General features: G+C 43.4%; 2 protein-coding genes across 9 annotated transcripts; both read right to left on the bottom strand.

Moving 5' to 3' along the window:
* Positions 1-22,190: 22,190 nt before the first annotated feature.
* RUBCNL (rubicon like autophagy enhancer) lies at positions 22,191-69,630 on the bottom strand. 5 transcript variants are annotated; one of them, XM_082435386.1, is made up of 14 exons: positions 48,543-50,898; positions 46,526-47,156; positions 43,196-43,281; positions 42,527-42,737; positions 40,891-40,992; positions 40,374-40,434; positions 39,656-39,785; positions 37,162-37,307; positions 35,636-35,700; positions 30,254-30,492; positions 29,129-29,178; positions 26,765-26,918; positions 25,702-25,792; positions 22,191-24,763 (listed from the first exon to the last, which is right to left on the bottom strand). In XM_082435386.1, the coding sequence occupies exons 2-14, from the start codon at positions 47,061-47,063 to the stop codon at positions 24,642-24,644; spliced, it is 1,995 nt and encodes a 664-aa protein (XP_082291512.1). In that variant the 5' UTR covers positions 47,064-47,156; positions 48,543-50,898; the 3' UTR covers positions 22,191-24,641. The 5 variants fall into 5 exon arrangements, with proteins under 5 accessions (XP_082291512.1, XP_082291510.1, XP_082291509.1 ...); XM_082435384.1 differs by lacking the exon at positions 48,543-50,898 and adding an exon at positions 59,378-59,423 and having other exon boundaries at positions 22,203-24,763; positions 29,117-29,178; XM_082435383.1 differs by lacking the exon at positions 48,543-50,898 and adding an exon at positions 60,091-69,630 and having other exon boundaries at positions 22,204-24,763; positions 29,117-29,178.
* Positions 69,631-70,032: 402 nt separating this feature from the next.
* On the bottom strand, positions 70,033-120,898 carry LOC309647772 (uncharacterized protein). 4 transcript variants are annotated; one of them, XM_082435454.1, is made up of 5 exons: positions 116,852-120,898; positions 83,796-85,854; positions 82,894-82,933; positions 82,552-82,606; positions 70,033-71,122 (listed from the first exon to the last, which is right to left on the bottom strand). In XM_082435454.1, the coding sequence occupies exons 2-5, from the start codon at positions 83,994-83,996 to the stop codon at positions 71,110-71,112; spliced, it is 309 nt and encodes a 102-aa protein (XP_082291580.1). In that variant the 5' UTR covers positions 83,997-85,854; positions 116,852-120,898; the 3' UTR covers positions 70,033-71,109. The 4 variants fall into 4 exon arrangements, 3 of the variants coding, with proteins under 3 accessions (XP_082291580.1, XP_082291579.1, XP_082291581.1); XM_082435453.1 differs by lacking the exon at positions 116,852-120,898 and having other exon boundaries at positions 70,033-70,232; positions 83,796-83,863; positions 85,792-86,953; XM_082435455.1 differs by lacking the exon at positions 116,852-120,898 and having other exon boundaries at positions 85,792-86,953.
* Positions 120,899-137,685: the final 16,787 nt, after the last annotated feature.

Raw genomic sequence — 137,685 nt, forward strand, 5'->3', positions numbered from 1 at the left:
ATAAATAAAATATAAATCAATACTAATATAAATAAATACATAAATATAAAATAAAATAAAATATATAGAAATATTTTAAAAATATAAAATTAGTAGATGTTGAACATGATGGAGGGAGGGAAGTCTCTAGAATGATTCCCTTGATTTATACTTCATAGGAGGAAGAAGTATGAAAAAAATCTTTATTTCATTCATTAATTCACCAAGCCTATAACTTTGTCATAGGAAAAAATTAGTTTTATAGAGCTGATATGATATTTTAAAACTATGTTAGTTTTAAGTCATATTCTGTTCTCTTCTGGGCACTGAAGTGGAGTTGAGGCCACTTTATGCAAGTGTCACATATTAAAAAAATCTAGATTTGTCAAACAAACAAAATAAGGGTGATTATTCTCTTTATAAAAGCATTCTTTGAAAATCTTTATATGGCATCTTTAAATTATTAGCTCTAAGTATGATTTAATATACTACTCCTCAGAAACATATTTATAAAACCATATATATATAAGAACTTCCCTGGCAGTCCAGTGGTTAAGACTCCGTGCTCCCAATGCAGAGGGCATGGGTTCAATCCCTGGTTGGGGAACCAGGGTCCCGTATGATATGGCCTAAAAAAAAATAAAGAAAAACATACATATATATACTTTCAAGTTGATTAATGTTTTGTTTTCTTAGAGTAGGAGACAGGTCAATATTTTCTAGGATGCATTCAGTCATTCATTCAATTAACAAATATTTATTGGGCTCCTATTGTACGCCAGACACTGTCCTAGACCCTTCAGTTACAGCAGTGAATGAAAGTGACAAAAGTTCCTGTCCTCATGAAATTTACATTCTAATGGATTGGGCTTTTTTTTTCCTTTTTAAAAATAGGGTATGCCATTTTCCCTTTTGCTAGTTTTTCAGATATTTTCTACTACAATGCCTTACACATAGCAGGCACCTTCTATGTTTTTATTCAATTGAATAAATTCTCAACAGAACAGAAAGTGAGTCTAATAACATATTGCAAAATGATTTCACAATATTCTGATCTATTGCCAGACTCAGATGAGATGCCAGACTATACACTCTCATTAAAAAAAAAAAAATTCAGATATATGGTCACAATGTTTAAGTTATTTATCAGGAGAAAAAGACACTACGATTTGAATACTCCTAATTTGATCACTTAATCTCTCACCAAATAGTGCCTTGTCTTTGCATCACTTCAAACTCTTACAACCCATTAGAAACCAGATTACATTGCCTAAATATTTTATAATTTGCAAAGCATTTTCATATACCAAAAGAATGGAGGGATTTTAAAGCCACTGCTTTTCTAGTATTACCTGTGTGCCACAGAAGACTGATAACCCACAGCATTTCCTTTCTCCTTTTCCTCATTAGGACCAGAATCTTGATTTTTACCTAGGCACACTGCCTCCCAGTATAAGATACTGAATTTCCCAGGCTCCCTTGAGGCTAGATTTGATGATGAAATTATGGCCAATGAGACATGAAAGTTTCCACAGGGCTCCAGGAAGTCTGTTTAAAGGGACCAGATTGATCCAAGAGAAGACCCTTTCTGCCCTTTCCTCTTTCCTCCAGCCTAGGATGAAAACGAGACGACTGGAGCCATTTTGGGCCACGAGGTGACCTTGAGAATAGAAAGTAGGATCCCAGGTATCTGATGACACCATAAACCACAATATCAGACCTGGTACTGCATATCTTGTATATGAGAGAGAAATTAATTTCTAGCTTGGTTTAGCCACTGATATTTTGCATTTGCTGTTACCTCCAGCCAAACCTAACCCTAACAAATATAGCTTGTTGTGTGACTCCAATCAACGATACCAGCAAAGAGTAATATTCCCCCTGCTAAAGTCATCTGTCTTGAGCTCACTTATTTTTCCCTTGAAGCTGCTCTTTTAAACCTGATATCACTTAGGTTTATATGTTAGGCTGGGAACAAGGCTAAGCAAACTGATTTGCTGTGATCCCACTTGTGGGGTAGGGCAGGGGACCCGTGTCTTTCACCTCACCAGACACTGGTCTATCTGGCTTACTGGCAAGGAAGAAGGCAACCACTCCTGGTCCAATTACTTTCCTTTTTGTACCTCTGTACACCTCTTCAAAGAAAAAAAATCTTCTAAATAGCAAACCAAGATAGGCTGGGAACAGCATGCAAGATCTGCTTTGCTATTGAGCCCCCAACATCTTCTGGGACGGCAGACACCTAGCCCCGCATCATCATATTCCCCAGCTCCCTGCAGACATTACTAATCAATCCTAACACTCACACCTGCTAGCTCCTGACCTGCCTCTGAATCCCTGTCAGTATAACTTGCCAGACTAAGCTTTTCTTTGCTTACATGTTAGCACCTTATAAATGCATTTGATATCACTTCTTGGGTTCTAAGCTATGGTTTGATACTGGTTAGCAACTGTAACAGGATGCTAAAGTGGGACTCTTGGTGTTTCTGTTTTGTGGGGGCCTGAATGCTTAAACTAAGTTTCCAAATTGAGGTGTTATACATAATATTTCAAGTCAAAACGTTAAATAGAGCTTGGAAATAAGGTGGACAAAACTAGATTTGTGACAGTCATGGACAAGCAGACAGACAGGTATCCTCCAGCTACCCAAAAGAAATCGTGGAGGTAGGTAGCTTCCCCCTGGCCTTCAGGCAACTGGGAGAGGTTTCTAGGGCCTGCTTGATGAGTTTTATGTTCACTGGAACTTCACAAACACAAGGCACTGGTGAAGGACACGCACAGAGAATTCTAAAGGGAAGAGACTGTGGCTACAGGCCTGAGGTGGCCAAGCAAAGATAAAAGAGACAGGACAGCCTGGGCACGAGCGGCAGGACCACACTCAGGGGCAGGGATGCAGGAGTTTCCCTTTGACTCACGTGACCAGGGGGAGCATCAGGCCTGGGGTCATTGTGAAAGGGTTCTCTCTCTGGGAGCTTTACCGGGGTGTGGAGCCAAATGATTCTGCAGGGGGATCTACTGCTGGAGGGACAGGGCTTGAGGGAGATGGAAGCGGCAACTGAAGGAAGCATTGCCTGAATAGTGGGAGCCGCAATGCGGGATTCCTGGGCGTGGCGGACTCACCAAGAAACCCACAAAACTGCCAGAAAGAGCGGGCTTCGAGCATCCATCAAGCCCACGTGGCACAATGCCAGACCATGGCAGCGACACGAGACTGTGTCCTTTTCTCCTAATCCCCTCCCCGCCGGGGCACCTCTCTGAAAGGTCAGGAACTGTAGCTAAGCAATCGGAGAGCAAGGTGGGGGAGGGTGGTGAGGGGTGCCAGATGCAGTGGGTCACAGCCCCTCCCCTCCATGGGTTCCAGGCCTGACCCTATATGTTCTTACTTGCTGAAGAGTTCAGAGTGTGATTACCTTACTGGACTGGCTGCTTTGGTACTGAAATGATACTGCTTAGGACACAGAGGGCAGGAGGACTTTGGGATCCAGCAGAAATTCCATGCAGGGGCAGGGAAAGAACCAGCCCTTGGACGTGGATATAAAGGGCTGTGCAGAGAAAGGGTCAAGTTACTCGGTGCCGCTCCCTTCCCGACAACGGCCTCCGCCCTCACTGGGCCCCACTCGCTCAAAAAGGCAGCTGCAGCCCCCTCGCCATCGGGCCCTCGTGGCCCAAGGACAATGCACGAGTGCAGGACACTGGGACCACCTGTCCCTTTTGAGAGAATTTCCACCCCGGCTGCTTCTGAAAATTGGAAAGGATGTTTCCTGGAGCGTGAGAAGAATAAGTATCAGTCTCCTCCAAGTGTCAGTTCTGAAACGCTGTCTGACCCGCCTTAACAACATTTCCACAGCAATTTGCTGAGTATGTTTGATCACTGGGAAAACCTGAACCAATGAAATTTCCACTGGGTTTCAAATACAGAAATTTGATGTTAGAAAATTCTGCAGAAGCCAGAGCTGAAACTTTATGAGGACAAGTGGCATATTCCTTGGCAACTCAGCTAAGCCACTTACCGTATGTTTAAAAAGTTCAGTGAGAACTATGGGCTTACTTGAAACTGTACAAATAACAGTCAGCTTGATTTTCTTCCTTTACTTTTTTTTAGCTCAATTTCACATAGCTTTTAAATGGTGTTTTCTGTACTAAAAAGAGATGCACACTAATTGCATTTTTTGATCCCTGAGTCACTCTTGCTTTGGTCATACACTTTTAATTTAAGGAGCGAGGCACTAAAAAGTAAGAATTACCCCAGTAATTTACAGTAATGCAAAACTTGGCTCAGCACACAGATCAATAGTCTCCACAAGGCCTAGGTCAGATACAGAGACAATTACAAAAAGTCATTATCTATTTGGGAAAAATCTGCTCAGCCACCAGATTTCCAATTGACCTTAACTGAAGATTCTCTTGGCCCAGAAAGCACGATAACAGACAGTCCTTGAAACAGCATCCAGGAAAGGGCACTTTTTTGTAACATCATGTGTCATAGAAAGAACTGCCTTAACTGGAACTTTCCAATTTCATTTTCCCTGTCCACTTGGCAATACACCAAGAAAGAGACCCAAAATGATGTAAAGTATTCCTTTTGGTGATTTCTCAAAGAACCCCCAAACGTCCCTGAATTTAGATTGCAGCTGTTTTCATTCCATTATGATAACAGAGGGTGTTTGTTATCATGACTACTGGATCTATCTCCTTGACCCCCTTTTTACAGAGCAAATGGAATTACAACTATTTATAGTTCACAATGGACACAAGCAGATAGCATGTCCTGTGTAAAAGACAAACAGGTTTTTAAAAAATAGGAAAACAATATTACCTTATAATGGTAATGGGGATGCCATTAAGCACTGTCCCAGCCTGAGGGTCTATCTTTCAGCTGACAAAGCACAGGGCAGGTGGAGCCCAGGTTTACCCCATATGCAGCTCAGTGGCGGAGGGGACGGAGGTCTCTATATGTGTGAACGCTTGTGGGTCAGTGACGGAGACACCATTCAAGGCGGCTCCAACTGCATGAGAAGGACCCAGGACAGGCCTATCAGTCTACTCCGTTCCCCAATTCCCCCTCTCCCTCCCCAGGCAGCCCCTCCCTATTCTGACCATCCCCTCTGAAGTCCCAGGTAACTAGCTCTCCATCCCATAATCACTACCTGCAGCGCTCTCTTCTCTATTTTCTGTGAGTTCCTGTTGCACGCTCCCTTTATTGTCTTCCCAAACAGCCGAATTCTCCTCTTTTCTTTCACAGCAGACTTTGATTTGCTCACCCAAACTACAGCCCAATCATTACCAGCCAAACCAGTCTGAATTCCCGTTCCTTAGGGGCCAGGAAGGCTCGTCATCAAAGACCTTTGAAAACCTTCAAATAGACCCAGATCCTAATCCTACAAACCTGCTGCTGATAAAGTTCAATCAGCCCACATGAAACACACAATTCCAGGCACTGAGTGCTCACTAGAATGTTCCCTCAGAAAACGAAGTTTAGGGACTTCCCTGGCAGTCCAGTGGTTAGGACTTCACCTTCCAATGCAGGGGATGTTGGTTCGATCCCTGGTTGGGAAGCTAAGATCCCACATGCCTCATGGCAGAAAAACCAAAACATAAAACGGAAGCAATATTGTAACAAACGCAATAAAGACTTTAAAAATGGTTCACATCAAAAAAATCTTAAAAAAAAAAAAGAAAACAAAGTTTACCCTAAAAGCAATCCATAAAAATTATATGTGTAGTTTTCTTACGTCACAGAAGTCCTTAACCCTTTTTATGACAATATGTCTGAATTAAATCGAAAGCTCCAGTTTATGTAACTTTGAGACATCTTAAGAGATCTATTTCCAGAGCTGAATGAGCAGTGGGTGGACCAAAGCTCTCTTCCTAAAATATTTTTTTAGGTTTGTTCAAGCACACAGGGTACCAATATCTGAAAGTCCTATGCTACCATGTTGTAATAATTTTTATCTGGAAAGATTCTTATTTTTTTCATCAATAATTATGCCTAACATTTGTCTAGCACACATTGTGTGCCAGTTTTCCATTATTTAATTCTCAAATCACCCTATGAAATAGTCTCTATTAATATCTCTATTTTAGAGATAAGGAAACTGAAAGGATGAGTTTAAAAAAGATGAATTCTGAACAGTATCATTTCAGGGTTACATATATAAACATGCTGAAGGCTCTAGACACAGAAAGCCAGTTTGCTTTCTGGAAAATTTGTGTGCTCACTCATATACACACCAGCAATCTACGTCACCTTTTCCACCACACGTTCACCAAAACACTGAGGATTGTCATTTAAAATATTTAATCATTTTATAGGGGAAACTGGTATCTTATTGTGGTTATTTTAATTGTCTGTTTAAAATTTCCTATTTTCTACCAGTTTCATTTTGTAATAAAATTAAATAAATTTGACTGCCATAAATCTTAAGGAAATGGATTAAATGCTTCACTATTTTACCTGGAGCCAGACTTAGCTATTTTATTCTAAAAAAATTAGAAAAGGGGGAAGCTAGAAGTATCCCACACTTCTACAGCTTGTTTCAGAAATAGAAACAGCTTCTTTACTCTGAGGAACCACAAAAAAGTTTGTTCCTCTTCTCAACAGCCAGCGCGGGTCCCCGCCAACATAAGTATCACCAAAGAAGCTGAAGGCGACACACCCATGTGATTGGAAGCAAGCGGCCAAGTATGTGTCAAAACTAGGTTGAGCCTCACACTGCATTTTCTCCTTTTTTTATATAAACTCATCACTGGCAATGGTCATATTATGGTGTCTCCACATGCTGAGAATTTTATGCAATGTAATGAATACCCGGTTACAAAACATGCAAATCCCAATACCTGTGCTCGAGTATAAGGAAGTGGGTCAAACAGAGCAAGTCGCTGCCTTTCACACTGCATCAAAGGGTTGCATCAAACAGGATGGTGGGTGTTGCAAGGGGCAGAGACCACAAACCGCCTGCTGCCACCACTGCCAGGCACCACGGAACCTCACTGTTGCTGCTCCCTTAACCCTTTCCTGGCAAACAGCGCCTGACACATTGCAAGAGGGCAGCTCTAACTAAAATGTACGATCAGGCAAGAGAAAAACAAAATCAGATTATTAGCTATTTTAGAGTACATTTGAATTCCCAAGTGTGATGACTCCCAAATGAAACCACTGTTTCTAATCCAAATAGCTAAAAGCAACTGAGAAACAGCAGGAGAGAAGCTACACCCTCAAAAGAAGCTGGCTTTCTGCTCTGGCTGGCTTTGTTAGAGCATATTCTGCCCCCAAATACCACTATGAGATATGTCCTCCAAAAAGCTATGTCTTCCAAAAGGTAAGTAAAGCCTGCTCTAGGAAAGCAGGAATAATGCTCAGATGAAAGGTATATTCGTTTCCTACAGCTATTGTAACAAATTACCACAAATCAGTGGCTTAAAACAACACAATTTCATTATCATACAGTTCTGGAGGATTTATGTCTGAAATGGGTCTCACTGGGTTTAGGGTTTAAGTCACGGTGTCGGCAAGGCTGTGTTTCTCCTGGAGGCTCTAGGAGAGAATCCATTTTCTTGCCTTTTCCAGCTTCTAGAGGCTGCCTTCATTCCTTGGCTCATGACACCCTTCTGTCTTCAAAGCCAGCAATGATTCTGTCTCTCGCTGTCATCTCTAATTTTTCCTCTTCTTTCTCCGTCTTTTGAGGATTCTTATCCTCTTTACAATGGTCCCACCCAGATGATCCAGGATAATCTCTCCATCTCAAGATCAGCTGATTAGCACACCTTAACTCCACTTGCCAACCTAAATTCTCCCATTGCCATGTGACATGACATAGTCACAGGTTCCAAGGATTAGGACCGAGACATCTTTGAGGGACCATTATTCTGCCTACCACAAGAGGGAACACCAGAGACTTTAGTTTTGTATCTCTAATCCACACAGTAAACATCAAGGTGGGACGTGTACAATACAAGAAACTGAGGTTTTGAGAATTTAAGTAATTTTCCCAAAGATATTCTTCTAGTAAGAGACAGCTGGAACATGACCCCTTTCTGTCTGTTTTGAAAGCACATTCTCAGCCTCCACATCATGCCCCCATCTAGGAGGCAACTCTGGCCCTTCTACTAAATCCCATGTCAGATGGAGCCTGAAGACTATTCAGCAGGAACCTCCGAGGAAATTCATCTTCCTTTGGGAATTTCAGGGAGTGCTGGTGAGGAGAAAGACTTAGGACACTTGGCCTTGACTTCATATTGAATTGCACCCACTGTGTGACTCTGGGCAATTTACTAAAACTTTCAGGTTCTCAGTATCCTCAACTGTAAAACCAAGGATTTGGCCTGGATGGGGTCTAGCATTCCTTCCAGCTCTAAAATTCTAAAATCGAAGAATCCTCTGGGTGAAACCACCGTGTTGCAGGGCGGTGCTATATAATGCATGTTTTGTGGACCCCTGTCAGTCCACAGACTATTTGTTACCTATCTGGTGGTCCGTTCAGGCTGCTACAACAACACAACACCGACTGGGTAGCTTGTAAACAACAGAAGTTTATTATTCACAGTTCTGGAGCTGCAAGTCCAAGATCAAGGATTTTTGTCTTTAACTTGTTTGGTAAACTTGGGAAAGTTGGCCTTTTTTCCTCTGCTTTTTTGTTCCGCCCAGGGAATTGAATCAACAGTAGTACCATTTATAAAGTGTATTACGAGAAACACTAATTTTTAGAAACAAATATATATTTTAAATACAGGAAGAATTTCTACAGGAAGACTTTCTGTTACATGGTAGGCGCTGATGTACAAAACGCCTTTATTTCACTTCACTCTCATATAATAATTTAGGTGAGTACAGAGTTCTAGGCTGATGACTATTTCACTTCAGCACTGTGACATTTATCTTTTGCATCTATTGTTGGTAACAAGTCTGTTCTCTGCATGACTACTATTCTTTTGTAGGTAACCTATGGATCCTCTCATTGTGTTTAGTATTTCCTTGTTGTCTGTGATATTCTGAAGTTTGACCCTAACATATTTAGTGTGGACTTGGTTTTATTTTTTATGCTTGGGAATTCAGAATGCTTCTTCAAATTGAGACTGTATACTGTTCCTCTCTAGAAAATTCTTAGCCATTGGCTCTTCATTGGCCTCTCCCTCCTTCCCTCTATGCTTTCCTTCTAGATGTAATTTTTTAAAATCTCTTATTTAGTTCCCCATGTCTTTGAACTTTTCTCATGTATATTTCCATCTCTTTATTTTGGTGTACTGCATTCAAGATGATTTCTTCAAATTTATCTTCCAGTACTTCAGCTGTTCCTAATATGCTGTTTAATTCATACAAGTTTTTCTTTTCAATGACTTATTTCTAGAAACTCTATTCGATTCTTTCTTAACTCTCTTTTTCATAGAACCTATGCTGTTATTATGATTTCTAAGCTTATTAAAAATTTGGTCACTATAAATATGTTTATTTTATAGTTTCTTTCAGATTATCCTGTTATTTAAAATTCTCAGCATGTTAATCTCTTGCTTATTATATATGCTCTCTTTCATGATAGCTGATTTCCTCTTTGAGTAGATTTTTTTTTTTTAATTGTACTCATCTTTACTAGGAGCTAATTTTTCACTGGGAGTCCCAGTGAGCCTTGGGTTCAGATAATCTTGCATTTGTTTTGGCCATGACTCTAGAGCTTTTGATGCCTCTGGATCATTTTGCACGTTCACTTCTTGGCTTGAGTTTCACAATCCATACAAGCAGGATACATTGATAAGTCATGCCTGTTTGTGGTGAATGCCCGGAGTTTTTATTTTTTATGGGTGACTTTTTCCCCCACGTGCCCAGAGATATGATTAATTTTCTCACAACCTCCTCAAGCAAGTGGCCAACATTTTTCTAATATTGTATTTATTGCCAGAACTGCTCCAGGGCTTTGCTCACAACCCTCCAACCTCCACTTTTAGCAGGAGTGTCCTTGCTCCAAACCTGCCAACTCCCTAACCTTTAGCAGTAGTTACCATAAATCTTTTTTTTTTAATTTTATTAATTTTTATTGATTATTATTAATAATGTATTATTGATGTGGGAGTTACACTTTTTTTGTTCTTTTTTCTTTCTTTCTTTCTGTATTTTTTAACATCTTTATTAGAGTATACCATAAACCTTTAAGTTAAAGGGTCCAGCGATAAGAAAGGAAGCTACAAACAAAACCAGACGGAACCAGCTAGGACCAAGATGCTGAGGAATCTGACCTCCAACAGACCCTGAGTCTCAATTATACGCTGATTTTACTATATTAGCACATAAAATAACACACCCACCTGCAGCCAAAACCTAAGAATAAGGACCCAAAAAGGATAAAAAGGGGGTAGCACTCCTCTCCCTCAGAAAAAGCCCTGCCCCTTCTCCAGTGGACTAATGCATATGCCTCCCCATATGCCTCCCCTCGCTCCTCCTCCCTTTGCCTTTAGTGTTTAAAATTGCTTTGTGACCACCTAGAGGGGTGGGATAGGGAGGGTGGGAGGGAGGGAGATGCAAGAGGGAAGAGATATGGGAACATGTGTATATGCATAACTGATTCACTTTGTTATAAAGCAGAAACTAACACACCATTGGAAAGCAATTATACTCCAATAAAGATGTTAAAAAAAAAAAAAAAAAATTAAACCACTCTCCCCAGGTAGGTGAGAAGCTGATCTGTGAACTTAGTTCCCGCTTCTCCATTCTTTGGCCACTGAATAAAGCTTGTGCTGTGCTGCTATCTCAGCTTCGGTTTCCTTATTCACCTACTGAACCCAAGTGTAAAAAGAACCCTCCCCTGCAGAGACAGAGGGCCTCTGAGGGGCTAGGGCCCGGAAGAGGGTCCCTACGATTCAGTTAGGTAACATACTGGATCACCCCCGACTCCATCGGCCAACTCTGCCCACCCCATCCCCGCCCTTTCCCTGTCTTAGGCAAAATCCAGCTTCAACTCTGCTTGGGGTTTGGAAACTTCTCATCCCCGGAGCTTCATCATTGGAGCTGGCATCCTCCAGCCACTCCCTTCACAGTTCTGAGATTTTGTTAAAACCATTTTCCAAACTCAAAATTCGCCATCTTAGTTTGCTACTTTAGAAAATCCCCGGGGAAACTTAGAATAATAGTGGCATACCTATGGTGGTTCTAGGTGTCAACTTGGCTAAGCTAAACGGCATCTTCCAGCAGCTCCTTCCCGGTAGGTTTCCAGGCAGAGAGAAACCACAGGAGTTAAGTTTGCACGAGGCATTAGTCCTCGCTTCTCTCTGGAGACTGAGGGCGCGCAGAGCCTGGCGCAGCGCGTGCGCATTGTCATGGCTCTGCCGGCTTGCCTTGCAGAGGCGGGGCGGCGGCTGCGCACAAAGCCCCTCCAGCTCGCGCGAGATCAGCAACACAGAAGGAGAACAGCTACCGTGTACAGTTCACTTGTCCGGGAAAAGCAATACTTTTAGTACAATGCCTTCTTCGTTCCAGCATAGTTATTGCATATGCATTTGTATTTACTCTCCTCTTGCATTTGTATGAAACTCATGACAAAACTTTCTTTTGTGAACATCGAAACGACGAAGTCTCAGCAGCGTATTTCATGTTTGTTCTGGTGAGACTCATTTGGTTGCAAGCAACCCAAGACTTAAAGCTAACTCAAGTAAAGGGACTTCATATAAGGATACGAATAAAGTAATAGGGACGGTGGGCTGTCTTTCAAACTTGAAAGCACGTGCTCTTACAGGGACTGGATCTGGAGAGGGTTTCTGGATCCACAGGCACCCTAGGGGTCTGAGTAGCAGATGTGGCATTCCTTCACTCTTGGGGTCTGGTTTTAATACGACTTATCTATACTCTGTGGGTCCCTTTATTCTTGTTCTACGGCCAAGAGTTTTTTTTTTTTTTTTTTCTTTTCTTTTTCTCTTTAACTTTTCTCATTGCTTTACCTTCACTTCTGTTTTATGTGAGACTTTTTCAGTATTATTTTTCAGCCCTTTAATTTTTTGGAACTGTATCATTTTTAACCTCAAAGAAATTTGTCTTCCTTTGATTATTTTTATAGTATCTCATTCTTGTTTGGGATGCACTACCTTCTCAACACACTGAGGATATTCGTTTTTTAACTTTCTATTTTGAAATAATTATAGATGGTTGGGAAGTTGCAAAGATGTATGAAGATGTAACACCAGGAGGTCCCAAGTACCCTTTACCCAGTTTCCCCAAATGGTTATATCTTAGGTACTTGTAATACAATATCAAAACCAGGAAACCGACATTGGTACAATGTGTGTGTATAATTCTGTTATTTTATCACATAAGATACATCACCACCAAGATCAGCCTGTGCTATCCCTTTATAATCTTACCTTCCCTCCTCCACCATAGAATGTTAATTTATTTTTTTCTGTTTTCAGCATGATCTGTTTCCTCCATGTTTGTTCTTTCCTTCCTCCCTCCCTCCCTTCCTTCCTTCCTTCCTTTTTCTTTCTCTTTCTGTCTCTCTCTCTTCCATTTTGTAGCTACCCACAAAATGTCTGGTGATCTTGCCTATTCTTTCACATTTAAGCACGAAGTAATTGCAAGTTCAGTTGTGAGTATTTGTGGGGCGTCACCACAGGGAGATCAATTGGCAAGTTCCCGTTTTCATTTGGGGGGAGGGAGGTCCTCCGGTGTTGGTGCCTGGGATCTTTTTTCTTGGTTTATTCACAGGCTTCAGAGAAGAATCCTCGGAGTGTGGGGTGGAGGATGAGAGCCTACTATTCAATGGGCAGATTTTCACTTAATTCCCTTGTTTTCAGCTTGTATCCCATCTCTCCCCACCCCACTTCACTATGATTCTCCCGCGTTTCTTAAGGTCAGTTTCTGTAGAGAATAAGCCTCCAGACTCTGAGGGGTGGGGAGGGCAGTTGCCAGACTTCACGAGGATGGGAAGGATGGCGAACTGCTCCAGAGATAGACTTCCAGAAAATCCCCGTTCTCAGCGTGTTGCCTTGTGGGACTGCATACCTTGGGAAGCCTTTCTGTGGGTCCGAAGAGGAACCCTTGGCTTCCCATCCTGCCCCCTTCTTTGCAAATCCTCCATCACCCAAAATTGTGTTGAAATCTCTCTCATCTGATGCTGTTTCCTATCCAATTCACTTTGTCCTCTTGGATTTTTGTATTTTTTTTTTACTACCTTTACAGTCATTTTAATAAGATTCTAGGAGGGAGGGTGGGAAGCAGCATGTAGTTAATCTGCCATGCTTATGCAGCACACAACAGTCATTTTTTTAAAAACAATATTTGAAATATACGATGAAAACCAAATTTTTCTGAGTGCATTTTCAATATAGATGTAACAGGGGAGTTTAGTTCAGACAAGGTATTACAAAAAAAGATTAAGATTCCTTCCACAGCTTCAGAACAGAAGTAATATTTTTTCCTCATTTGCCTTTAAAACTTTGTTGGGTGATATACAGCTCTATCTTCCACGTATATTTACCCCCCTTTGCTGCTATTGCATTATCAGTGTTGTGAAATTTGCCAGGATATGTGAGGAGGGCTAAGTTTAAATGAGCTCCAGACAGTAGGTACCTTTTGTCTCTGGAGTTAAATTACCTCTAACGAGAGACACGGACCCGCAGGGCTCTTTCTTCCTCTTTCTTCGGGTTCTTGGCAGATGACTTGAATGAATGATGATTTTGTCTGCTCTTCTTTGCCTTCTAGAATCCACACTGCTTGTGACTGACCATGGCCCAAGGGGATGTCAAACAGGGTGGGAGGGGGCTGAGTACAGGGGTTATTCATTGAAAAGTTGGCTTTGAAAGATATGAGTAAGGTCTCCTGAAGGTTGAAGACTGGCAACAAGCATGGAAGCAAGAGAGAGACCCCATCAAGAAGAAAGAAGTTAGTAAGAATGAGAACAAAGAGATAAGTGGACAGTAATGGAGAGAAAGACAGTGGAGAATATGTAAGAGAAAACTGAAAGCAATATGAAAGACAAGACACACACCAAACAAGAAGAAAGCTAGGACCATTAACCAGCAAATACTGATCTGAACGGAATTGAAGTCAGCACACTCATTCACTTAACAAACATTCATTAAATCTCTATTGAGCAGCTACTATGTACAAGCCCTGTATAGGAAGGAATAAAATAGACCATAAACGTATTTTTTTTAAGTGAGAAAGGAAAATATCAGATAGTAAGAATTAAAATAAGGTGAAGTAGTTAAGAGTGACAGGTGTCTCAAAGTGGTGATGTTTAAGCTCAAATTTTAATGACCAAAGGGAACCAGCCCTGTAGCTATCAGGGCAGGTGATCAGCAAAATGCAACTTTTTGTAATTTGGAAACTATCTCAAAAACGTTTAAAAAATTAAGGTATTAGAGCTAAGGAAGAGAAAGAGAAGTAGGGAGAGAAAGAGAAAGTGAAGGAGGAAGAGGAGGAGACCTTGGAGGAGAAGGAGGAGGGGGAGGGGGAGGAGGAGGAGGGGGAGAAGGAGGAGGGGGAGGAGGAGGAGGGGGAAGAGGAGGAAGGGGAAGAAGAGGAGGGGGAAGAGGAGGAAGGGGAAGGAGGAGGAGGGGAGGAGGAAGGAGGAGGAGAAGGAGGGAGGAGGAGGGAGGAGGGGGAAGAGGAAGGACTGGGAGAGGGAGGAGGGGGAGGAGGACGAGGAGGAGGAGGGGGAGGAGGATTATTCCCTCTGAGCACATACATACCCACAGGCTCTCCTGCAACATGATTCCACTCCATAAACACACACCGTCAATGCTGCCTTTGCCATGAGGTTTGTAGTCTGACACCGCCTTCAAAACTTTATCTTCATTAAGGAGTTTAGTTGTAGGAAACTAGAGACCCAAACAAATTGCTTTGAAAAAAAGTGGGGGACAGGCTGCTGCAGAAACCCCCCATCTGCTTTAGCCCTTCCCTGGCACACGGTCTCGTCCCGCCCACGGCCCTCGCGCCTCTTGCGGTGCGAGTACTCCTCTGTGACACCTCAGCCCCGTCCCCTCCCCTGCCGGCTTGGTGTGGTCACTCAGGCCACCCCTGCCCCTTTCCGCTCATGACTTGCCAGCTGAGCTCCCACGGCTCATCACCTCTGTCTTTCGATAACTTAGATCTCAGGGAACAGGGGACCCAGCTCATCCACCGCACCGGGCCAGGAGCCACAGGTCCAGCCAGTTGAAGGACCGGACACCCTGGGCTCAGGTGTGACTGGAGAGGAGGCAGGAGGACAAAATACGGGTGAACGAGCCCCAGGGACTGTGGGTGGAGCAGGTTCCCTTAAAGGGGCCCTGGGTGTGAAAAATGCTCTCAGGCTCAGCCTGTCAAATGCCATCTTGAATACGTCAGTCCTCCGAGCTCGGCCGGAGGAAAGGAACAGTACAGAATCGGTGTTTCCCTTTTTTTTTTTTTCCCATCTCTCTCTCTCTTACACGCACGCGCACACAGACACACACACACACACACACACACACACACACACCAGCAGCTGCCTCAGCTTGGCACTGCTGTTAACCCATTTGATGCCGTTCTTCCTTCCAGAAAGATTGTTTCTGTCCTGCCATCCAACTCCACAGAGAATGTTCCTGGAGTAGATTTCCTGCCACTATGTTGGTTTTGTAGGTCATGCTCACCAGCTCCACAGTTAGCCTCCTGTGGCTATAACTGCAAAATCCGGTGGTCGGATTCCGTCATCTGCAGGGTCTCTATCGGTTCTCACGTCTGTGGTTCAGCAGCTCCGGAGAAATCCGACGCAGGACGCGGGCAAAACTGCCTGCAGGGCTTTCCAACCGGATTTGAAAATGCTTGGAGGCAAAACTGTGTGGCTGGCGCCCTCTTGTGGGCACATCTGACACCTTGAACAGCCACAGAGCCTTGAGGAAATCACAAAATCAGAGCACCAACAAAACACTTAGATGATAATGGTTAACGTTGAATTTAGGGCTTAGTAACTGTGGCTGCTGGCCGTTATCTCCGTTAACCCTGTGGCAGCCCTGCCTGGTGGCGATGCTACTACTTCCACTTTAGATGAAACTTAGGAACCCGGCTGAAGAGACCTATCCACCAAAGTCACATCTCACAGAGCGATCCCACTCAAGAAGCAGGATTCCAAGCTATATTTCAGAACTCGACATTATGCTGCCTCATCAGAGGGAAAAGCCTTTAAATGTTTTTTAAAATGGAAAAACCACTTTGGAGATCATCTTGCCAGCATCTCCCCAAAGGGCCCACTGTCTGGAGCTCATTCTGCACGAGGAAAATAAAGTTATGGGTCTGTGATGGTGGGGACAGGGAGGCAGAGTGTCCCATGATCAAACGAGGCTGAGAAACTCTGGGTCAAAGAGCACGTATGGTGATCATGCTAATGTGTATGGAGAAAGAAAGTGATGGGATACGCTCCGTAAATCTCAAGCTCGTTAGACCAGGGTTTCTCATTATATCTTAGTTCCTCAACCTTATAACGCTCTGGGAGGGATAATTCTTTGTCTTGGGAGCTGTCCTATGCATTGTAGGGTAGATAGCAGCACCCCTGGCTTCCACCCACTAGAAGCCAGGGCAGCCCCCCTTTCCTAAGCTGTGACCATCAAAAATGTCTCCAGACATGGCCAGATGTCCCCTGAGGGGCAAGATTGAAGCAACTGCTTTAGACCACAGAACTCTTTTCTTCATGGAGCAACTCAAAGGACTAATGTTCCAGGGAAGTCACTGCTGGAAACACTGATTTAGTTCATTTCTGCTCAGTTTAAAGGCAAGGAAATGAAGGCCCAGAGAGGTGAGGTGACTTGTTTATGTCAGTCGTATAACTTAAGTGATGCATGTAAGACCTATGTTTCCAAATCAACCCTGGCCCTTTGGGCTTCAGGCCTATCCTAGCCTCTCTTGGGTGACACTGACAATGTGGGCTGGGGGCGGGATCAGGAGACAGCCCTCACTCAGTTCTGTGAAGCCCTATCTTTGTCACTGGTGCTGCTTCACAGATATTCAAATACTGTACACATTTTTTTTTCTCTCTTATTGATGCAGCTCATGGACCCAGGGCACTTAGACACTCACTGAAGGACAGACCAGCTCATGGCTGACCCTGTGGTCCTACTGCAATGAATTTCTGTTTTTCAACCAAAAGGAAGAAAAAGGCCAAGTTCAGAAAGAGTCCCTTTTCCTTACTGAATTCTCCAGTAGTCACTTTTCCTTGTGGATTTCCTAACAGTGGTAGTGTTGGGGCCAAAGTTGGCATCTCACACCTTCTTTCCCTCAAGAACCTTTGGAATGGGGGCAGATTTCCATTTATTGAGGCTGATTTGAATGTGGAATTAAGATCAGGGTGTAAATGACGGGGTCAGTTGACTTTGGGAGAGCACACACCGTGCTTTCTGAGGCCAGGACGCCACAGGAGCGGGAGGTTGGACCAGGTGCAAATTTAGGTTCCACTCTGCCTCTCCACGGGCTTGACGTGTAGCCCATTCTAGAAGCAGGGACACACCTTATGCCTCTCTGTCCACTCCAACTTGGGGTTCGACCACCTGGATTCTACCCTTGGGGAAATAAGGAGGTATTCTGTGGCCAGTTGCTCCTGGCTTGGGGCGATGAATGCTTGGTGCTCTGCAAAGCCGTTCTCACCCTTGAAATGCACACACGCAATAGCAACAATATTCACCATCACTTGTATCGTGCTTCCCAATGCAGCCAGTACTGCTCTGATGCTTTACACTTACAACCCATTTAATCTTCACAACAACCCCATGTGGCAGACGCTGCTGTTATGTACATTTTACAGGTGAGAAAACTGAGACACAAGCATTACATAACTTGCACAAGGTCATAGAACTAGTAAGTATGAGAGACTAGGACAGTACTAGTAAGTACAAGAGACACTTGAAACTCAAGTGGTCTGGATCCTGAGGCTCTTAAGCTTTGTTCTGCCCATCACCCCTGCTCCACCCCCCACCCCAGCCCCAGGTCTAAGAACAGCCCTGGGAGTTCCACCTTTAAAGAGGTAAAGATACTATAGATTTACCAGGAAATCACTCCTGGTGCAGTGTGGTGCTTTGTAATGGCCGGAAAGATAGGATAAACCAGCCCAAGGTGATATGTTGTCCTTACGGGAAAATGACATGTTTAAATTACAAACTGATCGACCACCTTCCTAAAGGGTGATTTTCTAGATGATGATAATGATTGATTCGCTGCTTCTTTGCCTGTGGAGACACCAAAGTGAGCTTGAAATGCTGTTGATTGTGGTAGCCTTGGTGTGCACGCTGCATTGCTTGGGCTCAAACTCAAAGCAATGCTGCCACCTGCTGTTGAGATGGATGATATATTTTTTTTCTTTTTTTCTCTTTCCTCAACAATGTTAACGGTCATAGAAACAAAGGAGGGAGAGAGGAGATTATCAGTCTCAACCAATCTCCCCAAGTGCTGAGTGGGTGCCTAGCTGCGGTCATGGCCAAAGATGTAATTCTGTTACTGCATTACTTCTCACAATTGAGCATAAGTATACTTCGAGGTCTTTTTTTTTCTTTTTTTTTTAGTTTTTATTTATTTATTTATGGCTGTGTTGGGTCTTCGTTTCTGTGCGAGGGCTTTGTCCAGTTGCAGCAAGCGAGGGCCACTCTTCATCGCGGTGCGCCGGCCTCTCATTATCGCGGACTCTTGTTGTGGAGCACAGGCTCCAGACGCGCAGGCTCAGTAATTGTGGCTCACGGGCCCAGTTGCTCTGCAGCATGTGGGATCCTCCCAGACCAGGGCTCGAACTTGTGTCCCCTGCATCGGCAGGCAGATTCTCAACCACTGCGCCACCATGGAAGTCCCATACTTCAAGGTCTTAATCACAACATTGATGCCTGGACAACAGACCATCAACTTCTCTCAGCTCCACTGCTGCCATTGCAGTTTTCGGCACCATTAGCTCTTGCCTGGACTTGGGTTGCCTCCAGCTGATCACCCAGCCGCCATTTCTTCCCCTAAACATGCCCTTCTCCGGGGTGATCACTTTATTTATTTATTTAACTTTTTATTTTATATTGGAGTGTAGCCGATTAACAATGTTGTGATAGTTTCAGGAGCAAAGCAAAGGGACTCAGCCATACATGTACATGTACCCATTCTCCCCCAAACTCCTCTCCCATCCGGGCTGCCACATAACATTGATGATCACTTTTAAATGTAGAGCAGAGCATAATAATCACGTAATCCTCCAATGGGCTTCTGCTTCACACAGAACAAAATCCAGACTCCTTCCCATGGCCTCGGCAGCCTCACGTGATCTAGCTCCTGCCTGCTCTCTGATCGCTGCCTGGGTTGCTCTAGCCATGATCTTCTCGTTTTTGGACACAGCAGGCTCCTTGGTACTTTCGGTCTTTAGCCTTTGCCATTCTTCCTGCCAAAGAATGCTCAGGCCACAGATCTTTGCATGTCTTTCTGCTCTTTGTTATTTAAGGCTCAGAATCAACGTCATTTCCCCAGAGAGAATTTCTCTGGCCATTTATTTTTAGAATAGAAAACCTCAGTCTCTACCACATAATAGATGCACAGTAAGTATTTATTTTCTCCCTTTTTCCAGACATCCCAGGCTCTGGTGCTGTTAACACAGACAAAGCTGGGGGTGAAAGGATTATCGTTTGAAGTCCTTACCTGCCCCCAGCTCTGAAGTTGGTACAAAACTGGGAGAACACAATAACCTGTTAGCCTAAGTTAGTATAGCTGGGAAGGCTGAGGGGATAGTCATAAGAAGGTGAGTTTGGCTTGTGTCAATGTGAGGCTGAGGTCCTCAGAACAGGGAGGTCTAGTTGGAGCACCAGAGGACCTCGTTAAAGGAACTGGACTAAACTAAGGGAAGGCCGAGGTCCACAGCCATCCTCCCCCTACACACCTGCCTGTTCTCCCTTACAGTTACCCACACCCTGGGTCCCCCACTGCTACCACCAATCCACATTTATAAAAACAAACACCTCCAGATTAGGTCTCTCCTCTCAGGCTGAACATCAGAGAGGGGTCTTGGGGCAGAGAGAAATGAGAGAGTGGAAGGAAAGAGGATATTTCAAGGCCAGACCGGAAGTAATGGGTATCACCTCCACTTGAATTTCACAGGTCCCTCTTTTGCTACATTGGCTGAGCCAGATGCATGGGGCTAGGACCATGTGCCCAGGAAGAGAGGAGCAATATTGGCGGACGTGCTGCAAGCTGTAAACACATCTTTCTTCCTGGTTTTTTGGTTTTTTTAATTATTTATTTATTTATTTTTGGCTGTGTTGGGTCTTCGTTTCTGTGCGAGAGCTTTCTCCAGTTGCGGCGAGCGGGGGCCACTCTTCATCGCGGTGCGCGGGCCTCTCACTATCGCGGCCTCTCTCGTTGCAGAGCACAGGCTCCAGACGCGCAGGCTCAGTGGTTGTGGCTCACGGGCCCAGTTGCTCCGCGGCATGTGGGATCTTCCCAGACCAGGGCTCGAACCCGTGTCCCCTGCATTGGCAGGCAGATTCTCAACCACTGCGCCACCAGGGAAGCCCCTCCCTGGTTTTTCTCATAGGCTCACGGTTCATGGGAACCACTGTCCATTAACTCGATGTAATAAAGGTTGCCCACCAGCTACTAATAAGCCATCTTCTGTTCAATATTAATAGAGAAGCTGTCCCCAGAGGCCTCCCGCCTTCAGTGGGAAGGCACGGTGCTCTTGTTTGCCACTTGTGGGGTCCATAATGAGAAGAGTTCAGGGCAAGGAGTTCAGATCCAGGTAACTAGAGTCTGGAGTCTAGCCCTTTCCCAAAGGTACCTTTATGTGCCTGGCGAAAGCACCCCCCTCAACAAATGGCCTATGGAATAGCTTCGTTAATTTGTCTTTAATGCTGCAACTTGTTTAAAGTGAATGGGACCGAGGGCAAGAACGACAGAGTGGGGATAGGGCGGTGGCAGAAGGGGACACTTCCCAAATGAGCAAGTAGAAGCCTCTCTGCCTCTGCCTGGGTGTGGCAGGAGGGCTCCGTCGGTGGAAGGCTGCTTTGCAGGCTCACGGCTCTGGACGCCAGGACTGGTGACCTAACGCATCCCGGCGGCCTCCCTGCAGCCGCCTTCCTCTTCTCGCTGAAAGGAACAGTGTAGACACGTCAGCGAGGAGTTGGGAACCTCAGTCCCTGCCACCACAGCTCAGCTGGTTTCACACCAACCAGATAACACATACGGGAAGCCTCCGTCACGAGACTTCTCAAGGTCATTTCCAAAGGGGGATGTGGGAGAGAATCTCACTGTCTCATTGTCAACATCCTTTATAAGGTGCTTCCCCAAAACAAACATTTAAGGATCTCTGTCTTTAAATAATTCCCCAACTGGTTTGGAAAGAGGAATCAGAGTTCTCTCTTTCACTTCACCAGAAACTAAAATAGTGCTTTCATGAGTGATGTCACAGATGGCAGACTGCAAACACAACTGGAAAACCTCAGCCTTAAACCGAGAAAACACGCTTCTCCGCTTCCTCACACACGTAGGGCCAGCTCTCCTGGCCAAGAGGACTAAGGATCTGAGAGATTAACCCCAGAGTTGAGGCAAATTCTGTGCTTCTCTCTGCACTTTGTCAGGCCCCTGCCTGCACCTCGAGGCACCTCTCCTCCCAGGGCTGCTCCTGACCTTCATCCTGCCGCGTGCTTGCCTCCATGCTCCTGCCTCTGCTGGGTGCTTCATTTTCATGTCAAATCCTCATATCCACTACCTTTCGTTATTATCCCCCAGTTTTCAAACAGAAGCTCAGGTGCTGATAATTTAAGTAGCGTGGTCAAAGTCACACAGGTAGGAAGTGGCAGATCTGGGATTCGGTCCATAGTTCTGGCCAAAGATTCTTACCCAAGTCATCACACCAGAACGACTTGGGGATGGCTCAGCCTCCTCGCCCCATGTCCCCTGGGATAACTCCCTACTTGCAGCTGAGAATCACAACCGTAAAGGACATGTTATTGGGATTTTCCAAGTAAAGAGTATAAAGGCAGAAAATCGATCCCTGAGATCCTGGGACTGAACCTCAGTGCCTCACGGTGGGCGATAGTCTGATGAGAAACATTAGGTCTTCATCTACCTTCCAGCAGCCATGGGAAAACCAGGCAAGGAGTAAATCCCATTAAAGAGCAATATATGGGGCTTCCCTGGTGGCGCAGTGGTTGAGAATCTGCCTGCCAATGCAGGGGACACGGATTCGAGCCCTGGTCTGGGAAGATCCCACATGCCGCGGAGCAACTAGGCCCGTGAGCCACAACTACTGAGCCTGCGCGACTGGAACCTGTGCTCCGCAACAAGAGAGGCCGCAGTAGTGAGAGGCCCGTGCACCGCGATGAAGAGTGGCCCCCGCTTGCCACAACTAGAGAAAGCCCTCGCACAGAAACAAAGACCCAACACAGCCAAAAATAAATAAATAAATAAATAAAAATTTATAAAAAAATTAAAAAAAAAAAAAGAGCAATATATGTGACAACTAATTTCGTCCCTCCGGGGTGGGCTGAGGCCACTTCTCTGTTCCAACAGGTACCTTACTGGGAAGGAGCCTCTGTTACCAGGGCAGGGAGGAACCACAGCCCAGTCAAAGCTGTAGACTGGTTATTTAAATGGCCTCATTCTTCCTCAAAATAAAAACCCAAAAGCATCACTTCCTGGTAGCTCCTGTGCACTCTTCCTCAACATCAAAAATGTGTCTCACACCCATACGCACATGCACACACACACACACACACCCACTCACCAGTGCCTTACAGACCTGGCAGCCTGAACACAAAGCCCTTCAAGCAATGCATAAGCCACAGCAACTCCCTCAAATCAACGCAAGGGAAGAATGTGAGAAAGTACTCAGCCAATGCCACCAACTGAGGTTTGACCAGCACTTAGAAGTTAAAGTGTTTTTTTTGTATAACCTAAAAAAGGTACCACGGAAGAAGTGGGGGGTGGGAACATGGTCTTTGGAGGCAGGCAGCATGCATAACTTGTGGGAACCTAGGTAAGTTACTTCTCTTCTCTAAGCCTCAGTGCCCTTACCTATAAAATGGAGATATTGACATGAACCTCGTAGGACTGTTATAAGGAATATCAACATGCCCCTCGGATCCTAGATTCCTAAGACAGAATATAAGCTATGGGTAAAAATGAAAGTGTCTTAAATTTCATCTCATTTATCTTATCCTATGTGCTTGAATTTCTATTTAAAAGAGACCTAGCATGGACTTCCCCGGTACCCAGTGGTTAAGACTCACCGCTCCCAATGCAGGGGGGCCGGCTTTGATCCCTGGTCAGGGAACTAGATCCCGCATACATGCCACAACTAAGAGTTCGCATGCCACAACTAAGAGCCCGCATGCCACAACTAAAGATCCCACACGTGGCAACAAAGATCCCGCGTGCTGCAACTAAGACCCAGCACAGTCAAATTAATTAATTAATTAATTAAAACACACTGAGATTTTTTTTTAAACTTAAAAAAATAAAAAATAAAAGAGACCTAGCTTAAATAATGAATGGGGGCACAGCTCCAGCAGAGGCATCTGGGACGGGAAAACAATTGATAGGATGAGAAGACACCAGATTTACAGTAGACACTCATTTCTTGCAAGTACTCAATATCATCCCACTGAATGAAACACACACACATACACACACACACACACACATGACTGGATGGGGTGAGGGAACGACCTGTCCCACTTTATTGCTTGCCTGTGCTGTTTGACAAGTTCATTCTGAGTAGGTTTACTTAGGGCGTGAGAATCCTGGGGACATGACACCACGTTCCAGACTAAAGATGTGCCGAGAAGGGACCCAGCCCCAGGGCCCTTTCTCAAGCAGGAGAAAGTATATAGGAGGTGGAAGAAAAGCATGTAAATATAAGAAATATTAGGAAAAAGAAATTCATAAAGGTTTAGTGATTCACTTAACCTTGTTAATGGAATGTCTATGATTTTAAAGTTATTACTAGAATCACATTGTTCATTAACAGCATTTCCCCACAGCGTATTTAAGTCTTCAAATATCTTATGGTCAATTTTATACCTATGAGACAAAACCCTGAAGGCCAGGGATAAAGTTCTACCCACCCATGCGTCCCTTGACTTCGTGGAACAGAGGTGACAAGTACAGGTTGTGCCACCTGGAAGAGCGCCATCTAGAGGCAACTACTTCAAACGGCACCTGCATGCCCGCTAAGCATCTCAAACTCATCTTGACACAGATGTAACCGCAGAAGTAATACGTACCCTCTGTACAAACCCTGGAATAAGTAAATCTGTAAGACTGATACAATTACAAAATGGAATTTAAGTTGGAAAAAAAAGCCTGAGCAAACAGATTTTTGGTTGCCTTTTTGTTCCTTGAAAGTACCAATCCCTTTCACAAAACAAGCTTTACGGGAAGAAGAACTGAGTAATTTGTCTTGTCAGTTACAATTCATAAAAAATAGGCTCCACCGTTAGCTAAATACAACTATTCAAATACAATGTAAGAAGTATCAAAAGAAAAAAAACCTTAAAAAACCAGTAGCAGCAAAAACATTGAACATTTGTAAACAACATCACCAGTAACAACCTTACGCTTAATAACAAAGAATCTGCATTCTTGTAAAATATTAAATATATATAATAAAGAGAATATTGGCCATCTTTTTTCTTAATAGACAATAGTCAATAATAAAACAGTCTTATCAATAGGAGACGTGATCATAACAAGTGTTTCACAGTCTTTCTCACGATAGTCAAGGGCACGACGTCGCCACAGAAGGCAAACTTTCCAAAAGTCTTCTCCTTGCTGTGATCCTCGCACACCGGGGGCACTCGGAGGGCCGGAAGCACTGCTTGTGAAAGCAAGCCCTGCATGCTGCAAGCAAGGAGGACAACCGTCAGCAAACAGGTAGCTGGTTTTCTCAAATATGTACAGACGCTCATCCCCATCCCGGGGAGAGAGGGGACCTGAACCCAGAAACCAGAGTCTTCCAAAGAGAAATCAGGCAGGTTGAAACTCAGAGGGACTAATAAAGTCCCCAGTAGGTCATGAGGGCCAGTAGAACATGAGGCTCAGAGAGCTTGATGTAGTGGAAGCTGCAGTGTGTCCCAGATCCGTCCAAAGACCACCCCCCAGGCTGCTAAGAGTGTCAGTGGCTGATGGCTCAGGAGGAGACATCCCTTCTCTGGAAATGGCCCTGACTAAAGAGAGCTGGCTTGATCAAGGTCATGCCCCCTTGCTGGCCCCAGCCCGCATCTAGTGACTGGTCAATATGAGGTTTAAAGGCCTGGCTGGCTCTCTGTCTCCAGTTTGGGAAAATGCCGTAAAACCATCCCAGCTCCCCCTGAGATGCACTGAGTCTTCATGGCACCCCCACCACAGTTCAACTTCTCCCTCTGCCCAACCCTGCTGCCTTCATACTCTCGCAGGTGTTGAACCTGAGAAGTGCCCTGGTGAACTTGGGATTGACTGGGATTCAATTACAAAACAGGGGCAGCTGTAACTTGCCCTGATGTGGAAGAATTGGGGGGACAGGCCAAACAGGGACCACCGCCTCTCTCCAAACCCTGTTCCATAAGACATCATCCGTTATCTCTGCCCCACTCAAATACTCCTCCCTATGCACCCAAAACTTTACCGGCTCCAATTCAACATAGAAGCACACACCAGCATTATTATACTTTAAAGAAATAACACAGTGCTTTAGTTATTAAGCTGTTTTAAGTTAATTTTGTGCTTAAGTCATCAAACTTAACTTTGCGCTTAAGTTATTAAGCTACTATAAAGCTTAAGGTATTATCGCATTATGATACCTGAACATCTTCTACACGTTGCGGTCTGAAATGGGAAGATGACAGCTGTACTCCGGCAAAATTCACAAATGAAGCCCTTTCCTTGACACAGCTGTAAGAATAGGAGTCAAAAAGTGAGAGTCCTCATTGGTAATGTTTCTCCTGATGCAGAAGCTGAGTTACAACTTTCACAGAACTTTATAAACACCAGTTTTTCCCTCAGGTATTGAAATCTTTTATTCTAGCATCCCCCAGGTTGACTGTGGAAGTAACAAGTTTCTGCATTTAAAACGTTTATATAAATTCGTGAATTGCAATTTTCATAGAAGTCAAATGAAACATTCTGCATGGGACAAAAGATATGCCTAAGCAACATATCATATTTGCACAAGGCCACTGAATGTCATGGATATACATAACAATTAAAAAGCTTGTCTAAGGCAGATGATGTAAAGATTTCAGTTTGGTATTCTATAAGCCAAGACTGTAAATTACTCTTAACTATACAAGAGTTCTAATGAGACAGAGTTCTGTAAACACCAATTTTTAAATGTCTATGATTCTAGCCTCTAGAAGGAACGGGATGCTATATCCTGCCACAATGGAAGAATCAGAACAATAAATGTGCATTTGTTTTGTCTGGAGAAATTGCACATCAGGGCAGTTTGAGGCACCAGAGAATGATCACGATTTTAAACATGTGTTCTTAAAGGATCTCATTTTGTTTCTGATAGCTCCCCTGTAATTCGTCAGTCTGTGAAGACACAGAGCTCCTGATCCACTGGATCCTGAGTCTACACGGCTGCACTTGGCACGTCAGGGCAGATGGGAGTCGAGGGAGGTCCCACGCAGCGCTGGGCGCCCAGACTACCAGTCGCTTGGCCCAGGCTTGCGTCCCAGTAGGATGCTCTTGGTCTGGTACTTAACAGCTCTGAACCTCATTTTTCTTATCTGCAAATAGTGTTGCTGGCACTTTCCTCAGAGTTTGTGAGGGTTAAACGAGGCAAGTGCAGAACACCCTGCCCAGGCCTGGCCACAGAAGGGACAGTTCAGGGATGCACGCACCAGGGCAGACAAACCTCACCTCACAGCTGGCCACGTGCGCGAGGGAAACTTTCAGAATGTCCTTGAGCAAGGGCGCCAGCAGCCCTTTCTTGACCCGGACCAGGTCCTCCAGGGAGAACAGGTGAAGCTCATCAGTCAAGTGTCCTGGCACCTGTTCAAACTCCTTTAATGTGCTGCCGGAAAGGAAACCAAGGGGAAATCAAACCCCACCCCCGACACAGGCCAGGGCAGAAACAGGGGTGTGTTTTTTCCTGGCACTCACACTGAATATTTTGAACTCAACTTTTTAAAAAATAGCCCCAGGAACAAGTTAACTTTACTCCCCGCTTTACATTTTGCAAATCTGCTCGGAAGCCAGGAAGTTAAAATTCCATAAACGCCAAATTTCAAAAAGCTGAACAAGAAAAGTGTCTCTGGCAGCCTGCCCATGTGCACGTTGAGCAAAAGAAAACTGAAATTTTGTGTTTCCAGTCCTGAAAACGTGTACTGAGATAAAAATTACCACTTGATTCATTTCCACTAAATTTCAAGTCCATCAGCATCACTGAGTGATGCCTCAGGAGAGTTACTATGACTCCCAAACCACTGGTCCAGCGCTGAGATTAAGATTCAGGCATCCAACTGCAGGCTGGTCAAAGGCACTTGGATGTCCCAAGGGCATTCAAAACTGAACATAATCTTCTCTGAGCCCTCCTGATCTGCTCTGGAACACCCTAAATCTGTTAGCAGCACTGCATTCCCAAGCCAGCCACTGCCTACACTGGACTTGACATTCTAGGGATGCCAGACCATGTTTAATTCTCTGCCCAGCCCAGGGTCCTCGCTCACACTACTTCGTCGGCCAAAGGATCCCTGACCCCTCATCTTCGCTCTGAATTGCTCTTCAAGCTCAGGCTTTGTCTCCAGAAAGCCTTGTCTGCTCGCTTCCCCACCTCGCCCCATATGAACTACATGCTGCCCGCCCCCAGCACTCTCAGGGCACGTGCACAGTGACGGACACACATTCTGGCACAAATGTCTCTGTGCCGACTTTCTCCCCAGACTCTCCCTTAACATGTGTACTGTTGCTTGTTTATCTGAAGCACAGAGTGGATATTCAAGAAATTTTCGTAGATGGTAAGATTGTGAATGTTGTTACATGTTACAGAGAAAATTGAGGTCCTGAGAAGAAATGAACCTCTCACCCCAATGCCATGAGGTGGAGCTCAAGGACAAACCACTACAGAAAACAAGTTCCTCCAGGAGAAATGTAATTCAAAAGCAATGCAGCGTCATCAAATAAAGATCAGAAACGGAAAGCAGCTTTAAAACAGAACAACAATTTTTTAAAACCTATGATCCCAACTATTATAACAAATAATCTTAACTCCTTGAGTAACCTACTCTTCCTCCACTTAAAAATATCTCTGCTAAATGAATTCATGACTGTGCCTTTATGGCCATGGTCTTCAGAAGTTCATCCTCAGGCCATACCTATGGATGTGGTCAGAGATTCAGCTAAAGCTTAGTGCTTTTTTTTTTTTTTAATAACAAAAGATATTTAAAATGTATGAGGCGTTCAGTAATAGGACAATACTTAATACCACATCATAGTACAGACTGTTACACAGCCAGTAAAAGTTGACATGCCTCTCTATCAGTATAGCAACACTAGTCACAATAAGCAAAAGAAAGCAACCCAAGAAGGATGGATGGATCCACAAAAGGTGGAATATACACACAATGCAATGTCATTCAGCCTTACAAAGGAAGGAAATCCTGACACAGGCCACAGCGTGGGGTGACGCTTAAAGACATGATACTACATGAAATAAGCCAGTCACAAAACGACAAATACTGTTTGATTCCACTCATATGAGGTACTTGGAATAGTCAAAATCATAGAGACAGAAAAGAGAAGGGTGGTTCCCACAGGCTGGGGGAATGGAGGCTGGGGAGATGGTGTTGAATGGGTACAGAGTTTCAGTTTTACAAGATGAAAAGAGTTCTGTGGATGGATGGTGGTGATGGTTGGCCAGCAATGTGAACGTACTTAACCCCTTAACTGGACACTTACAAAGGGTTAGGATGGTACATTTTATGTTATGTGTATTTTATCACAATTTAAAATAGTGATAAGAATAATAATAGCCCACTGGCTAGAGTTGTTTCCTTATACTGGTCCATTCTTCTTAACATGTTAAATTCCCTGCTAGTGAGTTAGAAGGCTTAGCAACATTCAAGAGGGGGTCCGCATCCCCAAGGAGAGTCACAAGGTGACGGCTATGTACTGGAGGAGCTGGGCCTGGAGGCACAAAGCATCAGCAAGTGCGTGGGGTTATCAGACCTCCCATTCACAGGCCCGCCCGCCAGTCCCAGCCAGCGGTAGCACCTTTCAGCAAACCTGCAGGTCTTCAACAGCTTCCCGATATGAAATAGCTGCTCCTGGATTTCCTGATGTGAGGAACCAAACAGGGGGAAAAGTAAATGTGATAAAAGAACACTGGAGGATAGATGTATACGTATAGCTGATTCACTTTGTGATACAGCAGAAACTAACACACCATTGTAAAGCAATGATACTCCAATAAAGATGTTAAAAAAAAATAACACTGGAAATGTGTAAGTCAAAATTAAATGTCATTTCTAATCTTGAAATGCTACAACGCTAGAAAATAAGCCTTTGAAATACACAGTCTTTATAGCAGGGGTTCATTACTGAGTCCAGAGATCTACAGAGGGTCCAGGAGGGACCCAGGTCTTGGGGAACCTGAAGCTTATACAATGTTGGGGGCCTTCTTTAAGAAAAACACCAAACTATGTACAAAAGGAGGAGGTCCTGTGATTTAAGACACCATGAATGAACCTGGAGGACATTATGCTAAGTGAGATAAGCCAGACACAGAAAGACGAAGACTGCATGATCTCACTTATATGTGGAATCTAAAAAAGTCAAGTACATAAAAGCAGAGACTAGAAGGGTGGTTCCTAGGGGGGAAGAAGTGAGGGAAATGGAGAGATGTTGGTCCAGGGTACAGAGTTGCAGTTATGTAGGAAAAGTCTAGAGACCTCATGTACAGCATGATGACTACCGTTCACGAGACTATATTAAATACTGGAAATCTGCGGAGAGAGTAAATTTCAGGTGTTCTTACCACACACACCCAACAGGTAACTGTGTGGGGGGATGGATAGGTTAATTAGCTTGACTAGCAATCACTTCACCATGTATACGTATACCAAATCGTCGTGTTGTACACCTTAAACACGTACAATTTTTATTCAAAAGATAATAAAATTCAAAAGCTAGGTATAAATGAAAACTACGCATAAATGTGAAATTCGGTTTGGGACCACGGAAAGAGCCCAAGCAGGCGAGGGTCTCTGAAGCATAAGCTCCATCCGCTGGATGGTAAATCTGCCCCTTAGAGGGTCTGTCTGGATGCCCTGAACTGGGGGAGATGTCCATTTACAGCCACAGGACCCTTTCAGCCGCTGGACTCCCTTCCCCGGAAAGGCAGCTACTCACCCTCACTCTGTCCAGCTCCTTGGCCTTCGTATACAGGCCATGGCCGACGTGCAGCAAATTGAAGATGGGCTGGTGCCATATGCTGTCCAACAGCCGTTTGGAGAAATTGCTGACATAGTACCTCCTGAAGTCCCACATCCTGAGGATACGGGCAGGGATGCACGACTCTGCGTACGAGTGGCAGCAGTCACAGAAGTACTTGCCCAGGTATTCGCAGTACCGGAGCCGCTTCACAAACTCTGCGGGACACACAGGAGGATAAGCGCTGATCACGTGACGCTGGAAACCCACCCTTGCCTGTCCCCCACCTCCAAGTCCCACCCAAGGGCAAGACTCAGATCGCTGTTTTCACGACGCTGAAGCCGCGCTGGGGAAGCTCTGGAGGCCTTGAGTCATGGCCGTTCATGAGCTTTGCTTTCGTGTAACAGATGTTGGGAAATAGAACCCTCCCAAAACACTCTTGGATTTGGAAGATGGGCCTTTTAAACTGACGTGTGGCCAAACGAATATGTGATTCAGGGTCTGGGGATTTGGTGGGAGTCCAGACTCAACCCCTTATTGGCAGGAAGACTCTTACAAGCCCGAATCTCTTCAGGCTAACTGTCCTGAAGCCACAAAAACAACTCAGAACTGGATTCCGTGATATCACACGTATGAAAGATGCTTTGGAAATGATAACGCACTCTATGTAGACTGTTAGGAAGTAGTACCCCAAAGAGTTCCTGAATAAATCAGCGAGGAAAAAAATAAAAACATGCACAAAGGCTGGGAACACATAGGAAGAGGAAACACAACCAGTAAAGATGTAAAAAACACTCAGTCTCAGTAACAAAGACATGCATATAAAATGAGTGAAATACTTGGCTTTGCCTCAGACTGTCGCACATTTAAGAGATCCAGAGCTGGTGAAGTGTAGAGTGGTGGGCACTCACTCACAGGGTTGACAGGAGAGGCTATCTTTGAGGACATTTCCGTGATACAGTTCAATTCTTAAACGTGAGGCAGTAATCTTAATTCTGCAGCATTAGACAGAAATGCTAACTTGCACGTGTGGCAACAGAGAAAAGTGTTCATTACAGCACATTTATAATAGATGGGGGGGGGGCGATCTAAATATCCATTAAGAAGCCACTGGTTGAATAAGCATGACGCACTCAACAGTGAGATGCCCGAGGGCCTATGAAATACAGGGAAGAGTGTGGGCAGTGGACGTCCAGGTATAGGTGTGTATAATGTGATCTGTATTTTGTTTTTAAAAATAACCACACACAGTCCAAAAAAGTGCCCACCAAAAAGCCATCACTGAATACTTCTAGAGAGTGGGGGAAAGAAAGGAGTTTTGCTCTTTGCACTTTTTAATTTGCTAAAGTGAACATGCATTGCTTTTGGAAATATTGTTAATAAAACATATTGACAAACAAAAGGTATAGAAATTAATGCAACCAATACCTGGTGCCCACCACCCGGTTTAAGAAAGAAAGTGGCAGTTCAGTTCAGCCTCCTATGTGCTCCTCCCTCACGCCTAGGGTCTAAGACGAGCCGAGGCTGACATTTGTCATTCATGAAGGAAGCTGATTTTCTCCTTAAGGCACATCACAGCCTTCCTGTGCTTAGGAACACTGGACAGCACTTCAGCACTATGCTTGGGGGCCATTTTAAACAGCTGAAACCACCCCAAAATGCAAAAATGTAAAAACACATGGCACTAAATAAACTGTGAAAAGGACCTGTTTACAGCATGAGAGCTGAAACCGAAGGCAGAGCTGCCTTGTTCAATTTCAGCTGGGAGCAAGTGCATCGGGCAACTCACATTTCAGGCGATAAATTTTTCGGTGCTTTGCACATACGTGTGAATGCCTGTGAAAACACCGTGAGTACTGATTTTGGAGTCACAAGTAAATTTTAGCGAGTAGGCAAATTTGCAAATACGGAATTCATGAATGATGAGGGTCAACAGTAAGTACATAGGTACATACGCTATTGTCAAACTCTAAATTAACATATGACGCTTCTCTAGGGTTGACAAATTATTTGTGAAGAACTTATTAAGTGCTTAATGATTTATGTCTGAGCTCTCAAATTTGAAACTTTGAAAAGTCTATTGTACTCTGTCTATTTCCCAGAGATCTATTAAGATCTCTGATATGAAGAATAATGAGTATTATTTTGCGTATGATAGGGCCTCAACACGTTTTATATTAAACGGGAAAAACACACGGATATCCTGGCCTCTGAACTCTATTTTTCTGATCGAACTTAGCAAGATGTGAAGACAGAGGGGGACAGAAGGGGCCAATGCATTTTCCTGTTAGAATGCATCTTTCCCTAACATCTAAAATCCTAATGTTTCAACATCCCGCCACTCATTCACCAAATTTCATTGAATACATACTAAGCATTATACTATCAATACAGAATGAATTACATCCATCTCTTTTGGTTTCCTCAGTCCTTGAACTAAAACAGAACAAAACAAAGCACCCTAAACCGGCGGTTCTCGACCAGGAGTGATTTTCCCCCTAAGGGACATTTAGAAATGTCTAGAGACAATTTTGGTTGTCACAACTGGGAAGCTGCTAGAGGCATCTAGTGATGCCGCCCAACTTCCTACAACTCACGGGGTAGTCTCCCCCGTACCCCTCCCAGCAATGCACAGCATAGTCTCTTCCACCCCATCCCCCACACATAACAAAGTCAACAGCACTGAGGTTGAGAAACTCTGCTCTGAACCACAGCTGTTCTCATCTCAGGAAAAGTCAGTGTCATAGAAAAAAAATAAGAGGGAAAAATTCTAGAACAGCGCTGTCCAACAGAGCTTTCTGTGGGGACAGAAAGGTTCTTGATCTGTGCTGTCCGATACAGTCACTACTGGCCAGAGGTAGCTGCTGGGCACTTGAAATGTGACCCGTGTGCTGGAGGAACTGGATTTTTTCATTTTAATTAATTTTAATTTTCAGTAGCCACAGGGGCTGGTGGCTACCACACTGGACAGTGCAGTCCTAGAATAAAGCTGACTAAAGAGAAATAATGACAAAATGCAATGTATGAAACTTGGTTGGAAACTGGGTGGACAAATTAGCTATAAACGTCAGCTTGAGGACCGCGAATGAATCTGGACTAGTATTAGACAATATTAGAGAATCATTATGAATTTTCTTTGGTGGGATAACTGTTCATCATCCTTGTTTTTAGGACCTGCTAAAGGGTAGAATACCATCCTTTCTGCTGCTTACGTTTCAAATGATTCCGTTTGTGTGAGATTGGAGGAGAGTAAGAAGACACGACAACTAAATTCAATGTGGAATTCTGGATTGGACCCTGGAACGGATAGCGGTCATTAGTGAAACCCAAATAAACCCTGTAGGTTAGTTACTAGGATTGTATCAATGCTAATGTATCAGTTTTAATAACTATACTATGATTATTACAAGGTGAAGGGTGGGTGAAGGGTATATGGGATGTGCTTGTACTATTTTTGCAACTCCTCTGTAGGTCTAAAAATATCTCGAAGTGAAAAGTTAAAATTATCCTAAGAACTATAGGAAGTTCACGGGAAAAGTCCAAAATGATTTCCACGGTTGTTAACGCTCCGGCCCTCTGTGCCCTGCCTACCTCTGCAGCATGTTGTCTGCTCTTGTTCCTACTCTCCAGTCATACAGGACTTCTTTGCAGTAGCCTTGGGCCCTTTACATATGGTGACCCCCCCCCAACCCGTACACACACACACACACACACACACACACACACACACACACACACACACTCTCTCTCTCTCTCTCTCTCTCTCTTTTGGGGACAATCACTTCCTTATGAAACCTTTCACCCCCAGCCCCCTGAGCCCAGATTAAGTTCCCTGGCTGTAAATCTCATAGCACTCTTGCCTTTCTCTTTCGTCGCAGGCATCACCCTGTTATTTACTTGGCTGATGACTTCCTGTCAGCAAGCCCCATGAGGGGAGGACCATGCTATTATCAGTGGTGCAGGCCTACGTCTCCACATGTGAACAAACTCTGGGAAGTACTTTAAAAGTTGGTGGAATCATAGTCACGCATTCACAGTTTCTGAGTCATGCATTCAGTATTTACTGAGGCACCAGGATACAGTGGTTAAGCAAAGAGACATGGTCCCCACTAGACTAGCGGGGAAGAGGGTCATTCAAAGAAAATTAGTTACAACTGTGATGCATGGCAGGCATTATCATTCAACATGGCAGAAGGAAGTTCAGATAGATTTCTGCTTTCTATTTTTATTTCTTGAGGTGGAGATGCTCAAAGCCTTTTTCCTTCCAAGACTGCCTATCAAAGGAACCCTTTCCCACAAAGCTCCTCTTCCCAGCCTTCTCAGGTTAGACCTATGGATGCCTTCACAGCAAAACAAGTGATTCCCAGTCTCAAGTGAGCAACTCGCCTTTCTGATGGGGTGAAACCTAATTTTCTAGGCCCTGGGGCCACTCCCTCAAACCCTCTCAGAGGAGTCTGGCTAGCTCCTGTGTAAGCCATTCAATCATTCAACAAATATCTTTTGAGTCCCAACTGTGTGCCAGGCACGCTTGTAGGAGCAACAGATAAAGCAATGGATAAAACAGACCACATATCTGTCCTCATGGAACTTAGAGTCTTCTGAGGGAGACAGACAATAGTAAGAAAAATCAGTAAAATAGGAAAGAATATTTTAGGGGAATAAGTGGTTGAATAAAAAATAGAAAGAAAGGGGAATATAAAGTGTATATGTGTGTGTTTGTGGCCAGGAGGGTGGTGAGGTGGACAGTTTCGATAGGGTAGCCAGGGAAGATCTGTGAATGAAGAGGGGAAGGAAGGAAGGGAACCAGTCAGGGGGACGTTGTAGGGAGGGCATTCCAGGGAGAGAAAAGCACAAATGCAAATCCTTGAGTCAGGAGACAGCCTGCCGCCTTCTAGGACCAACAGGGAGACCGTGTGGCTGGAGCTCAATGCCGGGCGGGGAGAAAGCTAGGAGAGAAGAGTCGGAGAGGTAATGGGCAGTCACAGAGCCTTGTAGGTCACGGTGGCCCCTTCACGAAAGAGAGGGCAGCATCGTGAAGCGCCTATAACTTCTCATCAAAGGCATCTCTGACAAAAACGATGCACCGCCCAACTTTGGATGTATAGAGGGATAAACAGGAAATGTAAGAATTGGTTATTTGGGGGTGCTTTTTAACTTACAGTATTTAAAAATGCAAGGGTATGGATATGAAATTATGTAAATTTCATTCACATGCTTATGAATCAAATCATTGTTGAACAAAAGATTTGTTGCTGTGTAATTATTGCTTGTATGCATTTGAGAGAAAAATATACCCATACTTACGTTTTAAGAAAAAAATGTTATCACCTAATAAGCAGGCAACCCATTATCCATACTTACTAGGTTCTATTGGAGTTCCACAGCCAGCACAGAAAAAATTTTGGGCTGCTACCATGAGATCCCTCCTGAGGGCAGAAAACGATAAGAGTTACATTTCAGAAAAGGCCAAGGGGGCATTTTTCACTGATTGGAAGAGAAATTGATATCATCATACTTTTCTTGGCATGGGGGCTTAATTTGATCATTTTTCATTTGGGAAAGAAATAGAATTATTCAATAGAGTTTTCTAGTTGAAATCTCTAGGTCTTTTAAAAGCCCCTGCTGCCACCAAAGCAGAAGTCAGTATCACAAGTAACTATTCCACCAAGGGGTCTTTAGAGACTTCTCACTGGGCATACACAGAATTCTCTCTCCACGGAGAACTAGAGGCACGTAATACGTGGGAGAAAGTTCAGGGGGACGAGACACCAAGAGATGATGCACTTGGGCGGTTTACAGATGGATCCAAAGATATTTAGATGAATAAGAGGTAATATAAGACAATGCTATCAAACATTTTTGCTGAAAGATAGTCTATTGAAGTGTTTGCTATTGAACTGTTAGTGTCACAGTTCCCCATGGGATTTGGAAATACGGAGGAAGTTGTAAAATTTCAATACAGTTTAGGGTCAGCAAAAGTGGTCACGGTAAAAATATGTGGAGCCCTACTCATGTGCCTTTGAGAGGACCCAGGGAAATCCCAGAGGAAAGACATCCCACACCAAGGGAAATGACCCCTCAACAAGGCTTGGAGAGGGGGCTCTTCTGCCCAAGCAGCCCCAGAGAACTTCCTGGCATTCTCTCGAAAGAAAAAAATAAACAGTCTATAAGGCACCTCCACAGGGAAGGCAATGACCCTTACCAGTCCCTTCATAACTCTGCAGTTTGTACACTGTATTAAATACCAACCAAGAGAAATGAAAAAAACTGTATTTCGTTACACGTCCCTTTGTCTACAATGTCATCTACTCTCAGAATAAACACTACTTTAAATTATTATATATATTTATAGACAATGTATTTATTTTCTTTTTTTGGCACCATCTTAGTTTTTTTGTCTTTTAGGATTTTGTTACTTCATAGAGAACAAAGATATTTTTATTTGCATTCTGTTTAACTATAGGTGCGCTTTTCAAGATTAAATTTTCCTTTAAAAAAAGTAATTCATTGATTTTTTCTTCACATTGCACTGGAAAATAGAGTGGTCTAGTCTTAAAATTATTGTATGTAATTCTTAAGGCTCACTATTAGCCACTTAATATGAGCCTATTTACTTTTCAATTGTGATGTAATGTTCATAATTAAGGACACATAGTTAAATTCTCAAGTTGTCAAAACTTACAGAACCCAAAAGCCCATGATAAACAGGGTGCCAAGAAAGCTAACTCAGAAAAAATATGCCCAACTTTACTCTTCCTAAAACAAATTTTTCTTTGTCCCTTGGTGTATTATTTTTTGCCTTCACCTATTTTCAGAACGAGTCAGGTGGGACCCATCACCACTTGTTTTAACGTGACTGGAGGGTCCAAGCAGCAACCCAGACTTACTTGAGTGGTGGATGAACATTAAATATGATTTGAAACCTAGGGGGCACCCAGTCTCCAGTCTCTCTGATCCTCGACTTCAATTTAATTTCCTGTACTACATCCGTGCTGGATTCAAAGTCTTTCTGGACACACTCTTCATTTACAACCTGCATAAATAACCCAGAAGAGGATTTAGGAGCAGCAAGCATATTTCAGGAACTGAAATAAAAGAACATTCAGATGTGTTCCCAACATTCAAATTTACCTTGAGAAATGAAAACTGCTTTCATCTGAACTAAAGGACCTGGGCAGAGAGCCCTGGTCTAAAACCCTCTGCAGGAGAATTGCTTAAGACACCACGCAGCTGAGATCACTTTGCTTGGTATTTTCAGTTAGTTCTTTTGTTTCCAGACTTCGAATTGCTGTAAGTAGGTCAGTGTGACCTGGAATGCTTTCGTGCACAGCAGAACCTTACCCTGCTGAGTCAATAGGCTGACAAATGCTGCGGATCAGAATCCCCTGTCGCATTCAGACTTTTCCAGAAGCAGCTCTCTGCAGACACTTCCCGGCTTACACAGGTGCAGAGGCCCCTCTCCCAACCATTATACTTTCCTCTTAGCATCTAAAATCCAAACTCCTGAACTTAGCATCTATGCCCTCCATAGTTTGGTCGCTTTTGAGCTTAATTTCCAAGGAAGATTAAGATTAACTGTCCCCAAAACACACCCAGCTACACACAAACACACGTTTTCCAACCACACCGAATCACTCTGCTCAAGAAACACGCCATGTGGACTTCCCTGGTGGTGCAGTGGTTAAGAATCCGCCTGCCAGGGCTTCCCTGGTGGCGCAGTGGATGAGAATCTGCCTGCCAATGCAGGGAACACGGGTTCGAGCCCTGGTCTGGGAGGATCCCACATGCCACGGAGCAACTAGGCCCGTGAGCCACAACTACTGAGCCTGCACGTCTGGAGCTTGTGCTCCGCAACAAGAGAGGCCGCGACAGTGAGAGGCCCGCGCACCGTGATGAAGAGTGGCCCCCACTTGCCACAACTAGAGAAAGCCCTCGCACAGAAACGAAGACCCAACACAACCAAAAATAAATAAATAAATAAATAAATTAAAAAAAAAAAAAAAAAAAAAAGAATCCGCCTGCCAATGCAGGGGACACGGGTTCAATGCCTGGTCCGGGAAGACCCCACATGCCGCAGAGCAACCAAGCCCGTGCGCCACAACTACTGAGCCTGCGCTCTAGAGCCCGCGAGCCACAACTACTGAGGCCACGTGTCACAACTACTGAAGCCCGCGTGCCTAGAGCCCGTGCTCTGCAACAAGAGAAGCCACCACAATGAGAAGCCCATGCACCGCAACAAAGAGTAGCCCCCGCTCGCCACAACTAGAGAAAAGCCCGCCAGAAGAAACGAAGACCCAATGCAGCCAAAGATAAATTAATTAATTAATTTTAAAAAATATTAAGAGAAAAAAAGAAACACACCACAGGGACTTCCCTGGCAGTCCAGTGGTTAAGACTCTGAGCTTCCACTGCAGGGGGCACGGGTTTGATCCCTGGTGGGGTAACTAAGATCTCGCATGCCCTGCGGCATGGCCAAAAAAAAAAAAGGGAAACACACCCCACACCTCCCTGACTTTTGCTCCAGCTGCCCTTTGCCAAGAGTGCCCTTCACGTGCCCCTACCTGCTACAGTTCTGCCGGGCCTGAGGCTTAACTTGAATTCTGAGATCGCCTATCAGCCTTCCCAAGTTCCCCTGATGAAATGGAACACTGCCTTCCCTGCACTTCCAGAGTGCTTTTCTCCCACCCCGACTTTAGCCTCTGCCACACAGTCCTCTGCCCCAGTGGGTGGCCTGCTCGGCGGGCAGTGTGGAAGGGAACCAGCCTGGGCTTTCAAACGAGGCAGCCTGGGGCTCGACTCCCGCCGCTCTACCACTGACCAGCCCCACTGAGGGTCTGGAACTAACACTTGAAAATTAAAATAACAATAGCATCTACCTAATAGGAGACTTGTGAGGATTAAAACATGAATTGCTGGGCTTCCCTGGTGGCACAGTGGTTGAGAATCTGCCTGCCAATGCAGGGGACACGGGTTCGAGCCCTGGTCTGGGAAGATCCCACATGCCACGGAGCAACTAGCCCCGTGAGCCACAACTACTGAGCCTGCGCGTCTGGAGCCTGTGCTCCACAACAAGAGAGGCCGCGATAGTGAGAAGCCCGCGCACCGCGATGAAGAGTGGCCCCCACTCGCCGCAACTAGAGAAAGCCCTCGCACAGAAACGAAGACCCAACACAGCCATAAATAATTAATTAATTAATTAATTTAAAAAAAAACAAAAACATGAATTGCTGAGCACAGGCCCTGGTGCATCACAAGCGCTCAATAAACATCAGATTCATCAGCACCCAGCAACAAAGAAAGACAGAAACATCTGATGTGAACAGCAGGCAAAATGAGAATTTAGGAACTTTTGATTCAAGGTCAACTTCTGTTGATACTTACTATGGAGCCAGCTGCATTCAGGGAGCCTGCCAGCTGATAATTAACTTCTGACATCCAGCACTTCTTGAATAGGTGGTATAACTCTTTGGCTATTAGCTCAGCCGAATTGAAGTTTGGCTCATAAATGACACTAAAATGTAAGAGATGCAGAAATGGAACACTATATTCATGAGAAGTGTGTTAAGGGTCTTGTGCTTCAGGTTTTCAACTATCCTTCCCTCTCCAAAAACCAGAGGAGGTGTCGAACAGCAGACCGTGCGTCAACCGCCCACCGCCGGTTATCTTACTCGACTCAATTCCTCCACGCTCAACAGGGCAGCTTGTATTTGTTGAGGGTACCAAGGTGGGGAGGGGTGGTGAAAAGAGCACCAGATGTAGAGTCAGAAGACCTGAGTTCAAGTCCAACCTCTGCTATTTAACAGCACGGCGTCCTGAGGCACATCTCGTCCGAACCTCAGTTTCTGCATCCATAAAATGGATGGGTTTAAGAAATGGGTATAAGAAAACCCGCCCATCCCACCCATGAGGATTAATAAGAATGTGTACAAAAGTCTTTTAAACACTCTAAAAACACTGTAGGAACTTTAGTAGTGATTGTTTCATTTCTAAGCAGTAATCCTTGTTATTGGAACTGGCTGAATTTGGCCCAAGATGTCAGAGGCCTGGGGTCCACAGTGCCTCAGAGGTGATGGCCCGGGGGCCTGTGTGCAGATGATACCTCTTAGAGGAGCTGCAGGAACATCCACAGGTCTCTGTGGCATTGCTGAAATCTCCAAGTTCTGTGGGAAAATCAAAGAAAGGGTAGTGAGGTCTTTTAATCTGTTTCACTTAATCGTAGTCAAGTTTATGAGAACACAGAAATAGCTGCCTGCATCTCAGAAAGGACCAATTATTCAGCATCTCCATACTTCACATTCTTTTGCGTTTCTACTATGAGACTACAGCTAATGACCAAAGATGGGATTTCAAAATATGCCCATGTGAAATTTCATCAAAATATAATTGAGGCGCCAAACAGATATCGGACCATAACGAGCACCTGCTTTTGCATTCAAATCTACAAATGAGATGAGAGATTAATATCGAGACATCTTATTTTTTATATCAGGGACATTGTCTGATCTTGGGAGGAGCTTCTCTGAATGCCACGTAATGCGGTACTGTGTGTGATGAGTGTCAGTATGTATGTGGGGAGGAGGGTATCTAGTCACAGATCATGAGTTTCCTAATCTTACCGACGATAACGAATTCATCCAAGTCACACTTGCAGTCCTCTTTCATCACATCACAGTGAGTAGGTGTTTCCACCACTGGGCTGACCTGTAACACAGCACAACCTAGAAGAAGAAAGGAAGGAGTTTTCACCAACAAGAAGAAAAAGGACTGCGCAACCTGCAACACCCAGCTAAATCGAAATTGGGGAATGAAAGGGCTAGTTGATTTTTTTAAAATTTTAAAATTCAGCTGTAAGAATTAAAAAGTACAGGGAGCTCTTTTTGTGTTGTTCTTATATTCACATGATTAAGTGAAACAGACTGCTGAGTCTATTGGGGTCCACAGGAGTATTCTGCCTGCTTTTATGTAAGCTTGAAAATTTCCATAATACAAAGTTTTACAAAATGAAAGAGGGGGAAAAACACTTTTCTTTTTCACAGTGAGGCAAAGAGTATAGGTGACAAACATTGTACTGGGTTGAACATGTCCCCCAAAATCATGTCTACCCAGAACCTGTGAATGTGACCTGATTTGGAAATAGGGTCATTGCATTGTAATCAAGTTAAGCTGAGGTCGTACTGGATCAGGGCGAGCCCTAGATCCAATACGACTGGTGTCATAAAAAGAGGGAGATTTGGACACAGACACAGATATTCGGAGAAAGAACATCCTGTGAAGACGGAGGCAGAGTCTGGAGGGATGCGTCTACACATCAAGGAACATCAAGGATCCCCGGCAACTGCCAGAAGCCAGGAGACAGGCGTGGACCAGAGCCTCTGGAAGGAACCAACCTTTCCAGCAACTTCATGGCTGACCTCTGGCCTCCACGACTGTGACAGGATAACTTTCTGTTGTCTTACGTCACCCAGTTTGTCATATTTTGCTACAGGAGCCCCAGGAAACTAATACAAATATGTTTATGCTTTTCTATCCCTAATACCAGTTTGGGGAATTATCCTAAGAATGTCATTAAACAGAGAAAAAAAAAGTGAAAGGGGAAGGTTTTGATCACAAAGGAGCTATGTGCAGTCCTTTTAAAGTGTTAAAATATTGAAAGCTACCTAAATGCCAAATAATTGGGAAATGATTTTGCAAATCATGCTATTACCTCAAGAAATACCCTCACTGAAAAATGTGATCATTGAAAAACCATTCTAGCTGGGGGACAATCAACTTCTCAGCTTGGTTTCCTCATGGGTTAAATGCGGGCAATGTCACCCACCTCTGTGTTTCTCACACTCTTTCGATTACGATCAGCAGTAACATACAATTTACATAGCAACCTAGTACAGGCACAGAAATATACTTAACTGATAAAGTTAAGTATATTTAACCTGTGCTTAAGCACCAGCACCCAGCACATCATGGGCTCCTTGTTATCGGAATGAATGAAAGAGGACTACAGGGGGGAAGGAAGCCTGTGTAAGAAGAGGGATGCTGAGTGACAAGACAGAGGAAGAGAGAAAGCAGGATGGCGCCCAAGAAAAAAGCACATCGATTTCATAACTGAACGGAGCACAGTGACCAATTCCAAGCCAAGCGGCAGAAATGGTGGGCATTGGACAGGTTACTCCAGAAGCTTTAGACAGAGGGTTTGACAGAGGGGATGCATGTGGCAAATACAGCAGGCAGCTTTCGCATATTTGCCCCACTTGCCTTCAGAGCCACTGTCCGACGAAGTGGAAGAGCCAGATTCCTGCTTTATGTGGCTATAAAACGTCACTTCCGAGTCTGCCTGCTCGTTCCCAAGCGACCCGCTGGCCTCTCCTGGACTCCAGGTCTCTGTGTGCTGTTGACTCAGAATACTACACTTCATATTCTCCATGACTGATATAATCATATCTGCAATGTAAAAGTGAGCATTTTCCTGCAGAAGAAAAGATGATCAGTTAAAATTCTCACAAGAATAATCAACTTTTTTTTCCACTGAGGGTGTATTAGATTGAAAAATCAAGAAGTTGTATTTAAGTGGAGTTAATGCGTAGACATATAAGTGTTTACTTAACTGCGTTATCATAGGTCATTACATCAAGTACAGCCCACATCTCCCAGAGACAGAAGATTTAGCCCACTGCAACCAAAAGATGACCCAAGTTGAATTTCTTGTGATAGGAAACCCTAGACTGGTGGCGCCTCAGTGGGAGACATCATTCATCAATCATGGAAAACTTCCCAGCTGAGTGCACACACTACCAATCAAATGCTGAAATGAAACTTATTTGCCATGCCTCATCCAGTGAAGTTTCCAGATTGAAATCAGAACAGCACATTCTAAGGGATTAACACTCTTGGTGGTTTTAAAAAGAAAAAATAAGCTATGTTCACCTTTTCTACATCCACAGGGAGCACGAATGCCTCTGGTGAGAAGGAATTTGAAGAAACGGTTCTTCCGCCGACTTGAATAGCACCTGCTAATACAGCAAGTTATTAAAAATAGAGAAAAAGAAGTTCAAAGATTATCTAAGAACAATTCTAGGGAGTGGCTTTTAAATGCTGCTTTAAAAATCAGCACAGGGTCTTCCCTGGTGGTCCAGTGGTAAAGAATCCACTTTGCAATGCAGGGGACGCAGGTTCGATCCCTGGTCAGGGAACTAAGATCCCACATGCCGCGGGGCAACTAAGCCCGAGTACCACAACTACTGACCTCGCGCGCTTCAACGAGAGAGCCCGCATGCTACAAACTACGGAGCCCACACGCTCTGGAGCCCGTGCGCCACGTGCCACAACTAGAGAGAGAAAACCCACACGCCACAACTAGAGAGAAGCCCTCATGCTGCAACAAAGAGCCTGTGCACCGCAAGGAAAGATCCTGCATGCCGCAACTAAGACCCGACGCAGCCAAATAAATAAAGAAATAAAATAAAAAATAAAATAAATAAATATAAAAATCAGCACAATTCTAGAATAAATTAGGACAACAGAAGAAGAAAGACCCTTCTGATGGTAGACCCTGCGGATGGCAGAGGGTCATCATTTCTGCAAGAAGCCTCCGGAGTAACTTGGGAGGAATCCTCAGAGAAGGATTCCCAGAGAGCCATGGGAATGGAGGAGACCAATGAGGAAAGAGGGTAGAAAGAGAAGAGGATCATGGAATCTACCTACAGGAGATGGAGGGTGAGAAGGAACAGTCTAGAAGCAGGGCCTTAAGAACTGTGGGATCATTCCTCCAACTCACTGCATTTGACTTAAAACTTCCTGTTTACAGAAACAAAATCTATCTGAAAAAGGTCAGCACTGCTTCTCTAAAACGTTCTTCCTCCAGTCAAAAACAAGAAGAAGCTGCAGAGGATATATTCGGCTGACTCATCCATTCTGCAACCTTATTAAGCCACTCCATTACTGGCAATGAACACCACCAAGACAAAAATGAGGCCTGTCATGGGACATCTTATTGCAGCATGTACGGCAAAACATTTCTGTGAGAGCCATAAGCGCTGTTGTCCCAACCTGGTGAATCAGAACAAAATGCTACAGATGTTTTGAAGGCTTTAAAGCTCTCGAGGTGGCAAACAGAGAGGCAAACAGGATCCCTCCAACCCCTCTGCCTCGTCCTCAAGAACTCCACTGTTGCATGGAAAACTTTGGACCTCTTAGCTTCAGAAGCTGTCTGGGGTGGGCAAACTTTTTCTGAAAAGGACTAGGTAGTAAATATTGTAGGATCTGAGGGCCACACAGCATCTGTTGCAATTACTGCTCAGTTCTGCCACTGTCCTGAGAAAGCAGCTATAGACAAAACAAACACAACTGTATTTGTAAACTCAGGAGTCTGGCGGGGTTTGGCTACAGGTCATAGTTTGGGGACCCTGAGGATAGAGGAAAAAGCACAGAGAAAAATCAGACAGTGGATTCCAGTTCCAGCCCTCCGTTCACCAGCTGTGCCTCTGCAGTAAAATTTCCTCATCCCTGGAATTGGGATAATTATCATTATTGGGATGCTTACCTTATTAGGAAACTGCAGGAGATAAGGAATGTGAAACCACTTTGTAAATGTGTAGATCCTATGCAGACAAAAGGAATTGTTTCTTACAGCCCCAGGAAATGCTGACAGGCTCAGGTGTCTTTCCCTCCCAAATAATCTAAGAAAGGAAAGCCCTGCTGCTTCCATTTGAGAGGCAGCAGATCCAGGAAAATTCCAGGCCTTGTGGCAAATGCCTGCTCGCCCCACTGCTGCCCCCATATCAAAAAAAGAAAGAACCATCTCACTCGGGACTTCTTTTTCTTAAGCCCATGGAATGAATCCCCTTACCAAGTTTAAGAGATACTCTCAAAAGACAGAGTGGTTTTTAAAGGTACTTAGAGAGATTGCTGGGAGTCACTGTTTTTGGACAAAGCGGCTGGGGTGCCTGTTTTCTTTCTTGGAGAAAGGATAATTTGAAATTGCAGAACCACTTCCTGTAGAGGAATATGAAAAATGATTTGGGGCAGGGGTACACCAGGCCCTACAGGTCACCTTCCGTCACTTTATAAGTTGTCGTGGTGGTGGCCTGTGGGAGAGAGGGCTTTCAATTTTCTCTGTTTTCTCCTCACTCTTCCCTGAGACAACCTAGTAGGAAACTAATTTCTCACTTTTCAACCAGTGAATTTACAAGTCACTCTTTTCCTGAGAACTATCTGGCCAGGTAAGCGAAAAGAGAAAAAAGGCCTATAATCAGACTGTGTCATTTTGCTCAAATTTGGTTCTTAACTCAAAGTTAGCCCACTGAAACACTGTCCAAAATCTGCTCTTCTTAAACTATTAATAATATGTTAAAGATTGTCACCATCTTTGACTTTTCAAAAGTTTCAATAGAACAAATAAACCCCGTATTTTAGGAAAGGGGGAGGACTGGTTCCTGCTAGTAAGAAATAAATACACACACACACACATACACACACACACACACACACACACACACACACACACACACATACAAAGGCAGGCAGCTTTTAAAACTGTTTTGAAAGAAAAAACTTCATTGACTATTTGAACTAGAATTCCAACAGAAATACACGTTAATGCAAAGTGTGAATATAGCATAATGAATATTTAAAAATAAACTAAGTGTGCCACCAATTCTAACAAGAATTGCTAATTTATTGACTCTTGAGTGGCGTTTGGTAGAGATTATCTGATTTTAGGAATTTCAGTATTTTAGGAATATGTGTGTGACCTCATAGCCCTGGTTTTAACAGAAAAAGGTTTTGTCCAGTTTGGAGGAATTGTGGTTACCGTTTTTAAGTCTTACTTTTTTTTCTAGCCACACTCTGTCCAGGTAAATCTAACAGGGGAGGCGAGTTCCTCTCCTACCTCAGCACTGGTGTGAACTGGAGCCCACTCTGTCTGGACCACCTTCCATCACCACACTGAATGCAGAGCCCTTCTGGTGCTCTCCTGCAGGGCACACACCTGCTCCAAGACGGCAGGTGACACTGATTATCAACTAAGTTGAGCTAAGATGACATCTCCCTGCAGTCTAAGGAGAAGGGGAATCCTTGACTCTGCCCATCGTGACCCATTGCGCTGGGCCAAAGACAGCATGAACTGAGCCCTTGCCCTGGATCGTGGGCAAAGTGGAAACCCAGGAGCTTTTCCCTCGCGAGGAACACCTGGCCTCAGCCCCGGGCAGAGCTGGTGTGAGAACAGACAGGAAGGAGGGCAGTCCCCACCAGAGTTACCTGCATCAGTGGAAGCTGTCAGCTGGGAAGGCTTGAAAAAAGCATTGTCAGCCTCACGACACGGGCGAGCAGCCAAATCAATCTTGGAGCTTGTGAACAGAGCCGTCCAAGGACAGCGTCCTGGGAGCACTGCCCGTTCTTCCTTTGAGGTAAGAGAGGAGGCACTGCCTTTTTCAGCTGAGCCCCGGGCAGGGGAGCTGCCCATGGAGTCCACAGTGCCCTTCGACAATGACGTCTCCGCCACGGAGTCCCCAAGAGGTAACGGTGAAGGGCCCAAGGGAGAGGCGGCGTCCCGAGCAGTATGGCTCTCTCTGCTCCCCACTGCTGGCACCTGGGGGGGCGAGTCCTGCACCTGTTGCTGCACACACTGGGGGTTAATCCAGGCAGCTCTGTGCCTCGTAAACCTGATGTTCGATGCGCAAGAGGGGTGGTCCGTGTCCAGGAGGCCAGGCGAGCCATCAATGTCACCAGGGTCATTGCTGATTCCTTCCCAGGGGTCCCCAGGAGAGTCCTGCCGGCCCGCAGACTGTGACACCATCTTCGAGGCTCAGGGCTGGTGTGAATTCCCTTGTGCTGTTGGATTAGGACCTTGAACTCACCACCTGGTCAGCTAGAGGGCTGGGGAGCTTATCTGCAATGAGCAAGAATCATTCACGATAAACAAGGGCTCGATCATATTTTTAACCCCAAATTCTTTTAAGGAAGCAAAGAAACAAGAAATAAAGTTTGTACTTCGCCCTATACAACACAGTAAATTCCGCTTGGATTTAAAAGGAAAAAATCAATAAATGAATCGGCCGTAAAACTAGAAGCAAATGTAAGGGATATGACATTGGGATAGGAAAGGGAGTTCAAAGCATAAAAATATTATTTTTATACCAGGATAAAGTCGTATAAGGATACTGCTGATAAAAAAACAGGTAAAAATGTAATACATACATGCAGTATTCCAATAAAATTAAATAAACTCAAAATGGGAATGCCATCTGGAAGTAAAGACACATTTTCATAGTTTCTTATTTTTATTTAGCTTGTGTTTGTATTTCAACAAAGTAGGCAAGTGGCATGTGAAACTGAGAACAACCAATAGCACTGAAAACTTTCTTCTGTATAACTTTACATGAGCTTGTAATACTTACTCAGATTATAACAGCAATACGAATTTATGATTAGCTTACAATATCTAAAGACCACACTACAAACCTAGACTCTGTCTTTAAAATGGTCCGCTCACTTTTCAGCTCCGTTTGTAGCTTTAGTAAATTAGGTAGTGATTACAATGTTGAGAGTCACACAAATGGAACGCGCTCTCATCACTAATTACAGGCCCAGCACATGTGTCTTCCTAATGTTCTCCCACTGTCCTTTACGTTGTAAAGCTCCAAACAACCTTCAACAGTCAAAGCAAGGTTGGCAGGGGGAAGGTTTAGAGGTGGAGGTGTCTGCTTGGGCACTGACCCTAAAGGAAGGGCAAAATCCATGGGCACACTGCAGTGAGCCTGAGACTTTGGTCCTCATAAAATTCCAGGGCTTTAAACACCATCATTATATATAGGCGGCTCCCACATGGATCTCTATTCCTGACCTCCCCTAACTCTGGGCTAGCGTATCTTACTGCTTATTTGACGTTTGTCCAGGGGGCATCACAACCTGATATATCCAAAATAGACACTGATTTTTTCCCCCCCAAATCTGCTCCTGCCTGGTCTTCCCCATCTCAGCAACCCCCTAGTTGCTGAAGCCCCATATGTAGGAGTCAGTACTGACCCTACCTTCCCAGGCTCTCCATCTTTAACCTACCAGCAAGCTTATATCTACAGCTACCACCCTAGTGTAAGTCAGCATCTTCTCCCACTGGACCTCCTGCCATCTTCCCAATGGTCTCCGTGCTTCCACTCTCAACCTATTTATAATCAAGTTATTCAGAGACATCTTTTATAAACCTAAATCATTCCCCTAATCGACCCCCGCCCCCATAGCTTCCCATCAAATTTGGAATAAAATCCAAAATCCTTACCTTGTCCTCCAGGCATGACATGATCCTCTCCTGCAGACCTCTCTCGCCTGTCCAACCTCCGGAAGTCCCAACCACGCAGCAAACTCTTGGGTCCCACACGCTCTTGCCCCCTCTCTGTGCCCCGTCGTAATCTCTCTGCTTGGACCACTCTTCCCTCAAATGATCACACATCTGGCTCCTTCCTGTGTTATGCGTGCCTGGGTTTATGAATGACTTCCTCAAAGAAGTCTTTCCTAACTACCTCTCTTAACGTAGTTCCCTGCTTACGCCTTCTCACATCACTTCGCTTAATTTTCATCACAGTAGTTCTCACTTCCTGATACGGTCATCTCTGTCTACCCCCCTGACTAGAAGCTCCAGGAGAGCAGGGCCCTTGTCCAAGAGTGGCAGATGGGGGCTCAGTGAAAGTTACAGACTGAGTGAATAAATCCAACAAAGTGGAAATAAAGTCACGGGTAGAGGAAAGACTTCTGTGGTCGATACAACTGCTCTATTATGGTAGCAGACTTACTCATCCAGGGATGGAAATGAATCAATGTTTCCTAAAGATACAAAATTTTTCTCACCCAGTGCTTGCAAATAGGCCAAAAGAAGGTAATGTGGAAACCGGGTTTTCTTGATTTGTGGGTCCTCCATTGTAGATCATAGTTTCTGGAGTGATGTAGGACATCTATATATATATATATATATCATCCTGAGAACAGGGCACAAGCTCCAAATCACCAGTCACAAAATATCACAGGATTTGGTGATAACGGCCAGCACTCACTACCTGAAGTGTTTCATCTTCCTTCTCCCGACCTCAAATCTCACTTTGTGCCCCAATTTCTCTTTGTCACACATCTTTTCCTCTCCAGTAATTTCAAGTGTTATAATTACCAAAAAACCCACTCATGACTATGGTTTTATAAAATGCCAAAAACACAGAAGCCTGGAGTAAAAAGTGAAGCAGTGTCACTGCACCAAGCCCCCACCAATCCTACTTCTTTCCCAGAAATAACACCATCAACCATTTTATTCCATCCAGACCTTTTTCTGTGAATTAACATACATATGTCAGATCAGAAGATATGTCTTATTTTCTTTTTTATATACACATGAGATCATAGTAAACATACTCTAAACATACCTTCTTTTTCTCTCAGCAACATGTCTTGAGGTATATATTCTTTTTTTTTTAAAATATTTATTTATTTATTTACTTACTTATTTATTTATTTATGGCTGTGTTGGGTCTTCGTTGCTGCGTCAGGGCTTTCTCTATTTGCAGCAAGCGGAGGCTACTCTTTGTTGCGGTGCGTGGGAGGTAGCTCCTCTTGTTGCTGAGCATGAGCTCTAGGCACGCAGGCTTCAGTAGTTGCAGCACAGGGGCTCAGTAGTTGTGGCTCACGGGCTCTAGAGCTCAGGCTCAGTAATTGTGGCACATGGGCTTAGTTGCTCCGTGGCATGTGGGATCTTCCCTGATCAGGACTCGAACCCTGCATTGGCAGGCGGATTCTTAACCACTGCGCCACCAGGGAAGTCCCGTTGAGGGTGTATATTCTTTACCTTAACTATTTTACCACTTTTTATGGTACAAATGTATCATAAGTTCCTAGCCAGACTCCTATTGATGAAACTTTTCAGTTTTTCACTATTATAAAGTATACAGCAATGAACATCTTCATTCATGTTGCTTTTGATTGACTTTCTTTTTTACTAGATCTTTTCTTTCACTAGTGCCAATTTTAGTTCTGAGTCCATAGCCCATGATAATCTCACTATTTCCAAGAGAATGAAGCTATGTCAGTCATGTTTTATTTTCAATTTTCTGCACATCGTATCTGGTTTTGTGTGTGAGAGATGATTACAGATATGAAATCATATGAAAAACACACAACCTCAAACAAATGGTAAGCAGTAGTGATACCTGTGTTTTTATAAACAGTTTAAAGTTAATAATTCAAAGAGAACGACGTGATTTATGAGCCTCCCAGATATGGAATCAACTGCACTGGGCAAAACCAGACTTCCTTATAAAAAGTAATTTTCAGAAGCAGGTGCTTGTTCTACTTCCTTCTAGAAGGGTGTTCTTGCTTCACACAAATAGCCAGCAGCTGCTGGCTTTGCCAGGTTATAGAATAAGAACATTTTAGAGCTGGAATAGGCCCACAGAAATTCAAAGCCATATCTAAGGTCACAGCTGGGTAGTGGCAGAGAAAGGATGACAAGCCAGGTTGGACACTCATTAAGGAGCATGAGTTTCTCTGACATGCAGACTGACACAGAGGAGAGAGCAATGATTGGAAACAAAGTCCAGACCCTGGTGATGACAGATCATCTCCATTTCTTGATCTTTGGGGCAACAGATAATTCAGGAGATTGTTTATTGCCACATTGCTTGTAGTCTGTTATTCAATTAAACCAATATTTATTGAGCGTCTACTACATGACTGGCAGTGTTTTTGTTCTGGTAGCACTGGGGTAACAGTGGTGACTAAAGTAAGTCTCCTGCCCTCCAGTAGCTTACATTCTGGTGGAGGGGAGACAGGGACTAAACACATCATAAATTTCAGGCACTGACTGGCAGCAGGTAACATGGGTCTAAGGAATGCCTGGCATCTTCTCAAAGTCCTTCCCACTGTCACAAATGAGCTCCCTTGAATCAGAGATGCTTAGGTGCAAAGATAAAATCAATTTCCAAACACATTTTAAAGGAAGAGAAAGCCAGTTGCAAAGCTGACTGTCATTTCTATTGAGATTTTCCTACTGAAGGTAAACACAGGCCAGATTACTAGTTAACACGTGTGCAGCAGCAAAGGCCCTAGACAAAGGAAAGACTCCAGGACTCGACCCGCAACACCCCAAGTCATTCTGGAAGGTGCCTGAGCACTGGAGTCATTGGTCCCATTGAGAATGACTGCATTACTAGGGCCACTGCTGAGGTACGGCGTCCGCTGCAAAGATGCAACCTTTGCAAGAGGGGCGGATGACTCACCGTGAACCTCTATAGAGACCTGCAAGACAAAAGTCTTGCAGACCATAAGCAACCAGCATTTTAATGGTAGCGAGACGGCTTTAGCTCCTAATACCCCTAACAATCTTAAAGATACTCCAGGGCTAGGAGCAAGCATGTCAGGTTTAGGATTTAGGACTTTCTCTGCCTCAGCACTAGTACCTGAATACATAACTGGGAGCATCAAAGACTCATCTTAAATGTTACCTTCTCTGTGAGGCCTCCCTGGTCACCCTATAAATAATGGTAACTGCCCCTCCCCTGTAGTTCCTCTCCCCCTTCGCAACTATCTTTCTCTCCTTACTCCTCAGCACTAATCCTCATTTCATTTAACCTCAGTGACTAACACCCACTAGAATGTAAAATCTTTGAGGGCATTTCAAAAACTTTTAATTTTCTTCACTGATCTGTCCCTAGTATCTAGAACAGGGGCATATCATAGGTACTCAGTAAATATATTGAGTATATGAATAAAAGAATGAACAAACTAACCAACAGTACCTAAGCATGGTTATATTAGTTATTTCCATTGCCCAAGAAAGGAAGCCAAGAACAGATGTCACCCTGTAGAAGAAACTGGAGATCACGACCTAAAATATCTGCCAACCATTTCCTTAGAATAAAGGGTGTTAGAGAAATCACAAACAAGAGTTGAGGGTGAAAGGTCAAATTCATTTCTCTCAGTTTTATGGTGTCTTACTGAGCATGCCAGGTAAGAGACAAAAGCAAGCAGAGAATGAAATGATCTTTAACCACAGCATGTGAGCTCTTTGGTTAACACAGACCCCAGAACCTCTTCCCATCTTTCTGTATCTACTTCCCTTCATGCTTTGACTTTAAGCAAAGGCTAATGTTCCCCCAAGGATGTCTACAGACTCAAGAGATCACAGATCACACAGAAACCTTTAAGATGCCCAATAATGCAACTTCATAGCTTCCATGACAGTGGCCAGGAATCAGAGTAAACTGCAGTTTTGAGACAGCTGCACCTTCACTGCACATGTGCTGAATGCTGTGTTCTCATACGAAAAGCACCAGGAAGGAAACAGTGCCATACCGCAATGGTGGCTGGTGGCATCACACGACTCCTCTCCGTCCAACTCAACCTTTGGCAATGACCCTTAATTTTGAAGGTCTGTTGTCAGAAGAACACAGAGGAAGGACAGAAAGCAGGGTGGGGTGGGAAGGGGAAGACCCAGCCAGGAAAAAGGTCAAGGAAACCCAGGTATTTGCCTAAGAAAACTGCAGGGTTGCACAAGATGCACAAATGACTAACTTTCTGTGTTCACTGCATATGTCACACTTACCACTCTCGTTCTGCACAATGAAAATTTATGATATTTCGGGTGTTATTAGGCCAATTTGGGAACTGAAATGCAGACCTTTAGGGGACTTGCCCAAAGTCTCACCATTAGTAATCAGCAGAAGTAGAATAAAAATAAAAGTCCAACACCTGATCCAAAGTTCCTTCCACTGGTATTTACATGTTCCATTTGGGCTGAAATTAGCAGGATATTTTCAATTTCTTTAGCAAAGTAATTTTAAGAATTTCCCCATTAGAATTGTCACAAAGCATGGGATTAATAACCACACAGCTACATATATTTGATCCCATGCCTTTAGAACAGTTGTCCCCAGAATTTTATATGACTTCCTACTTGTAAAAAAAAAAAATCTTTGCATTTACATCTCCAATATAGGACTATTTACTTATAAACCTTACATATACACAGATATTCTAATGCATTGCATAATTATAAAGCATCATTGAAAAGATGCAAGAACATAGCATTTTGTTCTTGTTTTCCAATGAATCATCTTGTACCCTAGAGGTACATAACTTCCACTTTGGGGATCACTGCTCAAGTAATGCTTAACTCAAAAATCAATAACAGGGACTTCCCTGGTGGCACAGTGGTTAAGAATCCGCCTGCCAATGCAGGGGACACACGTACAAGCCCTGGTGCAGGAAGATCTCATGTGCCATGGAGCAACTAAGCCCATGCACCACAACTACTGAGCCTGTGCTCTAGAGCCCACAAGCCACAACTACTGAGCCCGTGCACCACAACTACTGAAGCCCATGCACCACAACTACTGAAGCCCACGCGCCACAACTACTGAAGCCTGCGCACCTAGAGCCCGTGCTCTGCAACAAGAGAAGCCACCGCAGTGAGAAGCCCACGCACTGCAACGAAGAGTAGCCCCCTCTCGCCGCAACTAGAGAAAGCCCGCGCATAGCAGTGAAGACCCAACGCAGCCAAAATATAATTTTTAAAAAAGAAACAACAAAAAACATCAATAACAAAGAAGACTTATACATGAATATAATTAGATAACTAAATAAGACTTAGAAAATATTAATACAAAAGTTTACCCAAAGTAAGGGTGGGTACCTGCACTTCAAAGATAGCTAGATTCCCATATTTGGGCAAAATAAAACGGGGAGCCATATTATTGATAGAAAACAGTCTGACAGTTCCTCAGATGGTTCAACATCCAGTTACCATTTGAACAAGCAATTCCACTCCTGGCTATATACCCAAGAGAAATGAAAGTATATGTTACCACAAAAACTTATACATGAATTTTAAAAATTGAGATGTAATTGACATACAGCCCTGTATAAGTTTAAGGTTTACAGCATAATGATTTGATTTACATACACTGTGAAGCAATTTTCACAGTATGTTTAGTGAACTTCCATCCTCTCATATAGGTACAAAATTAAAGAAATAGAAAAAAACTCTTTTTCTTCTGATGAGAACTCTTAGAATTTACTCTCTTAACAATTTTCATATATAACATACAGAAGTGTTAATTATATTAATCATGTTGAACATTACATCGCTAGCACTTATTTGTGTTATAGCTGGAGGTTTGTACCTTTTGACTGTCTTCATCCAATCCCCCTCCCCTCCCCCTCCAATCTCATCACTGACGACAAGTCTGATCTCTTTCTCTATAAATTTGTTTGTTTTTGAAGTATAATTGACCTACAAAACTATGTTAGTTCCTGTTACAAAACAGTGATTTGATGTTTCTTTACCTACATGAATGTTAATGGCAGTATTATTCATAATAGCTAAAACGTGGAAACAACCCAAATGTTCATCGATTGAAACATGGATAAACAAAGTACACTACAGCCATATAACGTAATATTATTCAGCCATAATAAGAAGGGAAGTACTAATGCATGCTACAACATGAAGGAACCCTGAAAACACCCTACTAAGTAAAAGAAGCCAGTGACAAAAATATTTCTTATGTATTTATTTATTTATGAATGAATGAAATGTCCAGAATAGGCAAATCCATAGGACAGAAAGTAGATTAGCAGTTGCTTTGGGGGATGGGAAGATAGGCGGTAACAGGTAAAAGGTATCTTTCTGAGGTTCTAAATGTTCTCAAACCAGCTGTGGGAATTCTGGCACATACCTGTGAAGACGCTAAAACCACTGGATTGTACACTTTAATTGGGTGAATTCTATGTTATGTCAATTCTATCTCAATCTCAATAATGCTGTTGGAAAAATGAAATGGGCCAAGTACCCATCTCCCTTCAAAAAGGTCTGGAAAGACTACAGAGCACTGGTATTTCGTGGGCCACAGGGATCAAAGGAGCACAAGCTGTAAGTCAGGCTGAGAACAAAAGCACTGAAAGCTAAAAGGGGAAAAAGAGAGTAGATACAGGGAGTACGGAATAAATGTGCCTAAAGTAGGCATGGAGAAGGGAGAGAGTAAGTAGAAGTGAAAATGCCATGACTGAACTATGTAGGAAAGAAAAAAAAAAAAAACCCAAGGGAGAGTAAGGACAATACCATCGGCATGATGGCTGAATAACGGGGCACTGATTGTCTACACTGAGGGCTCCAAGCGTCCACCCTTATCTTTACACAAGCACTGCAGGGGAGGTTCTGCTGGTCCCAATTTAGAGATGGGAAAACAAAGTCAAAGAGATTAAGTATCATGGTCATGTTTGGTTAAGTGCCTTTTAGACATATATACAGAAGGATTTAGAAATAATTGATAGAATTTCTTGAATTTGCTTTAAAATAAAACGGTGCCAGTGGGGGGATATGGATGAAACACAATTGGCCACGTTGATCATTGTTGAAGGTGGGAGAAGGGCACATGGACCGTTCTCTCTACTTAATGGTTGAAATTTTCCATAAGAAAATTCCCAAGTTAAAAAAAGACCTTCAACATGTGCAATATCTGTCCGTGTGTCCCTAAGTTACCTCTCTGACCTCCTTATCTACCTCTGTACCCCTACACCTCTATACCCCTCTGCAACCCTACACCACTATACTCCTCCACACCCCTACACCCTTCTACCCCCCTGTCTTACTCAAATTTACCTTTGGGTTGAGAATTTCCCTATCACCCTGTTAAAAACTGCATCCCTACAAGTATACACTATCCCCACTTACTGCTTTTTTTTTTTTTTTGCCACACTGCACAGCATGTGGGATCTTAGTTCCCTGACCAGGGATTGAACCCGTGCTCCCTGCAGTGGAAGCGTGGAGTCTTAACCACTGGACCACCAGCGAAGTACCTGTCCTGTTTCTTTTTCCATAGCACTCATCCTCTGAGAGCATTCATCATCATCGGTTCATTACTAACACTTAGATGGCATTTACTATGTGCCTGACATTGTTCTAGGCTTTCTACACACACACACACACACGCACACACACACACACACACACACCTGATCCTCCTAACAAGCTATGAGATAGATATGACAACACAGTCTTTAGTTTACAGATGAGAAACTGAGGCACAGTTAGTCAGTGGAGCCAGTTTCCCGCCCAGGCAGTCTCGCGCCAAGTCCACATTCTTACCTACAACAGCACAGGGGTGAAGGGAAGACCTTTAAATAACACAGATCCAAACATCACTCCAGATCATCAAAATTCACCAAGCGCGGACTGGCTGCTGTAAGCCTGGCCACATCAGTAACACTGACACGGTTCCCTCCCTCAGCCCAAATCTCCATCAAGACCACAGTCTAAATTAAGAGTGAGAACCACCCCCCCGCCAAAAAAAGATTTTACATAGGTCACAGGGCAGTTCAAATGATTTGACAACTGAACCGTATTGTTTAAAATAGCCTTAATATAAGCATATACAGAAGTTCAAGTTCCCTCACCTACCAGATTTAAACTGGCTGTCCCAAAAGCTGTCTTCTAAGAACAATTGCCAAAGAAAGAAAGAGAGGATAGGGAAGTAACTTACATATATTTTCAGGACTCGGTTGTTCTCTGACCCACTATAGCTTGTTGGAATAAAAGGATGTAGAATGTAAGGATTAAAAAACAAACAAACAAAAAAACCCCTCCACCCTCCAATTTTCATCACCTGAACTCAACCAGAGAAAAGCATGTGCTGGCTGTGAGTGTTATTCAATGTTACTTGCCAGAAAAACTTTGAGGTCTAATTTGCATTTATCTCTTTTAATAAATGTAATGCTAAGGATCCAAGAACAGAACTAAAGAATTCTTTAAAACAATTTTCAAACATAATTGTTGGGTAAATCACATTGTGTGTAGTCTCCTCCAGCTTTTACTCATTTGCCACCTGCCAGCCTACTGTTAACCGATGACAAAAGCACTTTGACTCTGAAACTTCCTTTTACATGCTGAGAAGTATTTCTTTCACAGTTCACACTCCATGTTCAGGTGAGAAATAAAGCGTTCACTCAATTTGGGATTATTATCACTATTTTGTGGATGAGAAAACCGAGGCTCAGAAAAAGGAAGTAAAGACCACACAGCAACTTGGCAGCAAGCTCAGGGTCCTGGATCCCTGCTCCAGAGCCCTTAGTCTCACTCCTGACTGCCTGTATGTGTGGGAGAAAACCCAGCCCAGAAGTTAAGAAACAAACACAAGAGTACCAATCAAATGTAGTTGTTATGCCAATCTGAGAGAAATTCCTCACTACTAGCTGTGTGACCTTGGGCAAGGCACTCAACGTCTCTGTGCTTCAGTTTCTTTACGGACTTTTGTGAGAACTAAATGGATTGTAACATGCATATCGGAGTCTGGCACACAATAGTCTATAAAAGTTAGCTTTATTATCACCCTTTGTGTTATTTGATAAAGATTTACAGTTCTGTATTAGACAATCTAGTTTTATTTCCCAATCTCTTAAATGAGTCATCTTTCAACTCCTTTCAGTTAAAATGGAAAAGCCAATCAGAGGTCTTGTTTGGTATCATGAAAAGATACAAAATGACATACAGGCTCTAGTATTGCTCACGTTTATAGCCTCTGGAAGGCTGGACACGCTTATCTCAAATGGACTGCTTAAATTTTAACAGTGACACAACCAACCATGCGAATCTCTCCTTTCAGTATTAGATATATGAATCTAAATTTAGTAATAAGAGAAACTATCCTAACTTGTCCTTGCTATTATGTGTTATGATTTGTGTGGGAAACATTTCCGGAGCTCTTTACTTAGCTTCCTCTAAAGGCATTCGAATTAAAACGCTTATTCTTGGATGTCTATCCTTGGCTCTGACAGAATTTTCCCCGCGTCAGAAAACAAGAACTCCAACTTCAGAAAGCCAGCAATGCTTTCAGAGCTAAACCTGACCTCCCGAAGAACATGTCCAATCAAATCTAACCCCCCAGCCGCTCCAACAAAGACTTTCAACTTTCGTGCACTCTCCGAGCACCTCCCCCGCTTTGTACCCGCCCTAAAGAAGCTGATGAACAAGGCAAAGTTCCTGTCCCCTGATGTCACACTGTGCTGGGCAGTTTCACGATGGCTGTGCCGTGAAGAGGAACTGCAACAAGAGATTGAGAAACACACATCTCGCCCCTCTGACAGGTAACCAGGAAAACGCCCGCACTGCCGCGAAGTTCCTGCCTTAACTCGGCTATGAGCAAGGTTCCGTTGGTGGCCAGGAAAAAGGCGTCGGCAGCAATGCTTAATTTGTACAAACCACACTTCATACTTTTCAAAATACCACCCTGCCTCCAATTCTCTTCCAAACCACCCGGTGAGGTGGGGCAGGAACCATCCCCACGCTTCTCACACAAGCAAACTGAAGTTCAACGAGGTTTCCTGACTTGCTGAGACCTCACTGCTATTCGGCCTCAGGACAGGGTCCAAGAAACCCAAGTCTGCCGACCCCTCAGTCCTTTGCACTTTGCCTGCACATCTTCAATTTAAAGATCCTTCCAAATTGCACTGGCATAACACAGGGCAGCTCTCGAATATCCCCTTTCCTTTGAGTCTTCGTTCCCATTAAGGCTAAAGGACCCCTCTTCTGAAGGTGTTCTACCTTCTCCAAGCCGACAGCATCAATTTCGCAGGAGGTCGGTAGCAAACCTCCCGCGCGGCCACGGGCAGGCGGGGTGAGGGTGACACGCAGCATCCGCTTTCCCCGCTGCAATCTCAGCAGGTGGATGTCACACCTGGCGCCCGGACGAAACCTTGCGCGGCGCTTTCGCGCTCTAACCTAGTTCAGTTAAAGCAGACAAAAGTTGCTTGCCACCAGGTTTGGGCGTGTTAAGCGCGTGCTCCTCCGCGGGCCTTCGCCTGCCGGGTGGGCGCTTTTTGTAGAACCGGGAGAAGCCACCGAGTCCGGAGCCCAGCGTCCGGGACCAGGCAGGGCGCAGGATTCGCGCTTACTGAGAGTCGCCCTGCGCAAAAGTGCCTGGTGATCCGGCTCCTGCGCCCCTCCGGCCCCAAGCCGAGCACAGGGTGGTCCCCACCCTCACCCCCTGCACGGCAACTCCACAAAAATCCGCCACCCTTACCCAGATGCCCCCTCCTACCTTCTCCCGGGAGCGGGCGGGACTGGGCACTGCCCTGACCTACCTTGGGGTCCCCCGAGTCTCCGCTCTGCGCTCGCCTATCTGGCGTCCCTCCCCGCCCCCCTCCAGCTGCCTCCCCCTCTCCCCCCGCCTCCCGCAGCTCTCGCGTCCCCGGCGCCGCCGGGCTCAACCAAGCGGCGGAAAACCATGTGGGCGCCGCGCGGCGTCTCCTCTCTGGCGCGGCTCCGAGCCGCGTGGCGCGGTCACTGCGCCCCCCAGCGGCCGAGAGAGGGAGCGAGGGGGGGGGGAAGCGGCGCCCTGACGCCGCCACCCCCATCTGCCCGCGCCAACCAAAAAATCCGGGGCTCCGGCAGCGATCCGAGAAGCTCCCCAGGGAAGCGAAGCGCCACTCCCCGGCCTGCTGCCCGCGGGGAGACGCCAAAGAGGCGAGCTGGAAGCCACTCGGGCCCCCTGCGCTCCCCCCGACACCGGGCCCTGGGTGATGCGGGCTGGGGCCGCCGGAGCAGCTGTGCTCCCTTCTCCCTCGGTTCCCTCCGGAAATCCCACCCTGCCCCTCGCTGGGGGCCCAGATGGAACCGCGCTTTCCGGGGTCGCAACGAGATAATCACACACCTGGCGGACTTAAATGTCCAACCCCAACGCTCAAAGCATTGGTCTTTAGCGTCAGTGCAATTGCCTGAAATGATGATCTTCCTTAGTAATTTGGATTCAAGTCTGCACTGCAATCAATGGGCCCAGCGGGGACCTGCAACTTACCCGGAGCGCGAGCCGCGTCTTTCTGACCTCAGCGGGCTGCTCCCCGCGGAACCCCACTCCGAGGACGCCACCGCCAGCGTTCGTCCAACCTAATCGTCCTTGTCCGCTTGCAGCGAGGGTTTGGAAACCCATCACAGCTGTGCCGCGCAGAGCACGCAGATCGCGGTGGAGGCTGGCGAGAAGCAGCCAACCAATACAGAAAGTTTTCACAAATAGAAACCTAAGCCCTGACAGTACGGCTGAGTGCACGACGTCCCCCGGCCCCTAGGGAGCTTCAGCGCGCTCCAGCAGCGCCCTAACTAACGGCTCTAGGGGAAAGAATCTCCCAGTTACCTGCCCCGGTAACAACACGCAGGTGAGAGCCAGTCCTGGCCTTTCTGCTCGGTAAAACCAAACCCGCACCGCAATCCTTTTGGTTCCTTGGCTTTGTCCTTTGTCACTTCCAGGTTGTGGAACCATGTCAGAGGTACTTTTGGCTTTATTTGCCGGGGGTCTCTCTGAAACATACCTCCTTGGCGCAGCCTGGCGTGGAGTTAGTTAAGGGGCGGCGGCGCGTAGACGCTGCTTCTTCAGATGGAGACCTAAGTGAGAGCCAGGATCACAGGCCGGGTGAACGCTAGCTGTCAATCACCCGCTTCCGTGAGGGCAGCCGGTGTGGAGCCCAGACTGGCTTAGACCTGAAAGAGCTCTGGACATTTGGGGTTCTGTCTCAGGAATTCAAGTCTGCTGAAGGCCGACTGGGAAGGGCTTACACTAAACTAGATCAAGAAAGAAAAGGGCATGGGATGTGTGCTAACGTTTGCCGAGTCTCTGCTACGTGCCAGGTACTTTTCCTGATTATTTTCAGCAGTCGTATCAACATCCCCGAGAATAAAAAATCATTTATTCCCATTTCACAGAGGAGAGATCTGTGGCTTAGAGAGGTTAAGTTACTTGCCCAAGGTCACACAGCCAGGGAGTAGCACAGTCAGGCTTTGAAAGCAGATGTATCTAACACAAAACCCTATGTCCAATTGCCACCGTGCCACTAGCAAGACACAGAGGAAGAGTGAAATGACACAGAAGGGGCCAAGCCAGAGCCTTTTTAAGGAATATTTAAAGGAGGAATCAGGAGAAAGCTGAAAGAATCTTAAAACAAGGGCAAATGTCATGCAAAGTAAATCAGAGAGTCTACTAGTCAAAAACAAACAAACAAACAAAAAACAACAACAAAAAAAACTGAGTAGGTGCTAGACTGGAGAGTCTCAGGCAAGAAAAGCATTCTTGTAGGGAGACTAGGAGATTCTGGACCAAGACGGTAAGGTTTGGTCAGTTCCCTCTGAAGCCACTTTGAAATCAGCTTTACTAACAGGTAAAGAGGTAAGTAGCCTGGCCTATGGACTGTTGTGTGGGGCATCCTATGAATTTGAATGTACACATTCCACATCTAATCACAGATAAAGGAAGCCCACATTCTGGAGGAGTATCTCTAGAATTAAGAAAATTCGAGGACAGGTTTTTCAAATTAGGAATACTCACTGGAAATCTGCCCTGACCCCTCAGGGATCTGGAAGTAGAATTTTCCAGTCACTAAATGCTGAGGGATAGGCTTTCCAAGACTGCCTTATTGATTGGTCAGTCCTGAAAAAGTCACAGATAATTACAAACCAAGAACCATGCGGGAGAAGCAGAGGCAAGTTTTATTTTTTCATGGGGAAGGTCATCTGCCAGGTCACAGTGCCCTCCAGGCCCCAGGTCTCAAGGGCAGTGAGAGCAAGTACCAGGAAGAACTTAGCGCTTCAGCCAGCGGGGCTCCCGCCCAGCACCCACTGGTCACACACAAAGCTCCTTTGTGACCGGGACGGCCTTGTAGGAGACTACAAGCCTGGCAGCTGCCCGTCCAAACCCAGCCAGGCTGCACAAGAAGTTATTTGTGCCAGGAGCAGAGATGCGACCCTGCTTTTGAGCTCAGCTGACAGAGCCAGCAAAGGGGAAATCAGCTTCTGTGCAGAACAGGAAGGAACTGAGCTGAGATGAACGGCAGAAGGAGCTTCAAGAAGGCGCCTAGGGCTTCCCTGGTGGCGCAGTGGTTGAGAATCTGCCTGCCAATGCAGGGGACACGGGTTCGAGCCCTGGTCTGGGAAGATCCCACATGCCGCGGAGCAACTAGGCCCGTGAGCCACAACTACTGGGCCTGCGCATCTGGAGCCTGTGCTCCCCCACAAGAGAGGCCACGACAGTGAGAGGCCCGCGCACCGCGATGAAGATTGGCCCCCGCTTGCCACAACTAGAGAAAGCCCTCGCACAGAAACGAAGACCCAACACAGCCAAAAATAAATAAATAAATAAATAAATTTTAAAAAATAAAAAAGAAGGCGCCTAATGGTATGGTCACCATGCAGATGTGCAGGGAAGGAGGGACCATCCTGTGTGGGAGGGAAGCCAGGACACGCGCCAGGGAGTGGAAGAGCCAAGGGAAGCTGCATTTGGCTTGTCTCCATTTCTTTTCTTCCTGTCTGTCTGTCTGTCTGAGAGATACCCACTTTTTTTTTAACCCGCAAAACCCCAAATCTGTATGATTCCATTTACATGAGGAAGCTAGAATCGGCAAATTCATGGAGGCAGAAAATAGAAGAGAGGGTACCAGGTCCTGGAGGAGGGAAAATGGGGAGCTGTTTCATGCGTACAGAGTATCTGTTTAGGATGCTGAGAAAGTTCTGGATATGGATAGCGGTGATGGTTGCACATTACTGCAAATGTACTAAATGCCACTGAATTATATTCTTAAAAAATGTTTAAAATAGTGTTATGTATATTTACCATAATGAAATATATATATGTATTTTATTATAATAAATACATATGTACGTATTGAAAATCTACTATCACGATGTGATACTTCTTTGGAGTAAAAGCCCAAGTGAAAGCACTATGCTAAGAGAGGGGGCCCCCCACCTCTGGGGATTAGTTTCTTAAATTTTAATAAATCTTGCTCTCTTTTGCTTTCCTTTAGGGGTGTCAGAGACCAGTTCTTGGGTTGTTGCACTTCTGCCATTTGGAAGGAAGAAGAGTCCTGCCCTTTTACTATTTGCTTCTGCTGTGATAGGTAGCCTGGGGTTTGTTAGTGGCATACTCAGAGATACCACGCCCTGAAAGAGCCTCTTTACCTGTAAGAGACAGAGGCAGTTAAAAGGATTGTGGCCCCAGGCGAAAATATTCTTTGCTTCAAGGAATACCAGGCACGACAGTCCCACAGCTTCAGGCAAACCCCGATCCCCAGGGTCAGCCTGTTCCATGGAGATGTCAGGATGAGGGGCCTGTGCCCTTGGCCTGACAGATAATGAGTAAATATTGTCCCCTAGTCCTCCTTCTCTCTCTCTTCAACACAGAATTCCTGCTTTTCCTTTTTGAAGATGCTCTCAGCTGGATGAGTAGAACCGGAAGCTGCACCGGTTCTCTGGTCTATTTTCGTGATGAAAAATGTGGTATGCACAAAAATCTGAGGTCTCGCATGAGTGCAATGGTAAACAGTTATCTGCGTTAGAATTAAAAATATTAAGTTGTTTGTATTCCATCTTGCCCACTAGATTGTGGACCCAGAGGAACTTACTTATTTCTGAATTCCTTCCCCCACGATGCCTCCTCCCCAGGACCTAGTCCTGTACTTCATGTTTTCGGTGTTTCATTAAAATTCCAACTGTTCATATGGCTTGTGGGGGGTGATTTGAATGCCATCCTACAAAAGAGGAAGACATTCAGCTAAGATTATCCCATGTTTGGGGACAGTTAGTGTGTCCAAAGTTCAGTGTCATAGTCAACATTTAAAGTGTTCTTTACTGTGGTCTCAACCCAATTTTCAGTCTCTTCTTTCACCCCTGCCTCAATTACTCTAAGATCCACAATGGCCCACCAATTGCTCTGGGAGAATTCTTCATATTTTCCTACCTTTGTAACTCAAGCCATTAACCACGTCTTATATTTTTCACACCTGCTTCCCAGAGCTGACCCTTCAGTGTTTCATGCCTGACATTTCATTAGTTTCTGTGGGAGCCTTCTTTTCCACATGGACGGTTTGATAAGGAAAGGCTGAAACACCTAAATAAAATCCTGTATGGCTGGTATTGAAATTTTCTCCAAAATTCTGTTACCATAACAAAGTTACCTTATTTTTCTAAATTTTTTTTCTAAATTAAATTAAGTTTAACTTGGTATCTCTACTTGAATAAGTGGCAAGAAAAATCTGTCGTGTATTAGAGAGCCTTGCTCCCTCCCTAGATTTTCTCAAGAGCCCAGATGCTTACGTAACATTCGAGGAAAGATTTCTGGTCTTTGTTCCATCATGGTCACTGCATGATTCTCATTGTTGAAGTCTATTACTTTGGGAAGTTCCATCACTCTGTGCCAAACATGGGTGCAAGGATCCTTCGCCAAGCTCTTAGGGATGCATTTACTCAGCATCCAAATGTCCCTTCAGAGAGTCTGACCCTCTCTCACAGGCCCTCTCTGTCCTTCCCATCAAAAATAAAAAAATAAAAGTAAAAAGTAAATAAAAAGAATCTCTCTTCCTTAGCTCCTACTTGAAGAAGCTACTTCCCACTCAGGCAACTCCTGCCTTTTTGCTTATCGTATGAGAAAACCACAATTACACCAAATACAAAAATCTCTTAACTCTGACCTGGGAGACTCAAAGCCCTGTTGGCCCTTTCCAGGGAGGTAAGAGAAAAGTGGTCTCATTCATTCAGATTTTTCTGCAAAGCAGTAAGAACAAAACAACTGAGTTTCTTAAGAAATTATTTTGCCACATGAAATTTAAAAGATTAAAAAAATTTAACGTGCCAGTACAATGAATACCAATGGATGAACGGAAGTTACGTCTCTATAACATAGATGGATCCAACCAACAGCTTCTGTCTCACTGATTCATTTCAGCAGCCATTAAAATCATTCAGCTTTATTTGATGTTCTGATTTCATGCTCTCCAAGCTATCTTCTATTTAAAAATTGATTTTCTGTGTCAATTTGCCTACAGGGAAATGAGATGCTGACCAGCCAATATGGGCGTTTCCACCTACTCTATTTCCCCAGAGTTATATTTCTCACAGTAAATAGTAATAAATTATCATTCTTGCTTATATATAAATCTCCAGTGAGTTTCATCAGATTAAATCAGATCCTGTGATAGGGAGAACAGTGGTCCCCCAAAGATGTCCACATCCTAATCCTCAGAACCTGTAGTTATGTTATGTTGCATAGCGAGGGGGAATTTAGGTTGCAGATAGAAATAAGGCTGCTGATCAACTGACTTGGATGATTCCCCACGGGCCCATTGTAATCACAAGCGTCCTTATAAGTAAAAAAGGGAGGCAGGAGAGTCAAAGTGATACAAGCGACAAAGATTCCACCAGCCATCGCTGGCTTTGAAGATGAAAGGAGGCCATGAGCCAAAGAATTGCAGGCAAGATCTAGTAGCTGGGAGAGACAGGAAATGGATTCTTCCTGGAGCCTCCAGAAGGAATGTAGCCCAGCTGACACCTTGATTTTAACCCTGTGAGACCCATTTTGGACTTCTGACCCCCAAAACTGTGCAATAACAAGTTTGTATTGTTTTAAGCCACTAAATTCTTAATATTGTGAATCAGCAATAGGAGACTGCTACAGCTCTATGATAGGGAATTGTTACTACTATAGCGATAGTACAGACCGCAAGAGACTAAGTGATTTTGATTGCACTGATGAAATGCAGTTCCTGGAGCTGCAGTCTCGTATCTGTGCCAAATGGGTTCCTGCACTCCCCTGAAAATATCTCAATTTTTTTCCCTCTCTCTGATCAACAAAGTGCTCTGAACATAATATAGGCCTTTAAAAATTTTTGTTGAATCAATGAGTTTTTGACAAAATATAGAGACCGTGAGCCATAACTGGTGTATTATTGATAGTCTGAAAAATTTAAGGCTTAACCATCTCTCTATAACTAGTTGTGAGTGAATGCCTCTATTATCAAGAAATTGGTAGTTAAATTATATGGACTTGAAGTAACAGAGAATTTGGGATGAGAATACCCAGCTCTCTTTTCCACTTACAGGGAAAATGTGAATTCAATTTAAAAATCAACGTCTATTTCTGACTTACTTCACTCTGTATGACAGACTCTAGGTCCATCCACCTCACTACAAATAACTCAATTTCATTTCTTTTTATGGCTGAGTAATATTCCATCGTATATGCTAACACATATATATGGAATCTAAGAAAAAAAAAAAAAGTCATGAAGAACCTAGGGGCAAGACGGGAATAAAGACACAGACCTACTAGAGAATGGACTTGAGGATATGGGGAGGGGGAAGGGTAAGCTGTGACAAAGTGAGAGAGTGGCATGGACATATATACACTACCAAACGTAAAATAGAAAGCTAGTGGGAAGCAGCCGCATAGCACAGGGAGATCAGCTCGGTGCTTTGTGACCACCTAGAGGGGTGGGATACGGAGGGTGGGAGGGAGGGAGATGCAAGAGGGAAGAGATATGGGAACATATGTATATGTGTAACTGATTCACTTTGTTATAAAGCAGAAACCAACACACCATTGTAAAGCAATTATACTCCAATAAAGATGTTAAAATAAAAAAAAAAAATCAATGCCTAGTCTCTAACTTCCCTCCTGCAAGAGGAAGCTTCATTTCTATTCCGAGGTGTGTGGAAGCTCTTCAGGCTGGCTGGTGAAAGAGCTTGTGACATTCTTGTCCACACAGCTGACACCCATATCATGTCCAGCACTAAACACTAGGCCTATTTGAAGAAGGAAAGGCAAGGAGAGCATGTCAATGAATCATGACAACGTTTGGTGAGCTAAGAAGAGCTCCCGAGAGTCCTGTTGTCATTCTCTGGTATTGGAGCTGCTGCCAGAGAGTCAAAGCAAGTGTGAATAAAAAGGTCCCTTGGAAAATGCCATCAGTTGAAAGTTGCTGACTCAAGAACCCTTCTGGGAAGAGATGTGCTTCTCACGTTGAGCAGTGTGTGGAGCTGACGCCCTGATTTGGCCACATTCACACTCGCCAGGCTCCTACGGGCCAGGAGAGCTTTTTTGTATGTTCATTGCTCCTAACTGGTACTATATTTCTTTGGCTTTAGAACGCTCCTATTTCAGTTTGCAGAATTATACGCAGCACATAGAGCAAAAAGAAAGCCTGGCTGGTTCGCACAGCTGCTCTAAGTTGAGTTCGGGTAGAATATAAGAGGGAAGAGGAGGGAGACGTGTCTGGAGACTGAGTCTAAAGCCCCATTAGGAGTTGGAGCCTTATCCTGATGGCAGTGGGAGCTCCTAAAGGGTTCTGAATGGTGGGACTGATGTTTGCATTTTCCTTCCTTGGTGATCTAATATTTCTTAAGTTCTCAAACTTTAATGTGCATAGGAATTACCTTGAATCTTCATAAGATGCAGATTCGGATCCAGTAGCTCTCAGGTGGGGCCCCAGATGCTGCAACAAGCTCGTGGGTGATGCCGGAGCTGCTGAACCATGGACCACGCTTTCGGTAGCAAAGGCCTAAACAGAATTTCTTGTCTGCATCCATCACTGATTTTCTTCAGAGCCTGCAGGAAGGCGAGGGAGCAGCTGGAGGGCACACACAAAGCTCTTTTCCATCCTCAAAATGGCTGTGTGTTTTCCTGGGGTGACCTAATAGCCCGGGCAGAGAACATTGTGGCAATGTCCTTGGTCATTCATTCTGAGTGCTTTGTTTGTTCTGGACCATTGCTCAGACTCTCTGCACTTTTAGCTCAGAACTCTCTGTCTCATCTTGCCGTCTGTGTGCTTAGTTACCAAATAGGCATTGAAATTCCTTTTTCCTGCTGTCTTTAGCAGGATAGGTTTCTCCAGTTCTTGAGGATGACACCAAGCCAAGAACATCACATTCTTCAAAAATGACCACTGTGCTGTGGTTTGGATAATTTAGGGATGTGAAGGAAGGTTGCAGATAAATAAATTAGGTTCCTTTAAATTGACATCACAGAGAGAAACACAGGACTCTTAGAGCCTTTGCTTGGTCAATATAGTATATATATACACCATTGTACACTATAAATGAAATGATAAATGTAAAGTATTTCAGCACAGTGTCTATCTAGCACAAAGGAAGCATCCAATATATGGTAGCTATTATTATTATTTTTACAAAATAACATACTAGTTTATTCAATGTTTTGCAACAATAGATTAACACCACCTTTTTGAAACAAATCACATCCAGTCTTATCGAATTTCTTTCCTCAATTGTAAAATAAGCATAATAATACTTGCATCTTCATGTTCATATAACTTCGTGGGTTCAAATTCTGGCTCTGCTACTTTTAGCTCTGTGACCTTGGACAAGAAACTTAGTGTCTCTGTGCCTCAGTTTCCTCATATGCGAAATGAGGCTAATAAGAATAGGTATTTCATAGAGTTGTTTTAAGAATTCAGTGAATGAATAGATGTGAAGTGCTACAGCAGAGGATGAAACAAAGTCAGGCTCTGTAAATGTTGACTATCATTATTATTATTAGGGGAGGATTAGCTATGATAACGCCTGTGAAAATGAGTTGTCACATTGCACAAATGTAGGAGGAGCTTCAGGTGTATATGTGTGGGTGTGTGCATTTTTGGTCCTCGCCACAGCAATGAATAGTGGTTAAAGGTGTGGGCTCTGTAGCTATATTGTTCAGAATCAAATTCTGGATCCACATGTACCAGCTGTGTTTATTGGCAAATTACTCAACCTCTCTTTTCTTAAATATCCTCATTCATCTTAAAAGTGAGAAAAATAATAATAATAGTAATAATACCTCCTTTATTGTATAGTTTTGTGGCATACGTGCAATAATGCACGCAAAGTGCTTTTCCATTGACTCAGCATAGTAAGCACTAAATGAATGCTAGCTATTATGATTAGCTCTTATTTGTGATGGATCCAACGTCACTGAGGCCTTAACGTACCAACACTATTAATTCTCCAAGTTTTACAGCACAGTCTGACCTTGTGTGTCCATTTTGGATAGTAAAGCAGATGGTGAGAGGCTGAATATTAAGTCCCAGCCTTGGATTTAGCTTATTCTACCTTATAACATGCAAACACTTAATACTAATCTGGATTTTTCCCCCCCCTGGCTAATCATTACTTCTCAAAAATGCGGACCAAATCTGAAAATAATCTTCAGATCTGTCATTAATTTAAGACGTAATGCTTTCCAGTATGGCTAGCTTTCTCAAGCCACTCTCCCGCTGAATTACATTCATTACTGTAGTGGGTATTCAGTTTTGCCAAATTAATCTTTTAAGAGTGAGTAGTGACCATAAGAGTTGGAGTATTTTTCGTCTCTGAGTGGTGCATGGAGCTTGTTTATTTTTTTTTATTAATTTTTATTGGCGCGTGGTTGCTTTACAATGTTGTGTTGGGGCCTCCACTGCACAACAAGATGAAACATACACATACAGATATCCCCTCCCTTTTGGACTTCCCTCCCATTTAGGTTACCACAGTGCATTAGGTAGAGTTCCCTGTTATGGTAGCTATTATTATCAAAATATATACTTGAGGGGCTTCCGTGGTGGCGCAGTGGTTGAGAATCTGCCTGCTAATGCAGGGGACACGGGTTCACGCCCTGGTCTGGGAAGATCCCACATGCCGCGGAGCAACTAGGCCCGTGAGCCACAACTGCTGAGCCTGCGCGTCTGGAGCCTGTGCTCCACAACAAGAGAGGCCATGACAGTGAAAGGCCCGCGCACCGCGATGAAGAGTGGCCCCCACTTGCCGCAACTAGAGAAAGCCCTCGCACAGAAACGAAGACCCAACACACCCAAAAATAAATAAATAAATAAATAAATATAAACTAATTAATTAAAAAAAAAAGAAATACCGATACTTCGCAAAGACCATATCCCCCTTAACCCATTCACACTTATGTTTAAAAAAAAAAAAAAAAATATATATATATATATACTTGATAGACAGGTCGTGAGAGTTAAGTAAAGTAACACGTGAAAAGTGCTTAGAACAGCACAAGGTAGATGTCGATCACACTATAGCAATCACGTGATGATGATGATGGTGATGATGAAGAGGATAATGAGGAGGAAGAGGATATGATGATGATGGGCTTCTGTTCCCTCTTCTGTCAGTAGAATTACCTCCCTAGGATGAGATTTTGGGAGGATTAAGGAAGTAAGGTAATTTGCTTAAACACATTGCAACAACCAACAATAATCACAACGCAACCGAAACCCTTTCTTGGCATTTCTTGAGCATCATCAAAGGTGATTCCACTCATAACTCTCCACCCCCACTTCACTGCATTCCTTTTCCCCCTCCCCTCCAATTCATTTACACCCAGAATCTACTCCCAAGCACCCCTCTCTCTCTCTCCAAATGCCACTTTTTGCGTCGAGTTACTCAACTCACTGTAGCTTCCTTCATTTGACACAGAGCGCATCACACAGTGCGGGCTCAGCAAACAATTGCAAAATTGAATGGAGTTTTATCAGAATACAGAGTCCTTACTCCAAAAGTACTAGAGTAAATGGCTATTTCTTACCAAAAAAAAAAAAAAAAAACAACCCTTCAACTTCAGTCACCTCTCTCACCCATCCAAGACAGAAAAGAGCACGAGGAACAGGACGTGGGTGTCTCCTTGACAAAATGACACATCAGTCCTTCCCCATCCTATCATCCTATTAGATTAATTCAATAAGACAGGGAGCAGGGAGTGACCTCAATGAAAGTCAGGGTGCTGTGTGCCCCTCTCCAGCTCTGGAGTGCTCCTAACTCCTTAGGATGGAATGAGATGTTCTTCCCCAAAAGTGCACGACCTAGTTTTCCCCTAGTTTTTACCAAGGGGAATTGAATCCCATTGTGCAAATTAACCTCTCTTCACCTCTGTCAACCCAGACACGCATATACACCTACTCTCGCTATTCTGGTGAGAGAAGGCTCCCGTCACTGCTTCCTCGGATCACATGACAGCAGCAGAATCCTCAGAGGCCTTTGTCTCTAAGGCAAATATAGTAGGCTATTAGATAACACTTCTGAAAAAAAGAAGCAGAAAAAAGCTTATTCTGAAGTTCGAGAGAGGTTTACAATCCCTTTAAATATGGTGGTAACAAAAATCAAGTTTACAGTCTGATAAACGACATTTTCTGATTTGTAATCATAGAATTCATAACGTCATAAAAATTGTGCTAAACTTGCTTAAACACTTACTAATTTGCTTTTATTGTAAAGAAAACAATAGAATTTAATCGCACTTGTCTGGAATATCCATGAAACAAGGCTACCTTGCCCATGTGGGTTTCGTTGAAGTGCCAATGGGCATAATTCTAAAAGCAGCTCAGATTCCCTAAATCAGCTTATATGTTTGTGACTCTGTTTTTTTCTTTCTTATAAAATTTAAATGGCTTCAAATTTTCTTCAACACATTTCAACAACCAGCAAAAGTTATAATGCAACCAAAACCCTTTCTTTGCATTTCTTGAGGATCATCAAAGGTGATCCTACTCATTAACTATCCACCCACTTCACTGCTTTCCTTCACCACCCGCAATTCATTTACACCCAGAATCTACCCCCAAGCATCCCGCTCTCTCTCCAAAGGTCACCTAAACTCTCTCTCAACACACAAGCCAAACAACTTTTGGCTTCTCTCTTTTATATTATATAAACCTTTGTAGACACTTTCCAAACAAGCAAGACTCTTCGTGTAAGTGACAAAGTGGGAGAAACTAAACAGGCAAATACAGGATTTGTTTTACAGGGTGCATATGGTGAGGAAAGACCAGAATACTTACATGCTTATAATTTTTTGGTCCATCAGATATTATTGTATTCAATACACCTTTTCACCCCCCAGGAACTTTTCTTAAAATTTTCTGTGGCTTTATAATTTAGTTACTATATTAAACTCTATTAAACTTAGGTCTTCTTTTCCTTCCAACCTCAGAAAAACAGTATAACTCACTAGTGAATGCTAAAGGCTTTCATTGACTAATTGATCAAGGGAAAAAAAGAGAAAGGCCAAACACAGATTCGGAGATCTATAGTCACTTGATTGACAACAAAGGTGCCACTGCAGTTCAGTGGGGCAACTATGGTCCTTTCAGATAAATATAAATGGTGCCTGGGCAATTTGAATGCATGTGGAATAAAACTGAACGCTTACCTCCACCTCACACAATACACAAAAAATTAGCTTGAGATGGATCACAGACCTTAAAGGGAAACAATAAGCCTTCTTTTAAAAAACACATAGGAGGCTTCCCTGGTGGCACAGTGGTTGAGAATCTGCCTGCTAATGCAGGGGACACGGGTTCAAGCCCTGGTCTGGGAAGATCCCACATGCCGCGGAGCAACAAGGCCTGTGAGCCACAAATACTGAGCCTGCACGTCTGGAGCCTGTGCTCCGCAACAAGAGAGGCCACGATAGTGAGAGGCCCGTGCACCGCGATGAAGAGTGGCCCCCGCTTGCCACAACTAGAGAAAGCCCTCACACGAAACAAAGACCCAACACAGCTAAATAAATAAATAAATAAATAAATAAAGTAGCTATTAATTAAAAAAAAAAAAGTGATAACTCTAAAAAAAAAAAAACACATAGGAGAATGAATACCTTCATGATTTGAAAGTGAACAAAGATTACATAATCAGGACACAAGAAGCACTAATCATAAAAGATATGATTGGTATTTGAAATAATTTATTCAATAATACCTACAATTTAGCTGTCTTTTATATTAGCTATGGTTTGTATTTATTAGAGATTCACAATGTATTGTGAACGACTACTCAGATGGACCCAGATGCTCACACACACAAAGCCTTACGTTTCACATTGATTTTGTGGCTGCATTACAGTTGCAAAATACCAGACCCTTTCCCAACTCATGATTTACAAGAGAGAACAAACAAGAGGAATCGGCTGTGCTTTTAGAATCCCCCTAAAAAGACCACAGGATAGGAAGAAAACAGGCTCTCAGTGCATAGAGCTCTTGATGATAGTGTCAGCATAACTTGAGTCATGGGACCTTCCCAGCTACTGGAGTGATGATCTTGTTTTTCTCAAACTCTTTTCAGCAGGTGATTCACCATCAGACGTAAGGATGAACTTATTGACATTAAAGGTTGGTAGTTCTGGGGAAGTCTTTAAATAAAATGCGAGACCATCATCTGTGCAATGGTACTTTGGATTCCTCTATCAGAAAAAGAGGATAATAAGGTAGATAATTTCGGAAAGCCCTGTGACTTTTTCTTTTTCGGCCATACCACACGGCATATGGAACTTCCCCACCAGGGATCAAACCTGTGCCCCCTGCAGTGTAATCGTGGAGTCTTAACCACTGGACCACCAGGGAAGTCCGATTCTTTATTACTTTAACTGCTTTTTTCCAAGCTAAAAATTTATGTCACACATTTGATTCATTGACTTCAGTTACCATCTTATCCATTTTATTTTCTTCCATAAATCCTCATCTTCCTCTTATGGTTTTTGGTTCCCGACTCAAATCTTTTCGAAGTTAACAATGAGAACAAGCTGAAACAGGATTGGTGTAGAAACCCAGTCTCTCCTCCTCACCCAGCAGCCTTCCCCTCAGTTCAGTTTCTGAAATGCTAAGCTGGGTGTTTAGTGCTGGGGCTCAGAGACAGACATCTACAGGTTCCCATCCTCTTTGCCACTTACCAGCTATGTGCTTGGAGCAAGATACTTCTCTCTGAGCCTTACTTCCCTTCTTTGCAAAATGAACATAATACTAATACCATCTAGCATGTAGCATTAGACATCCAGATCGTAGCACAGGGTCCAGCAAGGGAGAGTTAACTATTCGTATGATGATCATACCTCTTTTGTGCACCAGAGCTATGTTTCTATTTCTGCCCTACACTCATACTCCTTAAGATTCAACCCCCCAAATGCTTCATGTTTAATCAGGCTCTCCTTAACTCCTAGAATCTATGCTTCCCAGTGTCCCAAACAATAGTGTATATCACATTGTTATGGAAACTAAAGAAAAATGGGCAGCCTTAATAGACTGAGATGCAAGTTTGAAGACATTTTTAGTTTTTTAAGGAACCTCCACGCTGTTCTCCATAGTGGCTGTATCAATTTCCATTCCCACCAACAGTGCAAGAGGGTTCCCTTTTCTCCACACCCTCTCCAGCATTTGTTGTTTGTAGGTTTTCTGATGATGCCCATTCTAACCGGTGTGAGGTGATACCTCATTGTAGTTTTGATTTGCATTTCTCTAATAATTAGTGATGTTGAGCAGCTTTTCATGTGCTTCTTGGCCATCTGTATGTCTTCTTTGGAGAAATGTCTATTTAGGTCTTCTGCCCGTTTTTGGATTGGGTTGTTTGTTTTTTTAATATTGAGCTGCATGAGCTGTTTATATATTTTGGAGATTAATCCTTTGTCCGATGATTCATTTGCAAGTATTTTCTCCCATTCTGAAGGTTGTCTTTTCGTCTTGTTTATGGTTTCCTTTGCTATGCAAAAGCTTTGACGTTTCATTAGGTCCCATTTGTTTATTTTTGTCTTTATTTCCATTTCTCTAGGAGGTGGGTCAAAAAAGATCTTGCTGTAATTTATGTCAAAGAGTGTTCTTCCTATGTTTTCCTCTAAGAATTTTATAGTGCATGGTCTTACATTTAGGTCTCGAATCCATTTTGAGTTTATTTTTGTGTATGGTGTTAGGGAGTGTTCTAATTCCATTCTTTTACATGTAGCTGTCCAGTTTTCCCAGCACCACTTATTGAAGAGACTGTCTTTTCTCCATTGTATATCCTTGCCTCCTTTGTCATAGAGTAGCTGACCATAGGTGCGTGGGTTTATCTCTGGGCTTTCTATCCTGTTCCATTGATCTATATTTCTGTTTTTGTGCCAGTACCATATTGTCTTGATTACTGTAGCTTTGTAGTGTAGTCTGAAGTCAGGGAGTCTGATTCCTCCAGCTCCGTTTTTTTCCCTCAAGACTACTTTGCCTATTCGGGGTCTTGTGTCTCCATACAAATTTGAAGATTTTTTGTTCTATTTCTATAAAAAATGCCATTGGTAATTTGATAGGGATTGCATTGAATCTGTAGATTGCTTTGGGTAGTATAGTCATTTTCACAATATTGATTCTTCTAATCCAAGAACATGGTATATCTCTCCATCTGTTGGTATCATCTTTAATTTCTTTTATCAGTGTCATAGTTTTCTGCATACGGGTCTTTTGTCTCCCTAGGTAGGTTTATTCCTAGGTATTTTATTCTTTTTGTTGCAATGGTAAATGGGAGTGTTTCCTTAATTTCTCTTTCAGATTTTTCATCATTAGTGTATAGGAATGCAAGAGATTTCTGTGCATTAATTTTGTATCCTGCAACTTTACCAAATTCATTGATTAGCTCTAGTAGTTTTCTAGTGGCATCTTTAGGATTCTCTATGTATAGTATCATATCATCCGCGAACAGTGACGGTTTTACTTCTTCTTTTCCAATTTGTATTCCTTTTATTTCTTTTTCTTCTCTGATTGCCGTGGCTAGGACTTCCAAAACTATGTTGAATAAGAGTGGTGAGAGTGGACATCCTTGTCTTCTTCCTGATCTTAGAGGAAATGCTTTCAGTTTTTCACCATTGAGAATGATGTTTGCTGTGGGTTTGTCGTATATGGCCTTTATTATGTTGAAGTAGGTTCCCTCTATGCCCACTTTCTGGAGAGTTTTTATCATAAATGGGTGTTGAATTTCGTCAAAAGCTTTTTCTGCATCTATTGAGATGATCATATGGTTTTTATTCTTCAGTTTGTTAATATGGGGTATCACATTGATTGATTTGCGTATATGGAAGAATCCTTCCATCCCTGGGATAAATCCCACTTGATCATGGTGTATGATCCTTTTAATGTGTTGCTGGATTCTGTTTGTTAGTATTTTGTTGAGGATTTTTGCATCTCTATTTATCAGTGATATTGGTCTGTAATTTTTTTTTTTGTAGTATCTTTGTCTGGTTTTGGTATCAGGGTGATGGTGGCCTCATAGAATGAGTTTGGGAGTGTTCCTTCTTCTGCAATTTTTTGGAAGAGTTTGAGAAGGATGGGTGTTAGCTCTTCTCTAAATGTTTGATAGAATTCACCTGTGAAGCCATCTGGTCCTGGACTTTTGTTTGTTGGAAGACTTTTAATCACAGTTTCAATTTCATTACTTGTGATTGGTCTGTTCATATTTTCTATTTCTTCCTGGTTCAATCTTGGAAGGTTATACCTTTCTAAGAATTTGCCCATTTCTTCCAGGTTGTCCATTTTATTGGCATAGAGTTGCTTGTAGTAGTCTCTTAGGATGCTTTGTATTTCTGCAGTGTCTGTTGTAACTTCTCCTTTTTCATTTCTAATTTTATTGATTTGAGTCCTCTCCCTCTTTTTCTTGATGAGTCTGGCTAAGGGTTTATCAATTTTGTTTATCTTCTCAAAGAACCAGCCTTTAGTTTTATTGATCTTTGTTATTGTTTTCTTTGTTTCTATTTCATTTATTTCTGCTCTGATCTTTATGATTTCTTTCCTTCTGCTAACTTTGGGTTTTCTTTGTTCTTCTTTCTCTAATTCCTTTAAGTGTAACATTAGATTGTTTATTTGAGATTTTTCTTGTTTCTTGAGCTAGGCTTGTATAGCTATAAACTTCCTTCTTAGAACTGCTTTTGCTGCATCCCATAGGTTTTGGATCGTCGTGTTTTCATTGTCATTTGTCTGTAGGTATTTTTTGATTTCCCCTTTGATTTCTTCAGTGATCTCTTGGTTATTCAGTAACGTATTGTTTAACCTCATGTGTTTGTGTTTTTTATGTTTTTTTCCCTGTAATTGATTTCTAATCTCATAGCATTGTGGTCAGAAAAGATGCTTGATATGATTTCAATTTTATTAAATTTACTGAGGCTTGATTTGTGACCCAAGATGTGATCTATCCTGGAGAATGTTCCGTACACACTTGAGAAGAAAGTGTAATCTGCTCTTTTTGGATGGAATGTCCTATAAATATCAATTAAATCTATGTGGTCTATTGTGTAATTTACAGCTTGTGTTTCCTTATTAATTTTCTGTTTGGATGATCTGTCCATTGGTGTAAGTGAGGTGTTAAAGTCCCCCACTATTATTGTGTTGCCATCGATTTCCTCTTTTAGAGCTATTTATCCTGTGTTCATTGATTTTTTTCCCTAATCCAAATGGAAATCATAAACCACATAATCTGTTTGAAACACACATTTCCCTGTAGTGCTGTTCTCTCTCCTCGAGTCATTGTCATAAAAAGCCAGTCACTTCCCATCTAAATTCTCATAAAGCCCAACTGGTGTGGTCTTTGTCCCAGTCCATCAGACCTCAGGTCATTTCCCTCTTAGTGAATCAACATCATCTCTTTTCATAGACTTTTATATTTAGATTTATGAGTAACTTGGTAATGTGGTAATGGGTCCCAATAAATGTCTTTTTTTTTAAACAAAGAAGCATTTGTTTAAGCAGCTAAGTAGAGTAATTACTCAATACATTTTTTTTCCCCTCCACATACTTTTAGGAAAGGAACTGTGTTCTGTGTCAATGACACAAAGCAACGGAGTACAAATGATGTCTTTGTTTGATCTTGGGCGAGATGGTTAAGGTCTCTAAACCTCAGTTTGAAAGTTAAAATAGATAGTATGAATATTTAGTACAGTCCTGTTTTTGCTTCAGATGACTAATTAGCTATTAAAGGCATCTAAATCATAGGGAAAAAAAGTCTTCCTATTTCCCATAGAGTTAACACACATTTATCCCTGTGGTCTCCATTTCCAGCACTCTGCAATTCTTTGTGTAGATCCAGGTAGAGCTGAAGTAGAGCATAGGGCCACCAGGTCCCTGCAGTTCCTGTCTAAGCCCACACTGTCGGTGCAAGTCTGAGATCTCTAGGCTTCCTGGGAGGAATCCCCTCAATGCCAGCACATGGCGGTTCACCAGTTACAGAGGGTGTTCAATGGAGTTGTAAGCAAGTGAGCACCTTCAGGTTATTCTTGGACATCAGTTACCTCCTGGCAGTGATAATGCCACACTGACCAACTCAAGGAAAAGGACTTCGAGCTGCTTCTCCAGCACTTTTCAGTAGCTTTTTTTTTTAAGAGACAACTCTGCAGATTTGGGGTAGCATGTGGCCGAGAAACCAAAGGGAATAGTTTGCAAAATGATCAAATTTATCTTCCTGGCCTTATCAACATCTACTTTAATCACCTTCACTAGTGTTCCAGAAAATAGATTAGACACTTTGGGAGTTACAATTCTTTGAAATGTTCAAAACGTGGATTTTTTTCCCCCTAATTTTAAGTAAAATATATCCATTGTAGGATAGCTGGAATGGAAAAATATTCTAAATTTCTAAATCATACATAATCCTACAACTTATAGACAGCCACTCTAAGTATTTTGTTATATTCCTTTTATATTTTTGCATCTATATGTACATATATGTTATATTACATATGTATATGTATACACACATATTACAAAATGGGAACTTATCTTGTATATACAGTATTATCCAGTTTTTAAAAATAATATTATAGCATCAGCATTTTTACAATTCATGAAATACCTTTTTAAAAACCTGATTTTCAGTGACTGGGTAATAGTCCATCACATGACTGATCCACAATTTATTTAACCAACACTCACTGCTTCAGATGATAAAATTATCATTCTACCACAGGAAATCTTATAGAAAGAATGAAATGCATCTCAGGTACTAATATATATTCTCTTTCTGGGGATATAATTTGCTCTTTTAATGCAAAGGGTGGGTCAAGCTCTGTTTGTATAGTTAGAGACCAAAGGATACCTTAATGGTTTAAATATCTGAAGTGGAAGATGTACAAGAAATGACAGCAGATAAGTACTTTGACTGGGTCTCCATTTTTTCACAACCCCTTAACTTTGCCTTGAAGGGGGTCACACAATGACTGATGTGTCTGTCTATGGAGATAAACACTTGGTAAGTTTTTTTTTTTTTTTCTTTTAATTAATTAATTAATTATTTATTTTATTTTTGGCTGCATTGGGTCTTCGTTTCTGTGCGAGGGCTTTTTCGACTTGCGGCGTGCGGGGGCCACTCTTCATCGCGGTGCGCGGGCCTCTCAGTGTCGCGGCCTCTCTTGTTGCGGAGCACAGGCTCCAGACGCGCAGGCTCAGCAGTTGTGGCTCACGGGCCGAGTTGCTCCGCGGCATGTGGGATCTTCCCGGACCAGGGCTTGAACCCGTGTCCCCTGCATTGGCAGGCAGACTCTCAACCACTGCACCACCAGGGAAGCCCCACTTGGTAGGTTTTTACATTGATTCCCATATTTAGTTTTTCACTCACATATTCCCAGAGGATCCTAAAGAATAAAAGCCCTGATGGTGAATGAATTATTTGTTCATTTGATAAACTAACTCCTACCATGTGTTGCTATTCCTCTTGGCCATGCTGAGTTGTAGATGAATGAATTCTAATGCGAGAGGAGATTTGTATTTACAGTTGAAAGAAAGAGATATTCAAACTAAGTGAAATGTATATTTTAGACTCCACATACAAGTGATATCATACAGTATTTGTCTTTCTCTGACTTATTTCACTGAGCATAATTCTCTCCAAATTCATCCATGCTGCTGCAAATGGCAAAATTTCATTCTTTCTTTACGGCTGACTAGTATTCCTTTGTGTATATATACCACATCTTCTTAAACTAATAGGTACCGATGTGGGGTGGGGAGTAGGGAGTACAAGCTACTGAATGTAACAGAAGCTCAGTGATGTATTATACAACTAGGGGAATATAGCCAATATTTTGGAATAGCTGTAAATGGAAAGTAACCTTGAAAAATTGTGTAAGAATTTTAAAATATCTTTTAAAAATCAATGCAAAACTTTAAAAACAACTAAGTTAAATGTAAACTCTTCCCATAAATCCTAAACATATCTAGCTCTTCCTTTTATTTTCAAAAGGTGAGATGTCGACTGATTTTCTTCCATTAAAAACTCTTCTTCTGGCATTGCCCCGCTTTGCCCTTGAGCCAGCCCCACTCTCTGGCCCATGCCAGCCCCGGATACCTGCCACCCTCCGCTGTGAGCTCTGCCTGGCCCTCTGGGGATGGGTTTATGAGGAACCCTCTGTTCACCGCTAGTCACGTTTTGATAATCGTCTCTTATTAACAGAGCGGCTGAGGATGAGAATTGACCCGAAAACCGTAATAACTGCAAACATCTCAGTATCCTATCCAAAACACTAAAAGGAAGTCATATACCAAGCTGACTACTTTCGAAACTTATAAAGCACTGCAGAATTTAAGGACTCTTCCATTAAGAAAAAAAAAAAAAATGCTGCACTACATTCTGATGGAATGGGGATGTATAATACATGGATTTTATCCAGAGCAAACGGAAGTAAAGTGAGACTTTGGGGGAGGGGTGAGAAGGCGGTAGGAGGAGGCAAGGAAGGACGTCTAATCACTTAACTTTGTGCTGGGATTTTTTTTTTTTTTTTTTTGGCCTAGACGCGCAGCACGTGGGATCTTAGTTCCCGCCCCACCCCTGGCATTGGGAGCGTGGAGTCTTAACCACTGGACCACCAGGGAAGTCCGGGGTTTGTCTTTTTTTAATCTGTTGGCAGCAAATGAGAGGACAGAGAAAACACACCTCCCAGCCCCACTTGGGTATGTTCCCGGGTTGCAGAGGTAAAATCAGCTCCGAAGTTGAACTCCCAGCATCGACTCTTTGAAGGGTATTTTTACGCTGAACTCTGCCGCGTGTAGTCTCCAGAAGCCGTGGCACCCTGACCTGTGGCTGCCAGAGACAGCCCTCAGCTGCTTTTTGCGGCCACCCAATCTCCCTCCGCGTGGACCTACCCAACTGCCTTCGCTCCAGGAAGGAGAGGTCTTGACAGGAAGTTTGGCTGAGCACCGAGAGGTCGTCTAAACTTCATGTTTCATTTCCTCCTTTTTTCCTGTATTTGATATCCTGCAAATGGTTATGTGAGAGCTAATCTCGCCCATTCCTTAACTCATTGGTAGGAGAATGTTTGGCTATGCGAGGGGTAGAAACACAAAGGCAACCGGGCTGTGCGGGTTTGCCTGAGGATAAGAGTAGTTCGCTAAGATTGCATAAATCCAACTCCTCTTCAGCAGCTGGGAGCCTGGGTAAGAAATAGAACCTGCTGATGCAGCCCTTTGTAACCACCACGCACTGGCCACACTACCCTAGTGCAGAGCATGAATGAGCTCAGAACAACTGCACAAAACAGGCTTCCCAAAAGATTTAGCCTGAATCAAAAAACTCACTAACATCACTACTTTTAAAAAATTGTTATAGTCTAGAATTAGACGATCTCAATTCTAAGAGATATGAATGTGCTCTAGAATTGGGGTACTTCAAAATGCATTGGTGTGTTCCCTTTGAAAGCCCTAGAGAAAAGCTTCTCTTTATAAGAGATTAATTGTTAGCTGCTCCACGTTGATTGTTTTTATCCAAGATTGGCTAACTCTTCAATATTCTTTTCCTACCTCAGGACAATGGCCTCAGGAATTCTCTTTCTTTGTCTACAGAATAAGAGCTTGTATATTTACATACTAGGTGCCAATGCAAGTCATTGAGCATTTGGATCTCTATTCCAAATGTGCAGATGTAGAGATAAGAGAGCATCTTCTGTTCTTTGTTTGGTTGAAGGGGTGAGTAGTAGGCAGCTAGGAGGGAGTTAGAGTCTGTGCTGCAGAACTGGGTTTACTATTACCAAGCAATCTGGAAAACATAGCAATAAACCCTGCCTGGAAACTGAAGGTCACATTCCAAGGAAGCCTGGACTGAGAAAAGGGTGAACATAGCAATAGTGATTCTTGCTAGATTCTGCTAGTACAGGCAGAATGGCCAAAAAGGAAAATGTGTTTTAAGAACAACTTTCTCAGAAAAAATTGTGACCATCAAAGAAGTAAACATAAAAAATACATATGTTTTGTTTCCATTTATATAAAGTTCCGAATAGACAAAACTCAACTTTATTTTTTAGGGATGTATACATAAGTGGTACAGCTACAAAGGAAAATGAAGAAATAAACACAAAAGTCAGTGTGGTCGTTCCCACTAGGACTTGGGGTGGGGACGGGTTGCAACTGGGTAGAAGCATCGGGGGGTTGCTTGATTGCTGGTCATGTTCTATTTTTTAATCTAGGTGGTAGCCATGTAGGTGTTTGCTATATAATTATTATTAAATGACACGTGTGCTTTATACATTTTTTTCTGAGTGCGTGTTTTACTTCACAATTTTAAAAAAGAATATGAAACAGATGGCTGCTTTAATCATCCCTAGGAAGGTAAACACCCTCTCAAGGATGAGACCATTGACTATTCAGTGACAGGCATACTCTGGGTTGTACCAGAGGGAAGCTCTCACTTGGAGATCTCTGAAAGCCCTTCATATTTAGGACTCGAGGCTGAGAGTGACACTGACCTTGATGTCGTCTTCTCCGTGGCCATCCTGGGACCCCAGGCAGCAAGGGCAGGAGCTGGAAAGAGGAGGGTTGGCAGCAAGGTGAGGGAGTAACATGAGTGAGGCAGAAAGCACAGTGCAGCCAGGGAGACCAGAGGTCACGATGGGGGCTGAAGGTCCAGTGGGCAGAGCTATTGCTGGTAAGAACAAGGCTATGCAGGCAAGCAGAGGTGCAGACATCTACGAATATTGGCAAGTTGTCAGAATGGAAACTTAGTGCTCAGGAGATGTGATCCTGAACCTCCTGGTGTGAGCCAACTGAGCTGGGGAGGGAGAGAGACGTGGGAACTGGAAATTACACACCTACTGTCATGGCAGCAGCACTTGGGGTCGCAGACAGGCTCTGTAAGAAATAACAGAGTGACAGGCAGTTTAGCCTAAGGATTCATTAAAATACTTATATATATATTTTTTGGCCGCTCAGCTTGTGAGATCTTAGTTCCCCAACCAGGAATTGAATCTGGGTCACTGCAGTGAAAGCGCCGAGTCCTAACCACTGGACCACCAGGGAATTCCCTCATTAGCATGCTTATTGAGAAATCTAGTGTAAACAAAATAGTCCGTGCATTCCTGGAACTTATATTCTAGGATGTAGTGAAGGAGAAAGAGAGACGGATGATAAGTAAGTAATTCTACAACTAAGCAGCTAATTCCACAGAGTACTATCAAGAAAATAAGACAGGATGATAGAGAATGGCTTGGGGAGGGGGCAGTACTCAAGAATGATAAGAAATGCTCTCCTGGGGCAAGAGCAAGTAGAAAGACCACAAGATAAGACGTGACCCGTGTTCTGAAAGGAGTTGTCAAGTGCAGAAAAGAAGCAGAGATGAGGCCTGTTGAGTGAGGTTCAGCTGTTGAACTTGGCTCAGGGTCAGGACTCTATCCACCTGGGAAAATTGGAAAGATCAGGAACAGCCTGGTCCTTAAAGGGCTGAGATTACCGGACCCATTATCAAGGCAGGGGGCCAGGCTTGGCCGAGCCCAGCAGAGAACATGACTCCAAGGGGGGGGTGGGGTCGACCTGGAGCTTGATCCCAGGGATGTGTCAGAGGTCAGATCCAGGCCACACAACCAGAAAGTTCTCCACTGAAGTCACACGATTCTGTTTCCTGAGCCCATTGCCTTTTCCCCAAGGAAACCTCAGATCTCTGGTTTGGAGCGTTCACTGTGATGTATCACATGCCGCTTGAAGCCCATCAAAGCACCTGAAAGCTGGAGGATGCTACTGGATTCTCTCTTCTTAGCTTAGGATGGCTGCCATATTCCACTTGTCCTGAGCACACAGAGACAGACAAGAGCAGAGTAGAGCCCCTGAGCCTCCAGAGAAGTCCAGACACATTTGTCAGTGGCCTACTTTCAGAGTCTCTTGATAAGACATTTTTAGAACACTGATCTTGGAAAGCCATGGAACCAAGCAGGGTAGGGTTGGTGATCTCTTACAGCCTGTCTACCTCATGGCCTGCTTCTTTACATATTCAAAATGAGCCCTTAGCCATTCAAGTATGCATTCTGGGAGGGTCACTTAGCCTCCCTGCTAGGTTATAAACTCATTTTCTGGCAGAGTTAAGTTACTTAAGGAACATCTGTTGGTGTGCTTATGGCAGCTACAAGCACCAGCAGTGTTTTGGCAATGGAGTTACTGGGATCAAGAAGGCTAGATACCTGCCCCCAAGGAGTTTGTGATCTAGTACAGTAATTCTCCAACTTGGCTGCAAATTGCAGTCACCTGGGGAGATTCTGGTTCAGTCGGTCTGGGATTGGTCAGGCACATGTGGAACCTTAACTTTCTAGTTGGCTTGATTGTGCGGCCCAAGTTGAGAAATGTTCTTCTAGTAGATGAAAAGAAGCACATCATTTCAATATAATGTGGAGAGTGCTATGGCTGAAGCAGTCCTGGGGTGCTGTGAAAGCCCAGAGGCGAAGCACCCTTCCAGAGAGTCTCAACCTTGTATGTTAGAAGCACTTGTGGAATTTACAAAATGCCCTGGCTCTCTCCCAAGCTCAGGGACTCAGAATCTCAGCTCTCAGGGCATGAGTGTGTTTAAAAAGCTCCCCAGGTGATTCTGATACCCAGAGATGCTTGAAAACCATTGGAACCCACCTAGGGAGATATAACGGGGGCAATCGCTTTCTAGCAGAGGTAACAGCTGCATGGAGACTAGGAAAGTACACGTGATAATTCAGGCAAAGGAGGAGGGTAGGCCTTGGTATTCTACTTTGCTCCTCCTGTAATGCCCACATGGACCCTGGAACATGGTAGTTACTCAATAAACCACTGTTAAATAAATGTTCAGGACATAAATGATCACTGGGGTTCATATGCGGAAGCACATCTGTATTGGTTTCCTAGGGCTACCATAACAAAGTACTCAGAACCGCATGGCTTAACACAACAGAAAGTTATTCTCACAGTTCTAGAGGCCAGAAATTTGAAATCCAGGTTTTGGGCGGGGCTGCTTCCTTTTTGGAAAGTCTGAGGGAGAATGTACTCCATGCCTCTCTCCTAACTTCTGGTGGCCGCCAGCAATCCTTGGCACTCCTTAGCTTCTAGAAGCATCACTCCAATCCCTGCCACTATTGTCACGCCTTGTGTGTGTTTCTCTGTCCAAATTTCTCTCTTTTTATAAGGACACCCCAGTCATTGGATTTGGGCCCATCCTAATCAGGATGACCTCATCTTAACTTGATTACATCAGTGAAGAGCCCATCTTGAAATAAGGTCATATGCACAGGTAACTGGAGTTAGGACTTGGACATATTTGGAGGTGGGGGAAGGACACAGTTCAGCCCACAATGACATCCCAAAGAGCAGGAGAAGCTGGTGGTCACAGAATGGAGGGAGGTGGGCAGGGTAGGAGCCCTGAACTCAGCCTGTCCCTGCTCCCACTATGTCTACTCACTTGACTGACCGGTTTGAAACCTTTTCCACCTTATGAACCCCTAGCTTTTGTATGACTTCCACACATAGCGCATTGGTGATTTGTGAAAGTGACGTTTGTCATTTTTAGGGAGCAATGAGAAATATTCTCTAAACCAGTTTGAGATTGTGTGACATCTTCTTTCCTCCATTCAAGCCCTCAGGCTGTATTGACTTGATTCTCGCTTTAGCTCTGACTAAAGTGGAACACACACTCACAGACTCAGGACGTTCTGTGCTAAAACTGGGACAGTCCCCACAAACTGGGACAGATGGTCAGTCACCTTGTTTCTCATTCTGTCTTTGTCTCTCCAGCCTCCCTGTTTTGTCTTCTGTTTGGGTGTGCCCTGTTGAAAAGAATAGACACATGTAACATATTTATAGCTTGGTTAAAGGACCGTGAGGAACTCCAGCTGAGTTTTATCCAACCTTAATACTTAGATACTGTTCAAGAAGCAACGTGGCCTTGTGATTTGGTAACTGTTCAAGAAGCAGCGTGGCCTTATGATTTGGTAAAATTAAAAAAGAAATATTTTATCCTCTAAGGTCCCACCTAACTGCCCACACTGTGAACTGGCAAATAATAAACCTTAAAATGTTGTAATTCAGATGTAGAGTGGACTTGTTTTGAGTGTATAACCATGACTTTCACATGAACTGGGAGCCTTCCCTTGTAACCAGAAGTCTCTGAAAATCGCCTGTATTCATTGTCTCCTCCTTCCATTGCTGTCTGGTTTGTGGACCCACGGCCATAATGCAGATGGTTTCATTTTCTGAAAAATATTTATTTATTATTTATTTTTGGCTGTACCGGGTCTTAGTTGCAGCACGCAAACGCTTAGTTGCGGCATGCACGCGGGATCTAGTTCCCCGACTAGGGATCGAACCGAGGCCCCCTGCATTGAAAGCACGGAGTCTTACCCACTGGACCACCAGGGAAGTCCCATAATGCAGATGTTTCTGAAGATTATCAGAACGTTCGATCATCAGAGTTCATGGACAACATATATTAGAATGGCTGAAGTTAAAAAGCCTGCTGTACCAAGTGCTGGCAAGGACGTGGAGGAATTGGAATTCTCAAACACTGCTGGCGGGAAGGTAAAATGGTACAACCGCTTTGAAAAACACTGCAACCATTTCTTAAAAATGTTAAATATACACATACCCATATGAGCCAGCCTAGGTATTTACCCAAGAGAAAAGAAAGCATATGTTCATACAAAGACATGAACATGAATATTCAAACCAGCTTTATTTGTAGTAACTGAAAATGGGAAACAACCCAAATGTCCACCAACAGGAGAATGGATAAACAAATAGAGATATACCCATCTATCCATGGTATATACACAATGGAAAACTACTCAGCAAAAAGAAAGAGAGACAGGGGCGGGGGACGAGAGAGAGAGAGAGGGAAACTATTTGATGTATGCTCCAAAATGGATGAGTCTTAATCTCAAAATAATTAGGCCAATTCTCAAAATAAGGAAACCAGATTAAAAAAGAGTACATACTGTATGATTTCAATTATACAAAATTCTAGAAAATGCAAACTAGTGGTTTCCTGGGGAGGATGGATAGGGGAGGGTGGGGTGCAGGGGTTACAAAGAAGCAGAGGGAAGTTTAGGGGGTGATGGACGTGCTTATTAGCTTGATTGTGGTGATGGTTTTAGGGTGTGTACATATACGAAAACTTATCAAACTATGTGCTTTAAATATGTGCAGCTTATTGTATGCCAGTTATACTTCAAAAAAGTTGTTTTTAAAAAGCCCCAAGCAGGGCTTCCCTGGTGGCGCAGTGGTTGAGAATCTGCCTGCCAATGCAGGGGACACGGGTTCGAGCCCTGGTCTGGGAGGATCCCACATGCCGCGGAGCAACTGGGCCCGTGAGCCACAACTACTGAGCCTGCGCGTCTGGAGCCTGTGCTCCGCAACAAGAGGGGCTGCGACAGTGAGAGGCCCGCGCACTGTGATGAAGAGTGGCCCCTGCTCGCCGCAACTGGAGAAAGCCCTCGCACAGAAGCTAAGACCCAACACAGCCAAAAATAAATAAATAAATAAATAAATAAAATTAAAAAAAAAAAAAAAAGCCCCAAGCACACATTTCAGTCCTATATTTACTGATTTATCTGCGGTATTTGGGAAATCTGATAATATCCTCGTCTTTGAAATACTTCCCTTCCCAGGCTCCCCTGATCTCTTCCTGCCGAACCATACATACAGGAAGCGGCCACAGCAGTAGCTGTACAGATGAGACTAGAGTCTGGCTTGTTGACTTTAAACATATATACCTATCTTTCTATCATCATCTTGAGCAGCCACAGCAATCACAGAAAAGCAGAGAAACTTCTAATCAACCTGAAAATCCAAATGTCTCAATAAACACTTTTGTATTTCCCCGCTGCCATGACACCAGGAAGGGGGGATGGGTTAGTGTGCTTGGGGGATATTTGGTATTTTTCATCCTATGTAAATGACTACCCCTGTAAAATAATGAATTCAGGAAAGACGAGAGATTCAAGAACCGGCTCCCAATTAACCCAACAGCCTTCCGGTGTGCCCCTCAAAGCTGCAGAGGGAAGGAGTTGAGGCTCAGTTGCCTGGGTGAGCTGTCTGGCTTTTCACCCTTCGCTCCAACATATCTGGTGCAGAGGCTGGGGCTTGGCTGGGCTTCATTCTTCTTAGATGCACTGCAGACACATATCCCTGGCTTGACCCCAGGCCCCATCTTCACCCGCTCAGGAAAGAAGAGCAGCTTTTTCAGTCCTCATCTATCCTGCAGCTGCTCACATCAAGGGCTTAAAGAAATGGCAAGTGGCCGGGCTTTCAAAAGCCGCCTTGCCTTACCAGACAATTGAGTAACTTTCTTAAGATCCGTTGCCAACTTTTCGGTTTGCCCTATAGTTACCCAAATATGTTATGACATATGCTTATTTAATGTCTCTACATGTGGTTTGAATTTAAGAGAAGTCTACCAGACTGTGGATCTGCAGTTTTACCAGGACGCTGTAGTGCAAAGTCAGGAAATATCAGCCCAAGTTTCTGTCTACACACCCGGGTCACAGTTGCTAATCCTTGTAGGAGTCACATGCTTAGGTATTGACAGGCGCCTGTTCTGAGATTCCTCTGTTTTACTAAACTCAAGGTTGTCCTGGGTAACAGTCAGATTTGTTTAGTACCACACAATTTTTCATTTGCTTTTTTCTAGGAAACTTTCAGCTGAGTTTCGCTTCCAAATGGTGTCTTTAAGGGTAGATGTTCTTAAGACTTAGTTCAAAGATCTCACTACAAATCTATTTGTTGACTTCTTCCAGATAAAGATTTAATCCCTTGCTCTGGGAGAGAGACATTCTTTTTGCTTTCTGGGGAGAAAGCAAACACTGTCTCATGGAACCACTGTCTAAGGGCCAGGCAAATCCCACTGGACTAGGAGAATGTGTGTGTTAAGATAAAGAAGTACCACTGCATCCAACAGTGAAAAGTAGAATCCAGGAGCTCAGGGAGCTGTGATTGCTATTGGCTCTTTTTGGCTATAGAAGCTAGTTGGCCGGAAGGCACTATTAGCTCTCTGATCCATCAAGGGGTATTTGTATCATGAGTCAGTATTAAAGGAGACAAGAGGTCACAGGGGTGGAGCAGGGAAGTAAAAGTAATCAAAGCCAAATAATGCCCCAAGACCCAGCTTCCCTTTGGGGTGAGTCCATTCAGAGAACCTCTGAGAAGCAAATAGGCAGGGCTTCCTTTTTCTGTATTGACAAGAGCCTTAGCCAGTTCTTTAAAGAGTTTCTTACCTTGAGCCTCTGAATCTCAGAAATGGGACAGGCAGAAGGGCTTAGCCTACGTGGAATGATGGTATTGAAACTGTTTTTTAACTTTGAAATCAAAAGAGAGAGAGACAGAGACAGAGACAGAGACAGAGAAAGAGAGGGACCAGACAGTTTTGCTGCTGTATATAGCATAGTAGGTGAAATAAGCTTTACTTTGAAGAAATCACCTATCAAAGATTATAGCTAATGCAAAGAAACGTTTTAAATTGTGCAGTGAATTTCACCAATGTAGACAGTCCAATCTGGATAACTGAAATAATTTTTCAAATAATAACAATAGATAAAATTAATCAAATACTTGACTACATACCAGAACTCATCGAATTCTCTCAACACGCAGAATTTTTCATTTATTTTGTATACGAAGAAGTGAAGGCAGAGGGGAATCAATTGCCAAGGGCCATAAACAGATAAATGGCAGAGCACGGATCCAAATGCAACCCCTAGACTCTAGATTCCTCCATAATATTCCTGATACTGTACTGATCCTATGGGAGTGTGGTTGATGGTTTTGTTCATTTGTTTTCATCGGTGGGTTTGTTTTGTTTAGTTTACTTTCGTTGGGGGTGGGGACACCTGGTCAGTGAGAGTTGCTTGTAGTATCTAAATACGATCTTAATGTTTACTGGAATATTGTGTGTATGTGGTACACAGACAGCCGAAATATCAAGGACAGGAGTCGAGCTCCCTGCCAAGAGGAAGCACCGCGCGATGCAATGAATGGAGCGTGGAACTGGGAGTCACGGGCCCACGTTCTAGTCCTGGCTCTGTCACTCATAAGCCATGTGACTTAGGGCATGTGACTTAGGACATGTGACTCTGAGCCCATGTTCTTCATCAGTGCCTTGAGTCCTACCCTCCTCACATATCTGTATCAGAGGAAAAAGGCAGTGCTTACAGCTCTCTTTAACCCTTAATTGCATCAAGGGTTTGGTTTGACTCATCACTTTCCAAAGTGCAGAAAGAGGCTATGGAAAATGTACCTTTTCCTCCTGACACTTAGGCAGCTTTGCAAGATGAGCTGCTGGTCTTCTGAGGGTCAAGAGGCATGAGGATGGACTTGACCTGTCAATATTTTGGAATTATCTTGTTAAGTACGTTCTCTTTCTTTAGAGAAACTCCATAGGACCTCAAAGTATCTGCCCTGGCTGCTAACAGAAAAATCACATTGAGCCTGACTACATCTTTGGTTGGGTGGACTCTTCCAATTTGAAGTTGTTGAGAGACATGGCTAGCGGAAGAAGCGATGATTCTCAAAGAAGCAGTCTTCCTCCACAGAGACGCTCTATGCAAGTTAGTGGAATAAAAATTTCCCAGGACAACAAAGTAAAAGACCACAAGAGGGCACCAGACTTCACTTTTCTGGATTAAGAAAACATGTGGGCAACGCAAGGTACAAATGCAGAGGTCACAATTGAAGGGATTTAGCTCTTACTGTTTAACGTGTATTTTTGTCCTCTAATAAAATGAGAAATATAAATATTCATAATATTTTGCATAAATGTGAATATGGCCTGAGTGGCTTATAAACAACAGAAATTTATTTCCGACTGTTCTGGAGGCTGGAAATCCGGGATCAGGGTGCCACGTATGGTTGGGTGGGTTCTGGTGAGGACCTTCTTCTGGGTTGCAGATGGTTACTTTCGCCTTGCATCCTCACTTGGCAGAAAGAGAGAGAGAGAGAGCTCTTCTGGGGTCTTTTCTTATAAGGGCACTAATTCCATTCATGAGGGTGGAGCCCTCATGACCTATTCACTTCCCAAAGACCCCACCTCCTATTGCCCTCACATTGGGGGTTAGGATTTCAACAGAGGAATTTGGAGGGGACACAAACATTCAGTTCACAGCATCTCCTTTACCTGAGAGATCAGCATCGTGAGAGGCCAGGAGTAAAACAGGCTGTGTGTCCAGGGAGTTTAGAACTTGAATACTCCATTCATGCCGTTTATCAGAGACCAGAAAGCCAAGTATGGGAAATGTGATCTTAATTACAACCACGTGAAATTGCTCAGTGATGTGGTCGTAAGGAATTAGATTTCTGAAAGAAGGAGAAAATCATAGCTGGTTTGTTCGTAGAATTTTATTTCTCTCTAAAGGTGGACGAGACGCACGTAGGTGACCACTGGCAAAAAGCATTGCTGTTGGAAACCAGACAAGGAATATATTGACTTTGAGAGAATTTGCCAAACCTACAATAAAAGAATATGGTTCTATTTTCAAAGTGCCTCAGCTGTGAGACTCTCCTGGAGGTTCACAATTGCTTAAATCCCCGCCCTGCTGGAAAACTTTCTGGAGGTAAAGAGTGAAAAGGCAGAATTGGGGTCTGGGCACAGTTCACTGCGAGGCTAAAAGAATTTTACATTAAAAATAAAGGACATCATTGATACAAAACTCCCCCTTTCCCCTAACTGAAATAGACTACTAACATAGGATTTCATATTAGCACACTTTCAATGCCTCAAGCCTAAAGTAGATCAGGTTGGTTGAATAGAAAACAGATGGCAAGTCTTTTGCCCTCATTCCTTGAAGCCTGGTTTTGTGGGGAAGCCGCAGGAATAGGGTGGTGGTTAGGTGTGCAGGCTCTGGAATCAGACTTCCTGGTTTAAACCCTGGTCCAGCCTTTCCTAGATATGCAGCCTTGGGCAAGCTAGTTCAAGTCCCCAAGGTTCCGTTTTCTGTAAGATGGGGGATCGATTGTAATGGTATCATAGGGTTATGAGAATTAAATTGGAAGATAAATGTAACCCCTCCCCCCAGCACAGGGGTATTGTTGGTATTATTATTATTAAATGGCTTTGTGATTGGATCTGTTTTCTCTTAGCCTACCAACCTTAAGCAGGGTCAGCGTGTGATAGAAAAAAACCAACGGCCTCTGCCGTTGCGTGACCTTGGAGAAATCACTATATCACTAATCTCAAAACTTAGTGTGATCGTCTGTATAATGATGATGAAGCAGATACGAACTTTACTCCACAACCTTGGGTGCACTAGATACTATTATATTCTTTTGTTTTTCTAAAGCCAAGTTTACTCTGACCTTGACCCTATCTGGGAGGCAGAAAATTTAGTCTTAATAGGCTCCTCTCTCCCCAAGCAACATCTGAGAAAGGTTCCCTCTGTCTTTAGTCCAAGAGCTGCATCAATGCTCCGTCCTTTGTCCAAGCCTTTCGAAGGTGGGTCACTCTGATCCTTCTCTGCCAACCAAGCATAGAGTGCTGGTTGGGCATGGGAGCCCCCATGTAGGATGGCCACCCACCACTGGTGTTCCAACCCTTTTAAAGCCTGGTCACCCCCTCACAGTGCTGCAAAGGATGGAGGCTCAGGTCACCAGTGCTTCACCCCATCCATGTTCCAGGCTCGGGAGAAGCCTTCTCCTCACTCTATTATCACAGCTTCTACCACTTCCTGCCACAAAGACATTCCCTCCTCCCCAGTCCCCCTAGGAAGATACTTTAGGCTTTTAAGAGTAAATGCCAGGGGACTTCCCTGATGGTCCACTGGGTAAGACTCCAGGCTCCCAATGCAGGGGGCCCAGGTTCGATCCCTGGTCGGGGAACTAGATCCCACATGCCACAACAAAGATCCCGCGTGCCACAACTAAGACCTGGCACAGCCAAATAAATAAGAAAAAAAAAGTAAATGCCAGGAAGGTAGTGGTATTAGTGGGGTTATGTCCAAGAAACCTCTGTTTTGGGTCTTGAAATAAAAGAATATAAAGCCCCAACCATCTTCCAGAATCAAAAGAGAAGGTAAGAATCCAAGGAAAATAGGAGATAAATTAACTTCTCAATGAATAATACCACTTCAAGTGGGTTGAACTAGGTGATGATTCTCAATTTTGTCTCTCCAAGAATTTCTTCCATTATTTTATTCTGTCCCCAAATATCAATTAGTAAATGCTTCTACTTACACTTTCATGAATATCATGTATATCAATATTTAAAGTTTTTAATACGACAAATGTATTTATTTTTTTGTTAACTAAGTTGCAAATAATAACACCATCCACAGAGGACAATGTGCATCTAAACCATTTCTATGTTTTGTTTTAATAGCACACCTAGTAGAGAAGCTAATCTCAAAGAGATATATAGATAGGAATGGAAGAAGAGATTTCAAAGGAATTTCAGCAAGAAAATAAAGCAAATAATGCTGTACTTTCAAAAGTTATCTCTAACCTTTCAGTATCCAGTTTCAACAAATTTATCCTATGAAAGTAACTGTAACTTATTTCTCAGGGAAAGAAGTGGATCCCAGATTTTACACATTTTACACATTACAGTTGGCAAACTAACCTTAAGATATCACATGGTACATGGGGACCTCTCCCATGAGACGGGCCTCCAGCTCACACTGCATCCTGCCCACAACAGGAGTTTGACAACATCCAAACTGGTCCACGCCCTGTTCAGTAAGATGTGTGCACTGACCAAACATTTGCATTTCACAGCAAAAGTAAAGCACTACAAGTTTCTAAATACTTACTGTAAATTTCTGTAGGTATCTTGGGTGGGCTGCTTACCGTTCTGTCATTGTGGGAACCACACTTTGAGTAACACTGCTCGATAGTTCTTTACCAAGGCTCTCTGCGGCTCTCTCTAAGCTAACAGAAAAGGGTGTGAGCTCCTCTGACCCCTTTCTCCTCCTCATAAGAATTCTGTATTTTCATCCATAGGCAACTTTTTCCTTCAGTAGTTATTCAATAGTTATTCTCTCTTACCTTGCCTACATTATTAATCTCATCTTTCCTGATATTCTCGGGACCATCTCTACAGCAGACACTTTTGGTTGCCTACTCAGCTTTATTCCTTGCTTCTAGGGTCCCAAATTTCAGGATGAAACCTATCCCTCAGGAAAGGTGACTCTTGTTAAAGAATTTTTTTGAAGGTAAAATCATGTCTCATTCAAATGTAAAATAAACATGTGTCAAAGATTTTATTTAACCCAATCAATAATGAGAGAACCAGTAAGATGTTATAACCAGTTCAGAGAAGAATTCAAATAATCATACATAGACAGGAAGAAGAGGACTGCTGAGATGAATTTACAAACAGATGCACGGAATCACAAGGCAATGACCAACTGCATTCCACTGCACATAATTTGTTTGCATTTCTCATGATAAGAATTACTTACATTACTAACAGTTTTCTATAATTTACAGATTTCTCAAATAGCCCAAAGGCAAGGAAAAGTGGAGAAAATCTGGAAGGACTGCTAGACCTGTAATCTTTCTTTACGCTCATGTCAAAGTCTTTCACTATTTCTCCTGATACCCTATTCCCAGGTCTAGTAGTAAATCTCGCTTGGCTTAAGCCAGTCCATGGTAATTCCATTCCTCGTTCTGAGTGAATGTTTTAGAGATGGGAATGTGACCCAATTCTGACCAGTGAGGTGTTAAAGAAGTTTGGGGATGGAGGAGTGATCTTAATACGTTTCCACAGGAAAAGCTGACCTTCTTCCTTCCCCTGGGTATCTTTTCTGGATGTCTTCTGGATGTTATGTCTCAAACCTCCTACACCAGCAACCTTGAGGGTAAGTCTACTGTAAGGCTGAGGATGTTACCAAGAGATACATGGAAAAGAAGAAATTGAGCCCAGGATCTGTCCTATTTCTGGACTTTTTCTTCTGTCAGATCATAACCCTCCTGGTTGTTTAAGCCATCAAATCAGTTTTCTGTTACTTGCAGTTGATCCAAGAAGATAAACGAATGGAAATAAGCACATGAAAAGATGATGATCATTAACATCACTAGTCCTTACGGAAATGCACATTAAAATTTCCATGGGGTACACATCTACAAGGATGGCTCAAATGTAAAGAAATCTAACAACCCGAGAATACCAAGTGCAGGAGAGGAGAGACTGGACTTCTCACAGGTTGCTGGTGGGACTGCAAAAGAGTACAGGCACTTTAGAAAATAATGGGGTAGTTTCTTATAAAATTAAGCATACACTTACCATATGACCTAGCACTGTCATTCCTAAGTATTTACCCAAGTGAAATGAAAATTTATGTTCACATGAAAACCTGTATGTAAATCTTTAGAGTGACTTTTGCCATAATTGTCAAAAACAGGATAAAAAACACAAATTTCTCTTAATTGCGGAATGGATAAACAAAGTGTGGTATATCCACACAATAGAATACCACTCAGCAATAAAAAGGAATGGATTACTGATATACACAACAACGTGGGTGGATCTAAAAAAAGGCATTATGCTATATGAAAGAATCCAGACCAAAACAGAGTAATTCTGTGTTATTCTATTAATATGACATTCTGGAAAAGGCAAGACTACCAGGACAGACAACAGATCACACTGGTTATCAGGGCTGTGGGTGGAGAGGAGCTGGCTTTAAAGAGATACTTGGTGGTGGTGATAGAACAATATGCATTTTTCAAAACACACAGCACTGTTTACCAATAAAGGGTGACTTTTACTGTATACCTTAAAGAAGAAGAAAGAAAGAAAGAACACATTGCAAAGACATGGAGTACTGGGCTTCATGCCCTGATCTGGTCACTTCCACCACCCCAAGCTTTGAACTGTCTCACACCAGTTCTACACACGTATCATTTGAATGAATGTGTTGCTCTGAGTCAACTTAGAGTTTCAGGTAATCCTCTGAGAGTTAAACTAGTAAAAATAAGTTGACAAAGCAAAACTGTTTTCCATGTCCTCTTCCTTATTCCTTTCTTCCCAGTCTCCTTTGCAGATTCCTCCTCCTCAGGCTACCCACAAAGGTTGGCATCTGACTCCTATTTATTACTCTCCATCTTTAGAGATATTCTGTATTTCCAGGACTTTCAATCACTACTTATATGCTTGTAAGTCTCAGATCTATGTTTTTGACTCAGACTTTGTCTTAAACTCTGTTCCAAAACTTTGGACTTCATACAACCATTTCGTCTTTCTTGTATTTTGCAGGTCAGGAAGTGCTCAGCTGGGCGGTTAGTATTGATCCCTGTGGCATCGGCTGAGTCGCTGGGGCTGGAGGAGCCACTTCATGATGGCTTCTTCACTCCCATATCTCCATCTGGGATGGGGCACTGTCAGTTGCTGCTGAGTCTTGGCTGGGAGCCCACCTGGGCCTGTCAATCCACCATGGTTCCACCATAGGACCTGGGTTTCTTATAGCATGGGCACAAAAATGTTTAATTTTTATGTAATCAAATTCATCAAATTTTGCCTTACAGTTTATGTTTTCAAGATGTGTTTTGAAACTACTTGCCACTTCATGTCACAAAGTAGGAGACACAGCATAGGTGGGCCGCCACATGCCCCAGAAGAATGAAGAATGGATTTTTGCATACACACTTATGGGGTTACATGTGGCATTTAAATATGATATTTGATCCTTAAATGGCTGTTCCGCAGAGCTACTTGGTCAACCTGATTACTCACCTAGGAATTATTACATGTGCTAGAAATAAGCTTCTATATTCTTTAGGCTGATGCATTTTTAGGTCTCTTTGCTACAGCACATTAACCTTACCCTAAGGCATATATCCATCTTACAGACAAGGGAATGAAGACTGGAGGAATCATACGCCTTCCTCAGGTTTCCACAGCTAGAATGCAAGCTGCCAGGTAAATCAACTCCAGGTATCAGAGACTGTATTTTTTCCCCTGAATTGGGTTTGCTCTACTTTCTCTTCGCAGAATTTCAAATCTTTCCGTTCACTTTCATATGAGTTTTACTGCTAATTGAAGGCAATTCATAAAAATTCAAAGTCAGTATATGGTTTATGCTCTGAAAGGTGAGGTGCTAATAATAAAGAAAATATCAAACATGTAAAGGACCTCTTTCTTATCTGAATGTTATTTATTACTGGGTAAACTTTGGAGAAAGCCACAATTAGCTTCCATCTAGTGAAAGGTCTAGTCTTAGTGATGGTAAGCGCCCCTAGAGAGAGCAAGGCTGATGGAATACTGAAGAGGAATTTAAGTTAGACATCAAAAAGGACTTTTGCCTCATACAGTCATATGAAAATATTCTGCACAAATAGTCATATGAAATATTCTACAAAAAATTTGAAGAACTTGATATATGTGGGTTAGTTATTATGACACCTGGGAAATAAGAATGTTTTGTAGTAATTTTAACACTTACTCATTACTCCAACAATCATCCTGTGAGGTAGATCACTGTGACAATATAAGATATGAGGTAACAGATAAGTGAAGTAACTCTACAAGGTGTAGTGACTTCTGGGTACACCTCCAGGAGTTGTTTGGCTGTTAGGTCATCAGAGAGCAAACCTGCCTCTCTGATAGGCGTGATTAGGTAAGGTAGAGTGGGTCTCGATCAACAAGACTCCACCTGAGCTGGAATAAAATCCAGTTCTCTTAGTCACCTGTGAAATCTAATGAATGGGGATGTGCTCAGGGGTATGAAGGAGTTAAAAGAGAACCCAGACATACAAGTGAGACAGATCTAAATTCCCTTTAGAACATTTTATGGTAACTCTTGGGTGTGTTTCCTCCAGATAATTTTTTTTTCATCTGGAGAGCATATGAAAAGTGAACATAGTTAGGAAGCAGAAAAAGATATAGCTAATAGAAATTAGAGCTAAGTAAATTCATAGAAGCAGTTTTTTAGCGTCAACCTAAGAAGGATTGGAGATAGAAAAGCAGACAGCTTATCTGCAGGTGTGCAAAGTTCAGGGAGTGGGCTGACCACAGCTAAATTCCTCACCATTGTAAGTAATGCCTGGTTCTCCAAGGGAGCTTAGCTGCTTGGTGCTATCTATGGTCTCCAGATTGTATACACTTGGAAGTGTCTTTCATTTTGCTTTAAACTGAAAGGGAATTGGTGCTGTGCAGCAGCTCTGCATTCTTAAAAAGACGAGTTTTGTTTACTAAAGAGGACATTTAAATGCTGATCAAGAACATTCCTTCTGGTTACTAATATCTGGTACTAACAACCAGATATTATTAGTATATTATAGTATACTATGAGAATACTTGAGATAATTAGGCACAGCTTCATTTTGTCATTTACATGTAAACATTCCAAGAATCCAAAACACTGAAAATTGTGTCAGCAGGTACCCAGGCCCTAATCATTTGCCTGGAGACTGGTGAGGCCTTTGTGGTTCTCAGTCTTATAGGACAGAGTAGTAGATGGGCTTTCGGATTCAGACTTAGATACGGGGTACAAGATAGGATTCAATTACTAGAACTAGAGTGTTGATTGCAGTGGGTCTCAGGATCAAAACACAAGCTCAGTTCTCAGAACTGGAGAAGTGGCCTGAAGTTAGACTAGCAATGAAGGCAAGTTGATAACTTTGGCCAAGAACATAGGTCTAAAATCCTTAAGTTTAAAGTCAGGGTAGATCCTTCAGACAAGGGCAAGGGTGAACCTATAAAAGCGGGACTAACTGCCCAATTAGTGAAGAAGAGGGACTTAGGGACTTAGGAATTTAGGAACCCAAGCAGGGCCAGCCATGTGGGGTTTGCGCTCATCCATTGTGGGGAGACAGTTTAAACTCTAGAGATCTGAGTTCTTTTAAGATGAATTTATACTAAAAAATAAATCTTTGCAAACAGGTATTCTGAACTAGTTTTTCTTTGGGGGCTAGGTCTCAAACGTGAATTAAGGTATCATTTAAGTCAATCTTTATTCCTCCATCTAGCAGAAAGCCACAACATCCTTTAGAGCAGCAGTCCCTAAACTTTTTTTTAAAAAATTGTTTACAACCATCAACAATAAGCTTTTGAGGGCTTCCCTGGTGGTGCAGTGGTTGAGAATCTGCCTCCTAATGCAGGGGACACGGGTTCGAGCCCTGATCTGGGAAGATCCCACATGCCATGGAGCAACTAGGCCCGTGAGCCACAACTACTGAGCCTGCGCGTCTGGAGCCTGTGCTCCGCAACAAGAGAGGCCGCGATAGTGAGAGGCCCACGCACCGCGATGAAGAGTGGCCCCCGCTTGCCACAACTAGAGAAAGCCCTTGCACAGAAACGAACACCCAACACAACCAAAAAAAAAAAATTAATTAATTAATTAAAAAAAAGAATAGCTCTTTAAAAAAAAAACAATAAGCTTTTGAGCACCTTCATTTACATTAATTTATCCATGTATAAGTAATATGTGTGTACAATTTTCCTAAAATATTATGTATATTAAAAAACAAAAACAGGGGCTTCCCTGGTGGCACAGTGGTTAAGAATTCGCCTGCCGAGGAGAGAAGATGGCGGAACAGTAAGACGCGGAGATCACCTTCCTTCCCACAGATACAGTAGAAATACATCTACACGTGGAACTACTCCTACAGAACACCCACTGAGCGCTGACAGAAAACGTCCGACCTCCAAAAAGGCAAGAAACTCCCCCCGTACTTGGGTAGGGCAAAAGAAAAAAGAAATAACAGAGACAAAAGAATAGGGACGGCACCTGCACCAGTGGGAGGGAGCTGTGAAGGAGGAAAGATTTCCACGCACTAGGAAGCCCCTTCGCGGGCAGAGACTGCCGCTGGCGGAGGGGGGAAGCTTCGGAGCCACGGAGGAGAGCGCAGACACAGGGGTGCGGAGGGCAAAGCGGAGAGGTTCCCGCACGGAGGCTCGGCGCCGAGCAGCACTCTCCAGCCCGAGAGGCTTGTCTGCTCACCCGCCGGGGCGGGCGGGGCTGGGAACTGAGGCTCGGCTTCGGTCGGATCGCAGGGAGAGGACTGGGGTTGGCAGCGTGAACACAGCCTGAAGGCGTTAGTGCACCACAGCTAGCCGGGAGGGAGTCCGGGAAAAAGTCTGCAGCTGCCGAAGAGGCAAGAGACTTTTTCTTGCCTCTTTGTTTCCTGGTGCGCGAGGAGAGGGGATTCAGAGCGCCGCCTAAATGAACTCCAGAGAAGGGCGCGAGCCGCGGCGATCAGCACGGACCCCAGAGACGGGCATGAGACGCTGGGGCTGCTGCTGCCGCCACCAAGAAGCCTGTGTGCGAGCACAGGTCACTCTCCACACCGCCCCTCCCAGGAGCCTGTGCAGCCCGCCACTGCCAGGGTCCCGTGATCCGGGGACAACTTCCCCGGGAGAACACACTGCGCGCCTCAGGCTGGTGCAACGTCACGCCGGCCTCTGACGCCGCAGGCTCGCCCCGCCTCCTCCGTACCCCTCCTTCCCCCCGGCCTGGGTGAGCCAGAGCCCCCGAAGCAGCTGCTCCTTTAACCCCGTCCTGTCTGGGTGGGGAACAGACGCCCTCAGGTGACCTACACGCAGAGGCGGGTCCAAATCCAAAGCTGATCCCCAGGAGGTGTGCGAACAGAGAAGAGAAGGGGAAATCTCTCCCAGCAGCCTCAGAAGCAGCGGATTAAAACTCCACAAACAACTTGATGTGCCTGCATCTGTTGAATACCTGAATAGACAACGAATCATCCCAAATTCAGGAGGTGGACTTTCGGAGCAGGATATATTAATTTTTCCCCTTTTCCTTTTTTTTGTGAGTGTATATGTATATGCTTCTGGGTGAGATTTTGTCTGTATAGCTCTGCTTTATAATAGCTTTATTTTACTTCACTATATTATAGCCTCCTTCTTTCTTTCTTTCTATTTTTTCTCCCTTTTACTCTGAGCCGTGTGGACGAAAGGCTCGTGGTGCTCCAGCCAGGCATCAGGGCCGTGCCTCTGAGGTGGGAGAGCCAACTTCAGGACACTGGTCCACAAGAGACCTCCCAGCTCCACGTAATACCAAACGGCGAAAATCTCTCAGAGATCTCCATCTCAACATCAAGACCCAGCTTCACTCAACGACCAGCAAGCTACAGTGCTGGACACCCTATGCCAAACAACTAGCAAGACAGGAACACAGCCCCATCCATTAGCAGAGAGGCTGCCTAAAATCATAATAAGGCCACAGACACCCCAAAATACACCACCAGACGTGGACGTGCCCACCAGAAAGACAAGATCCAGCCTCATCCACCAGAACTCAGGCACTAGTTCCTTCCACCAGGAAGCCTACACAACCCACTGAACCAACCTTAGCCACTGGGGACAGATACCAAAAACAACAGGAACTACGAACCTGCAGCCTGTGAAAAGGAGACCCCAAACACAGTAAGATAAGCAAAATGAGATGACAGAAAAACACACAGCAGATGAAGGAGCAGGGTCAAAACACTCCAGATTTAACAAATGAAGAGGAAATAGGTAGTCTACCTGAAAAAGAATTCAGAATAATGATAGTAAGGATGATCCAAAATCTTGGAAATAGAATAGACAAAATGCAAGAAACATTTAACAAGGACGTAGAAGAACTAAAGAGGAACCAAGCAATGATGAAAAACACAATAAATGAAATTAAAAATACTCTAGATGGGATCAATAGCAGAATAACTGAGGCAGAAGAAACGATAAGTGACCTGGAAGATAAAATGGTGGAAATAACTACTGCAGAGCAGGATAAAGAAAAAAGAATGAAAAGAACTGAGGACAGTCTCAGAGACCTCTGGGACAACATTAAACGCACCAACATTCGAATTATAGGGGTCCCAGAAGAAGAAGAGAAAAAGAAAGGGACTGAGAAAATATTTGAAGAGATTATAGTTGAAAACTTCCCTAATATGGGAAAGGAAATAGTTAATCAAGTCCTGGAAGCACAGAGAGTCCCATACAGGATAAACCCAAGGAGAAACACGCCAAGACACATATTAATCAAACTGTCAAAAATTAAATATAAGGAAAACATATTAAAGGCAGCAAGGGAAAAACAGCAAATAACACACAAGGGAATCCCCATAAGGTTAACATCTGATCTTTCAGCAGAAACTCTGCAAGCCAGAAGGGAGTGGCAGGATATACTTAAAGTGATGAAGGAGAAAAACCTACAACCAAGATTACTCTACCCAGCAAGGATCTCATTCAGATGTGATGGAGAAATTAAAACCTTTACAGACAAGCAAAAGCTGAGAGAGTTCAGCACCACCAAACCAGCTTTACAACAAATGCTAAGGGAACTTCTCTAGGCAAGAAACACAAGAGAAGGAAAACACCTACAATAACAAACCCAAAACATTTAAGAAAATGGGAATAGGAACATACATATCGATAATTACCTTGAATGTAAATGGATTAAATGCTCCCACCAAAAGACACAGGCTGGCTGAATGGATACAAAAACAATACCCATATATATGCTGTCTACAAGAGACCCACTTCAGACCTAGAGACACATATAGACTGAAAGTGAGGGGATGGAAAAAGATATTCCATGCAAATGGAAATCAAAAGAAAGCTGGAGTAGCAATTCTCATATCAGACAAAATAGACTTCAAAATAAAGACTATTACAAGAGACAAAGAAGGACACTATATAATGATCAAGGGATCGATCCAAGAGGAAGGTATAACAATTGTAAATATTTATGCACCCAACATAGGAGCACCTCAATACATAAGGCAAATACTAACAGCCATAAAAGGGGAAATCGACAGCAACACAATCATAGTAGGGGACTTTAACACCCCACTGTCACCAATGGACAGATCATCCAAAATGAAAATAAATAAGGAAACACAAGCTTTAAATGATACATTAAACAAGATGGACTTAATTGATATTTATAGGACATTCCACCCAAAAACAACAGAATACACATTTTTCTCAAGTGCTCATGGAACATTCTCCAGGATAGATCATATCTTGGGTCACAAATCAAGCCTTGGTAAATTTAAGAAAATTGAAATCGTATCAAGTATCTTTTCCGACCACAACGCTATGAGACTAGATATCAATTACAGGAAAAGATCTGTAAAAAATACAAACACATGGAGGCTACACAATACACTGCTTAATAACGAAGTGATCACTGAAGAAATCAAAGGGGAAATCAAAAAATACCTAGAAACAAATGACAATGGAGATACGACGACCCAAAACCTATGGGACGCAGCAAAAGCAGTGCTAAGAGAGAAGTTTATAGCAATACAAGCCTACCTCAAGAAACAGGAAACATCTCGAATAAACAACCTAACCTTGCACCTAAAGCAATTAGAGAAAGAAGAACAAAAAAACCCCAAAGCCAGCAGAAGGAAAGAAATTATAAAGATCAGGTCAGAAATAAATGAAAAAGAAATGAAGGAAACAATAGCAAAAATCAATGAAACTAAAAGCTGGTTCTTTGAGAAGATAAACAAAATTGATAAACCATTAGCCAGACTCATCAAGAGAAAAAGGGAGAAGACTCAAATCAATAGAATTAGAAATGAAAAAGGAGAAGTAACCACTGACACTGCAGAAATACAAAAGATCATGAGAGATTACTACAAGCAACTCTATGCCAATAAAATGGACAACCTGGAAGAAATGGACAGATTCTTAGAAATGCACAACCTGCCCAGACTGAACCAGGAAGAAATAGAAAATATGAACAGACCAATCACAAGCACTGAAATTGAAACTGTGATTAAAAACCTTCCAACGAACAAAAGCCCAGGACCAGATGGCTTCACAGGTGAATTCTATCAAACATTTAGAGAAGAGCTAACACCTATCCTTCTCAAACTCTTCCAAAATATTGCAGAGGGAGGAACACTCCCCAACTCATTCTACGAGGCCACCATCACCCTGATACCAAAACCAGACAAAGATGTCACAAAGAAAGAAAACTACAGGCCAATATCACTGATGAACATAGATGCAAAAATCCTCAACAAAATACTAGCAAACAGAATCCAACAGCACATTAAAAGGATCATACACCATGATCAAGTGGGGTTTATCCCAGGAATGCAAGGATTCTTCAATATACGCAAATCAATCAATGTGATACACCATATTAACAAATTGAAGGAGAAAAACCATATGATCATCTCAATAGATGCAGAGAAAGCTTTCGACAAAATTCAACACCCATTTATGATAAAAGCCCTGCAGAAAGTAGGCATAGAGGGAACTTTCCTCAACATAATAAAGGCCATATATGACAAACCCACAGCCAACATTGTCCTCAATGGTGAAAAACTGAAACCATTTCCACTAAGATCAGGAACAAGACAAGGTTGCCCACTCTCACCACTATTATTCAACATAGTTTTGGAAGTGTTAGCCACAGCAATCAGAGAAGACAAAGAAATAAAAGGAATCCAAATCGGAAAAGAAGAAGTAAAGCTGTCACTATTTGCAGATGACATGATACTATACATAGAGAATCCTAAAGATGCTACCAGAAAACTCCTAGAGCTAATCAATGAATTTGGTAAAGTAGCAGGATACAAAATTAATGCACAGAAATCTCTTGCATTTCTATACACTAATGACGAAAAATCTGAAAGTGAAATTAAGAAAACACTCCCATTTACCATTGCAACAAAAAGAATAAAATATCTAGGAATAAACCTACCTAAGGAGACAAAAGACCTGTATGCAGAAAATTATAAGACACTGATGAAAGAAATTAAAGATGATACAAATAGATGGAGAGATATACCATGTTCCTGGATTGGAAGAATCAACATTGTGAAAATGACTCTACTACCCAAAGCAATCTACAGATTCAATGCAATCCCTATCAAACTACCACTGGCATTTTTCACAGAACTAGAACAAAAAATTTCACAATTTGTATGGAAACACAAAAGACCCCGAATAGCCAAAGCAATCTTGAGAACGAAAAATGGAGCTGGGGGAATCAGGCTCCCTGACTTCAGACTATATTACAAAGCTACAGTAATCAAGACAGTTTGGTACTGGCACAAAAACAGAAATATAGATCAATGGAACAGGATAGAAAGCCCAGAGATAAACCCACACACATATGGTCACCTTATCTTCGATAAAGGAGGCAAGCATATACAGTGGAGAAAAGACAGCCTCTTCAATAAGTGGTGCTGGGAAAATTGGACAGGTACATGTAAAAGTATGAAATTAGAACACTCCCTGACACCATGCACAAAAATAAACTCAAAATGGATTAAAGACCTAAGTGTAAGGGCAGACACTATCAAACTCTTAGAGGAAAACATAGGCAGAACACTCTATGACATACATCACAGCAAGATTCTTTTTGACCCAGCTCCCAGAGAAATGGAAATAAGAACACAAATAAACAAATGGGACCTAATGAAACTTAAAAGCTTTTGCACAGCAAAGGAAACCATAAACAAGACCAAAAGACAACCCTCAGAATGGGAGAAAATATTTGCAAATGAAGCAACTGACAAAGGATTAATCTCCAAGATTTACAAGCAGCTCATGCAGCTCAATAACAAAAAAACGAACAACCCAATCCAAAAATGGGCAGAAGACCTAAATAGACATTTCTCCAAAGAAGATATACAGATGGCCTACAGACACATGAAAGAATTCTCAACATCATTAATCATTAGAGAAATGCAAATCAAAACTACAATGAGATATCATCTCACACCGGTCAGAATGGCCATCATCAAAAAATCTAGAAACAATAAATGCTGGAGAGGGTGTGGAGGAAAGGGAACACTCTTGCACTGTTGGTGGGAATGTAAATTGATACAGCCACTATGGAGAACAGTATGGAGGTTCCTTAAAAAACTACAAATAGAACTACCATACGACCCAGCAATCCCACTACTGGGCATATACCCTGAGAAAACCATAGTTCAAAAAGAGTCATGTACCAAAATGTTCATTGCAGCTCTATTTACAATAGCCAGGACATGGAAGCAACCTAAATGTCCATCGACAGATGAATGGATAAAGAAGATGTGGCACATATATACAATGGAATATTACTCAGCCATAAAAAGAAATGAAATGGAGGTATTTGTAATGAGGTGGATGGAGTTAGAGTCAGTCATACAGAGTGAAGTAAGTCAGAAAGAGAAAAACAAATACAGTATGCTAACACATATATACGGAATCTAAGGAAAAAAAAAAAAAGCCATGAAGAACCTAGTGGCAAGACGGGAATAAAGACACAGACCTACTAGAGAATGGACTTGAGGATATGGGGAGGGGGTGGGGTGAGATGTGACAGGGTAAGAGAGTGTCATGGACATATATACACTACCAAATGTAAAATAGATAGCTAGTGGGAAGCAGCCACATAGCACAGGGAGATCAGCTTGGTGCTTTGTGACCACCTAGAGGGGTGGGATGGGGAGGGTGGGAGGGAGGGAGATGCAAGAGGGAAGAGATATGGGAACATATTGTATGTGTATAACTGATTCACTTTGTTATAAAGCAGAAGCTAACACACCACTGTAAGGCAATTATACTTCAATAAAGATGTTAAAAAAAAAAAAAAAAAGAATTCGCCTGCCAATGTAGGGGACACGGGTTTGAGCCCTGGTCCAGGAAGATCCCACATGCTGCAGAGCAACTAAGCCCGTGCGCCACAACTACTGAGCCCGCGTGCCACAACTACTGAGCCCATGCACCACAACTACTGAAGCCCATGCACCTAGAGCTCCGCAACAAGAGAAGCCTCTGCAATGAGAAGCCCTCACACCACAACGAAGGGTAGCCCTGCTGCAACTAGAGAAAGCCAGCGTGCAGCAACGAAGACCCGACACAGTCGAAAAAATTTAAAATAAATAAATAATTAATTTGAAAAAATAGAAACTTAAAAAAGATTAAATAAAGAATGCATAGAAATTTTAATATGATGCTGTTGTACCCCAGTAGACTGGCCCCCTTTGGGGTGGGCACCTTCCATTTTGGAGATCTCTCCTTAGGAATATTAATGGTGAATTACATGGTCTGCATGGCATAACTGAGTTTCCAAACTACTCTCGCCAGGTCTGGAAACATGGTTTTTATTCCTCCCATTCATTAACCTGACAGTGTAGGCCTTACAGAGCCCTATCTTGGTTATTCTGAATTATTCTGATTAATGGCAGACAGTGCTGGCCTCAGATGGCCATGTTGTTCTGCCCTGATCATCATGGCAAAGACAGAGTGAACTGATTCATTTTCTGCACAAAGAATATTAGGCTCCAGCTGCTGAGGTCAAAGGCCAAATGAAACGTCACCTGGGGCTCAGGTTCAGAGCCAGAATCTATCTATTCCCTGGAGATCTGGGGCCCTGGGATCAGAGGACAAGCACAACTGGACACTAAAATGCTGCTAAAGCAACGCTAGAGATGCCTCATGGGACTGCGGTGTCGCGGCTGTCACCAGACCCCAGATCCTTCAACCTGTGAGCCTGAGCCTTGAGCCCTAGCGGAGTCTCTGCAGAACCCCCAAACTTGCTGAGGAGTTTACAAAATCATCTCGTTACCCACTTTCACAGATTTTCTAAATAACAGCTTTACTGAGATATAACTCACATTTCATAAAATTCACCCATGTAAACCAATTCAATGGTTTTTAATATATTCACAGATATGTGCAACCATCACCATAGTCAATTTTAGAACATTTTCATCATTCCAGAAAGAAACTCATTGGCAAGCACTCCCCAGTTTTCCCCAACAACCCTTCCCTCCTCCCTCCAGCCCAGGGCAATCTATTCCCTGTCTCTATAGATTTGCCTATTCTGGACATTAGATATAAATGGAACCATATAATATGAGGTCTTCTGTGACTAGCTTCTTTTACTTAGCATAATGTTTTCAGAGTTTATCCATGCTGTAGCATGTACTAGTATTTAAATTTTTTGTTTTCAAGTAATTCTGCATTGTATAGATATACCACATTTTATTTGTCCATTTTTCAGTTGATGGACATTTTAGTTGTTTTGACTTTTTGGCCATTATGAATAATTCTGTTATGAACATTCATGTACAATTTTCTGTATGGGCATACTTTTTCATTTCTCCTGGGTATATGTCTAGAAGGAGAATTGCAGGGTCATGTGGTAGCTCTTTGTTTAACCTATTGAGGAGCTGTCAGACCATTCTCCAAAGTGGCTGCATCATTGTATGTTCTTACCATAAACAACGTTTGAGAGTTCCAATTTTTCTACATCCTAGCCAACATTTGTTATTAGTTGTCTTTTTGATTTTATCATCCTGGTGGGTATGAAGTGGATCTCATTGTTGATTTGATTTGTATTTCCCTGAGGTTTAGTGATGTTGAGCATCTTTTTATGTGCTTATTGGCTATTTATACATCTTCTTGTACAAATGGGGAATGTCTACTCAAATCTTTTGCCCATTTTTAATTGTGTTGTCTTTATTATTAGGTTGTAAGAGTTTTTAATATATTCTAGATACAAGTACCTTAGTAGATATATGATTTGCAAAAAATTTTCATTCTGTAGGTTGTCTTTTCACTTTTTTGGTGCCTTTTGAAGCACAAAAGTTTTTAATTTTGATGATGTGCAATTTATCTATTTTTTTCTTTTCTTGCTTGTGCTTTTGATGTCATGTTTAAGAAAACTATTGCCTAATTCAAGACCGTGAATATTTACACCCAAGTTTTCTTCTAAGAGTTTTATAGTTTTAATACTTATATATAGGCCTTTGATCAATGAGTTAATTTTTTTGTATGTTGGGAGGGAGGCATGCAATTTCATTCTTTTGCATGTAGATATCCAGTTATCACAGAACCATCTATTGAAAAGACTATTCTTTTCCCCATGGAATTGTCTTGGCATCATTGTTGAAGATCAACTGATCATAAAGATGAGGGTTTGGGACTTCCCTGGTGGTCCAGTGGTTAAGACTCCGTGCTCCCAATGCAGGCGGCCTGGGTTTGATCCCTGGTCAGGGAATGCTGCAACTAAGAGTCCGCATGCCACAACTAAAGAGCCCGTGTGCTGCAACTAAGACCCAGTGCAGCCAAATAAATAAATAAATATATTTTTTAAAAAAAGATGGGGCTTATTTCTGACTCTTCATCTTTATGCTTCATAGATTTACATAGGCCTTTTACTGTTTTACTGTTTACTCAGTATTAAGATTTTAGGAATGCTTCTAATTGAAGCCCAGGAAGAAATAAACAATCAATAAATTATGCTCTGTGTAATGGAATGTTATGAAACCATTAAAAAGCATTAAGAAGTTCTGTATCAATTGACATGGAAAGACAACCACAATATATTTTTTGACTAAAATCAAAACAAAACCAAAAAGCTCTGACCCAGATTAGAAAACAGTATATGGCCCCCATACATGTATATACTTCTATATGTTTTTATAAAGTCTAATTTTATAAATAATGGACAGAATGTATACATGTGGGTGATCTTGGGAGGTCTCAGCCTACAGCAGCTTGAAGCAGGATTTCGATTCCTGGCCAGAGATGGAAGTTGGGCCATGGCAGTGAGAGCGCTGAATCCTAGCCAGTAGACCAGTGGTCAGCGAAAAGGCCCTGGCCCATCAGCTCTGTAGAAATGAATTTCCACATAGAGACAGAAAGTAGTGAAGCAAGTAAAGTGTTTATTAGGAGGGAAACAAGTACGTGTGGATAGACACATGGGCGGGCTCAGAGAGAGTCCCGCCCTCGTGGTAGTTTGAATCACTTTTACAGGGCATTTCTTCCGGTTTTCCTTTGGCCAATCATCTTGCTTTGCCTGGTTCTGAGTCTGTATTTGGTGTCTGTCAGGGTCCTCCCATGTGTGGGCGCGTACCTCTTAGCCAAGATGGATTCTAGCAAAGAGGCCTATGGGTAGGTTGACATCACTTACTATGAAGTGACGCCCCCTCCCTTTTGACCTCCGAGGAGCCTTTCTGCGCATGTGTAGTCGGGGAGGTCTCCTTGACTTTCAGAAGGAGGAATGGGTGGTCTTTTATCTCTCATCTGGGCAGGGCTCAGCTCCTCTCTCCTGCCATTTTGGAGTGTTTGTCCACAGGGGAGAAACTGTTCAGCCTGGGGCCCATCTATCTCCTGCCTCAGGGGGAGGATTTACTTTGTAATTTATTTTTTTCATTTTAATGTTTGTGATGAAATAATTAAAATTGAAATTTAGAAAGAAATTATCAAGCCTCCAGAAGGCAGAAAGCAAGACAGCACCAAGAATCTCAACAGCATTGTTCCTGAGTTCTGCCATACTGAATCAGCTCAAAGGATCCTAATTTTTGTGTCCCTTTTCCAAGTTTCAAATTCTCAGGTGAGAGAATCTGATTGGTGTATTTGGGTGAGATATCTTCCCTTAAAGCAGTCCGTTATGGCTGGGAACATAGTTGCAGAGCACAGACATTGTTACTGTGTTACGGGGCCCGTCTTTCTGTTGGGAACCATGCAAAGACAATACATCCAACCCCTGGACCACTGCAGTACCATCTTAACTTTTCTGTCTCCAGTCTTTTGTTGTTTTTATTTTTGGCCGTGCCACACAGCAAGAGGGATCTTAGTTCCCCTACCAGGGATCGAACCCAGACCCCCTGCAGTGGAAGCACGGAGTCAACCACCGGACCACCAGAGAAGTCCCTCTCCAGGTTTTCTTAACTGGAAGGGTATGAAGTACTAAGCCCTACAGAAAGTGATTTGAGTGACTGTTTTCTCAGTTCTCCCAAGTCCATAGCTAGTTCCATTCTAGATACATAAGAGAGAAGTTGACCTATCAAAAATATATCAGATGCCTTAAGGCATTAAGGGTTAATGTTATGGAGGAACGCCAGTCGAGAAGGGCGGGTAGACACTGAGGAAGTTAGATGTCTAGGCATGTGCTCTTGGCTGGTAGGTGTCCAGGGGTATCATCCTCATCCCCCATCCCCACCCCTGCTCACATAGGTACGTCCACGTGCAAGCATGTGGGTGTGCTTTGCATACGTAAACAAAAAGGGAGACCTGGAACTAGATAGGACCAGACCTTCACATCCCAAGAGTAAGCAACATTTTATAAATTGTGTAATCCTACTCTGTTTATTTCTGTAGCGCCAGAGTGCCAGAGTGTGAAAATAGAGCATCTGGGTGTTTTTCCGAAAATACAAGAAAGCAGCAGTTTCCTGATTAAAACCCTCACAGCAGCGCATCACTACCTGTAGGATAACATGTAAACTTCCTGACCTAGCCCAGCTGACAGTCACAATCAGGTCCTTGCCCTCCTTTTCCTTCCCTCCCATACACCCCATATCCTAAACACACATATACCTTAAACCCATGGCCTTCTCACTCTGCTCCCTTTGCCCATGCTACCTTCCCTTCTCTTGCTGATTCTTCAAGACCCTGCTTTAATGTTACCTCTACTATGACGCTTCCCGATTCATCCTCTCTCCTTCCCACAAAATTAGAACGTCTCTAGTCCACGCTCCCTTGGCCCTTTCTACATCATTCTATCACATCACTCTCACATTGTTTTCATCGCTACATATCTGTCTCCTGCCAAGAACATGTATTTCCCCAGAGCAGGAATCTCTTCACACCAAGCATAATCTGTGTTCACCGTAGATGTCAAGGAATGTTATTGAGTGAATGTGTGTAAAGAAATTGCACTGATTATTTTTGCTGTTAGGCAAAAGTCCACCAGTTATCTCTAGCGATCAAATATAACGGGTGATGTTTATCTCTGATTTGAAAAATCCAAAGGATTTTCCCAGAAGCCTTTCCAAGAAACTATGATCACCTTACAAAAACTATTCTGGTAAATCAGGAGAAATGACTTTCACCTGAGCTACTTTGAGTAACTGCGGGTGAAGGATGGCCAAGTGAGAGGAACTATTCAGATTAGTCTTTTTATTACTTAATTTCACTTTAAAAATGCCAGCATTACTTCATGCTGCACAAAATCTTTGAAGGAAGGCTAAAGGGCTAATGGTCCAGGTTTTTTTCTTTCTTTGTCAAAAGAGGAGAAAATGAATACTTTTATCATTTGAGAGAAAAGTGGAGAAACCACAAGCCATTTGCCTGGTTAGTGACACTATTTCTCAGCACAAAATGTCACATAAATCCTATATCCTGTTTAGTGCAAGGAACTGTTATTCATCACGCACAGGGCAGCATTTGAAATTCATTTATCTGAGTTCCGTAGCCTTGTGTTAATACCTATAGTTGGAGGCTCTGATTTCATTCTCTGGAGCAACGAGGACCTCACAGACAGCGATCTGCGTGCATGGGATTTTGTACAAGAGTCAAGATTTGGTCCCAAGAGAAGGGCAAATAAGAATAAAAAAGGGACTTCCCTGGTGGCACAGTGGTTAAGAATCCGCCGGCCAATGCAGGAGACATGGGTTCGAGCCCTGGTCCGGGAAGATCCCACATGCCACGGAGCAGCTAAGCCCGTGTGCCACAACTACTGAGCCAGCGCTCTAGAGCCCGTGAGCCACAATTACTGAGCCTGTGTGCCACAACCACTGAAGCCCGCGTGCCTAGAGCCCATGCTCCGCAACAAGAGAAGCCACTACAATGAGAAGCCTGCTCACCACAATGAAGAGTGTCCCCCGCTCACCGCAACTAGAGAAAGCCAGCACTCTAGAGCCCGTGAGCCACAATTACTGAGCCTGTGTGCCACAACTACTGAAGCCCGTGTGCCTAGAGCCCATGCTCCGCAACAAGAGAAGCCACTACAATGAGAAGCCTGCTCACCACAACGAAGAGTGTCCCCTGCTCGCCGCAAGTAGAGAAAGCCCATGTGCAGCAATGAAGACCCAATGCAGCCAAAAATAAATTAATTAATAAATAAATTCATAATAAAAAAAAGAATAAAGAAGAAAACAAAACAAAGCTAAAAGAAAGAGAAAAAAAGAAACAAAAAAACCCAGAGAGCAACCTATTAATCTGGGAAGAAAATGCATTCCATCATTTTCATGATTAGAACTCCCTTTGTTTTTACTCTCAGTCAAGTCAGTCAACATAAGTTTCCTTTCCCATTTAATTCCCCAGGGGCACCTTTGATGTCCAGGAAAAGTACCAAGCTGAATGGTTCCGAAAATCTATTTACTCCAAGTAGAAATACTACACAGGAGACCACTTTTATTCTTGCTCCCGTCTTTCTCCTCCTCTTGTTTCCTATAGGGATTGGTGTGAAAAACCCCAAACCGAAGGATTACGTGCCACGTCCAGGAACTACAAAGAATGGGGACCGGGGCTGCCACATCCTCCTCCTCATCCTGGCGTGGGGTAAGGAGCCTTGAGGGCCGGTGTGGAGGGAGGATGTGCTCTAGCGAGATGAGAAGAAGTCGAGTGCCCGGCCCTGCTCCCAGGAGGAAAAACAGTGCAGAGTGGACCTGACACCACTCAAGCTTACAGGTTGTCAGGAGGGCGCTGTCCTTTATTTTATTCTCAAATTTAGAGGAATAAGCCACTTATCCCCACTCTGTAGCTCCAGGTCAATCATATGTTTCCTGGTTAGTTCTTCTTTTTCGAAATTCAATTTCCTCCAGACACATATATCCAAATGCCCATGAGATGTCTGGCTCAGTCTGGGCAATGCGAAACGCATCCTCTTCTTCCCTAAACGTGCTCCTTCTCCGGCTGTCTCCTCTGTCTCAGGGTATTGGCACCACCTCGATCCCAGCCACACGGGCTAATAATTGAGAAATCACCTCATCTCCACGCTCTCCTTCAAACCCACCCTCCCACCCCAGAACCACAACACCAGTTACTAAATTCTGGCTAATTTATCTCCTAATTATTTCTCAGTTTCTCCCACCAGCCTTCTCTTTTTCCACTCTAGTTCACCATTTCTTCCTGAAAAGCACTTTTTGGTGCGTAAGAGACACTTAACGAATGTTTGGCTTTGATGGAATGAAAAGTATCCTCCCATCCATTTATTATAGGATGAATGACTACCAGATTCTCTAGAGTTGGGCTGAAGAGGGAAAATAGAACAGGATTTCATGAGATGCCTGAGGGGAAGTAGTGATCAAAGGGGAGCTAACCCAATTTTCCTCTGCTTTCACCAGCCTATCACTGAAATACTTCATAGTTGACCCTCTGTCCTGTCTTTTTTTTTTTTCCCCCTGACACTCAGCACTTTATTAGTGAGGGGCTGTGGTCTGGGAAAGGGGAGGCTGGGATGGACCAGCGCCCATCTCGGGGGATTTTCCCGGACATCAGGCGTTCCTCCACGCAGGTTTAGAGGAAACACCTTCACGGATCAAATCCCCAGAGGGCAGCGCTGTGACTGCCAAGCAGCAGGGGTAGGAGGGGCGCCCGGGGCACAGCGGGGCCCCTAGGGCAGCAGGGCCTCGATGGCAGGCTCGAGGTCGAGGGTCAGAAAGCGGCGGCTGTACGTGTGCACGGCACACCGTCCAGGCCCACCAGGAGCTTCTGGAAGTTCCAGGGGACGTCGCTGCCACACGCCGGAGACCAGGCGAGGAGCTCGGGGTCGGTCACGAGGGCAGGGGCGTCGACACTGGCCGTGCGCAGCGCCTCGCGGAGGCGAAGAGCGGGTGCGCCTGCGCGCCGTTCCCCTCGCCCTTGGCCCGGAGCCTGAGCCCGGGCTCGAACCCGCCGTCTGGTCGGACGTACCTGAGGCCCTTCAGGATCTCCTCATTCTTGGCATTTTCCCGCGGGAGAGAAGAGCAGCTGGGACCCGGGACCGTGACGGGAGGGGAAGCCTTCTGACCGCAGACATGGAGTTTGCCCATGAGTCACTGGACTGTTGCCTTTCTTGCAAAACCCCTGGGTGGACTTGAACGCCAGGCGGGACGAGCGCCGGCGGGAAGCGAGCCGGAGGCCCGCCTCTCCACGCCCAGGGCGCGCGCAGCCGCGGGGCCCGCCGGCGCTCCTGACCCGGGTCGCGCTCCCACCCCCGCTCCGCCCTGCGCACCTGTTGCCCAAACTGCTTGCTCGGGAAGCCGAGCGCGACCAGGCCCGGGGCCCCCGAGGTGCCGCCGCTGCAGCTCATTCATCTGGGTGTGGTCCCGGGCCGTCTTGCCTCCGAGCGACGCCACGTTCTCAGTGAGCAGCGCCTTGGCCCGCAGGGAGCCCAGGCTCGCGGGTTCCCCACCGGCCAGCGGGTGCGCAGCGGAGGGGACGCAGAGCGCCGAGCTGCGCACGTGGCCAGGGTGTGTCGGGAAGGGGAGAGCCGCGGGCTCGAGAGCCCCTCTGTCCTAACAATCCTTCTGCATCTAGGCTCTGCGCGTGGAATAGTATCCAGTGACCTCAGTCATCTGTGGGTTACAAGAGTGCTTTTCGAAAACCCCAATTGCCTGGAATCTTGTTGAAATGCAGACTCTAATCGACGAGGTTTGGGTGCAGCCTGAGCTTCCTAACAAGTTCCCGGTGATGCTGAGGCCGCTGGGTGACAAAAGCTTAGATAATCTCTTTCAGAGTAAAATGTCATTGCCACAAACCATAACCCTGTCACTATTGAAGCATTAAAAGGGACTCAAGGCTCTGCAAGCCTCCAGGTTAAGTAGTTTCAGAGCACGTCAGGACCAGAGCAGGACAGAAAAGGGCAGGAAATGGATATGGGCTGGTTAGTGGAAAATTTCTGCAGCTCGTCAGCCCTTAAAATAAAAGCTTCAGACTGGATTGAGAATTCTCATCCTCTTGGTAGAAATGCGTGACCGTTCAAAAACATGTCATCCCTAAGGACAGAGTGGGGATAAGGCCACTCTTGACATAGTCTGTTGGACACTCCGACCGAGAGTCGAGGTCAGGTCTAACAGGAAGCAAACAACAGGTGGTGGCCACCTCAAGCTAGTCCCCTTCTCTGCCTATATTGGCTTCGGACACCACACAGAGAATCGGACCGCAAACTCCCACTTCACCCGACAGGTCTTTTTAAGGACCCTGGGCAAGTATGTATTGGTTCAGACACTATTCTAAATAAAAGGGCTGGGTTTTCCAAGTAAATTCCTGCCTTCTTTTCCAAGGAGCAGCTTCATGTCTAAGAAAACATAAGTAGGAGAGAATGGTTTCCATACACTAAGACCTACTCCAGATGCATTGAAAACTCAGCGAAAGAAGCCAGGGCAAACTGATCATGGGAAACACATAGGACATTTGGATCAGAATGTTAGCCTTCGAGTTCATCCTCTACAAAGCCATAGAATGCAAACTGCTGAGGCTTCGCACATCCAGCTTAAAGGGAAAAAGGATTCTCTGACCTCATTGCCTCAGAAAAGCTCAATAGGTCACATTTCCGGCTTGGGCCACCAAGCCCTCCTTTGGCTTTTCCTTCCTATGCACAAAATTTCAGAAGTCACTGTGTGGCTGAATTTCCTTCGGTAACAGAAAAAACAGTCATTATTGTTGAATGCAAGGAACTGATCTGACCTAGAGTCAATGATTTCTTCCTGCAAGTGACGAAGCCTGTTTCCTCCAGCTGATAATGAAACCCTGGAAAGGCACTGAACATGCATTTTCAAAAGCAAGTCATCCATGGCAAGGATGCAGTCCTGTACCTTTTTCAATCAAAATTTGAAGAATCGTATTTTAAAACAATTTTTTCTATTGTGGTAAAACGTATGTAACATAAAATTTACCATTTTAACCATTTTTAAGTGTACAATTCAGTGGCATTGTGCACATTAAGAATCATATTTTTAAAATAAATAGGTATAAATGGGTCCCTAGTCTCTCTGAAGAAATATACTCAATAAGGGCAACAAAGAAAGAGCTACAGTTTTCATTCCAGAGAAGGATGGAAAACTGTGATACTTGCATACGAATAATTTAAAGGCCTGGAGCAAGGGGAAAAAAAAATCCTATATCCTTCTTTTCCAGGGAAGGTGAGCTAGAGTATTAAGGAGATCTCTACTCACCTCTCAGCTTCAGGAGAGGTCCCTCAATATTTGCTGGATGTACTGTCTATGTGGCCAGCAGGCCTGTCCTGGGCTCATGCCATTTGCAAGATTCACTGGTAGAGAGTACGTCTTCCTACACATGGAGAAAAGATAGTCTCCCTATCCCACATAAAAGAGTACAGTTTAGGGGAAAACTGTACTAGGCTTTGGGGTCAGAAAGATCTGGCTGGAACACCAGTTCTGCTGCTTCTGGTGTCATTGCAAGTTCCCTAAGCACTTTGCTATAAGATGAGGATTAATATTAGTATCTACTTCACAGGGTGGTCATAAGGGTTAAATTAGATAAGAGGATTAGTCAGGATACAATAGGTTCTGCTGCAGTAACAAATGAACCCCAATATTTCAATGGCTTCACCTGATAAAATTTTACTTCTTGCTCATGTCACAGTCTGAGGGGGGCAGGTGGCTTTCCTCCAAGGGTGATCAAGGATCTGGGCTGCTTCCAAATGGCATCTCTGACATCTTGGAGGTCTTTGCTTCCTGATGAATGTAGGACCCACACTGGCTCTTTACACCCTTGGCCTCAAAGTAGCTATGTCTTTCCTGGTTACAGTTCTTTGAAAATAAGCATGTATATCAGTCAGAATCTGAGCAAAAAAGAAACAAAAACAGATGGCACACTCTAAGGGCCACTTATTTAATGGTTTATTTACAAAGGTGTAAGCAGGGTTAAAAGAAATCAGAGGGGATGGTGAGACCTCCCAAGATTGCCAACAACTCAGTGCAGGTCCTGGATTTTCAGTAGCTGAAACTCAGGGAGCAGATGTGAGATGGGAGTCTGGAAATAGATAACCTAATCTCTCTCTTCTCTCATGTTTCTGACGCTTGCTGTTGCCTCCCAATGATCAAACTCAACTACACACCGGAAGTCAGTGGAGCCTGGGGGATGCATCCAGGCAAGTTCAGCTTCCTGGGGGGCGCCCAGAGCAGGGTGGAAAAGTGGATCTGGACCAGCAGGTGGAGAAGCCCCACCAAAACATGCAGAAGACTTAGCAGTGTTCTGAGTACATAGTGGGCACTGAAAAAAAAATGAGTGAAAGAAGTTAAGAAAATATGGAAAAAATATTTAAATGTAGCTTATGTTTATTGAGGTCCTCACAGTTCACTCTACTTCTGACAAAGAGAAATATGCATTTGCTAAGAAGAATTTTTCTCTCCACAGCACAGATTTTTCAACAAGGGCTCAGTGTCCAAAGCTGGGCTGTCCTTTCTCTCTCCTAAAAGATGAGTTTAACGGGAAGAATAGTGTTTTGTTTGCAAAGCAAGAAACATCGATAGCTCCGCCCTGAAGAACTTTATCTGTGCAGCCAGTAATTACAACCTAACTTGGGTTGAATGGCACAGTTACCCTGATAACTGCTGTTACTGTTTTCACTCTTTCACTTGCCAACAAGATCCTCTGGTCCCTTATCTTGTACTGGGGCCAACCCAACAAGAGCGGGAGAAGTTGAAATTCTGACACTTGAAAGCACAGGACAGTGTGAACAAGCTGGTGAGTTGTGTTGGGCTTTGCTAAGTAATGGGCTGGGTTCAGTGCCAGTAAAGAGCTTTGGAGAGCAGTGCTCGATGTTTATTCATATATAGTTTCTCATTCTGCACGTAAGTGAAATCATCTTTTCCAAGGATCAAATTCATTTCTTGTTGCTTTCCTCCAATTCAGTATTTTGATGTCAGAAACTCAGGGAAGTTTTGAATTTGAAGGAAATTTAGAAGTCGTTTTGCCCAACCTCTTCACACACCATCGATGCCTTGGAGAGACTGGGGTTCAGCCTCTCCCTGAGCCCATTCAGTGATGGGAAACTTCCTGGTGCAAGCAGCTCCTGTGCATGTGCTTTGAGCCAGGTAGGGAGCTCTGGCGGCGTTATCTCCTTTAGTCCCCACAGCCCCCTGAGGCAGCTACTATCATAAGCCCCACTTCCCAAGTCAGGAAACCAGAGCAGAGAAGTAACTTGCCCAAGGACACACAGCTAAACCACACTGAAGCAGGATCTCAAACCCAGGTCTGTTTTTCTCCAAACCCCAAGCTCTTCTCCATTAGGGTCTCCAAGCACCTTTTCGGACACCCCATGCCCACCAGGAACTCTCTGAAATATTCTTACCTGTAGCTCCCATCATTTTAGCTAATCACTGTAAGTTTTACATGATATCAAAAAGTGGGAATGAAAAAAAACTGTTCCTGATCATTTACATTTTGTACCACTTTACTGTTTATGGAGCATGTCAGTAGTTTCACTTGAACCTTTCAACAGTTCTTTGAGATAGTTATCACTATCTCTAGTTTACCTGTTAGAAAGTTGAGTTTCACAGCCATAAAAAGGAATGAAATAATGTCATTCACAGCAACATGGATGGACCTAGAGATTGTCATACTGAGTGAAGTAAGTCAGACACAGAAAGACGAATATGATACCCCTTTTATGTGGAGTCTAAAAAAATTGGTACAAATGAACTTATTTACAAAACAGATATAGAGTCACAGATGGAGAACACAAACTTATGGTTACCAGGGCAGCGGGGGGAGGGATAAACTGGAAGATTGGGATTGATATATACACACTACTATACATAAAATAGATAGCTAATAAGGACCTACTATATAACACAGGGAACTGTTCTCAGTACTCTGTAATGACCTATATGGGAAAAGAATCCAAGAGAAGAGTAGATATACGTATACGTATAACTGATTCACTTTGCTGTACATCTGAAACTAACACAACATTGTAAATCAACTATACTCCAATTAAAAAAAAAAAGAAGGGACTCTCCTGGTGGTCCACTGGTTAAGATTTCACCTTCCAATGCAGGGGGTGTGGGTTCGATCCCTGGTCAGGGAGCTAAGATCGCACATGTCTCGCGCCCAAAAAACCAAAACATAAAACAGAAGCAATATAGTAACAAATTCAATAAAGACTTAAAAAAAAAAAAAGCAAGTTGAGTTTCAGAGAGTGGGCACATGGTCATATGTGTAAGAGGGTGGTAGAGCCAGGAGCAGAGCCCAGTTCCTTTAGATTTTGGTCCTATGCTCTTTTCACTACTCCATGCTATTGACAGCAAAAGGTGAAACAAGGAGGTATCACTTTTGTCCTGGATTCCATATTACTTCCTGTCTTGTACTGGTGCACCGTGGCTTTCTGAACTGTTGCATTTAGGAGGTTCAGTCTTTCTAATAAATCTGCCTCACATCTGCTCCTTAGATCTGAATCCCAATGAGAAATTCTGTCTCCATCAACTTTACTACCTGACCTCGACCCAAACTAGTATCTGCCCTGGTTTATCAATCGTGTTTGTGGGACTGTATCTTAGGGACAGTGGGGCAGATTAGACAGAAAGCAATCTAGAGCCACAGCAGTACAATGATGCTTCTATTTGGTCCACAGGATGCCAAACAGCTGCTTCTAAATATCCAGATGTTTGGCATCATGTAGAACTAAACTTTGATTCATTGGCCAAATATTCCATTGTCATCTAATTAATCAACATATGCTTGAATGTTTTGTTATCTCACAGACTGTATGTTTGCTTAGAAGTGACTAGATTTTAATATTTCAGCTTCCAAAAAGTATCTCTCAACAAAAGCCACCCCCCACTATTTTCCAATGCATAAGTCTTCTTTTCTTGTTGCTCGCCAATCTGACAAAGGGAGAAAAGTCCCACACATTTTACAAACTATTTAATCAGCTAAATGCATCTGCATCAAAGGCCAGTGTGTTCTTCTGTTGAGAAAAAAGCAAATCTTGGTTTTCCCTAGCGTGATGAAGCCCAAACCCATGTAAGCAAGACACATTAAACATTCCTTACTCTGTCTTTGAGTTCATTTAATTTATTTTTTTATTTAGGTATAATTGACATATTACATGATATTAGTTTCAGGTGTACAATGTGATGATTTGATATTTATACATATTATAAAATGATCACCACAATAGGTCTAGTGACCGTCTGTCCCCACAGAGAGTTACAAGACTTTTTTTTTTCTTGTGATGAGAACTTTTAAGATTTGCTCTCCCAGAGTGTCATGGACATATATACACTACCAAATGTAAAATAGATAGCTAGTGGGAAGCAGCCGCATAGCACAGGGAGATCAGCTCGGTGCTTTGTGACCACCTAGAGGGGTGGGATGGGGAGGGTGGGAGGGAGGGAGATGCAAGAGGGAAGAGATATGGGAACATATGTATATGTATAACCGATTCACTTTGTTATAAAGCAGAAACTAACACACCATTGTAAAGCAATTATACTTCAATAAAGATGTTTAAAAAAAAAAAAAGATTTGCTCTCCCAATAAACATGTTAGAAAAAAAAGATTTGCTCTCTTAGCAACTTTCAAACATCTTTGGTTTTATATCCTGTACTTTACATAAACTATTATTTCACTGTTTTTCCTAATTGTTTTTCTCTTGCATGGCTACCTGGAAACACATTTTCCAGGAAATTTGCAATGAGGACCGGAAGTGGTCCAGTGAACAAGATTTCTAAGCTTTCTCTCCAGAAGCAGTGATAGCTTTCTCCTCCTTGAGATCCTTAGATACACCTTAAATGTCTTTACTCCCTTTTGGACCCATTAACCTACTGCTACTCAAATTACTCATAGTATCTACTCTGTATTAAGCTATCACTACAGGTGTCAGACTCTGTGCTAAGTGCTTTCAAGACAGGACTCGTTTAATTGTCTCAAGAAGCCTTTTTGGTATATTCCATGAAGAGCACCAGTTTGCGAATGAGGAAACTGCAGCTTAGAGAGGATCATCAATTTGTTCAAGGTCACACAGCTACTGGGCCTCGGAGCTGGGACTCTGAACCCCAGCCTAGTTGCCTCCAGAGCCCACGTGCTTAATCCCTTACTCCTCTGCTTTCAAAGTGATAGTCCTCAAACACGGAATGGAATCCACCTGCCCAGAGTGAAGCCCAGCACAGGATGGTCCTTCCCTGACTTTAGGCCTCCTGTTCTCCTGTTCCCCTGAGGACTCCTGTTCCTCCCACATCCTGAGGTTCAACCCCACAGACCGCAAGTCGTTCCCCAAACACCATACTTTTCTCTCCTCCCTTCATTCGCACACTCCGCTCTCCCCACATGGAGCATTGCACATGCCCAGACTCAGTGTCTCCGTGCCCAGCATCTTCCATGGGAAAATCCCCACTCGTCCAGCAGGGATCACTCAAAGGTTAACGCCTCCCCACAGCCCACCTGACCCCATGCTGGACCCCTCTTCTCCCATCATACCTTCCTTGATTACAGTATCTAACACCTTTATCGTCCTTAGTGTGCCGGTCACGTGTTTTGAAATAATTCGTTTGCCTGTCCAGCTCTCTCATCAGCCCGGGAGCTTCTTGAGGAAGGGGCTGATCTCATTTCTGTGTCTCCAGGGCCTGGCACAATAGGTTCTCAATTGGTGTTTATTGAGTAAAAGATGAACTAAATATGCACAGGTGGTGATGATGTGTGAGTGATTACTAACATTTATTTAACACCTCCATGGAATTCAAACTGCTCAAAATTTGTGTTTCTATAGATTTCATTAGGACAGGACTCAATTTTTGTCTTCAAAATCCTCCGGGCAGAGAGTTTCTGCTTTTGCTTTCTGTACGACTGTGAAATTAACTTTTAATGAGAGAGAGAGCGAGAAATAGACACAGAGAGAGAGAGGGAGGGAAGGAGAGAGAGAGAGAGAGACCTCTTTTTCTCTGCACCTCAATCCCAAAGTCTCAAGGGAGATTCGATTAACTCAACTCTGACACTAGAACGATCACCACCAATAACCACATTATCCTAACACAACTGTTCCCATAATAACCATGTCGTTGGGAGGAAGAGGCAATTCCATTAAGTGAGAATGGGGGTGGGATGCTGAGCAAAGAATACAACAGATGTCTGCAATAGTCCGCTGACATCAGGGCTGAAAAACAATCTCTTACAGGGTTAGCAAAACCTTATTTAGGAAATCATCCCTCTCACTGTTTTGGAGATTTTAATAAGGGCCTCTTAAAGACCAAAAGGTCACCCAAACTCAGAGAAATGCCTTTCTAATAGAGGCATTACAGGCCTGATGGATGGGATATTTAGGGGCATAAAAGCCTTCTCAGAGTCTTCAAATGTAGGGAGTTGTGAGGTCCTTTCATAAAGCCAGAGACCTCTGCTTATTGACATGGATACTTGTGTCCCTGGTAGAAGTTACTGGGCAGGTAAGTTCTAAAAGTAAAAATCTGCCAGCGCCAACATCTGCAAAGCAAATGGTATCTAGAAGCCTGGAAGAACTGGGCCCAAGTCATCACCCAGTGAAACAGGTTCTGTATTGGAGAATGGATTACTTCATGTCTCAGGGTTTCTCTTTCCTCATCTGTGAAAAGGAAATAGATAACAAAGCCATCTTCACTGAGTTCCAGGAGGATCAAGTGAAACAAAGTGTAGAAAGCCTAGATATACAAATGTTATTTACTTGTGTTATTTTAGGGAGAAACAGAAAATAATGGACGTACTCATTTAGAAGAGAATGGTAAATAAGGTTGTGTAACTACTCATATTTTGACATTAAATTTTTCTCAATAATTAAAATGGAAACAACAAACAACTATGGGGAAATGACGGTGGTACAGGTTAAATGTACCATGAAGATGATTAATGTTATATTTTTCTACTATAATTTTATAAACAACATGACTACATATGAAAAAGAACTAGAAAGGGAGTTCAAATAAAAACTATTTGGAGGCATCCCTGGTGGCGCAGTGGTTAAGAATCCGCCTCCCAATGCAGGGGACATGGGTTCGAGCCCTGGTCCGGGAAGATCCCACATGCCACGGAGCAACTAAGCCCATGCATCACAACTACTGAGCCTGTGCTCTAGAGCCCACGAGCCACAACTATTAAGCCTTCACTCTAGAGTCTGCGAGCCACAACTACTGAGCCTGTGTGCCACAACTACTGAAGCCCACGCATCTACAGCCTGTGCTCCACAACGAGAGAAGCCACCACAATGAGAAGCCTGTGCACCGCAACAAAGAGTAGCCCCTGCTCGCTGCAACTAGAGAAAGCCCACGCACTGCAATGAAGACCGAACACAGAGAAATAAATAAATAAATAAATTTATAAAGAAAAAAAAGGAAATATAGCATCTTAAGCAGAGGTGGGAGCATGGAGGTAGGGCACACGTGGGCAAGTTGGCACAATTCCCAATTTTTTTCCCTACCCACAATCCATTTGTCCTTCTTCTGGTATCTGCACTCAGTCATCCTCTGGTAGGGCTCCCCCCCTCCTATGTCAACATGCTCCAGGGGCAGATGAACCAGAGCAGATTGAAGGTTGAAGTCAATCAGTATATCTGTCAAGACACGTGAAGTCCCTGAGATCTTACCCTACTTGCAAGAAAGCAAGTTAGTCTGCTACCATTTTATGGATGCTGGGAGAGAACATAAGACTCCTCGACAAACTCACACACACACAGACACACACACACGGTATTACAGCAAAAGCAGCAGCCGGAGTGTCAGCAATTTGCACTGTTCCCCAAGCTCCAATCCCCAGGGTGACAATAAGGGCCAGATGACACCTGCATACGTAGTGGGTGGTGTTACAGCAGAGGAATTCAGAGCGGAGGGACCTGTAGACTGTGAGCAAGCAGAGAACACTGTGACCGGCAACGAGTCAGTCTTCCCTCCCCAGCTCCCACCCTGAAAGCTGTGGTCAAACTCTAGCACCTTCACCTACTTGGTTGCCTATGTGACCAGGTACAGAGCTGCTTGGGAGAAGGACAGGCCATGCACACCCAGCAGGTATGTGCAAGATGCTCAGGGCCATGATTCTCCTGACAGTATCATATTTTCTTGGCCATATACAGGGAAGTGCATGTGATCCAACCAGAACTACTGAGATGAAATGAAACCTTTGAAGCTTTTGCTTCAGAGGACAGGCATCTTACTTCCCACCCCACCTCTGCCTCAGAGGAGAATCTAGAAGAGCCATCTTGTGACCAGTAAAGTCTGTATGAGAATGGAGTCCACTCAAAGAAAGCAGAACTGATAAATGGAGAGATCAGGAAAATTGACTCTGGTGTCATCATTTGATCCATAGTATAAAGCCAGGCTTAAAACCAAGCCGTCTACCTCCAGAGTTTCCATTTATGGAAGGCAATTTAGGTACAGTTTTCTGCCACTTGCCATCAACAGAGTCCTAACAGACACAAATATCAATGTAAACCTGTATTAGTCAGGGTTCTCCAGAGAAACAGAACCAATAGAATATATAGAGAGATCTAGCTCTCTCTCAGTAGATAGATAGATGATAGATAAATCTAGAGGGGGAGAGAGAAAGAGAGAGTGATAGAATGATAGAGAAGAGAGAAAGAGAAAATGATAGAGAAGAGAGACTTATTATAAGGAATTGACTCATGTGATTATGGAGGCTGACAAGTCCCAAGATCTGCAGTTGGCAAGCTGGAGACATAGCAGCACTGATGGGGTAGTTCTAGTCTGAAGGCCAGGAAGCTTAAGACCCAGAAAGAGCCAATGTTTCACTTTGAGTCTGAAAGCAGGGAAAAAAATCAATGTCCCAGCTCAAAGTTGTCCGGCAGGAAGAATTCTCTCTTACTCACAGGAAGGTAGGGCTTTTGGTCCTCTTCAGGCCTTCAACTGATTGGATGGGGCCCACACACTTCAGGGAGGGCAATCTGTTTTACTCAGTCCACCAATTCAGATGTTAATCTCACCAGAAACACCCTCACAGACGCACCCAGAATAATGTTTGACCAAATGTCCAGGCACCCTTTGGCCCCATCAAGTTGACATGTAAAATTAACCATCACAACACTTTATTAAATTGCATTTATCAAATGTTATGAATGTGCCTAAGTCTTCCTTTGGTGAACTTATGAAAGTCCCTAAGTGATTCAACTTCACAATTTTTATTCTTCCAGACTCCTGAAAAAATGGAGCTGTTTAATGAATCATTTGTTGATTCATTTCATCCAAGGTTTTGCAGGGGTTTAAGAACCTAGAACTCTATTTTCACAGTTGTGTTGTTCCCGAGACTAAATTAAATCTGCTGGGTCAAACCTTTCCCTCTGTTATAAGAGCTATTTCCCTATACGCATCTCTCCTCTTCCTGAAATAGAAATAGGACCAAAAAAAGAGGGGGGAGAGAGAATGTTTCAAGATAAAAAACTGTTTGGATTTTCTTATGCTATTTTAAGTTCACAATCCTGTCCATTTGATATTCATTTTACATGCCTGGCTTTCATCACAATGATTATCATTTAATTACATTTTAGCTGAAACAGCCATATAACATTTCAGTGAGATTGAGGAAAGACTGAGCCTCACTTCCAGGCTTTTCTGCAGCCTTATGTTATATCTCTGTGTTAACTTTAGAGGCTGCCTTTTATAATACAGGGGCTACGATGTAGATAATTAGTCTTCTGATGATGTCAGGTACATTAAAAATTGGCTCGGTTTCATTTCCGTTCCACACAAAGTTTTCATTCATGGTTCATCCAAGGGTTTTTCCCCATTAGAAGCTTCTTCTCATGGAGCCCACAGTTCATGGGCCATGGGACCAATCAGCCCAGAAGGAAAGAAATGAATGAATGAAACCTAATTCACAATAGAGTGGGATTTCTTTTCATTCTTGTCCAGCGCATTCCCTCTACCTTGGCTATATAGTGCAAACTCCTGGACGCTCCAAGAGATGCTGAAGAACTTGCCCAGCCCTTCAGTCCTCTTGGAGAGGAGCTGAGAGGAAACGTTCCCTCTTGCTGGCTCCTGACCATGGCAGAGAGACCACAGGAATGGTGAGAACAGAACTCACCATGCTGGCTCTTACCTGCCAGCAAACAGACAGGGTCTCCTCCCCACCTCCTCCTCTCCCTCAGTCAGCTCAGCAGAGAGGTTTCCCACCCTGCTCCCCACCATTCAGCCTGTGTCTGTCAACATTAGTCAGGGAGAATAATAGGAAGCTCTAGTTCAGGCCTGGGACAAGCCACGGTCTCTAGGCACCAGCTGTACTTGCAATAGAGCTCATGTATTACAACGAAGTTTGGCTTCTTGTTTCTTTTTTGAATCGGTTCAGAATCTGGAGGAGAGACTAGCTAACAGGTATGATCAGCTCCTTTCAAACCCCAAACATACACCAAGGACCTGGGAGAACTGGCAGAGCTAAGTAGTTTACTGTAATAACTTGATACCAAGTTCCTAAGGCGGAGAGGAGATAAGATGGCAGAGTAGAAGGACGTGAGCTCACCTCTTATTACAGAAACACCAAAATCACAACTAACTGCTGAACAACCATCGACAAAACAAACAAACAAAACAATGCTGGAACCTACCAAGTTCCTAAGAAAACATTCTCAGAAGACTAAAGGCACTCAGAAAGTGGGGATCCCTTTTTCTCTTCCATTCTTTTCCATATCCCATCAAACATATAAGGCAGTTGTGAGATATTATACACAGTATAAAGGGCAGTATTTAGTCACAAGCTAGACCTTTGAGTTCCCCTTTAGCTCCAGCTTTTGAAGTGCAACCTAAATGATTAAACAAAAGCTGCAGTTCATGTTTGCAAAGTAAATGACTATCAGACTTATGAATCTGATGATCTCTATTAAAAAATTAAAAGCAATGTATTGAGAGATAAAAGAAGACTTGAGTAAATGAGAAACAGCATGTTCCTGGAGAGGAACACTAAATTTTTATAAGCATGCTAATTGTTCTCCAATTAACTTACTGTTTTAATGCAGTTCAAATCAAAATGTGAGAAATAGTTTGGAAATTTCACAAAATGATTTTATTTTTCCCCTCATTTTTTTATTATGCAAACTTTAAAAATAACCATAAAAAATTGGAAAAAATAGTATTAAGGACACTAATATACCCACCACTTAGATTTAATAATTATTAATACTTACCTATTCAAGTATACTTTTATGTTTGTATGTATATATACATATATATACACTATAAATATATTTATATACACATACTATATATAAATAATTATACTGTGTTTTTGTATTGTTAAATCTATGAAACCAAGTTCACCCTAAATACTTCGATATGCATCTCCTCAAAATAAAATTTCCTATATAATCACAATAACTTGATCGTGTCAAGAATAGTGACAATTATGTCTTCATACCCATCCATATTTAAACTTTGTGATTGTCCTGAGATTGTCATTACTGCTTTTTTTCCTTCAAATCATAATCTAATCAGGGGTCACATTTTGTTATTCTGTCTCTTGAGGCTCTTTTATTGTAGGAAACAGTCCCTCCACTTTATTTTTCATGTCTTTGGTTTTTTTGAAAATAATTTCGAGGGAATTTGAAAATGATTTTGATCTTTTGAAAACATCAGGCCAATGCTTTTGGCCTGGATGGGCCTGATTATCCCTTCATGGTGTACTTTACCTTGCTCTTCTAGTCTCTGTATCTCCTAAAAAGGCTTGATTCGGTTCAGAGTCAAGATTTTTAACAAGAGCGCTACCTAGGACACATTATATGTTCCATATGGCATCACACGCGGAGGCATATAGGTTCAGGTAGTCCTATAGTTCGTTAGATGGATAAGACGGTGACCACCAGGACCCTCCATTGTAAAGGTTCGGGGGTTTTCCCCTTAAAATCAAAATCAGCGAATACTCTGGGAAGAGGCGGGGACATTATTTTCAAGTATATTTGGAAGAACTAGTGGATAAAGATATCAAATAAAATTTAGAAGAAGAATAATTGAGTGACTATTCCAATCAGATATTAAAATATATTTTTAATAATGTGAGAGTAGAGCAAAGATTAGCCCCCTAATGGGATTAGTAGCCTACATATAGCCTCTGTCACGTGGCTTTGGTGAGAGGACATCCACCAATGGGCTGGCACTTACCTTTAACAGTCAGGTAACTGGATAACATGCCACAGGAGCTCTGGGCTTTAGGTCTTCTTGGTCACCTTTGGGAAGTCACATGAGCGTGCACACACACACACACAACTGGCACGGCTATCTCCAAAGAAAGCTATGACTATATCTCAGACAGTGCATTTATCAACTCTATCCCAAGGTTTAGGATTATGTTAGGACCAAGTCCTTTTCGACAGAAACCGATTCAACAGACATACAGTATTAGAAAAGGATAGATGATGTTTGCAGATGAGAAAAAGGAAGCAAAAAAAAAAAAAATCAGACGGACAAACAGTAAGTCAGGATGTAGAAGGGTTTCCCCTCCTATCCTGGAAGGCAGTCTTCCAATTCAGGATTGTGTGTCAGCTCCAGCCTTGAAGCTAGGGGAAAAAATATCCAGATGATGGCCTGAGGGAGGGTGGTGAGAGAGAGTGAAGGAGAGAATACAGCGCAGCCCTAGGGAAACCGGGGGTGGGGATGAGAGCTGGACCAGAAGAGCACACAGGGCCTGAGACAAAGGTGAGGGGACCTCGGGAGAACGCGGTGTGTGGTGACGTCCTGTTTCTCCTGACTCTGTGCCTCTGTGTGTCTCTCTGTTTTTCTCTATATGCAGACCTAACAGAAAAAAATAATTACTACCTATATTCCTCCCACCCCACCCCCAAAACGGTGCTGGGCTCTTCAAAAAGAGATGGTGTTCCTGCAAAGACCTTGGTTCTGCCGTGTCCCTTGACGGGTCTCTGTGAGCAGGTTGGAGAGCAGGGACCGATGGAGGGTAATCTGCTTTGTCTGAAGGAGCCACACAAATGATGGCGTGTATGATGCAAAGATACCACTGACCTTGCACTGGCTGTCTGGGAAACATAAGAATGTGCCAAATAACTGTCAACCGAAAAATTACTCACAACCTAAAAGTTGAGAGTTAATGTTTTATTTGGTGGGAATTTTTAGGACTTCAAGCCTGGGAGGCAGCATCTCAAGTAACCCTTAGAGAACTGCTCCCAGGAAGCGAAGGGGGGATCTAGGATACACAGGAGTTTTGCAACAAAGGGCAGGTGGTAGGAACAAAAGATTACTGTTAATTAAAGAAAACTAGAAATCTCAAGGAATGTAGCACTTTTCTCCGTATGGGAAGATGCAAGAGTCTGGGCTCACTGAAATCACTCCTTAGATATGCACCTCAGCTATCTGGGGCCAGTATCCTGTATTTTCACATCCTGAGTTTCCTCAGAGCTCACCGTGGGGAGTGGTGGCAGTCTGATGGCTGCTAGATGGCAGGTATTCTTTCCTTCCTGGGTTCCCTCAGCGCTCACCAGCTTAACATAGGCTGTGGCTGCAATCGCTGATGACTGTGACATCTTTTGTTTACTGATATGGCAGGCAATATTCCATTTATCAAACCACTCCAGCCTTAAACGGGGAATGGTCACCTCTCCCTTTTCATTTTGTTTCTTGGAAGTCACAGCTCTGACTTTATTCTTTATTCTTTCTTGGTGATGGCAACCTCTAAGAACAGGCATCCAAATTAAAGAGGGTGCTGTTCACTTATGTCAGTGGAGGTACAAGAGTCTCATCTCCAGTGATTGCCCAATAGGTCTTGAATGCTACAGGAAGGGTTAAGCAAATTATGTAACATGATTCCATCAGCTGAGTGCCTTGCTTTCATCATCCTGCAGTTAAATCTTCGCAGCGTGCATTGTGAGCCCAGACTACAAGCTGGTGTAAAAAGCTTCCACTCTTGTGTATAGTGTTTTTCCACAGTTGAAAAAAATTCCTTTAAGGCACACACATTCCTTTAATAGCCATAGGCTATTGACAGGCTAAGACTGTGCTTAAAGCATAAAATCTAAATAATAGAAATAGCTATGCTAATAACAACGGCTAACAGTCCTGACGGCTTACAACTCAGTAGGTACCAGGAATGATATAAAAGCAGTCAACAAACAGTGTGGCAGGGCACTGACCAATCAGAACTGACATGGGTCTTAACCCTGCAATAGGATAGCTGAGGTCTGTTGCCATGCGGGGCACTGACCTTGTAGTTGCTGGCTCCTGAGGAGGTGAGACAGGCTGGGACCTGGGACCCTTTACTGCAGTGCTGCAGTGCTTGTACCTGGACACACCTCTCTTCAAGCAACACAATTCAAAGAAACTATATGGGACTAAAAATAACTGCATGCAAGCGCAGTTGGGGCAAATTCTGGACAAAAGATTCAAAGAGACCAAAAAAACCCAGCTGCCACTTTTGAAGATCCTGAAGCAAAAGCAGGGTACTGCACATGCCCCCTGCACACAACACCACCTAAGTCACCCCTCCGGCCGACCCCTGGACACACCCCTACCCTCACCCCATATAAGGAACAAGCTCACCTCCCCCCGCTCGGGGTGGGGGGGAGCGAGCAAGCAAGGGAACTTGTTATTTGTTCTCGCTCCCCCCTGCTGCAGCAGGGGCCCCAATAAAGCCTTGCCTGAAATTCTTGTCTGGCCTCTGATCAATTTCTATTGATTAAGGAGGCCAAGAACCCTGGTCCATAACAGAAGTGTGGGGAATCTAGGGGGAAGGTGTCTGTGTCTGGGGACACGTGCTCGGGGAAGCTATTTACTAACTGGTAAGGAAGGGATCCACATCTGAATAATGTGTACAGATGTACCAGGTACACCGGCTGAATATCAGAACTGCCAGGCCCTGTGCTATAGCCCCTATTCCCACCATAAGCCTATGAGGGAAGATCTGGCACTTACAACCCTTTTACAGATAAGCAAATGAAAACTACAGAGTTTAAAGATCTTGCCCAAGAGCACACAGTCAGTACAAGGAAAAAACTAATTTGGAAAGAACTAATTTTTTAAAAAATTAATAGATTTTTTGGGGGGGAGCAGTTTTAGGTTGATAGAAAAATTGCGTGAAGGGTAGAGGGTTCCCATGTACCCCCTCACCGGCCCACCTTCAGTTTCTCCCATTATCAATATCTTGCATTAGTGCAGTACATTTGTCATATTTGATAAGCTGATATTGATACATTATTATTAACTAAAGTCCATAGTTTGCATTAGAGTTCACTCTTTGTGTTGTACATTCTGTGAGTTTTGACAAACGTATGATGATGTGTACCCAACATTAAAATAGCACACAGCATAGTTTCACTGCCCTAAAAATCCTCTGTTCTCCTCCTTATTAAGCCCTCCCTCCTTCCCCCAACCCCTGGCAACCACTGATCTTTTTACTGTCTCCATATGTTTGCCTTTCCCAGAATGTCATATAGCTCAATTATACTGTATGTAACCTTTTCAGATTGGCTTCTTTTGCTTAACAATATGCATTTAAGTTTCCTCTATGTCTTTCTGTGGCTTGATAGCTCATTTCTTTTCATCACTGAGTAATATTCCTTTGTCTGGATGTACCACCATTTATTTGTCTGTTGAAGGACATCTTAGTAGTTTCCAAGTTTTGGCAATTATGAACAAAGCTGCCACATACATTCCTGTGCAGGTTTTTGTGTGGACATAACTTCTCAATTCATTTGGCTAAATACTAAGGAGCACGATTGCTGTATCATATGGTAAGAGTGTGTTTAGTTTCGCAAACCTGCCAAACTGTCTTACAAAGTGGCTGTACCATTTTATACCCCCATCAGCAAGTAATGAGAAAGAACTAATTTTTCATGTATGGTTTTATAAATTTACAAAGCACTTTTAACTCTATGAACTGAACCTGGATCACAGAAAGACATATTTCTTCAAAAATAAAGCCGTATTATCTCTTTGGTATGCTATGGACTTTTCTGTGTAATTATTACTGCCAAATAAAGGCTACTACTTACTCAGAACCTATTTGGTGAACGACATTCATTCCTTTATGTCTTATTTAACCTTCATAACAAATCCTGAAAGGTAGGGATTGTCATTTACTGAAAAGGAAACTGAGACTCAGAGGAGTCAAGTATATCGCTCAAGATGACAAAGGAATTCAAACCCAGGGCTGCCTGTTGGCCTTGTCCTGGGTTCCTTACACTCTACAGCATTACACTCCTTCAGTGTAAATTGGCATGAAAACTTATGAAAGACTTGGAAGGGAGAAAAAAAGAAAAAGGATTACTGAATGTCCTGTTCAGTGCATCTTTCTGAGGTATCTTCCCCTTTCCTTGTCTCAGAGCTATTTTACAACTCTGTAAATTGTAGAAAACTAGTAATAATGAAAACGATTCTTGTCACAGAATTGCAAATCAGTTGTGTCTGGTGGAGTGCAATTTTTTTTTGGCTGCGTTGGGTCTTTGACGCTGAGCGTAGGCTCAGCAGCCGTGGTGCACTGGCCCAATTGCTCTGGGGCATGTGGGATCCTCAAGGACCAGGGCTCGAACCTCTGTCTCCTGCAAAGGCAGGCGGACCTCCAACCACTGCGCCACCAGGGGAGCCCTGGTGGAGTGAAATTGACAATCAATTGCCCTGTGGATAGACTGCTTTTTGTATCTATTTGTAACTTCACTTCAGCATTCCTTATCTGCCTCTATACGTGTGTATTAATTTGAATTCTCCTTTGAACCAGCTGAAATATCTTACTGGTTCAGTGATTAATTAATGAGTTAAATTCCTTGACATGTGTTTATTTTATATAGGTATGACACTCATGATTTTACCCTTAAAAAATTCTTTTAACAGAATGTATTTTGTGCGTGTGCATCAATATAATCAGAAACAATGTCAGTGTTATTTCATTATTATGGTTCCTTTTTCATAACTTAGGTGCCCACAGCATTAGCGTATCAAGACATGTGAAAATTCTGGACTTTCCCTAAACCCACTTGACTGACTGGCTACCTTTTGAGATTGATGTTGAGATGGTCCTTCCCTCAGTTCCTTCTCCAATGCTACCACTGCATCATCTCTTATTTCCTTCTGAAATCATTTTTCTCTTCTTCTGCACAATTAAGATTTTCTGCTTACTGTTTCTATAGAAACAAGGGAGTATTGGAAGGGGACTATCCAATAGTAGTTAATCAAGAAGAATCTTGAGATATACAGATTGCCAACAGACACATGAAAGAATGCTCAACATCATTAATCATTAGAGAAATGCAAATCAAAACTACAATGAGATATCATCTCACACCGGTCAGAATGGCCATCATCAAAAAATCTAGAAACAATAAATGCTGGAGAGGGTGTGGAGGAAAGGGAACACTCTTGCACTGTTGGTGGGAATGTAAATTGATACAGCCACTATGGAGAACAGTATGGAGGTTCCTTAAAAAACTACAAATAGAACTACCATGCGACCCAGCAATCCCACTACTGGGCATATACCCTGAGAAAACCATAGTTCAAAAAGAGTCATGTACCAAAATGTTCATTGCAGCTCTATTTACAATAGCCAGGACATGGAAGCAACCTAAATGTCCATCGACAGATGAATGGATAAAGAAGATGTGGCACATATATACAATGGAATATTACTCAGCCATAAAAAGAAATGAAATGGAGGTATTTGTAATGAGGTAGATGGAGTTAGAGTCTGTCATACAGAGTGAAGTAAGTCAGAAAGAGAAAAACAAATACAGTATGCTAACACATATATACGGAATCTAAGGAAAAAAAAAAAAAAGGCCATGAAGAACCTAGTGGCAAGACGGGAATAAAGACACAGACCTACTAGAGAATGGACTTGAGGATATGGGGAGGGGGTGGGGTGAGATGTGACAGGGTGAGAGAGTGTCATGGACATATATACACTACCAAATGTAAAATAGATAGCTAGTGGGAAGCAGCCGCGTAGCACAGGGAGATCAGCTCGGTGCTTTGTGACCACCTAGAGGGGTGGGATGGGGAGGGTGGGAGGGAGGGAGATGCAAGAGGGAAGAGATATGGGAACATATTGTATATGTATAACTGATTCACTTTGTTATAAAGCAGAAGCTAACACACCATTGTAAGGCAACTATACTTCAATAAAGATGTTTAAAAAAAAAAAAAAAGAAGAATCTTGGATTTATTTATTTATTTATTTATTTATGGCTGTGTTGGGTCTTCGTTTCTGTGCGAGGGCTTTCTCTAGCTGCGACAAGCGGGGGCCACTCTTCATCGCGGTGCGCGGGCCTCTCACTATTGCAGCCTCTCTTTTTGCGGAGCACAGGCTCCAGACGCGCAGGCTCAGTAGTTGTGGCTCACGGGCCTAGTTGCTCCGTGGCATGTGGGATCCTCCCAGACCAGGGCTCGAACCCGCGTCCCCTGCGTTGGCAGGCAGACCCTCAACCACTGCGCCACCAGGGAAGCCCCCCAAGAAGAATCTTAGAATTAAATTTGCCTGCAATACTTCACACACCTCATTGTATGACAGATTATTATGTGTCCTGTGGCTTATTCGGGATACTAGTTTCCCCTTCTGCCAGCCTTAGGCTCCTCATTAGCCATTCATAGTTTTATCCTATTCTGAGTAGGCAGGGGACACTTTAGAAATATGTCTGTTTCTGGATAAGAAGTACTGTCAAAACACTTTTGGTAGAAGGGAAACTTGAAATTATTGATTATAGTTTTGAGAATAATGACATTTTAGAGAAAAAAAGATCTTAGGCATAAACTACCCAATCCCTTCATTTGACAGATGTGGAAACTGAATTCTAGGGAAATTAAATGACTTGGCCACAGTGACACAGCAGACTGTGGGCCTTGCTAGGAAGAGGGCTGCACCCTCATTTCCAGTTCAGTTCTCTTTCCATGACGTACAGCATTTCAATGACCTTGGCCTTCAAGAACTCAGGTTAGCTCGGTAGCTAATAATTATAGCAGGCATTATTTTCCTGAACTTCTCTGATTTTATGAAATCATGCAGTTTATAAAAGCTTATTGTTTTACGTACTTGAAGGAAAAATCAAGGGCAAGGTCAATGGGAGCAAATTTGCATTTAAGTGACAACTTGCAAAAATAAATTTTAAGCTAATACCAGATTTTCGCTGTTGTTCTCACTAACTGGACTAGATCGTGTGACTGTCACACATTGCACCTCCCTCCACGTATGCAGGCCCTCTGGATTTTTCCTGGGCTTGCTGAAGTTAGGCAAGGTTGGCCAACGGCTGCTGACCACATACGTGTTTGCCTACTGAATTCAACAGTTCAAGAAAGCAGTCCATTATTAAGAGCCCTGCGTTTAATACCTCTCATTTGCATTCCAATTATTTTTTAGTTGACAAGGAAGTTTGAGGGGGGAAAGTGAATAAAAGCCTGGCTTTATTTTTAGAAAACCTTAAGCCTAGAGGATCCCTTGGACTTTCAAGAATGATAAAGAGAAACAGGTATTGCTTAACGCAGCCATCTGGACCCCAGTGGTCCTGTTTACAGGAAGAGGCACATATAATTAGAAACAGCCAGTGGAGGACAGCATAACCTCATCAGTACCAAGGACCTGAAAGATGTGTGCTTCTCCCTTATCCCATCACGAGGCTACCATCCACTATCTGGGAGACCTTCACCTTCAGTCCCCCCATTCCCACTCCCCAGTTTACACATAGAAGTGCCAACCACACAAGGAAACCAACACGCTTACCAGTTTCCCATCTGATGAAGTATGAAGACAAAGTACCTGCTTCCGTTGCAGATACCTAGTATGTTTTTTAACATCAGGCTTGGAGAGTGTGTTTCCTCTCAGTCATAACACACTGTGTGATCTGAGTAATCTGGAACCCCTTGGGGACGGTGTTGGGTGTTTACTATAGTATCCACTGAACTCAATAATAAAGCCCTTGCCTCCTGATTTTTAACCTTGCAGGGGTAATGGCTTGTTTAGTGAGATAATCTCTGTGCCTACGTGGGAAACAGCTCTAGGTAAATGGAAGGTGATGGATGACTTAAAGGGAACTCAAACACATTTATGCCATTTACCACCAACTCAGCCCAGCGTGGGAGGAACCTCAGTCATGTGTGTCCTAGTTGCAGACTCATGCCACAGAGATGTCTTGTGTCAACGGGGAGTGAGCCACACACTGGGAAGCCATGCTGTTCATGAGGGCAGGTCTGTGCCCCAACCCATAGGCGGGTGCCCATATCCTGCTGCTGGCATACGGTGTCCTATCATTAGCCAGATGGCAGCTGCGCTGGAAAGGGCCTGCAATTAGGATTGGCTGCGTGGGGATCAAACCAGTGTGTGCCTGGGGAAACCTGAACAGCAGTTGAAAGTGTTAACGACGGGGGCCCTCGGTCAGCAGGGGAGAACCTTCAGCATGAGTGTCACCCCAACTCTCCCCTCCTCTCCTTCCGTGTTGGAAGACAGTTCCAATGTCGCACAATTCTCTCTGTGCCCAAAGGAAATGTCAGGGGTTCAGGACCAGAGAAACTTGCTGCACAGAAAAAGTAGAAGCTTTTTTTGAGATTGTATCATGGAACACATTACTTCTCTTGACATTTTTTCTTTTTTTTAAAATTAATTAATTAATTAATGTTTGGCTGCGTTGGGTCTTCCTTGCTGCGCGCGGGCTTTCTCTAGTTGCGGCGAGCGGGGGCTATTCTTCGGTGCGCGGGCCTTTCACTGCGGTGGCTTCTTCTGTTGTGGAGTGCGGGCTCTAGGCGCGCGGGCTTCAGTAGTTGGGGAACGGGGGCTCAGTAGTTGTGGCTCGCTGGCTCTAGAGAGCAGGCGCAGTAGTTGTGGTGCACGAGCTTAGTTGCTCCGCAGCATGTGGGATCCTCCCGGACCAGGGCTTGAACCCCTTGTCCCCTGCATTGGCATGCAGATTCTTAACCACTGCGCCACCAGGGAAGCCCCGAGATTTTCTTCAATAAAGAAGGTTTGTTCAGAGTCAGAGTTGACTAGATGATGCTTGACCTGCCCTAGAGGATTCAGAGAGCCTCTAATACCTTTGAAATTGTATTTTGTATAATACGAAACAGTATTATAGGATTTAATATTCATTTTTCTGGGAAGAGGGTAT

This window comes from Balaenoptera physalus, assembly GCF_965194825.1.
Source record: "Balaenoptera physalus genome assembly, chromosome: 18".
Lineage (NCBI taxonomy): Eukaryota > Metazoa > Chordata > Mammalia > Artiodactyla > Balaenopteridae > Balaenoptera > Balaenoptera physalus.

What these genes read in the sequence shown, in the direction of transcription:
- LOC309647772 (XM_082435453.1), bottom strand. Translation starts at nt 85,876, where the DNA reads ATGTGTCTATTCTTTTCAACAGGGCACACCCAAACAGAAGACAAAACA. An exon ending in AAGACAGAATGAGAAACAAG is followed by an intron (nt 83,864 to 85,791) that starts GTGACTGACCAT and finishes CTGTGTGCTCAG; the next exon opens with GACAAGTGGAATATGGCAGC. An exon ending in ACGGAGAAGACGACATCAAG is followed by an intron (nt 70,233 to 82,551) that starts GTCAGTGTCACT and finishes ATCTCATCCTAG; the next exon opens with GGAGGTAATTCTACTGACAG.
- RUBCNL (XM_082435384.1), bottom strand. Translation starts at nt 47,063, where the DNA reads ATGGTGTCACAGTCTGCGGGCCGGCAGGACTCTCCTGGGGACCCCTGG. An exon ending in TCCCTGTGGATGTAGAAAAG is followed by an intron (nt 42,738 to 43,195) that starts GTGAACATAGCT and finishes TTTCTTCTGCAG; the next exon opens with GAAAATGCTCACTTTTACAT. An exon ending in CGCACGTGGCCAGCTGTGAG is followed by an intron (nt 25,793 to 26,764) that starts GTGAGGTTTGTC and finishes CTATTCTTACAG; the next exon opens with CTGTGTCAAGGAAAGGGCTT.